The sequence below is a fragment of the Rattus rattus genome, chromosome 11 (genome assembly GCF_011064425.1).
Source record: "Rattus rattus isolate New Zealand chromosome 11, Rrattus_CSIRO_v1, whole genome shotgun sequence".
NCBI lineage: Eukaryota > Metazoa > Chordata > Mammalia > Rodentia > Muridae > Rattus > Rattus rattus.
In genome coordinates this window covers 10,551,259-10,694,012 of record NC_046164.1, presented here as the reverse complement: position 1 = coordinate 10,694,012, position 142,754 = coordinate 10,551,259, and the positions used below count along the sequence as shown (strand labels likewise).

Here is a 142,754-nt window from a genome sequence, read left to right as displayed (position 1 = left end):
TGAGCCTAACTACGTTTTATTCTAAGTATTTGAAAACTTTACACCATTTGTTTTCATTCTAAAGTGGCAAGTATTTAATTTACTTCCCTAAGACTTACAAATGTCATTGTGCCAATGTAGAAAAACACAGAAACCAGGTATATTTTAAAAGTCACATCATTTTTTTTTAGATGCCACCATATGAGTCTGGAAATACACTATCTTTTGTTGTCAACTTCCTCCTTGATTTGTAGCTATTTATAAATAAACCAACATCGAATGTTTGCTCTCTAATATATAAATGTGATGTACAGCTTATTACAGGCAGCATCCAGATACAAAGTAGTAGTTCATATAGGCGGTGTCTTCTGTAACAGAGGACTCAGCGTTTCGTCTCATGCACTTCAAGCACTGGGGCTGAATCATAGAAAGATAAGGAACATTAGATGGAAGCATTAGAAACTGTGCAGTTTCATTATTTCAGGCAGACTGATAACGTGTGCATGCTCCTGTGTGTTTGTGTGTGTTCACTAATAAGATTTATACAGAGAATGCTCTTCTTCTGTTTTGTCTGCAGAGTCTTTCTATATAGCCTAGCCAGCCTTGAACTCAAGGCCGTCTCCCAGCCAGCCGTCTGGTTTACTCCCATTAACCCTGGCATTATGTCTCACCATGTGGCTAGCAATACCTGTGCTCGGCTCCAGTCCTCCTGTTCACCTCTGTGTCTGCTGGAGAATCTCTTGGGTGTCGTTTCTTTCCTAGCATCTCTCCCTGTCTAGGCAACCTTGTCTTGTGAACATTTCCGACAGTCCTCACTCTCTTCTTGGTCTTTGAGTGTAATGTTACAGCTTCCATTGTAGAACATCAGGATGTCTGCTCTCTCAGCCCACTTGACCTGCAGTTGTTGCTGCGGGAGGACAGATTTCTTCTATTACATTTTCTAAGTAATCACGAATTGCATAGTATTTATTAGACATGCACACAAACACTGAAGTAATGACGTGATCTGTTATATTTCTCTTGGCATTACGTTTTACCAGTTATATCCTCTTTTCTTGCTTACAGTGTACTTTTTGTTGGGAAATCATGTATTTCTTTGTAGAAATGTTTGTTATGGTGTATTTCAGCTTCTTAAGCCCAGCGTCGTAGCATGCAACACTATTTCAGAAGGCAGAGAGCGATCCCATGGCACTGCCAGTAAATACATAAATCCGTGGTGATACTCAACTTCTGTTTTCATAAACAGAAGTTTGAAACTGAAAAAATAGGATTCTCATAACTTAAAAAGGAAAAAAAATCCTTAAGATTCCATGTATTAACAAGCGTTTGTTAGGGTTTAAATCTCGGCTCATGGCCAGACAAAGTACACCAAGTCAACATGATTCCACGTGGAGAGGGTTAATGAGAGAAGAGTAGAGGAAGAGAGGAAAGGAGGCCGGCCATGGGCACATGGGGGAAGGGGGATGGGAGAGAAGGGACAGGGAAGAGGGGAGGAGAGCAGAGAAGCTAAAAACAAAAGAGCAAGAGAGAGTGAGGGACAAGCAGCCCCTTTATAGTGAGTCAGGCACAGCTGGCTGTCCCCAGGTAGCTGTGGGCCTGGAGCTTAGACAGAATGCCAACAGTGTTAAATGACAATACTCCTGACACTTGTTCAGTTCTGTAGCTGAGTTAACACCCAGCAAGAAGAAGGAATAAGGGATTAGGATGAATATGAAGTTACCTATCACAGTTCACTCATTAACATTAATGTGTGCTGAGAGACCAAATCTTTTGGGTTTAGACTCCATCTTAGAGAGCCTGATCTAAGGTTGAACTCAAGTTAACTAACAGGCTGGTACCTAGCACCAGTCTCCAGGTTACCCCTCCTCCTTCAACAAATCTGCACCCCCAGGTTACAGGCCTGCCCCTGACTCTTCACTTGCTAACCACCACCAATCAGAAGGAAAGCAGAAGTGAAGTTTATGGTTTGGCTCCCAGCACCAGCCAGTTGTGTTACAAGTCGTACTAGCCCCCCAATCAGATGTGTGCCAGGCTACATACCCCCTTCTTGCCTCTATAAATGCTTGCCTGAAACTAGGCTCAGGGCTCCACCTTCCTGCTGTGTCAGGGTTGGTGGGGAGCCCAGGCTAGAGCTTGAATAGAGAGACCCTAATGGGATTGCATGGGAATGGGCTTCTTGGTCTCTTGGGGTTCAGGAACGTTTCCTGGCACAGCATACTATAAAATACCACCGAATAGTGAGCGCCTGGGGTCACCGAAGTCAGGCTACCTTTCACACACTGACTGGACATGTGGTTTGCATGCTGTGGTGTTTGTTGCAGGACTGGGATGTAGCTTGTTGGATCCAGTGCTCGCCTTGCTTACAGGAAGCCCACATGAGATTCAGTCTTTAGCCCCCGGGGAGGTGGGGGCTGGTGGCCCACAAGTTCAAGGTCACCCAAGTCTCAGGTAGACATGAGCTTGGGATTCATGTTTTGAAAGAAAGATGTGTGTGCGTGTCTGTCTGTCTGTCTGTCCCTGTTCCTAATTTAAAAATTTTTGGTGTTGGGAATTGAACCAAAGGTATCACATACTCTGCACCTGTGTTTTATCTCCGAGCTGTATTACCCGGCTTCATGTAATCAGTGTTTTTTAGTTTCTATTGTAGAGCCCTTTCACTTTTCTGGTTAAGTGTATGTATCAGTATTGTGGGGTTTGGTTTTGTGAGTTTGTGTTGGTGACTGCTGTGTGATGGATCTCCTGATATCTGTCAGACAGTTCCAGCAGCACTGTGGGTTTAACTATTAGCTTGACTTTGTTGATTACCATTAGGTTTTCCGTGTGTGATAGCTGTCACCTACCTTTCTAGTACCAATAGTGTGTCTTTCTCTTCTCTGATTGATCTGTATAAGACTCGTAGTACTTTTATTGAGTAGAAAGTAGTAAAAATGAACATTTTTTTCTTGAGATTTTAGAAAGTTCTTCCTCATGAGTAGAATGCTAACTCTTGGGCTTTTGGATATGGTCTCACATGATTATGTTCCTTCTGTGTGTAATATGATCTCCTATGATTCTGTTTCTTCTGTAACTTCTTGAGAGCTTTATCACAAAGCGTTACTGAGTTTCATAAAGCTCTCTTATCCGTCGGGGTGAGCAGGCGGCTGGCTCCACTCTACTTGCTGATGTGCGTGCTGTCCTTTGTACCTTATTCTGCAGTCCAGCTTGTCTTGGAGCTCTGTGTGGCCAGGATTAGCCTCCCACTCCTGACAGTCCTCTTCTCTCAGCTCTAACAGCGCTTTTAGGAGTTGGCTGTGGATGTTGTGTGGTTGTGGGCATGGAAGTCCGGCTTCACACTCGGCCGACAGACACAGTAGTAATGACCTTGCTCAGTGGACTAGTATTTTGTTGAGGATTTTTTGCATGTTTGTTTGTCAAATATACTTGTCTACAGGTTTTTTCTTTTTTCTTTTGTTTTTTGGTTGTATTCTTATTTTTTTGTGTGTCAGAATAATATTGGCCACATAGAGTAAGTTTCCAATAATTCTTTTATATTTTTTTCTACTAATTTAACCAAAATTGATGTGTTCTGCAAATGTTTTAGTTCATTGTTTTAGCAGGAAAAATATCTGATCCTTTAATGGGGAGACAGAGGACCGATGCAGTGCTGATGGGGACACTGACTCAGCCTCAGGCTTGTCATGAGTCTTTCCCTCCTCGCAGGCGTGTGTGCTCAGGGCCTGGGTTTCTGACCAGTTGTTTTGGTTTCATGGTACAGTTGTTGATAACAGTTACTAAGGTCCCTCCTGTGTCTGTGATGTGGTGTAGTCACTGCTTTCCCCCTGGGCTGGCCTCACTCTTACCACACGGTGCTTCTCCCCTCCGTGTGGGTCCTGGACATGACCGCGGACCGTCAGACTTTGGGTAAGCACCCTTGCCCATTGAGCCACCCTGCCCACTTGTCTGCTTCTTGGCTTCTTTCAAGTCTTACTCTGTAGACCAGGCTAGCCTGGACCTCCTTCCATGTGTTGGGAGTTACAGGCATGAGGCACAGTGCCCAGAAGGGGTTTGTGTTCCTTTTTTATGAGACAGGGCAGCCTACAACTTGCTGTGTAGACCAGGCTGGTGTTGACCTTCCTGCTTCTGCCTCCCGAGTGCCCGGATCAAGGCCACCACACCCAGGTGTCTCCGCTTCTGACTCTACTTTTATTTGAGTCATCTTTTCTTACTCTAGCTAAGCATGTATCAAATTTTTTTTTTTGTTTTGTTTTGTTTTTCTGGAGCTGGGGACTGAACTCAGGGCCTTGCGCTTGCTAGGCAAGTGCTCTACAGCTGAGCTAAATCCCCAACCCCATGTATCAAATTTTTTAAAAAGAAAAACCAGCTCTTTTTTTTTTTTAATTGACTTTTGTAGCTTTTAGTCTCTCATGCATTTATTTTTCTTGTGATCTTTGATATTTCTTTCTCCTAACCTAGGGTCTGGTTTTTTCTGTGTTTCTGGCTCCTTAAAATGTAACATAATTTGTGTGTTTGAGATCGTTCCAGGTTTTTGATGTGATATATTTCCATTTTCATTTTTTCAAACAACTTATAGTATTTCCTCTTGGTTTCTATAATCTGTTATTTCAGAACAACTAGGCCGATGTGGTGCACACCTGTGTGTAATCCCTATATTTAAGAGGCTGAGGCAGGAGGATAGAGAAGTTCAAGGCCAGCCTGGACTAAGTAAGTAGTAAGAACACCTCAAAAAATAAAATAAAAGAGAGAGAATAAGTTTTAAGTTTTTCCATGTATTTGTATAGTTTCCAAAGTTTTATTATCTTACAGATTTTTAGTTTTGTTGCATTGAGGTTGGAAAAGATTCTATGTATGATTTCAGGTTTTACATTTTGTTGAGCTGTATTTTCAGGACTACATGACATGTCTTAGAAAATGTACACGGTAATGAGAAGAACATGCAATTTACAAGTCTGGGGGAAATGTTCCGTTGGTGTCTGTTAGGTCTGATTGATCTAGGGTGCAGCTTAACTGATGCTTCTCTGGGATTTCTGTCTGATGATGTGCACATCCCTGGCAGTAGGGTGTTGTGGTCCCTCACTGTCATTGCACTGGCATCTGTCTCTTCCTGCTTTGACACTGTATTACTTATAATTGTATATACTTATAATTGTTTTCTTCTTGCTGAATTAACACTTCATCCCTTTGACTCCTTGGTCTTAAGACAGTGTCTTTTATTTCTCTTTCCTAATTTTTGAATTAAAATCTATTTTACTCAATATAAATATGGCTACTCCTGTTTTGGGGGGTGCTTGCTTGGAATATCATCCTTTGCCCTTTGTGAGGGTCTCCGAGCAGCATGCAGCTGGGCCTTGGCTTTTTGTCCAGTCAGTCACCTCAGTAGGACACTTCCACATTTAAGGTGGTACACTTAGGTGACCTGTTTTGTTGTTCTGTTTCTGTTTGTTTGTTTCTCATTCTCTTCTTTTTTGGTGAAGTATTTTATTCTAGTAATGTGTTTTGATTCTTTATTTTGGTCTCTATTGAAGAGTATTGCTTTGTGGTTACCATTAGGCTTATAGTAAAACTTGTTTTGATTATATCAAACTGTTTTGAAATGATTTCAACTTAGGCATATCAAAAGTCATAAAAAAAAAGTTTGTAAATATACTATGGAAAGTGGTTCCTGGCATGGTGGTGCCTGTCTTTAATCCCTGTCCTTTAGAGGCAGGGTCAGGTAGAGCTCTGTGAGTGGGAGGCCAGCCTGATCTACATGGTGAGTTTAAGGTCAGCCAGAGCAGTTCCATAGTGAAACCTTGTCTCAAAATGAATACATCTTTTATCACTGGGGCCAGGACCATTGTCCCGAAGGGAAAAGTCTTTGCTACCAAGACAACCTGAGTTTGATTCCCCAGGACCTACTTGGGAGAAAGAGAGAACTGACTTCTACAGGCTGTCCTCTGACCTCTGCACTCATGTAATGGTATGTGCATGTGTTTACATCACGCAAATAAATAACTAAATGTTAAAAAAAAAAAAAAAATGCTTCACAGTACCTGGAAGCTGAGACAGAAGGATTGCCACAAAGTTAAGACCAGGTTAGTCAGGGATCTGAAAAACTAAAGAAGGTATGGAAGTGTTCTAGAGGAATTTCCTTCCCCTCCGTGTGTGTGTGTGTGTGTGTGTGTGTGTGTGTGTGTGTGTGTGTGTGTGTGTGTGTGACGATCAAGCTTTCATTTGCTATGTCTGTCCTGGAACTTGCTTTGTCGACCATCTTGGCCTTGAATTCATGGAGACCCCTGCTTTTGCCTCCTGAGTTCTGGGATCAATGGCACAATAAATCCTTTTAGAGGCTATAGAATTCAAATGCAAGTTTATAGAGGAAAAGACAATATATACATTTTCTTTTTTGGCTGCTATTTTGTCTTTTTTTTTTTTTTTTCAGAGCTGAGGACCGAACCCAAGGCCTTGCGCTTGCTAGGCAAGTGCTCTACACTGAGCTAAGTCCCCAGCCCTGATTGTTTGCTGCTATGCATAGTTTGTGTTTCAAATAATACAATAGAGAATCAGTGAATTATCAACATTACAATTACTCTGATGCTCCTGGAGACTGAGGCAGGAGGATTCTGCCCTCAAAGCCAGTCTGGGCTACTAGTGAGACATTTGTCAGAGAAGGGAGGGAGGAAGATGGCTCTCACGTTTAATTGGATATACTTTTAAAAATGATGTAGCCGCTTATGTTTACATATGTGAGCACAGTGTCGCTGTCTTCAGAACAGGTCATTGGATCCCATTACAGATGGTTCTGAGCCACCAGGTTGTTGCTGGGATTTGAACTCAGGACCTCTAGAAGAGCAGTTAGTGCTCTTAACCACTGAGCCATCTCTCCAGCTCTCATTTATTTTTTAAATGCTACTATTTAGTAGACTAGTAAATAGCCTTAGGCTATAATCTATAATTGGCTTCCAGACTTCCAGCGGACTGAAAGAGAAAAAGACACAGGAAAGGCATGTAGGTAGGAAGGCTTTTTCAGAGTACTTCCCTTCCGTGCAGTCACTTTATTTTATTTTACTCCACGAGGAATGGAGATGCATCTGACTCTATGCTTAGGAAGTAGAGGAAAGCACGGATATTTAGGAAAGCAGCAGATGGCCTTTGTAATTATATTTTTACACTAAAGTGCTACATTCGCATGGGTAATTGTCCTTTGTTAAGCAAAGGGCTAGGAGCTTACACACTGGTGAGGGCTGGCTGCCTGTTAGAGGAAACTGTGTGCTGTGGTTGTCAGTGGCCATCAAGGTCTGCGGTTTTGTGTGTGCTCTGATGACACTGGGAAATACTGCGAGCTTGAGTTGGTAGTTGACATAACTGGATACAAGCAGAATAGCGAGGACTGAAGTCATCCACGCTGCCAAGGCACAGTGGAAGGAGGGAGAGACCCTGAAGCTGCAAGTGGGGTTCTTGGTGCCGCTAGGTGGTTTGTTTGGTGATGGCACACATAGTATAGTGCAGGGGGCTTATTTGTGCCCTGACAAGTGCCATGCTCTAAATCAAAACGTTAGTTAGAAACCTCCTTTCTTTTAATGTCTTTATTTTATTTTGTTTGTCATGCTTTGCCTGCGTTTATGTTTGTGTATGCCCAGTGCCCTCAGAGGTCAGAAGAGGGTAGTGGATTCTGCGCTGGTTGGCGTCTGTCAACTTGACATGAACTTAGATATGGGAAGAGAGAATCTAAATTGAGAAAATGCCTCCTTAAGATTGGCATGTAGGCAAGTCTGTAGGGTTTTCTCCTTTTTCTTTTTTCATTTTTTAGACAGGGCTTTTTGATGTAGCCCTGCCTGTCCTGGAACACACTGTGTAGACCGGGCTGTCAGGAATCCTTCTGTGGGTTACCATGCCTGGCTGTAAGGTCTTTTCTTGACTAATGACTGATGTGGGAAGACCTAGTTTTCTTGGGGCAGTGCCACTCTTGGGTGGCTTTAAGAAAGCAGGCTGAGGCTGGAGGGATGGCTCAGTGGTTAAGAGCACTGACTGCTCTTCCAGAGGTCCTGAGTTCAATTCCCAGCAACCACATGGTGGCTCACAACCATCTGTAATGGGATCCGATGCCCTCTTCTGGTGTGTCTGAGGACAGTGACAGTGTACTCCTATACATTAAATAAATAAATCTTAAAAAAAGGAAGGAAGGAAGGAAGGAAGGAAGGAAGGAAGCTGACATCAGAGAAGATCAGAGAAGATTCCTCTTGAAACGGATGGTAACAGATACAGAGACTCACAGACAGACATTATGCAGAGCGAGTATGTTTGGAACACTTAGTTCTAAATGGGATGTCTCCATCAAATCCCTTTCCTCAGGGCTCAGGGACCCCTGAAGCTAAGGAGGGGAAGATTGGAAGAGCCAAGAATCTAGGAGGCAGAGGGGTAAAGGACACCGAGAAAACAAGGCTCCCTAATCCAACATGACCAAAACCCGTATACGCATAGTTTGAGGCCGAGTGCACAGGGCCAGCATGGGTCTGCACCAGGATCTCTGGATATTTACTATGGCTTCCAGTTTGGCATCCCATCCCACTCCACCCCTTCCCGACAGGGCTTTTCTGTGTAGTCCTTGGCTGTCCTGGAACTCACTTTGTAGACTAGGCTGGCTTCGAATTCACAGAGAGCCTCCTGCCTCTGTTTCTCACATGCTGGAATTCAAGGCATGTGCCACCATCACATGTGTTTTTATGAGATTCTGGAGTGTTAGAAGCGACGGGTCTCTGATTCTTGTTCCTTCCCCTGTCTTGACCAACACTAGGATGATAGTTATTGTTTTATTTTAACTATTTTTACTGTGTTGTATTTTATTTTTATTCCTTAGGAACCTGTTTTTATTCCTCTCTGATGGGAGACAGAGAGGGAGTAGGTCTAGGTGGGAGGGAGATGTACAGGAGCTGGGAGGGGTAGAAGGAAAGGGAACTGCAATCAGGATAGATTATGTGAGAAAAAAATCTATTTTCATTGCGCTGTCCTCAGACACACCAGAGGAGGGCATCGGACCCCATTACAGATGGCTGTGAGCCACCATGTGGTTGTTGGGAATTGAACTCAGGACCTCTGGAAGAGCGGTCAGCGCTCTTAACCACTGAGCCATCTCTCCAGCCCGGAAAAAAAAACTATTTTCAATAAGAGAGGGAAAAGTTAAAATTAAAAGAAGAAATCAGGCAACCATGAGGGAGGAAGCCAGTAAGTAAGCAGTTTCCCTGGTCCCTGCTTCTGGGTTCTCAGCTTCAGTTCCTGCCAGCACTTCCTTGTTGGTGGACTGTGTAGAAGAGTAAGGTGACATAAACCTTGTCTTCCCCAAGTTGCCTCTGATTAGTGTCTTATCACAGCAGTGGAAACCCTGATGAAGACCGATCACTGGGTTTGGAGTTAGGGTGATGTGAGCTGAGGGAATGAGCCAAGGTTTTCTTGAAGAGCAGACAGTGCCCTTCCAGTACCAGGAAAGAAGTTGTGGGGGAGTCAAAAAGGAGAGAGGTCAGTGGGTACTTCCTGCCTGGTGTTTCTCTATCTGCCACTTAGAAGTGTACACGGAATGCCTGTCTAATGCGGGGCAGTGCTCTCATGACTTAGAAGTGTACACGGAATGCCTGTCTGATGCGGGGCAGTGCTCCCATGACTTAGAAGTGTACACGGAATGCCTGTCTGATGCGGGGCAGTGCTCCCATGACTTAGAAGTGTACACGGAATGCCTGTCTGATGCGGGGCAGTGCTCTCATGACTTAGAAGTGTACACGGAATGCCTGTCTGATGCGGGGCAGTGCTCCCATGACTTAGAAGTGTACACGGAATGCCTGTCTAATGCGGGGCAGTGCTCTCATGACTTAGAAGTGTACATGGAATGCCTGTCTGATGCGGGGCAGTGTGCACGGAATGCCTGTCTGATGCGGGGCACTTATGACTTAGAAGTGTACACGGAATGCCTGTCTGATCTTGCGGGCAGTGCTCTCATGACTTAGAAGTGTTACACGGAATGCCTGTCTAATGCGGGCAGTGCTCTCATGACTTAGAAGTGTACACGAATGCCTGTCTGATCGGGGCAGTGCTCTCATGACTTAGAAGTGTACATGGAATGCCTGTCTGATGCGGGGCAGTGCTCTCATGACTTAGAAGTGTACACGGAATGCCTGTCTGATGCGGGGCAGTGCTCTCATGACTTAGAAGTGTACACGGAATGCCTGTCTGATGCGGGGCAGTGCTCTCATGACTTAGAAGTGTACACGGAATGCCTGTCTGATGCGGGGCAGTGCTCTCATGACTTAGAAGTGTACACGGAATGCCTGTCTGATGCGGGGCAGTGCTCTCATGACTTAGAAGTGTACACGGAATGCCTGTCTGATGCGGGGCAGTGCTCTCATGACTTAGAAGTGTACACGAATGCCTGTCTGATGCGGGCAGTGCTCTCATGACTTAGAAGTGTACACGAATGCCTGTCTGATGCGGGCAGTGCTCTCATGACTTAGAAGTGTACACGGAATGCCTGTCTGATGCGGGGCAGTGCTCTCATGACTTAGAAGTGTACACGGAATGCCTGTCTAATGGGGCAGTGCTCTCATGACTTAGAAGTGTACACGAATGCCTGTCTGATGCGGGCAGTGCTCTCATGACTTAGAAGTGTACACGGAATGCCTGTCTAATGCGGGCAGTGCTCTCATGACTTAAAAGGATCCCCGGAATGCCGGTCTGAGGCGGGCAGTGCTCTCATGACTTAGAAGTGTACACGGAATGCCTGTCTAATGCGGGGCAGTGCTCTCATGACTTAGAAGTGTACACGGAATGCCTGTCTGATGCGGGGCAGTGCTCTCATGACTTAGAAGTGTACACGGAATGCCTGTCTTACGTGGTTCTCTTTTTGGGGAAACATGGATATATGGAACCTAAAGCTCTATGGAGGGTAGGTGTGATGGTTTGTCTGTGCTTGGCCAAGGGAATGGCGCTATTTGGAGGTATGGCCATGTTGGAGTAGGTGTGTCACTGTGGGCATGGGCTTTAAGACCCTCATCCTAGCTGCCTAGAAGCCAGTCTTCTGCTAACAACCTTCGGATGATGATGTGGAACTCTCAGCTCCTCCTGCCTGCCTGGACGTTGCCATGTTTCTGTCTTGATGATAATGGGCTGAACCTCTGAACCTGTAAGCCAGCCCCAATGAAATGTTGTCTTTATAAGAGCTGCCTTGGTCATGGCGTCTGTTCTCAGCAGTTAAGCCCTAACTAAGACAGAAGTTGGTACCAGGGACTGGGGTATTGCTGTGATAGGCCTGACCATACTTTTGTTTGGAAGAATGTGGATTTGGGGGTTTTGGAATTGGAAAGCAGTGGAATGCTTTAAATGGGGTTTAGTGGGCAATCCTAGTAGGACTATAAAAGACTTTGTTGCTGAAATTGTGCAGCCCTGGCCCAAGAGGTTTCAGTGGAGAAGAACTTGAGCATGTGGAGTGGAGACTGTTTTTGTGGGATTTTGGTGAAGAATGTGGCTGCTTTTTGCCCTTGTCTGCAGGTCTCTGAGTTCAAGGTCAGTCTACAGAGCAAGATTCAGGACAGCAGAGCTGAGTCAGTGAAGGAGGTGGAAAACAGAAAACTATGACAATGTAATAGAACAGGGGGGCCATGTTCTAGCCCCAGCAAGCAGCAGAACTCAGCAGCTTTGGCCATGTGGCTCTGGCTGTAGAGTCCAGACTAGAAGGGACTTCTGGGACAACTGATCATGGGTAGTCGGAGCTAAGAAATGGTGCTTAAGAAGAGACCGGCATCACTGAGGTGAAATCTCCTGAGAGCACAAAATAGTCAGGGTTGTACCTCGTGCTACAGCTGTACTATAAATCAATACATCTTTAAAAAAAGGATTGCCATGGTCGAGGTTTCTGTTCACATCAGTAAAACCCTAACTAAGACTGCCGTGCAAACATTATTTTAAAAATAATTATATGCATGTAAATTCAAGAAAGGATATAGGAGGTAGTAGATGGCTCAGCAGGTTAAGGGGCTTGCTGCCAAGTTGAGGACCTGCGCTTGACTCCTGGGCCCCACAAAACAGAGTGAGAGCACCAACCAGATGGCATCAGCCCCAGTCGTGAACTTTGGAGAAGGCGGGTCTGAGTACGTCAGCCCCAGAGAAGGACTGTGATGATGAACCTCCTACAGCCACTGTGACTGGAGTGAGGAAAGGCTTGGAAGGATGGAGAAGAACAGGCCAGAGTGTGAGTAGGCAGTACTGTCTGACATGCTCGCATTCAGAAGGCTGACTCTGACGGGCAACTCACGGGAATGAAGGGGTCTGAGCAGTGACAGACAGCGAAGCCGAAAGTTAGCACACATCTTGACAAGTGGCCCTAAGTCAGCTGCTTCTGCTCTGAACTCCACCCTCCTACCCTCCCACCCACAACCCCCAGCCCTGCATGACTATGTGATGTATCAGTGTCACTGTAAGGAAAGGCTATCATTTTCTTGATACACTAGGAGCAAATCAGTAAGAATTGACTGCAGGTCTGGGTTCCATTGCTTCTGTTCTCTGGATTTGCATATTGTTGGTGCTTAATTTTTATTACAATGTATTTAGTGCATGTATACTTGTTTTTGTGTTGGAGTGTGCACGGAAATCAGAGGACCATTTGCGGGGGGTGGGTGGGGAGCTTACATATGTTCGGCAAGCCTACACCCATTGAACTGTATCCCTAGACCTGATACAAAGATTTAAACAGAAATTTTAAAATCGAGATTAAGAACTCAGCAGTTTAGGGTTAGGTAGGAACAAGGGCTCTTCAGTTTCCCTTTCTCCTTCCCTCCTTCCTTCCTCCCTGCCTGTCTTCCTCCCTCCCTCCCCCCCCTTCCTTCCTTCCTTCCCTTTTTAGACTTTCCTGTTGGTAGACCCACATATAAGAAATTCCATAGTGAATTCTTGAGGCAAAGGGTAAAGTAAGAAACATGGAGAACATAGGACAGTAAGCATACGTTTGTAGATGTAACCAATTAGTACTTTTAAATCTTTCTTTGCATGCTCATGACTCTGTAAGTGTGAGACCGTACCACGGAGCAAGTTTTCCAAAGCTCTTAAATATTTAGCCCCAAAGAAAGTCAATAAGGAGGGGGCAGGGTGACAGAAAAGGTCAGATGGTTTGATAGGAGCCACAGTTTGTGACTTACTCAATATTTAACCGTACGTAGGATGCGTAAGCTGACTTGGGCGGCTCATGTGGCTTAGTGGGTTAAAGCGCTGCCCGTCCGGGCTGTGTGAGAGCTCCCCAGGGCCAACACTGACCTCCACAGAGCTGTGTCATGGCACACGTGACCACACTCAAACATACGCATCATACCTCACATACATAACAACAGCAGACATGCCCTTGACAAATGTAAACAAACGTGTATGTATGAAATCACAGAGCTGACGTTTTCAATTAAAAGCCAGTTATCTATAACTTATAAGAGTGGTAGATTGAGGCTTAAGATACAGAATAGTTTAACACTAGATTTTAAAAGGTCTGAGTTTGCTGGGCAGTGGTGGTGCACACCTTTAATCCCGGCACTGGGGAGGCAGAGGCAGGCGGATCTCTGTAAGTTCAATGTCAGCCTGGTCTACAGAATAAGTTCCAGGACAGCCAGGGCTACACAAATGAATCCTGTCTCAAACAAAAACAAGGTCTGAGTTTTTTAATGTTTCCTTCTATTTGTTTGTTCTGGTTGGTTTTTTTGAGCCCTGGCTTTCCTCAAACTCAAAGATCCACCTATGTCTGCCTTCTGAGTGAGATTAAAGGCATGAGCCTCCACCACGCCAAGATTTTCCTTTTATGCATAAGAGAATTTTGCCCACCAGTATGCGTGTGCACTGTGGTACCCACGGAGGCCAGAAGAAGGCCTCAGGCCTAACAAAGGGAGGTTAGAAGCCAGTGCTTCCAGCCACTAAACTAAACATCTCTCTCTCTCTTCTCTCCACCCCCATTTAAAAAATGTCTGGTTCGTTTTTGCAGTGCTGAGAATCAAGCCTGGGGCCTCTTAAATGCCAAACTAGTTCTCTACCCCTGCTCTACCCCAAGTCTCCATGAGATAGGAAGGAAGCGAGGAGAGGCTTTAGATCCTTAGCCATTTGACAGTTGTCTTGTGTGAGCACTTTCTCTGGACTGAGGAGGGGTGTGTGTCATCTCTTAGGAAATGATATTCTACAGGAGGTTACCGTTCCATGTGTTACCTCAGCACCAGCCTCTGCTTCTCAGTGCTGAGGCTGCCCAGTGTCTCCCACCTACATGCCGCTCACCTTGGCTTGTGTTGGCTGTGATGTCCATGAATCATCTAAGCCGGGCAGCTCGTGAGACCAAGTGCTTTCCAGCTGCTTCTGATGTTCTTTAGCTTCCCGCAAAGTCTCAGTGTACTATCTGGTGAAGGAAATTATTGAAGTGATTATTAAAATTTGACTCAGGGGTTGGGGATTTAGCTCAGTGGTAGAGCGCTTGCCTAGCAAGCGCAAGGCTCTGGGTTCGGTCCTCAGCTCCGGAAAAAAAAAATTGACTCAGATTTCTTACACCCAGAATTGGTTATTCTGTAGACAACCAAAATTGGGGTAATTTCAAACTGTATTTGGTATCATGACGCAGGATGGTGAGTGTCCCAGCCTTTCTCTTGCTAAGAGAACAGGATGGTCTTTCTCTTATAATATACCGCTATAGTTTGTTCAATAAAATAATATCTGTATTCTCTTTTAATTTTTGGAGTAAAAAAATGATACTTTTCTCATAAATGTTACCAGACAGCAACAACAAGGTGTGCAATCTTGCATATCGTTCTCAGTTTTAATTTTTTTCTTTTACTTTTGAGGTTATAATGTTAATTACAGTATTTCTCCCTTCCCTTTCCTCTCTCCAAACCCTCCCATATACCCTTCCCTGCTCTGCCTCAAACTAAGTGTGTGTGTGTGTGTGTGTGTGTGTGTGTGTGTGTGTTATGTTTGTGTGTGCTGTGTGTATGATGTGTGTGTTTTATTTGTGTGTGCATGTACGTTGTGTGTGGATGGTCTGTGCATATGAGTACAAGTGTCTATGGAAGCTAGAAGAGGGCGTTAGGTCCTCTGGAAATGGAGTTTCAGATGATCGTGAGCTGCCTCACATGCGTGCTGGGAACCAAACTCTGGTTCTCTGGGAGAGCGCTTACCCCTTGAGCCAGCATCTCTCCAGCTCCAGCTGAATATTATTTTTCTTTTCTTTCCAAGTATATAGTTGATGAGATTTAAGAACACACTCTTGGGCTGGAGAGGTTAAGAGCACTGACTGCTCTTTTAGAGGTCCTGAGTTCAATTCCCAGCAACCACGTGGTGGCTCACAGCCATCCGTAATGGGGTCCTGTGCCCTCTTCTGGTGTGTGTGAAGACAGCTACAGTGTACTTATACACAATAAATCTTTAAGAAAGAAAAAGAGCACTCTCTTACCTAAAGGACTGTTTTAAGCTAACAGTTAACAGTAGGCGTGCTGTTTTGTCTTGTTGACAGACAGTGAAGTCGGCTGTGCAGACCATCACGGTGGGAGGAATGAGCACGTCGCAGTTTAAGACCATCATTCCCCTGGCAGCTGCTCCCAATGTCCAGCCCATTCAAGTGCCTGGAAGCAAGTTTCATTATGTCCGACTCGTCACTGCCACAACCGCCGGTAGCTCCGCCCCGCCAGTCAGTCAGAGTCCCAGTGTCAACACTCAGCCTCTTCAGCAAGGTTTGTGACCGTTCTTTCCACAGTGCTGGGTGCGTTTAGCGTCGTTAAAGAACATTGCTGCTGCTCATTTTTCACTCTGGGCTTTCTTTGACAGTGTGGATGAGTAGTGGTTACAGAAGACAGAGAAGTCAGATCAGAGTTGTATGTACCTACGATTTATTCTATTGATTAACTCAATAATACCAGGTGATCGTCAGGATTGGTTAACTGGGTAGCTGCTTTACTGCCGAAACCCCCACTGTTTATCTCAATGGGACAGATTCAGTTGGAACCAAATGATTTAAAATTATAATTGGGGGTTGGGGATTTAGCTCAGTGGTAGAGCACTTGCCTAGCAAGCGCAAGGCCCTGGGTTCGGTCCCCAGCTCCGAAAAAAAGAAAAAAAATTATAATTGACAAGACTACTCAGTAGGTGGAGCGCTGGCCTTGTGTGCACAGAGCCTTAGGTTTACTCGTAATTACCACGCTGGGTCTGGTTGTGTGTACCTTGTAAACCCAGTGCTTGGGGGGTGGATAGAGAAGGAGCAGAGGGTCACAATTCTCATTATATGGCAGTCTCAAGGCCAGCCTCCAAGGAGAGACTGCCACAGCCAGCCAGCCCTCCCTGTGTCCTAATGCACATGCACACATATGTAAGTGTTGTCAGGCTTGGCTGCTTTTCATAAAGTTGAGCAGAACACGGTTCAGAGCAGCCTATGGCTTAGACCCTGCTTGTCTTTGGGAGGTTGCAACAGCATCAAACTGAGCAGAGAGTGGGAAGCTAAGTGCTAGAGGCTCACCTTACAGGTAAGCAAGGCTGTAGGCTTCATCCCCAGTACCACAAAACAGCGCAAAATTCACACTGCAGAAGTGAATGGAAGAGTCAGGCTCAAGGAACTTCAAATCCAGTGTCATTGCATCCTGGTCTCTGTCCTGTCGCTGTGAAGACACCATGACCGTGGCAACTCCTGTAAGGACAGCATCCATTGGAGCGGGTTTAGAGTTCAGGGAGTCTCTTCATTACCACCACAGTGGGGAGAAGCAGTAGTAGAGTAGTGAGGTGAGAGCTACGTCCTGGTCTGCAGGCAGAGGGTGTGGCTTCCAAGAAGTCTGCATCCCCGTCCTTCTAATCTTCTCAGCGTTGCGCTCCCTGATGGCTAAGTTCTCAACTATCTCAGCCTGGGGGCCATCTTTATTCAACCCACTACATTTAGTTTATGGATTTTATGATAACTACTGAAATACTTTATGTGCACCTTTGAATTCACTTTATTTTATCTTGGTGCATGCACACACATGTGAGTACAGAGCAGACGTGGGAGTCAGAGGAGCCCCGTGCGTGGCGGCTCTCAGTATGTTGGAGGCTGGTGTACTGCTCAGCCAGCCGACAGCTGCTCCTAGGGCTTCCAGGCTTCCTGTCTCGGCTCCCATTTTTCTAGGAGAGCTAGGACAAGGCACAACACCGCATCTGCCCTTGTTTGTGTGGGTCTGAGGCGCTCATGCTTCTGGGGAAGTGCTTTACTCTCGGAGCCAGCTGTCTCCCTGCCCAGCCAGAGCCATGCAGTCACCACCGGCCACTGCTCTCCTAGCAACCTCTGGGTACAGCTGTCACCTGGACACTCGTGGCTCTGCCTTTAAGCTACTAGCTTGCCAGAATCTCAAAAGTTTAAGAAAGAAAGAATCCTGTTGATATCTTGATGGTCTTTTTTTATACAAAGAGGAATATTTCATTTATTGTTTAGAATTTTCCCCCCAATATTTGTCTTTCTTTGAGATCAAGTTCCTGGCTTTACTGTCACAGAAGTGAAACCCAGGTTCCTACCTTCCTCACTCCCAGCCCAGTCCGTCCAGGCTGTGGAGATGGCAGTAAGCAGTTTTCAGACGTTCCTCAATGGGCCCTGGACTGAGTTCGTTAGCCTCTTGCCATCCCTTTACCTAAGTTTCTCCATTGTTTCTCCACACCAGACTTCTGTCCTCTGCAGGACAGCCCACCCAAGCCTCACTTATAGCCTGCGATGACTAGCCTTTTCCTTTTTACCCACGGTTCCAGCACTCACTGGTGAGGTGGGAGGGGGTAGTGACTTCTGGCGTGCTCTTCCACCTGCCCCATGCCGCCCACCTCTCATACTTCCGCTCTTCTGCCTTGTGTTGGTTCTTGTAACTTGAGTTGGATTTTATTTTTAGATACTGCTACCAAATAAATTTTCCATTGTGGTGTTTAAGTAATATATAAGTACCTCGGATCACCCTAGAACTTCTCATTGCCTATAGAATTAAAAATACAGACTGGGCATGATGGCCCATGCCTGTAAACCCAGCACTGGGGTAAGCAGAAGTAGGCAGATCTCTGTAAGTTCAAGGCCAGCCTGGTCTACATAGGGAGGCCCAGGATAACCAGAACTATGTAGAGAGACTCTTTGAAACAAAACAAATAGCAAATAGAATAAATGTTTGCATTTCTGCCTTAATATTCCAGGTCACTCCGCAGAGTATTGGAAACTTACCTCCTTGTGTGTGTGTGTTTACTTTACCCTAGGGTGGCCCTAGACTGTGTGTTCACTCACATGTGAACATGCTTTGCAGTTCCCACGTCTCGTGCTCTGTCTGCAGAGAGGCCCTGCCGCACGCAGTGTGTGTGCTGTCACAGCATGTGAGGCCCCACCACTGCCACATGGTACTGCGGTGTCCTGTGTACTTTCCACACTCCCATCTTCTGCCAAAACATGTACTTTCTCTGAAATCTCAAGGCAGTTTATGTTCTTTGATAGTATGTTTTATTTCTTGAAATTTTAAATCTAATCATATCATTATACTCCTGCCTTTTCTTCCCTCCAACCCTTCCCACACCCCCTTGTTCTCTCAAATTTGTGAGCTCTATTTTTTTTAATTATTGTCACACACACTGATAAATGTAACCCCTTAGTCCCTGTAAAGTCACTTGCAGGATTCTCTCTCTCAGTATTTCTGTGGGGTTAGAGAGATGACTCAACAGCGCCCACAGCATGTGCTGCTCATGCAGAGGACCTGGGTTCATTTGCAGCGCTACACAGCTGCCTTCTGTAGCTCCGTCTTATGGGATGTGACACACCATTTGAGCCTCCGTAGGCACCAGACATGCTTTGGTGCACATGCATAAATGCACACATAAACTGTGCAAGTCTCTTTTAAAGACTTATTTTCCCTTATTTGGGCACTTGCCTAATGTGTTCAACAGTGTAGCCTTGAGAGCAAGAGCTCTGAACCACAGTCTCCTGGAGCGCTGCCTACCATATCGTTGGTCTTTGTAGCAGTGACGAAGCTGACACTCACGAGCACTGGCTCCTGGGTGGGATCTCTGCTACCTTCTGAGCCACTGTCAGCCCAGGAACTCAGACTCTTAGCCTTCTTGCCCTGTTGTCTTCTTTAAATACTTAGTCATGCCAACGTGACCTTTTCTCTAGCTTAAAGAAAAACACAGAAATTAAACGTAGTAGCACAGAATGGTGTGCTTAGCTGAACCCGTAAATGCAGTTCATTTGTGCTGGATTTTGTGTATGGCTCTGAGCGCAGGCTGAAGGATTTCAGTGGGAAGCTTTGAACCTGCAGATAGGCCCTCCCCTGGGGGATCACTCTCCTCAGATTTACATTTGCTGGGGGAATAAGCACCTTTGACCAGTAACTACCATTTTGTTGGTGGTGGAGGTGTTCTTGGTTTTTGTTGTTTGGTTTTTATTGTAGCCCTGGCTGGCCTGGGGCTTATTATGTAAATCAGGCTTGCTTCCGAACTCACAGAGATCCATGGATCTGACTTTGCCTCTGCCTCCAGAGAAAGGTAACTATCTTTGATTAAAGATTTGCAAAATGAGATTCAAGTGGAATGCTCTAAGCTGTTTCCTAAGCATAGCTTGAAGGATAAGTATTCTTAAGTGTTTCAAGTAGTACTGTTTTTTGTAAAAAAAAAAATTTTTTTTTTTTTTAAAGCAAAGCCAGTGGTTGTTAATACCACGCCTGTACGGATGTCAGTTCCATTTGTCCAAGCTCAGGCCGTTAAGCAAGTGAGTATTGTGAAGCTTCTCCGTTTCCTCCAAAGGGCACCTTTTCAGTTATAAGGAGCTGGCCATGCTGACACATGCATCTAATCCCAGCGCTTGGGAAGCAGAGACAGGCAGATCTCTGAGTCAGACCTGGCCAGCCTGGGCTACAGAGCCAGTTTCAGGACAGCCAAGGCAATATATAAATATAAATATATATATATGTATATATATATATATTGCCTGTTTTTAAAAGCTAGAAAAAATTTATAAGAGATTTATACTGAGTTAAGCTCCCATAAAATTAATTTTTTTATTGTTTAATCACAAATTTTCCTTTTTTTTTTTTTTTTTTAAGGTTGTTCCAAAACCAATCAATTCAACTTCACAAATTGTAACTACTAGCCAGCCCCAGCAACGGCTCATCATGCCGGCCACACCACTGCCTCAGATCCAGCCCAACCTCACTAACCTGCCGCCAGGCACTGTGTTGGCGCCAGCTCCAGGAACGGGGAACGTGGGCTACGCAGTGCTTCCGGCTCAGTATGTCACTCAGGTGCGTGGGGTAGGGGACCAGCTCTGTCATGTTCCCGCACGCTCCCGCTCCAGTGCGAGCGCTAGAGTTTACAGATATGTAACAGAAAGACTTAAAAGTTGGAGAATTTGCAGTAGTTTTGTGATAGGGCAAGACTATAGATACGTATTTTCCAAAGTTGACCTTAAAAATCAGAATCCTGGTGAATCAGGAAAGACTTCGCCCATGGTAATGTTCGTCTGCATACACAACTGTGGTGATGCTGGCTTGAGCTTGAGAAGAAGCCGTGGGCTCCTTCCCTGGGGACCTTTGAGACAGGATCTCGCGTTAGCATTGCCTCTGCCTGTGGAGTGCTGGGAGGATAAGCATTGCCACCGCTTTCAGCCAGGGTGTACTAATGTCTCATATGCTTACCCAGCCGTGCAGTGTGGAAGCTGTGTGTGCCCTCCCCTCAGCGTTTGTGGTGTGATAAATAGTACAGTGCTACTCACAGTGGGCACCTTGCATTTCTAAGCCGATACATGTTATTGTGGTAGTGCAGGACATTCACCTGGAGTTCCCTGTCACCCCGATGCTGTCCTTTGTGAGGTAGTTTTTATGTCTGTACCCTCCAATGCAGTTAAACATTCATGGTGTTTCACGAGTGTTGGTTGGGGCCTTTAAACACACCGTGAGGTTTATATGGAATCCCCTCGCTTTCTATCTGTGGGCAGACGGGCTTCTTATACATTGTCATGTCTGAGAGTGCTGTCAGTCCCTGCAGCAGTGACCTGGACTTTTGTCTTCGCTGTAGTTGCAGCAGTCCTCCTATGTGTCGATAGCAGGCAACTCTAACTTCACCGGGACATCGGGCATCCAGACACAGGCAAGGGTTTCATTCAACGGGTGAGTGTTTTCAAAATATGTAAATTGAATTATTAAGTCAGTTTAAGTATAGCATTAAATAGATTTATTGCAAATATATTACATTTGTTTTCCCCTTTTATGCTGTACATTTGTCTAAAGTACTCTATACTGAAACAGTTCAAATGGACAAGTTTAGAGGCCACCAGCAGAAACTCCCACATGTCCTCTGCCAATTGGCCCTGTTTTTCTACGCGCTGTGCGAGCTCGTGAGGCGCTGGTAACTGCTGTTTCACAGGCTTGAGCCGCGCTCTGGCCATTGTATGGCAGCTCTTCGATGCCTGCCTTTGCTGTGCCAGCCTGTGAGCCACGCCCAGTTCAGCTGCCCATCCTTCACCACCTCCCTCCGCCTCCCTCCTCCCCTCACAGGAAGCTCTCGGGGCTTTTAATGCTTTTCAGCTTCAGTTCTCAGAGAGGGCGATGTGTGGTGTGTTCCCACGCAGTTGTTGATAACATTTTTAAAAATGTAACAGAGACATCCTGATAAATTTTTATTAAACATCTGTTAATGTTTTATTTTAGGAAGAATTTATACATTGAGGATTTTTTCCTAGTTTTAAGTAACTACTTTAATTGGTTACTTTTCTGTATGTGTTTATGTGTGTCTGGACAGCATAATTCCATCAGAGTCTGCCAGTCGGCCCAGAAAACCCTGTAACTGCACAAAATCACTGTGTTTGAAATTGTGAGTAGTTTTATTTATTCCTGTTTGCTTTTTGATACAGCTACACATGTTCTTACAATTCAGTGGTGCTAATTGGGCATGAAATACAAGCCAAATAGTTGTCACACTTGAAAATGGGAGTCGGGGTTGGGGATTTAGCTCAGTGGTAGAGCGCTTACCTAGGAAGTGCAAGGCCCTGGGTTCGGTCCCCAGCTCCGAAAAAAAGAACCAAAAAAAAAAAAAAAAAAAAAAAAGGAAAAAAAAAAAAAAAAAAAGAAAAAATGGAGTCAAGGAGCCTGTGCTACACAGTGAGCCTGAGGCCAGCCTGAGCTATATGGTGAGCCTGAGGCCAGCCTGAGCTACATGGTGAGCCTGAGGCCAGCCTGAGCTGCATGGAGCTCTGGAGATAGGTAGATGATAGAGCGAATTAAAAATTACCAACATAAATTTAATTAAGTCTAAAAAGTTTAAATAAGTCTAAATTTAAATGCTTGAACATATGTTGTATCATGAAAACTATCCTTTTATTGAAAGAAAAGAAAATAATCTAGGCATGGAGGCCCATTGCCTATAGTCCCAGCATTGAGGAGACTGGTGCAGGGGGATTGACAGGAGTTCAAGGTCATCCTGGAATATCTGTGATGTGAGTCCAGGACAGCTGAGGGTTCCTGTTTGGAAAAACTACAACAAAAACCCCCCCAAAAACCAGAAGGAAATAATTTTAGAGTCCTCCATACACCAGCAGGGCCTAGGGACCCAGCAAAATGAGACATAGGTTATGTCTCACTATTAATAGTTTGATCTTGTTTATGACCTTATATGTGGGTCTCCCAAGTCAGGGAGTATTTGTAGTTCTGAGTCATTAGAGAGTTGGTGCAGTGGTTAAAAGCACTTGTTGGTGTTCCCAACACCTAAGTGGTTGCTCATAACCATCTGACTTCATCTCAGGGCATCTCATGCCCTCCCTTTTCTGTCCTCCAGGGCACCCGGCACAAGCTCGTGCACATACCTATGTGCAGGCAGAACGCTCACTCACAGAAAATAAGTGAAAACATAAGTGCATTGTATGATTCGTTCTGAAGGGAAGGGCGTGGGAAGTGCGTGTCCTGATGGAGATGGGGAGCTTGGGCAGCACTGTTCAGTGTCTGTGGGTCTCTCAGAGAACCAAGGCCTAGTTCCTTTTCCTCAGGATTTTGAAATAACTCACTGAAGGGCATCTGTGGGTTGGACAGATTGTTAGTTTTTAGGATAAAATTCCAGGAGTGATGACCCTCATGCAGGCTGACAATCTGGTTTTGTGTTGTTAAATGTGTATGCCTGAGTAGACTCTGCTGTACCACATTTGTAACCAGCTAACTGGTTTTAAAATGTTTTATTTTTATTCTGATTTTATCTTCAGATACTGTGACTGCTTTGCAAATGGTGAATTCTGCAACAACTGCAATTGTACCAATTGTTACAACAACTTAGAGCACGAGAATGAGCGACAAAAGGCAATAAAGGTGATTCTTGCAAGTAACGGACAGGCACTCCTCTGGCCTGTAGTTAGAGCGCAGCTGCTTTCCAGAGATAAATCCTAGTTCTTTACCTGTGAGGACACGTTGACCTTGTCATAATCTAACCTCAGTTGGTGTCTGGTCTGTCCCAAAAGGCATGCCTTGACAGAAACCCGGAAGCCTTCAAGCCAAAGATAGGAAAAGGAAAGGAGGGGGAGTCGGATCGGCGGCACAGCAAAGGCTGTAACTGCAAACGCTCAGGGTGTCTTAAAAACTACTGCGAGTGCTATGAGGTAAGGCCCTTGCTGGGAGCCTCAGTTCGGGGCTAAACTTGGTTGATTTGCGATTTCCTTTGTCAGTGTAATTACTCTGAATCTCTTTAATCAAAATCCACTTTTGTCCAAACAAAAGCATGGTTAGTTCTTTTATAGCAATGCCCCAGTCCTGGTACCAACTTCTCTTAGTTAGGGTTCCATTGCTGTGCACAGACGCCATGACCAATGTAACTCTTATGAAGGACAACATTAATTTGGCTGCCTTACTGTTCCAGAGGTTCAGTCCTTACCATCACAGTGGGAAACATGGCCTCATGCCGCACCGCACACTTGGTGCTGGAGGACTCAAGAGTTCTACATCTTTTTTTCTTTTTTCTTTTTTTTAAAATTTATTTATTTTATATATATATGCAAACACTGTAGCTGTCTTCAGACACACCAGAAGAGGACATCAAATTCCATTGCAGATGGTTGTGAACCACCATGTGGTTGCTGGGAATTGAACTCAGGACCTCTGGCAGAACAGTCAGCTGAGCCATCTCTCCAGGCCGAGTTCTACATTTGATGCAACCGGGAGGAGGGTCTCTTCTGCCCTGGGTGGAGCTTAAGCATGGGACCCCAAAGCACACTCTCACAGTGATCTATGTCCTCCAACAAGGCCATACCCCCTCCTACAAGGCCAATGAGATGCCTTTTTGCAACAAAACAACGTTTACTGCTCTTCCAAAGGACTCATTTTGTTGCTAGCGCTCCTGACAGGCAGCTGCTTCCTGTCAGCTCTGGGGACTCTGACTCCTGCCTTCCCTCCTGCCTTCCTTCACACACGCAGGCACCCACACCCCACACTCAATGAGAGAAAAGTACCCAAAATTTCCACTATTGATATGTCCCGTCTTCTGAAAGGTCAGGGTTTTCTCTCTTCATCATTACGTCCTTCATAAGTCTTCTTTTGGGAATCTGAGAATGTAGCTCATTTCCCTCATCCTATGGGGTACACTCCTGCAGTAGGTAGAGGCAGGTGGATCTGGAATGCAAAGTCACCTTGTGCTGTGTACTGAGGTCAAGGCCAGCCTGAGATACATGACGTTCTGTCTAACCCTTCAAATCAAACAGACATAACAACAACAGGAAAGACACTTAAGAGAAGAGCCAAGTGTGGCAATGGAAACTTAAAATAAGTTTGTAATCAGCACTTGGGGCTGAGGCAGGAGAATCACTGTGAGTTTAAAGCTGTCTTTGAATACCTACCGAGATCTCGTCTTAATGGAAAGAGGGTGCTGGGTGATCATGGTGGCACATACTTTAATCACAGCTCTGGCTAACCTGGTCTCTCAGTGAGTTCTAGGCCAGCTGTGGGCACACAGAGACCCTGTCTCAGGAAAATGAGGAGCGGGGGACAGGTGTCCCAGCAATTGGGAAGTAGCAGCAGGCGACTTCCAGATGTTCCACACTGGCCTCCTTTACATAATGTCCAGCCAACTAGGGGTATGGCGAGACCTGTGTACAAAAACCACATGAGGAAGCAAAGGCCAAAGTCAGAAGAGGAGCTGGCTGAGCAGTTAAGCACTGACTGTTCTTCCAGAGAGCCTTGGTTTGGTTCTTAGTACCCACATGGGCACTTTATAATTACATGTAACTCCAGCTCCAGGGGATCTAGTACCCCCTTCTGGCCTCTTCAGACATCAGGCACACACATGACGTAAGATTTAGCTGGGTGCAGTGTGGCCACATCTGTGATTCCAGCATTCAAGAGGACAACAAGGGAGGAGGATCTTTGACTTGCTAGATTCTATAGAAAGGACAGAGTTTTATTTATTTAACTACACATGGATTTGAAAATGCAGGTCGAGGTGTAAGAACAGCGTGGTTTGTCTTTTATGCCCTTCCCTACCACACTGAAGCCCAGCATGGCAGTGCAAGCCTTAATCCCAGCACTCAGGAAGCAGAGCCCTGTAGCTCTCTGCAAGTTCAAGAATAGCCTGGTCCAGGTAGTGAGTTCCAGGACGTCCAGAGCTAGAGAGAGAGACGTCTCAGAAACAATCGAACAACTATTTAGGAAACCAGTAAAAGAGTTCTGGTGCCCTTTGTTGGTTCAGAGAAATAGAAGCTGTATTTAGACAGTCTCCTCACTAGACACATCATGAATTACTTTTGTTTCCCAAGAACAGTAAACAAAATGCACACCCATTGTTAGGTAAACGAATGAGGCAAAACGTGGCGTGAGATGCCCGGGCTCCCTCTCTGGCTAGCTGGGGAAGGCGTTCGTGAGTGTTGAAGTGAGAGGTGGGGGGTGATGCACTGAGGCAGGGGGCTGTTTGGTAAAACAAGCTAAAAGGGGAGTTCTGTATTCCTTACTTGCTACGCGTACCCAAAGTCTGGGTTTTGGGGGGTATTTATTTTGATGTATTATTTTGCAGCAGGGTCTCAAGTAGTCTAGGTTGGCCTTGATTCACTCTAGCTCAGGTTGGCCTTGAATTCGTGATCGTCCTGCTTCCATTTTTCAGGTGCTAGGATTCTAGATGTGGGCCATCAGCCCTAGCTTCAGTCTGTGTTTACACGTAAGCGTGCTTTATGTTTTTACATTGGAGAACACACTTTTATGGGTATGAGTTACTGAAGGGCTTGGGGATTGGATCCGGTGAAGGAGAGAAAAGGAATGCATGAGGTCCCCTTCCCCCTTTGTCCTTAGGAGATAAGTAAGGTCTCACACTTGTAGCTTAGGCAGGCCTCAAATCTGTGACAGTCTTTCTGCTCTGTCTGTACCAAGCCCTGGCGTGAAAACTTTAATGTGCAATTGTGAGTTTGTGTAAGTGTGAGGTCACTTATGTGTTAATGGTGATTTCATTGAGTGGAGTGTTAGTGACTTGTTAAAAATATTTTTATTTCTTACCGATAGTCATTTTGAAGACAGTGTTAGTCCTGTGTTGGTAAGACTCTGTCGGGGTTGGGGATTTAGCTCAGTGGTAGAGCGTTTGCCTAGCAAGCGCAAGGCCCTGGGTTCGGTCCCCAGCTCTGAAAAACAGAAAAAAAAAAAAAAAAGACTCTGTCGTCAGTGGGCAAGGTGGAAAGGCCTGAGAGGAAGCGAGCTCTGTTCTCAGTTCAGTTCTTCCTTTACCACTGCCATGGCCATGATTAGCAGAAACTGCTTTCATGTAAGATATCAGTTGACAAGATAGTGCTGTTAGTTTTCTTTTTAGGAACCTACTTACAGTGGTATTTTCTGCTTTTGATTTGGAAACTTCCCTTTTGTAAATCTTTCAGGCAAAAATAATGTGCTCCTCCATATGCAAATGCATTGGCTGTAAGAACTTCGAAGAAAGCCCAGAACGGAAGACATTGATGCATTTAGCAGATGCGGCTGAAGTAAGGGTCCAGCAGCAGACAGCAGCGAAGACCAAGCTGTCCTCTCAGATCTCAGACCTGCTTACGAGGCCCACCCCAGCTCTGAACAGTGGAGGAGGAAAGTAAGTCAACACCTCTTAAAAACCTCCTTTTATCTGATCTTCAGATGTTCCTTTTTAGTAAGGTTTCTTTTTAAGGAGACAAAGTTAATTTTGAACTCTAAGCAGTTGCCAACCCGAATATTCCATTTTCCGTCTGTCTTACTTTACTTTTTAAGTATCTTGAAGAGCAATAGAAAACCACTGTCAGATCTTGTGCTAGTCTACTTGCACAGAAATGTTTCAGTCTGCTGTGGATAACTTAACTGGATGGCTTTCTTTCTGCTAAACTGAGGTGCGTATGTAGATTGAGACCTCTTAAGAGAGGCAAGGTTTTCTCTGTGTCCCATTTCCTTGGTTCTCAGGCCTTGTCTGTGTCCTCAGAACACTTCTCCCGTCCTGTCACTGACACCCATCTCACTACATTGTAAGCCACTACACGCAGTCCTGCAGTCTGCCTTATTAGACAGTTGAGCTCTGGAGCAGAGAGGCCTGACCTCAGTCAAGCAGGAGTATGGGGTGCAGCCACTGTTAGCTTCTCAGGAGCTGAGGAGCTGAGGAGCAGTCACTTGGAGCTCCAGGCAGCCTGTGCAAACTCCATCTCAAAGCAAGACAAAAAGAAACAGCTGGGCATGGTGGCTCAGCCCTTCGATCCCAGCACTCAGGAGACAGAGACATTGTACTCCTGAGTTGAGATCAGCCTGGCCTACAAAGCAAGTTCCAGGACAGTTAGGGATAAACGGAAATACCGTGACAAAATTGATTAAATAAATAAAGTATTATATATAAAGTATATAAACACACAATTAACCACAAAGAATATATACCAAAATGTTTAAAATAAATATAGGAAAAGGACAAAGCAGGGCAGGCCTGTGTTTCCTGTCCGAGTCCTTAGTGTGTGGGGAAGCCTCTGTCTCTGGCCTCAGCGCTCTGCTGCCTTCAGGAAGCATTTCCGTAGCCAGTGTTTTTCATGGTCTTCTGTTACACAGTAACTTGGAATTGGATTCATATTAGGCAGTATATTAGAGATTAATTTCAGATGTTAATAAGAGTACAGACCTTGTAACTAATTGATCTACATAGTGGTTCTCTCTCCACCTCGGGGCTGAGAACCTGTGTGGGGGTCACGTAAGACCATCCTGCAGATCAGATACTTACATTATAATTCATAGCAGTAGAAAATTACAGTTATGAAATAGAAACAGGAATAACGTTATGGCCGGGGGTCATCACACAACACGAGGAGCTGCATTAAAAGGTCACGGTATTAGGAAGGCCGAAAAGCACCAATCTATTAAGTGCTTAAGTTGAAGAAAGGTATGGTATTTGTATCAGTGAGATGCTTCTTTGGGGGGTTGGGGATTTAGCTCAGTGGTAGAGCGCTTGCCTAGCAAGTGCAAGGCCTTGGGTTTGGTCCTCAGCTCTGGAAGAAAAAAAAAAAGAGAAAGAGAGAGATGCTTTTTTGGTACAAAATGCTTTGGTTATCAGGGTTTCTTTTTTCCCTTTTTACTGTTAGGGATAGAATCTCACTTTGTCGCCCATTCCACTTCAGCCCCAGAAACACACGCACAGTGTCAGTGCATGCTGTAATGAGTGCTGTGCTTTTGAGAAATTGTATACAGCTGGGCAAAAGGCTCAGGAAAGGTGGACTTGCTTCATCACCAGAGCACACACCGTAGAAGGCTGGGAGTGATGGATGGAGACTGGTAATCTCTGCCCTGGGGCGGGGCAGGCAGGAGAATCCCAGGTTCGCAGACAGGGTTACAGGTGCAACCTCCTGGCTGGATCTCAGGCCAGCTGAGCCCTCAGAAGACAAGGCAGACTGCACCCACGGCCTCTTACAGAGCTCCACTTGTCCCCACACGTGCACATGCACACACGCACGCATGTTTACACTCTCCTCACAAGTATACTCAGAGAAAGACAAAAACTCTAAAGGACACCAGCATGATCACTCAATTTTGTTGATGTCTTTTTTCCTTTCCTTCCCATAGTTTCCAAATACTTTATAATGTGAGCACTTTTGTTATTATTACTATTTTACAATTTTCCCTGTTTGGCTATTTACTATGATTTATGATTATTGATATAATTGCTAATATTTTATTAGTACCACTAATAAGATAAATTATATAATATTCTTACAGTAAAACATTTCAGTGCCCCCACCGCAGTTTATAGTAATATTTTCTAAAGTGCCTTTTTAAAAGTTCAGTATCCAGTGACTTGTGTGACAGTCTGAGGCTCAGTTACTCTTAGGCCTTAACTCGGACTTTATGCTGGAGAGGGTGACTCGTGTGCTCATATAAATAAATAAATAAATCTAAAGAAAAACCCCAAACCTTCTGACTTTCTGGAGTTTGAGTGACCTGCCCGGGACTGCCAACAAGGTGTTGTTAGTCCTCAGTTAGTTACTTGATTCATCTCTCTCAGGCTTTGGCTACTTGGCTATACTGTAGCAACTTGGTAACAGTATCTGTTTTCCGTTTGTCGTGTGTCTTGTGATGGAACAGTGCAGGGTTTTGATGTGTTTTTTGTTTTGTTCTGCTGTTTGAGACAGGGTCTTGTGCATAGCCCTGGCTTTCTTGGAACTCACTCTATAGACCAGGCTGGTCTCCAACTCACTGAGGTCCTCCTGCCTCTGCCTCCCGGGTGCCACTCTCATGGCTTTTGTTGGTCTTTTTATGCCACATTAGGGCACCTGATGGAGCTTTGTCATCAGCAGCTCTGTTAGGTCCCAGTAGCATTTATTAAAATGCCTCATGTCAGAAAAGACCTCAAACCAGGAGAGCCCTCCTGGAACAGTTGTGCACTGGGGAGATTTAAGAGGTAGAAACACCCAGTACATATGGAATCACAGATAACATTGGGAAGTTTGTTTTACGTTAATGTATTCTAGATTTGTTCCCTGAGACCAAACCCAAGTCTTCGGGCTCTTGAGGATGTGCTCCTCTCTCAGACCCGACTCTCTTAGACTGGTGTGGTATGACAGGGCCAGGAGGATTCCTAGACCAACCCCATGACCATCCGTGTTTCTCTCTCAAAACTCATTTCAGATTGCCATTCACATTTGTAACTAAAGAAGTAGCTGAAGCCACGTGTAACTGCCTTCTTGCCCAGGCAGAGCAGGCAGACAAGAAGGGGAAATCAAAGGCGGCGGCAGAGCGGATGATCCTGGAGGAGTTTGGACGGTGTTTGATGAGCGTCATCAACTCTGCAGGAAAAGCAAAAAGTGACCCCTGTGCCATGCACTGCTAACTGTTGCACAAAAGACTGAATGGAACTGTACAGAAAATTTAAGGTGCCGGGACACTTGATTTTCTAGAAGATAGTTTAACAATTACTGTATTTTAATTCAGCCTTTGTTTTAAGAGATCTGAAACTATAATATTGAAAGAGAAGAAATTTTAAATGAAGAAATTAGTACATTTTAAATCTTAGTTAATTCTGCCTATGCCCCTTCTAAATTTTTTTCTTTAAAAATTTTTCTTTTATTGTATTTTATATTTTTTAATTTGCTTGGGTTTCTTAAGAATTAGATGTTCTGTCCTGATTCTATTGACAAAGAACATTCATAAATTATTGTAATATCATTTATAATATATGGTGTTGTATGACTTTGTTCAGTAGAAAAGGCCAAAGTACCATGGGGTATTACCCAGTCTTTGGCTTCAGATCCAGAATATTCACAGGTAGGATGTCCACATAACCAGATTCTTAATGAAACATATTTAGAAGATATTTTGTTTAGAAAAACACCTTCTTTAAAGAAAATTAGCTTTTTAGGGTGGATTCTGGAATGTTCTCTCTTGTCTCTTTGGGAATATCAGAGGGGGAAACAATCCCCATCACACTTTTCAGATATAAACATTGTATTTAAAGAAAGCAGAATCTTAAGGGACAGTAGTTGTTAGAGTATGGGCTGTCTCTGAGGAGGAGGAATGGCTGACATGGCTCGGGGCGTCTTCATTTTCTCTGAAGGAGATGGTATGTTCATAATAATTGTTAAAGTGATTATGGCTAATTACTAAAATAAGAGACTGTGTGAATTGAAGTAACATTTTGTGTCATGATATTAGAACTCATAAGCACCAAGTATAAACTGTGGCTTGGATGGAGAAGCGAGGACACAAAACTGAGGTTATGTATGCTGAAGCTTTTATGCACACACTTCTCTGTAGACCTTTGAACTGGGTTACTGCAAAGGACCTCCCAGCAGCTTCTAAAATCATAGTGAACTTTTTATAAAGGAAGTTTAATTAATGCAGCATTGTTTCTAACCAGTGATTTGGTAAGCTGAAGCACGTGTGTTCCTGGACTCGCAAAAACAACCTAAACCTTCCTCAGTAATTAAAACTGTATGACCTTGGGAGCCTGTTGTAATAGGACTCGAGCTTACACAAGCGGAAAAATATGTTGGAATTGAGGCATTTTGTAAGGTACCTTAATCCTTGATAATTACTAGTGTATGATTATTACCCTTCCTACAAGGACTCTCTAGTTGTATGTAGTAAGTATGTATATATGTTCATATGAACATGAACGATATAGACAATAGAAATTAACCCAAAGAGGATTCCGTTATTCACTGGAGTGTCCTCCATTTACCATGGTTTTATTAGATGGCAGTGCTGTGACTCTTCATGTAGATAATGCAGACATTCTCAGCACCTCAGTCTAGAGTGTTTGAGTCAACTCTGTATAAATGTAAATTAGTCTAAGAGGACAAAGGAATATCTAATCAAGTTATTTTTCAAAAGACTGCAATAAGTTTTTGGTCTAAACCTAAACTTTGTTCATTTTGTATATGTTATGTGTTAATTCTAATCGCACCATTGTGATGTGTATATACAGTGTGCACAAAATGTTTGTGAATTTTTATTATATTTGTAGATTATGTATGATGGCATTGCATAAGATTGTTTTGCTTGTAAAAATTTGAAGGTGCAATCAAAGCTACTAGTTTTGATTTTTAAGAAGCTTTTACCGTATCCGTCCCTTTCCTTCTGTGCGGTTCTAACTGAAGGACGTTTGTGTCAGGCATTTGCATCAAATCGCTGAACAGCGCTAACAGCCACAGGAAATCACCAACTTCTAACGATTGTTTGGGGAGGGTTCGGTCTAGAATTTTTAAGCCCTATTTACATCCCAAAGTAGAAAGATTATATTTACTAGAGCTATTCAAAAAATACACTTTTCTATGTTGTGAAAACAGGGCAGAAGAGTAAATCATACAGAAATAAACATTTATACTATTCTGTAAAAAAAAAGGTTTGCATTTTTTCTTTAGTTTAATGATAGCAGTTTGAACCATCTGCCGTGCAGGCAGTCTTAAGTTAACCTGATTTCCAAGTCCATCGGACCTTACTTCTGGAAACTTGAAAGCTGGCATTGCCAATCAGCTCATTACTGTGGATTGCACTGAAATGAGAATATGTCTGCTGTTCCCCTCCTAAGGCAGGAATGCCGTCCACTTTCTTTTAGATACTTGATGCCATCGAGGCTACTCTCTTAGTTCTTGTGGCTCTGAAGAGGTCAGAGCAGCCTGTAGTTCTTCTCTGGGAGAGGGAGCCTGGTGTTGTAGACACTGAAGTGAGCAGAGCACTGGGTGAGGAAGGAGGGCAGGTCCTCATAGCTTCACCATCTCTTGATACTTCAAAAACCGAAACTTTGCAACCTTATGTAAGATGTGAATAAAAATAGCTTCACAAAGTCTTCCATTTTTGCTCTGTAATGCTGCTTAGAAAGGAGCTTTCATTTTGTCATTGAATCCTGCCCGGGGCCTTCGGCTCTTCCTCAGAGCCAGTGGATCCCATAAACATTCTCATCTGTTTCTGTGTTGTGCAGATGAACTCTGGACCTTGGGTAGTCCAGCTAGCACTCTGTCCCTCTGTCACAGCCCTGTCGTAAACACCTTACACAGTTTTCTGGACCTCCTAGAACCAAGCAACTAGACTTTACTATTGAAGTGCTTCCTCCTCCTCTTCTTCCTCCTCTTCCTCTCCCTTCTCCCCCTCCTCTCATTAATTATTTTGTTTCTGTCAGGGATTGAGCCTAGGACCTCATGAATGCTGGTCACGTGCTCTGCTGCTGAGCTGTGTCTCCAGTGGTAAAGCTGATTCCTGTTACATAAAATATTTCAGCTTACCTCCCAGTTCTTGTTAAAGTTTCTTTAATACTTAATCTATAGATCAAATGTGAGGTTTTTGTTTGTTAATTTTGGTTTTCTTATTTCTGGACAGTGTCTTCCTAGGCTGGCCTCAAATTCATGATAGCCCTCCTTGCCTCGGTTTTCCACAGTACTAGGAGGAATGGTGGATATGCTCTTACCCAGCTCTCTGATTTGCTTTGGTATTTTGAGGTATTGTCTCATGTAGTTCAGGCTGCCAGTAGGAAGGAGAGACTTGAACCCTGGCTTCCTCTCTTTCACCTCCCATTTCATGACACAGATGCCACCATACTCAGTGTCTTGTGTGGGTTGTAGTTTGGGGGGAGGTTGTTTGTTTGTTTTTAGAGATTTATTTTTAATTATGTATATGTGGCTGGGGAATGTAGGGAGAAATATGTGAATGAATGTGAATGTCACCTCTCCTCAAACCACAGTTGCAAAGTTCCCTGCACCTGGGTTTACAAGTGGTAATGAACTGCCCTAACTTAGGCACTGGGACCAGAACTCACGTATTTTACAAGCTCGGAACTACCGAGCCGTCTGTCTGCCTTCAGCTGTGTGTGCTTCTGTCTTCCGTCTGTCTTTAGGATTTATTCATGCACATCAACCCACTCTTCACATCTCAGTTATAACATATATGTCAACCCACTCTTCACATTTCAGTTATAACATGCATGTCAACCCACTCTTCACATCTGTTATAACATGCATGCATGTCAACCCACTCTTCACATCTCAGTTATAACATATATGTCAACCCACTCTTCACATCTCAGTTACAACATGCATGTCAACCCACTCTTCACATCTCAGTTACAACATGCATGTCAACCCACTCTTCACATCTCAGTTACAACATGCATGTCAACCCACTCTTCACATCTCAGTTATAACATGCATGTCAACCCACTCTTCACATCTCAGTTACAACATGCATGTCAGCCCACTCTTCACATCTCAGTTATAACATATATGTCAACCCACTCTTTTCACATCTCAGTTACAACATGCATAAACCCCACTCTTGACATCTGGTTATAACATGCATGTCAACCCACTTTCACATCCTCGGTTATAACATGCATGTCAACCTACCTTTGACATCTCAGTTACAACATGCATGTCAGCCCACTCTTCACATCTCAGTTACCAAATATGCATGTGTCAGCCCACTCTTCACATCTCAGTTACAACATGCATATCAACCCCTCTTGACATCATTAGCGGTTACAACAGGCATGTCAACCCACTCTCTTCACATCTCAGTTACAAATATGCATGTAAACCCCACTTTTCATATCAGTTAAATATGCATAAACCCACTCTTGACATCACAGTTACAACATGGAATGTCAACCCCTCTTGACATCCTCAGTTATAACATATATGTCAACCCTCTTCACATCTCAGTTACAACATGCATGTCAACCTCTTCACATCTCAGTTATAATATGCATGTAAACCCTCTTGACATCACAGTTCCTAACATGCATGTCAACCCTCTTCTTTACATCTCAGTTATAACATGATGTCAACCCACTCTTGACATCTCAGTTACAACATGCATGTCAGCCCACTCTCATATCTCAGTTACACATGCATGTCAGCCCACTCTTCACATCTCAGTTACAACATGCATGTCAACCTACTCTTCACATCTCAGTTACAACATGCATGTAAACCGCCTTCACATCTCTTCACATCACAGTTACAACATGCATGACAACCCACTCTTGACATCTCAGTTATAATATACACAACCCACTCTTCACATATCTTCAGTTATAACATGCATGTCAACCTACTCCTTCACATCTCAGTTACAACATGCATGTAAACCCCTCTTGACATCCACAGAATAACATGCATGTCAACCCCTCTTCATCTCAGTTACAACATGCATCCAACCCTCTTCACATCTCGGATTACAACATGTACAAGTCAACCCACTCTTCACATCTCAGTTATAACATGCATGTCAACCCACTCTTCACATCTCAGTTACAACATGCATGTCAGCCCACTCTTCACATCTCAGTTACAACATGCATGTCAGCCCACTCTTCACATTTCAGTTACAACATGCATGTAAACCCACTCTTCACATCTCAGTTATAACGTGCATGTCAACCCACTCTTGACATCTCAGTTACAACATGCATGTCAACCCACTCTTCACATCTGTTATAACATGCATGTCAGCCCACTCTTCACATCTCAGTTACAACATGCATGTCAACCCACTCTTCACATCTCAGTTACAACATGCATGTCAACCCACTCTTCACATCTCAGTTACAACATGCATGTCAACCCACTCTTCACATCTCAGTTACAACATGCATGTCAACCCACTCTTCACATCTCAGTTACAACATATATGTAATCTTCACATCCACTCATGTCACCTCTGTTATAACATGCATGTCAGCCCACTCTTCACATCTCAGTTACAACATGCATGTCAGCCCACTCTTGACATCTCAGTTACAACATGCATGTAAACCCACTCTTGACATCTCAGTTACAACATGTATGTCAGCCCACTCTTCACATCTCAGTTATAACATGCATGTCAACCCACTCTTCACATCTCAGTTACAACATGCATGTCAGCCCACTCTTCACATCTCAGTTACAACATGCATGTCAGCCCACTCTTCACATCTCAGTTACAACATGCATGTCAACCCACTCTTGACATCACAGTTACAACATGCATGTCAACCCACTCTTCACATCTCAGTTACAACATGCATGTAAACCCACTCTTCACATCTCAGTTACAACATGCATGTAAACCCACTCTTGACATCACAGTTACAACATGCATGTCAACCCACTCTTGACATCTCAGTTATAACATATATGTCAACCCACTCTTCACATCTCAGTTACAACATGCATGTCAACCCACTCTTCACATCTCAGTTACAACATGCATGTAAACCCACTCTTGACATCACAGTTATAACATGCATGTCAACCCACTCTTCACATCTCAGTTATAACATGCATGTCAACCCACTCTTGACATCTCAGTTACAACATGCATGTCAACTCTTCACATCTCAGTTACACATCATGTCAGTTACAACATGCATGTCAACCCACTCTTCACATCTCAGTTACAACATGCATGTCAGCCCACTCTTCACATCTCAGTTACAACATGCATGTCAACCCACTCTTCACATCTCAGTTACAACATGCATGTCAACCCACTCTTCACATCTCAGTTACAACATGCATGTAACATCTCACAACATGCATGTAAACCCACTCTTGACATCACAGTTACAACATGCATGTCAACCCACTCTTGACATCTCAGTTATAACATGCATGTCAACCCACTCTTCACATCTCAGTTACAACATGCATGTCAACCCACTCTTCACATCTCAGTTACAACATGCATGTAAACCCACTCTTGACATCACAGTTACAACATGCATGTCAACCCACTCTTCACATCTCAGTTACAACATGCATGTCAACCCACTCTTCACATCTCAGTTACAACATGCATGTCAGCCCACTCTTCACATCTCAGTTACAACATGCATGTCAGCCCACTCTTCACATCTCAGTTACATACATGCATGTCAACCCCACTCTTGACATCACAGTTACAACATGCATCAACCCTCTTCACATCTCAGTTTAACATGCATGTCAGTCCTCTCTTCACATCTCAGTTACAACATGCATGTCACCCCACTCTTCACATCTCAGTTATAACATGCATGTCAACCCACTCTTCACATCTCAGTTACAACATGCATGTCAACCCACTCTTCACATCTCAGTTACAACATGCATGTCAGCCCACTCTTCACATCTCAGTTACAACATGCATGTCAGCCCACTCTTCACATCTCAGTTACAACATGCATGTCAACCCACTCTTGACATCACAGTTACAACATGCATGTTAACCCACTCTTCACATCTCAGTTACAACATGCATGTCAACCCACTCTTCACATCTCAGTTACAACATGCATGTCAACCCACTCTTCACATCACAGTTATAACATGCATGTTAACCCACTCTTCACATCACAGTTATAACATGCATGTCAGCCCACTCTTGACATCTCAGTTACAACATGCATGTTAACCCACTCTTCACATCACAGTTACAACAGGCATGTAAATCCGCTCTTCACATCTCAGTTAACTAAAAGTGAGTGGTGCCTTTGTGACTATTACTGCTGTAAGACACTGACCAACTGCAACTTGAGGAAGAAAGGGTTTATTTCATTTTACATGTCCAGGTGACAACAGTCTGTCACTGAGCAGGAACTGAAGCAGGCCATAGTGGGCTGGGCCCTCCCAGATCAAGCAGCAATCTAGGAAATGCCCCAGATACTTGCCTGTGTCTGATGTGTTTTTTCATTGGACTTCCCTCTTCCCCGATGACTCAACCTGTGCCACACTGACAAACACAAAACGCAGTGGCTTAAGTGGAAAACCGAAAACTACCAAAAACAAGGTCCCTAGGACCTTGACTGAGAAAGGATTTCTTAATTTGAAAATATTAGACTAATTTTAAAAACCATTTTTTTTTTTGAGACAGAGTCTAATGCAGGCTAGTCTGGCCAGGAGCACACTGTAGCTGAGCATGACCGTGGGCATGAGTGTGTTTGCACACCCCCAAAGGCCAGAGGACAGTGTGGAGGAAGTTGCTTCTCCATCCACAGTGTGGGCCCTGGGGGATGGCCTTGGGCTCTCTGGTCTCACCAGCTTCTGCCATGAATTTCTTATTCTCTAGCCCCACCTCCCAGGTGTGGAGGTTTTGGGTGTATACCACCACGCCCATTTTATAACGTTCGGAAGCGTGTATGGAGGTCAGAGGAGTTGGTTCTCTCCTACCCCTTGGGTCCCAGAGGTTGAACGTCAAGCTTGGCAGCGAGCACCTTTTCCTGATGAGCCATCTTGGGGAAAGCCTGCCCTTGTTATAGTGATGCAGTGTGTACACTCGGCAAGCTGTACAAACTAAGCTACAGCTTCAACCTCAGGCCCCATAATAAAAAAAAAAAATTACATGGAGCTGGAGAGATGGCTCAGTGGTCAAGAGCACTGGGTCCTCTTCCAGAGGTCTTGAGTTCAAATCCCAGCACCCACATGGTGGCTCACAACCATCTATATGGTTATGTAACGTGGTTCCCTCTTCTGGCCTGCAGGCATATGTGCATGTGGGACATTGTATATATAAATAAGTCTTTTTTTTTTTTTAAATTACATGTTTTTCAAATGACATTGACGTTAAAAAAAGAAAGCCACAATCTTGAAAGTGCATGCAAATCCAGAATATATAACGTACAGCAAGAAAAGAGCCTTTAAAGTGTTTATAAGAGCGAGCAGACATTGAAGCTGAGGAGATAGGCCAGACATGCAGATGACAGACTGGCGGCATTACTAGCCACTAAGAAAACAAAAGGCACAAGGACACATTGTTGTAGGGCACAGCTTGTAATCCCACACTTGCAAGGAGAGACACAGGATGATGGCCATGAATTCCGGGCCACCACATCTACAAAGATTTCTCTGGGCTAGCCAGGCTTCATACCAAGACCATGCCTTAAAATGGGGTGTGGAGAAGCCAGGTGAAGCCTATGGTCTCAGAATTTGGGACGGAGTCAGGAAGAGGAGGAGTTAAAGGGCACTGCTGACCACAGGGTGAGTCCAAGGCCAGCCTAGGCCTCAGGCAGCCCCATTTCAAAATAAAACAAAAAGTGAAATACAAAAACGTTTTGGCAGGTGCTGGTGTGCTGCTGTGAGTTGAGGTCATCCTGGGCTGCTGAGTTTGAGGACAGCTAGAGCTCCACAGAGAGACCCAGTCTCAAAACAGACATGGGGCTAGAATTACGAGCTATATCTTCTGTAGCATTTTCTTTTTTCCATCTTATCTGAGGTAATCACTGGGATTTGTGTTAGGTTACACATCACACCAAGATGTTTATCTCCTTGGTCACTACACACCAAGAATGAATTCTTGAGCCAGCATAAAGTCTAACCGTCCCAGGGAAGTGGAACTCCATACACCACTGGTTCAGCTGCAGACTAAGTATGGCCACCTCAGAAACACCTTGGCAGTAAGAATACATTCTGACTCCTTCCCTCGACACAGCACATTTCCCTCTCACTCACCTTTCATTAGTCCTGTTTTCCAGAGTCTGGTTGATAACTTTTGTTATTTTTTGTTTTTAAAATAAAGGCTTCTCTGTAGAGCCCTGGCTATCCCGGAATTCTCTATGTAGCCCAGGCTGGCCTCAGACTCAGAGATCCATGCCTCTGCCTCTGAGTGCTGTGATTAAATGCATGCACCACCACACCTGCCAGATAATAACTTTAAGATTCGTATCATTTATTAAGCGTCTTGCTGCATCTAAGTATGGGAATCGTGGGCATGCAGTAGCCACGCAGGCCAGAAGAGGGCATCAGATCCCCTGGGACTGGACGGAGGGATGGCTGTGAACCACGTGTGGGTGCTGGAAACTGAACCAGGTCTTTTGCAAGAGCTGCAAGTGCTTTTAATGAAGCTTGTGAGTAAATGTTTTGTGCGGACATGTTTTCCGATCAGATGCCCAGGAAAATGGCCAGATGGGAAGTAACCGTTTAAACCTTTGGAGGAAGTGTGTCGTCTAGATCATGTTCATACAGGACTTACATTCGTGCGGGCATAGGCAGTGCATGTGGAGGCCCGAGGTTGATGTTGGCGTCTTCCTCTATCACTCTCCACCTGGAGCTTCCCCATTGGCTAGCCAGCAGCCCAGGGGGTGTTCTCCTGTCTACTTCCCCGGGGTTGGGACTGGAGGCCTGCACAACTATGTCTAGCCTAAGATTTTGGATACATTTTAAAGAGGAATGGTTGGGGGATGGAAAGGCGGCCCCACCAGTAAAGTCCCCGCCACCTGAGCATGAGGACGCACAAAAGCTGAGCTTACTACACACATTTGTAACTCCCAGCTAGCCTGCCACTATGTGTGCATAGACCCACACGGACATGCAGGTACACCAGCCGCACGCACGCACGCAGGCACGCACGCCTCCATGTTTATTTTGAAAGAAAAGAATAAGATGGAGAGTAGGAACTGTAACCAGTTACTCTGAGTGTTCACTTCCCTGTGAATCACACTGAGTGAATACAGTACGGCTCTGAAGGAAGAACTGGGCTAAAAGCAAGGGTGAAAAGATTCTCACCGTCAGCCTTTTTCTACCCAACTCATCCAGTACTTACAGGAATAGTGCAAAACACCTTTTATTCCAAATACAGAATACATAAGTACACAGTCGTATGTGACAGAGCAATAAACACCGATGTGAGCCTTGCTTTAAAGATTATACACAACGCTTGAGTTTATAGAGGCAACGAATTAAAGGTGGTGACCCCGAAATTCGGTAAAACCACCGCTTTGAACTTCAGCAGCTTGTCTCACACCAAGTGGAACAAACACGACACTGATTTAATTTTTCAAAATGAGCCATCGTTGGGGTGGAATAAATATAAAATGTTTTAAGGGGGATTTCAATTAACAGACGCAAGTGTGAGTAATTCTTGCCTTTTTAAGTTTTCATGTCGGGATCTGTGCTAACATCCGTTCAGTGACAGTGACCTTTTGTACAATACACTACTGTAGGTTTCTCTTTAACCCTTAGCTCTCTTTTGTGAACGTGTCTGTCCTTGTCCACTTTTCTGTTTGTCCCTTCAAATTGAGCGTGGAGATGTCCACCTTCCAGTTTATCCCTCAATTCCTGGAGGGGTGGGGAGACACTGAGGGTTCTCTAATCCATCCCTAATTGCCTGTCTTTTTTCAGTTTATTAAACACATGCTGGTATGGCTTTGTATGAATGTAAATATGTAATATATTGACTGAATACGGTCCTCATTTTAACCTCACAAAACCAAGCAGACCTCAGATGTAGCGGACGTTGAAGGCTTCTGCCTGTTTTCTGCTGGACTTTGGACTTTCCTAGGAGTCGTCAAGTAAGTGTCCTCTTGATTATATTTCCAGAGGTGGCGTTTCCAAGCCCAGGCAGGGGCTTGAACGTGGGACTCACACAATTCCCTGTGTTCTGCAATCCCAGCTCAGCTGCAACACAGCGGAGGTTTCCTGGCACATGGTTTGCCTTGGTCCCACCACTGTTTCTAGTTTAGGGCACTCCAGGACAAAAGGACTTTTGAGTCTGTGCTTTTACCTAATTTTCAGACCATAAAAGCCCAAGTTTTCACATTAAAGCAGAAACATACTCTAGGTGTTATAGGCATTTCACCAGTATTTGTATATATGTGTGTGTGTGTGTGTGTGTGTGTGTGGTGTTTATGATATGTGTCTGTGACTATGTGTATGATGTATTTGTATATCTGTATGATATGTGAGATTATGTCTATGATGTGTCTGTGACTGTGTGTATGATGCATCTGTGTGATGTGTGAGACTATATACTGGGTCTGTATGATGTGACTGAATGTGTATGTTGTGTGTGTGTATGTCTGTGAATGAATATGTTGTATGTGCATGTGTCCAGGTGTGAGAGTGTGGAGGTCACATAACTTGTTGCTTCTTGCCTTCTACCTGTGAAGAAGGGTCTTGTTTCTACTGCATACCCGAGGCTGGCATGTCCAAGAGCTTCCAGTGATTCCTGTCTCTCCGCCCAGTGTGTATTGACCACGAGAGGATTACAGATGCGTGCTACCCCGTTCAGCTTTCCAGAGTTCTGAACTCAGATCATCAGATTTCCAAAGTGTTAGTGACTGTTTTTTATATAAATGTTGCAGTTTTTCTCTCTTTTTTTAAAAAGGTTTGTTTGTTTATTGTATATGAGTACACTGTAGCCATCTTCAGACACACCAGAAGTGGGCATTGGATCCCATTACAGATGGTTGTGAGCCACCGTGTGGTTGCTGGGAATTGAACTTGGAACCTCTGGAAGGGCAGTCAGTGCTCTTAACCACTGAGCCATCTCTCCAGCAGTTTTTCAATTATCCTGGCTAGGTACCAAATGATTGACCACTATGCTTATTTAGCATGTTTTAAAGGCACAATAACTGAGCAGATATTACTGCATTTTAATCCTCTATGCCAATCTGGTTACCTCCCAGTCAAAATCCCTGAGACACTTGAATTTTATGGCTTTCTCTGCTTGACTGTTTTCCTGGACTCTTTCCTCTTGGCTACTCCTCACTTCCTTTCTCCTGCCACCTCCCCTGGCTGGCAGGAAGTCCTGCCCTGTTCTCTCCCCTGCTCAGTCATTGGTCGATCAGCTTTTATTGACAAATCAGAGAATAACAGGGAGCAGTACTTACAGAGCATCAAGGGAGGGATACTTAGAATAAGTATTGCCACCGGATATGAGGACACAGAAATCAACAGTTGAATTAAGCAGGGCACGAACAACATTATGCCTAAAGCAAAGCAAGCATTTTCTCACAGAACCATCTCCTTGACCCCAAGTATTGTCCTTTTTAAGTTTTGTATTTATTGTATTTATATGTATGGGTGCACATGCGTACCATGTGTGTGCATGGTGCCCTCAAAGGCCAGAAGAGCTCATTGGCTCTCCTAGACTGGAGTTACAGATGGTGGTGAGCCAACATATGGCTGCTGGGAATCGAACCCAAAGCCTCTGGAAGAGCAGCCAGATAACCATTGAGCTGTCCTCCCACCATTCCTTACCCTCATCCAGGATTTTAAACTGTCAGCCAAAGCTTTTTATTTATAAAGGGCCAATGTTTCAGTTACTCTGCATTGTTATTTCAGCATGCTTTCCAAAGGCAGGACACTGCAGGTATGTATGAGATTGTGGAAGAGTGAAACAAGGATGTTTTATCCGCTTTTAAACAGACTTAGTTGTACACACACCTTTATTGCCAATACTCAGGAGGCAGAGGCAGCCTAGTCTACACAGCAGTGTCGAGGCTGGCCAGTGCTAATAATGATACCCTGTCTCAAAAACCTAAGTTTGAGAAACCAAAGAGCTCATCATATGAATAGCTCAGAAATATAAACCCATCCGCTGACAATGAAGAAATTATAAAATAAGACAAAACAGTGTGAACTTTTTGATAGACTATCTGCTGTGTCTAACTAGGCATATCCACCACATGATAAAACCGTTGTAGCACATATGGCCACAGAGAACACCGTGTGACTCAATGCTAATGTGATCACTCAAGCACAGTCCATAATACAGAATTAAAGGAATCAGCAATGGCCTACACTGAAGAGAATTGGATTTCATATTATTGAAGAGAAAACACTGCCAATAAGAACCTCTTAGGTATCTGTTCAGATCATCGATACATTTTGGGATTCTCTTTTTGTTGTTTTGTCATAAACTTCATTCTAATGTGTAATTATTATTCTTAAGTACTTGAAAAAGGAAAGCGAACTTTAAGAAGTTCCGTTGAGTGAGTACTCATAAAAATGTTAACATACTGTAGGTCTGCTGTGAACACACTCATTGTGTAGCAAATGCCCAAGTCAGTTGGCATTACCAAACTTGAACTTCTCTATTCCAAGGTTAACTAGTATTTTCTTGGAAAAGGTTTTTTTTTTTTAAAATATTTATTTATTTATTATATATAAGTACACTATAACTGTCTTCAGACACCAGAAGAGGGCATCAGATCTCATCACAGATGGCTGTGAGCCACCATGTGGTTGCTGGGATTTGAACTCAGGACCTCTGAAGAGCAGTCAGTGCTCTTAACCACTGAGCCATCTCTCCAGCCCCTTGGAAAAGGTTTTAATCCTTTCTGGATGATTTTATTTTTCAGAAACGAGTTTCATGAAGTTTACATTGGTCTCAAATTTACTGTGTAGAGATGACTTTGAACTCCTGCCTGCCTCCAGCTTCTGAGTGCTGGGCTTGCAGTTGTGTGCCAGTGTGCCCTTCTCTGAATGATGGTTTAGGGGATGACAACTAGTTTTAAGAAACTGGTTTCTAGGGTTGGGGATTTAGCTCAGTGGTAGAGCGCTTGCCTAGGGAAGCGCAAGGCCCTGGGTTCGGTCCCCAGCTCGAAAAAGAACCAAAAAAAAAAAAAAAAAAAAAAAAGAAACTGGTTTCTAGATCCATTAGCAGCTTGACAATGTGATCGATAGCACACATTCCCCCATCACAGGTGCTCATTGCAGTCTATAAGGTAAATGTGCCAATGCGCATCCATTTAGTGTGTATGTGCTGTGTGTGTGTGTGTGCTGTGTATGTGTTGTGTATGTGTGTTGTGCTGTGTGTGTATACTGTGTGTGTATGTTCTGTGAGTGTGTGCTGTGTGTACTGTGTGTGTATGTTCTGTGAGTGTGTGCTGTGTATGTGTGTAGTGTGTGTGCTGTGTATGTGTGTACTGTGTGTGCTGTGTGTATGTGCTGTGTGTGTACTGTGTATGTGTGCTGTGTGTGCAGTGAGTGTGCTGTGTGTGTGTGCTGTGTGTATGTGTGCTGTGCATGCAATGAGTGTGCTGTGTGTGTGTGCTGTGTGTATATGTGTGCTGTGCGTGCAGTGTGTGTGCTGTGTGTGTGTACTGTGTGTTTTCTATGCTTCACATGTACTAAGTTCGAGAACATCCAAGAGGCAGTTTTTTTCCTCAAGCAAACTCTGATAATCAGGAATGTGTACATGTGTGATAAGCATGCATGTATGTCTCTTTGTACATGTGTGGGTGAGAGCGCATGCATGTGTAGAGACCCAAAATTGCGGGTGTCTTCCTTGATCGTTCTATACTTTTTGCAGTCTCTTAGTGAACCCAGAGTTTGCTAATCTAGTTAGCCAACTTGTCCTGGGGATCCCCTGTCCTCTCTGTGCTGGGATTACAGGTTTCTGCCATCTGCCCAGCTTTTTGGATAAGTTCTGGGGATTTGAACTCTAGACCTTCTTTTGAGAGCCACTGATCCATTTCCTATGTTGATTCCTTACTTCTTAGCTGTCATTTGAGCTCTATAATGTTTATGTCTTCACCTATAAAAGATAAATACATTTGGTAGCTGGTCTGAAATTCATAGGCTTGGAGGTCCCTGAGAATGGACCTCTCTCCCAATTAGCAAAATGCAAAACCATGGATTGAAATTGCAAGACTCTAATGAACGGTCTGGTATGGGGTTTTTGTGATCTGCAGCCTGGGTGGAGAGGTAGTTCCAAACTGCTCAAATAGTCATAAGACCTGTATCTCTCAGAGTTTTATGGTAAAGACCACAGATAACCACTGTCCTGTCCTTTTAATTTTTTTTTTTTTTTTGAGACAGGCTGTGCTAGGGTTATCCTCACTGTGATGAAACACCATGACCGAAAGCAAATTGAGGAGTTAAGGGTTTATTTGGCTTACACATTCACATCTTAGTCCATCACTGATGGAAGTCAGGTCAAGAACTCAAACAGAGCAGGAACTTAGAGGCAGAAGCTGATGTGGAGGCCAAGGAGGGGTGCTGCTTACTTGCTTGCTCTTCATGGCTTGCTTGGCCTTGAAGAACCCAGCAGCACACCAGCCCAGAGATGACCCCACCCACAATAGGCTGGGCCTTCTCAAGTCAGTCACTAATCAAGAAAATGCCCAACAGGCTTCCTACAGCCAGATCTTCTGGAGGCACCCCTTCTTCTGATGAGTATCTTGTATCAAGCTGACACAAAACTAGCCAGCACACAGGATCTATGTACAGAGCCCTAGCTGTCCTGGAAGTGTGGAGCTAGACCTGGCTGGCTTTGAACCTAACAGAGCTCCACCTGCCTCTGTCTCCTGGGTACTGGGATTAAAGGTGGGCACAGCTATGACTGATGTCATCACTCCCTAGTATCTTTTTAAGAGCTACTCCAAGTGGGCCTGTCAATCACCTGAGGAGGAACAAAAGTACCAAAACAAAAACCAAACCAAACCAAAGGTCTGTTCTACAGACATTTTGTGCTTTAAACCCTTCCTAAAAATGTAGGCTGGCACCATGAATCTCCTTGGCAAGTGCCTGTTCTCGCCCCTTGTGAGCTGGTTTTTATGCCAATGGGTCTCTTTGGCCATTGTTTCTCTCTCCTTTGGGTGACTTCATTTTACAATAGTGCAGCCCATTTATCTTCCTTTGACACTGGGCTCTTGTGTGCCTCATCTGAATTCTCTCATTGACACACAAATGAAGAGCTTGGGTGAGTTCAGACTTAGAGCCACGGGACAAAAAGGTGGTTTGAGGATACAATAAAACAATTTATGTAACTCTCCTGGGTTATTTTGGATCTTGACGAGTAGAAACTAGTGTCGCTTTTACACAAAAGCAAAGAATGAGACTGCTCATCACAAAGGAAGGAGAATAAATATATTCTGTTTAAAAAGAAATTCAGGGCAGTTAGGAATGCACAGACTGGCTTTGGACAATAGCACAAGCATGTGGTCCCAGCAGTCAGGAGGCGGAGGCATGTGGATGGAGTTGCCTATCATCCTCAGCTACACTGGGTGTTTAAGGACATCTTGGGTTACAGCCCTTTCCTCAACAAAACAGCAGCGAGCAAGAAAAACAAAACAAAACAAAAATCTAAACTCCCCAGGGGGTAAAAAGGCCCACCTGGGTTAGAGATCCCACAAGGATGGCTGAATTCCCAAGATTGGAGATGAAATGTTACAGGTCCAGAGCCAGAGTATCTTGTGCTATCTTTAGAAGAGCCGAGAACACTGCTCATCAAAAGCAGCACACAGATCTGGACTAACGCATATCGACCAACTAGTATGGAGAAGCTTGAGATTTTTCAGGGGGTGGGGGTGGGGATGAAAACTGATACAGAAGGAAATGTTCAGAAAAACCTAACCTTTAGTAGTGTTGTAAGCTGGCAAGATGTAGAATCATGTAGGAGATGGGCCTCTGAGTTTGTCTGTGGGGGATCATTCTGACTACAGTGACTGGAAAGGACGCACCTAATGTGGGAAGGGAATCCTGGACGGTACAAACTTGAAGACAATGCGCTGAGCACATTAAAAACTCGGGCATGGTGGTGTTTGTAAACCCCACTGCTGGGGGGCAGAGAACGCTGGAACTCGAGGGCTCTAAAGCCAGCCAGTTTAGCCTAATTGGCCAGTCCCAGATTATCAGTGAGAGACTGTCTCAGAAGGCTCCTGGAGAGTTACTTCTGGTGTCCGCAGGGACCTGACCTGTGCTCACACTTACATGCACACACACTCGAAGGCTGACACAAAAGCATCCGTTATGACCAATTATCTACTTGCTAAACGGTACACAATGGAACTCGCATCACATGTGAATTTATTGTTATTCAACAAATTCTGACGTAAGAAAACGCGACCACGTTTCACATAGTGCAGGAATGGGTCTGCCAAGGCTGATGCAGGAAGATCCCAGGTTTGAGGCCACCTTGCGTTATATATGTAGTCTCAGGCCAGGCTGATATAAACAGAACCAAAAAGGTTCTCCTTGGGCTAGTGTTAGTAGGGATTTATTTTGCCTACTTTTCTCCTCAGTGTGCCTTCAACATGGTATGACTGAATTTCACAAACAGGGGTGGCAAAGTCACCATCTCTGGAATTTCTTACCACACCTCTGAAAGGCTGAGATCACTGGCGTTCGCTACCAAGTCAGACGCCTAATAAACCGCAAGAAGAAAGTTTGAGTAACCTCACTCAAGCCGGAAGGCAAACGCTGAGCGCCAAACAGGTCCGGTTGCGCACGTCCGGCGATGTGCCGCCGCCCCACCTTTGCCGTCCCGCAGTAGAGAGCCTCGGCTCGGCGGCTGCGTTTGCCCACGCGGCCGGAGGATAGGTCGCGACACTGCACGGGCGCTCCCTGAGGCTGCGGTACCTTGTACAGAAACGTCCCGCTACCCTGCCCTGTGAAGCTCTCCCTCCCGGGCTCCCGTGAGAGCTTGAGTCGCGGTAACTCAGTTCCGGCTGAGGACTGGGCGGCTTGACCGGAAAGGCGGGGTTTGGACGCGCTGAACGCCTTCCGACTGCCTAGCCAATCGCAGGCCAGCTGTGTCGCAGCAGCCAATAGGAGAGGCCCGGCGCCTTTTGGGGCCTGCGCAGGCACGTTCCCTCTTGCCATTCTGTCCTCCTTTTGTTAGAGTTCGGGTGTGCCTTCGGTCCTTACCTTCTGGTGCGCAATCCGGCGCCATCGCGCTTTGGGCGAGCATGGTAATGGGGAGTAGCGAGGTGGGAACCGAGCTGACGTCTGTCTGGTCTTGGCGACGGTGGCGCGCGCCCGTGAGGACTGGCCGGAGCATGTCTCCAGGAGACGGGTAGGGACAGGTCGCGATGTCCATTGAATGCTTTGTACCAAGTGGGACAAAAGAGTGATCTCGGCCCTCATCTCGCCCCTTCTTTTGTAGGTCAATGGTGCGGAGGTGACGCAGGAGCTCTTGGTGTGACCTGGGCCTATGTATGATACCACAGGAGCTTGACCGAGGATGCTCTGGTGTTTTAATAAGTGACCCCTTTTTCTGAAGATGTTGGGTGGTTAATGAAAGAAGGTAAGGTCTCTCAGGCCCTTGCTAGCCTCCATTGCGGTGGGAGCTGCTCAGGTACGGAAACTTAGGGCAGGCAGATCATTGATCGAGGTTGGGAATGGGGCCTCGTGGATGGGTGGCTTTCAGGACTGAGAAGATTTTATTGGAGGCCACCGATTGAGGCATTTCATTTCTTTGTTTCCTTCAAATGATCCGAAATTCAAGTCCAACAAGATTTTTTTCTCCTGCTTTACTCAGGATTGAAGTCAACCATGTCGTAAAGGGATTAATTTACTCAAGCCTTTCCATTATCTACTTTTATCTTATTCGGGTGAAATAAACAGCTTTTGCTGTTATTTCCCTTTTTAACTACTTATTTTATTCTTTTAAAACATAGCCCGTGAACTTTGGGGAAATCACGTGCTGGGGAAGACATGGTGCAGATGTTTGCTTGACTGTCAAAAATACAAGGTTTTATGCTTTTTAAAACTTTCCTGAGTGAGTTTTTTCACAATTAACAGTTGGGTGAGGGTTTGGCGTTGTCTCATTTAAGCAGCTCTTGGCCCATCTGAGTTGGGATTCAAGCCCAGGACTTGTGCCTGGTTTCAGCCACTGCATCACCAACCTGCGCTTGTCTTTAGAACAGTTCCAGTTTTATTATCTTTCTTTTTTTTTTTTTTTTTTTCTCGGAGCAGGGGACCGAACCCAGGGCCTTGCGCTTGCTAGGCCAGCGCTCTACCACTGAGCCAAGTCCCCAACCCCGTTTTATTATCTTTCTGAGGCAGGCTTGTTTCCTAGAGTCTGTTCTCAAGCTGGGGGTGATCTCCCTAAGGCTGGCATTAAAGGTTCAGGCCAGTTTAGAGGTCTCACCTCACCTTGTAAGGACATCATTCTTCCTGTTCTTGTAGACAAGTCTCCTGTAACCCAGGCTAGATGAGACTTGGCTGTGTAGCTTAGCATGACTGTTCTATTGATCATCTGGCCTCCACCTCCCCAGTGGTGCACTCCTGCCAAGCCCAGTTAAGGAGCTGGAGTTGGACTTAGGGCGTTGGGAACCTGGGGTAGTGTTTTACCAACTGCACTGTGTCTCTTGCCCAAGAAACTCCACTCACATTAACTCTTCCTTTGTATATCCCGCCCCTCCCTAGAAGCAACTTTGTAGAGATTGCCTGTTCCGGATGTTTCAGATAGATAGGATCATAAACTAGTACATAGGGTTTTTGTGGCTGGCTTTGTTCCTACAGAATAATGGTAGGTCACCCTTTTTGTTAGGCAGTAGTGGTAGTGTGTGCCCGGCAAGGGCAGTGGGTTAAAGAGGCAGGTCACTTGCTTTCTAATGCCAGCCGGCTCCACAGAGTGAGTTCCTGCAGTCAGTCAGTGCTATACAAAGAAACCAGGTCTTGACAAACTGAAAAAGGGTTCACTATTGCCAAAGTGTAACCTTGTGTGTGTGTCGGACATTGGTGGTCATTGTTGCCGCTTACATTTTGAGTGTTACTAATAGTGATACATGAGTGTTAGCAGACAAATATTGCTACATCTTTGTTCTCTAGATTATTTGCTCCTCAAGTTCCTGTCTCTCTTGGTACCAGCAGAGGGTAAAAGTGCCATTTCCACCTGTGCGCATGCTCAGAGTGGTAGCTTGTAGTAGGGCCCCTTCATCCCCACTCCCCCATTTGTAAGAAAGAAACAGTAAGCAACTTGAGAGGCAGAGACAGTCAGTCCCAGTTCCAGGCCAATCAGAGTTACATAGCCAGACCCCGACTTACAAGCACCTTAAGAAGTATCTTTCTCTGGCAGGTGTCCTCCTGCTCTGTGTTACTGGAAAGCAGTTGGCTATCCAGCCTTGCACAAAGTTTTGGGCTCAGTTTGTAGCTCAGCAAACAAACAAAAGCCAAAAAAAAAAAAAAAAAAAAAAAGACCAAGGCCAGGCAAGATGGCTCTGGTGGGAGTACTTGTTTAAGCCTGGTTACATAATCAATCCCAGAACCCATGGAAAGGAGGGGAGAACCGACTCCACATGGCCTGACTTCCACATAAAAGCCAGGGGACTTCTGTGTCCCCCACAAGATAATGGGGTTAAGTTGAAAAATCATATTAAGTGTTGGTACAAGGATTTATGTGTGTGGGCGGGTGAGGTTAGAGAAGACACATGCAGAGTTCCAGGCCAATCTGGGTGTCCATATTAGATTTGTCATTGGAGAGATGGCTCAGTGCTGAGAGCACTCGTTGGTCTGGTGGGGGCTGGGGTTTGTTTCCCAGCATCCGTACGGCAGTGCACAACCAGCTATAGCTAATTCCAGGGAGCCGACGCCCAGCCCTCTGAGTATCAGGCATGAAGGTGGCATGCCGGCACGCACACAGGAAAAACAGCTGTACATAAATGTAAGTTTATAAAAAGTATGAAGGCCATGTATGATTGGAGGAAGTTTTGTGATTATTACCCCAAGGATACTTTTGTCTTCCTACATTGTTAAAGATTAAAGACCTCGAGGTAGTGCTCGGTGCCGTAACACTGCTGCAGAGGTGAGAATCCAGGCTGTCCTAGGCTTAGTGTTCTGTAGCTGTGACGATACGCCATGAGCACAGCAACTCTTACAGAAGAAACCATTTAGCTGGGGCTGGCGTGCAGCTGTAGGGGTTCGTCCATTACCCTGGGGCAGCCGCACATGGCGCTGGAGCAGATGCTGAGAGCTTCACATTTGCAGAGAGCGAGACTCTGCGTGGGCTTTTGGGCTCAGACAAGGCCATACTCCTAATCCTTCCACTCTTGCCTGGGACAAAGCATGCAAATGCAGGAGTCTGAGGGGCTATCTCATTCAAACCACCACGTGGGCTAAGCGGTTTCAGGAACGTAATCTGCTAAGACATTGACCAGAGCGGGGCGGGTTGCAGCTGAGCAGGGAGACGGTGGACCATCTAAAGCAAGCCTGTTTAACTGGGTGCTGCTGCTGTGAGTCTCCTAGGACAGGTACGGAGGTCCTCGTAGGCCTGCAGGTCTGTGGCCCTACTCTGAAGGTCTCTGGGCTTCTCCTGTGGTGATTTGTGTGTTCTTCCTGTTTGCTCTTGTAGCTGCATATCCGATGATTAAACCCTTCACTGCTGTTCACATAATGAGCTGTTGTGATTACTGAGGAACTGATGAGGATGTGCAAGCTTTACTAAAGGGATGCTGTGTTAGCAGGTGTCGGCCCCTGGCACGCGATTAAAATCAAATCTCTTTTTTTTCCAGGAATTGTATTCTTGGCGATGTCTGAAAGAAATGTGTGGCTTTGAAGGATGATTATGAAATATACAGGAAAGGTATAGTCATTTGTTTTATATATATATATTAAATATTCTTAGTGATGCAGTCTGTCCAACTCAGGCCATCGGTCTTAATGGCAGGCCGGTCCTTTAGTTACTTTATGTGTGAGGGTGTTGGGCCTGCATATGTGTCTGTACCATGTGCTCACGTGGTGCCTGAGAAGGCTGGGAGAGGGCATCGGATCCCCTGCAACTGGAGTTGGAGATAGTCGTGAAGCTGCCATGTCTGTGCTGTGAATTGGACCCCAGTCTCTACAGCAAATCCCCTTCAGGCTCAGAGATGAGCCGTATGCGGGTGCCGGCCGCAGTTTGAGCCTTTATTCTCCACACTGATCCTCACACTGGCCCTGTCGGCATCACAGTCAGCTTTACTGGAGTGTTAGTCCCTTTGCTGACTCATCTGGCTCCCACTGAGGGAAAAGGCCCTGTCTGATTAACCATAGAGAGGGGTTGTCAGAGAACACCAGGAGGCGGAGGTCAGAGCAATGTCTTGGAGGCTTACTATAAAGTGTGCGTTTGTTTCATATTTATATGGATTTATACTTAGTGTTTGGATTTGGTGTTTGAATCTGGTAAATGAGTGTAAGAGCATGTGTCCAAGTAAGTGGTTCCTTTTAAAGTTTTCTGTGTATAGGTGTTAATGCCTATATGAATGTGTGTCTGCACTGAGTTCATGCCTGGTTCCTGGGTCCAGACGAGGGTGTCAGATCCTGGGAAGCTGAAGTTAAGAGCGCATGAGCCATGTGGCTGCTCAGGCAGCAAGTTCTCATAAGTGCTGGGCCAGCTCTGTGGCCTGCTAGCGTGTTGTTCTCCCAACCTCCACTTTTGCTTTTCACGACAGTCTGCATAGTCCTGGCTGTTCTGGGACTCACTATGTAGACCAGGCTGACCTCCAGTTCATGGATCTTTTTTGAAGTACTTGATTTTTTTTTCTTGTCTATGTTTGCATAGAATATTCCTAGGGCACTTAAAAGTGTTTGAAGTCAGAATGTTTTCCTTAGTTGTTTTCTGGAGCATTTCTTTTTAATTACGGAGGTAATTAGAAAAGCTGATGCGACTAGACTAAAAAATTAGGTGTCCCCATACTTAGAGTGGTATTAGTATTTGGAGTGGGAATGTGGTCCAGTTGTTCAAATACTTTACATTACCGAAGTATTTTACGTTTCCCCCAAAGCTTGATGTGTATAGTGTGGTGAGCATGTATTTGCAAAATACTTGTCTCCTCCTTGGTGCTTCTTTGTCCCTTTGTGGGCACTGGCTCTCTTCATGAGAAGATTCTAGATGGACTATCAGGACGTCAGAACGTTGATATTCTGTAGACTGCTGGAACAGTCTGGGTTCTCTAAAGTCACAGAACTGAAAGGATAATGAATACACACACACACACACACACACACACACACACACACACACACCACAGACGTGTTTACTAGAGGGCCTCACAGTCTGGGTTCTCTAAAGTCACAGAACTGAAAGGATAATGAATACACACACACACACACCACAGACGTGTTTACTAGAGGGCCTCACGGGCTGAGGTCCAGCCAGCCCAACAACGAGGAACCAGGAAGCTGGTAGTATCTGTCCACAAGTTCCGCTGTGGTAGAGAAACACTGGACTCTGAGAACTGGGTTCTGATACCAGCACGAGGTGGGCAAGCTGGTGGGAAGTGAATGCTTCTATGGATCCAGAAGGTGAGCCCTTCCCACCTCCAGTGATCCAATTAAGAGCACCTCAGGGGCCTGGCTGCTGGGGCTTAGTCAGGCTGATGGCTCAAGACTCGCACACATTAGCCTGACACTGGCTGTCTGGAGGCCTTCTGTTACTCTTCCCTGTCCATAGAGCCCACTTTACTCACAGATAAGACTGACTTTGAAGTTGAGGCACAACCTTGTCACCTTCAAAGTTGATGCATGAGAGCAACACAGTTGGGCTACCAAAAACAAAACCACACATGAGGTTCTCACGTATGATTGCAACTGTTGGGTTGCAGTCATGGCTATCTTTATTCTCAGATGCATGGTGCTGCATCTGGGTTACAGGTTCGCCACACCTGCTGGGAAGATTTTAGTTAGAAACCTAAAAAATAAATACCTTCTATGTATGAAGCGGCTGGAGAGCTGGCTCAGTGGACAGCACTGGCTGGCTGCCCTTCACAGGGCTTGGTTCACTTCCTGGCACTGACACGGCTGCTCACAGCCACCTGTACCTCCAGTCCCAGGGGATCTGAAGCCCTTTTCTTTGGGCACATGTATTCATACAGGCAAAACACGCACATATAACATAAAATAAATAACTCTTAGGGAAATATATTAAAGTACAAAATAAGCAGTTTTATTATATGATAGGGTAGACGTTTTAATAGCAGCTCGGTGATGAGAAGCTACACGAATGAGAACAAACTATTACAACACACCTGAAACAGGCTTTATGGGTTTGACACGCTTTACATTAGAGAATTGATATTTAGTTGTAAAACTGAGTGTACATTTTAAAGGGGCAGGAAAAAAGAACAAAGCATTTCTAAGTGGAGCTTGAACTTTGCAGGTGCAGATGTCTGTGCTTAGCTTCCTCCTGCTGTTCACAAAGTCGGATTTAAATACGTGGTGTCATTTTGCACTGATTTGTCTGTTTTTTCTTGTAGGAATGAAATCAAAGGATGTTTTTCCGTGATAGAGTAATGTTTACGCATGTATTCAGTAATGTGAAGATTTATATAAGGTAAGGGATTTGTAAACTTACTAAGTTGTTTTTTTGTTTTTTTTCTACTTCATTTTTTTCCGTTTTTCACTTTTCAGCAGTAAGAAGAACTAAGTTCTTTATGTAGAGCCGGACTTCTAAGTTACTAGGCTGGTGGCCTTCAGCTCTGATTTTACATCAGTCTTTCAGGGACCTGGGATTTCCGTGATTGCTGGCTTGGTTTTGGTTTTTCCCCAGATGTGTAGAAATAACTTTGAGGGAATACAACCAGTAGGAAACGTGGCTGGGGATCAGTGTAACTGAACCTGTGGCTGTGTGAAAGCCAGTAACTGTTTCCCTGATGTCATCTATGCCTGAGCACTTTCTTTATGTGTGGAAGAAGGTATTTGTGTCCTGGTCTCACTGCCTCCGTAACGTAATGTCACTGCAGACCAGCAGACACCCATTAGTTAGTTGGATTAGGAGTCAGTGCTGGATGGCATGGCTGTACAGAGGGTACTCTTCCATGGCCTCTTAGCTGGACCAAATGGACAGGTGGGGTTTTACAACCACCAGTAAAAGGAGAACTGGTAGGGTGACAGCTAAAGGGGTTACTTACCTCCTTCTAAATGAAGAATGTCACTTTGACATTAGGAAGTTGGGGATAATCAGAGGTATGGCCCAGCAGCTAAAGAAATACTGCAAAAGGGAGCTGGGAACTAGCTAGTCCTCAGTTCAGTGTTCTAGATCCTTCTGTCAACAGTCCTCTCTTATGGCACGCCTGCCTGCCGGCCTGCCGGCCTGGTGTGTGTCTTCTCATCTAGAGAACCTGGAACTACAGATACTTCTCTAGAATCAACTGGGAAGCAAAACCATAAAGTCAACAAGACAGTTGGTTCACAACAACTGTCTTTATGTCTGCCAATAATGGAAAAGTAGAAAGTTCTATGATAAATAGCCTATAAATGTTGAAAAATAAAAACAGATGACCCCTAGACTGGAGCCCAGGCTCTTCCATTACAGGGAGACCCCCGTTCCTCTAATGTGTCCTCCCTCTCTGGGGCCCGTGCCTCGTTCCTTCTCTAACAAACCTGTTCTTCACACAGGCCTGGTGACCTCAGTTAATTCCGGGATCCACAGTGTGGAAGAAGAGACCTGGCTCCTGAAAGTTGTCTTCTGACCACATATACACAATAAGTAAACAAGTGTATCTCAAAATAGTAAAGTTAAAACATTAGATTGCTGCTGTTTTCTCAAATGTAAGCATGATGCAAAGGATTTGACAGTTTTGTTTAAACTTTATCTTCTTGAAATGAGAAAGGGATTAAACTATCAAAAGAATTAAACTCTTTGTTATTCTTTCCCTTTTTGTAAAGATTTATTTGTAATGGTAATGCCGTTTGTCTGCGGTGCCCTCCGTGAGGCTGGAGTGACAGGCAGCTGTGAGCTCTGAGCTGTGTGAGCTCTGTGAGCTGGGTGTTGGAAACTGAACTCTCCTGCCTCTGGATGAGCAGTAAGCTCTCTTAAGGACTGAGCCGCCTCCAGCCCAGCTTTGTGAAAATGAATTTGAAGTCTTTGCGTTGTGGAGAAAAGCAAGAGTGCGTGCTGTGCTGGAATGTTGTGACTGTCAAATGAACTGTAACTTCCTGTCCGAGTTGCTTTCTGTGGAGGGCTAGCTCAGACAGGTGACCTCATGCACATTGCAGGAAGCACATTAAATGACGTAGCTACCTAATAAAAATAGCCAGTTTGTCCTCCTGTGCCACTGCCTTAGCTGCTGCTCCTTTGCACTATAATAATAAACAGTTTTCTCCTGCTCTGAGCTCTTTATTGCTTGCTACGCCAAACCACAACATTTGCTGCCCATACAAGGGAGTGGGGAAAGCTAGAACTCCTTTCTCTGAGTTAGGACTCTCCTCCAATTAATGCAAGCTTGGAAACAGCTCGTCGGTCTGTGTCAGGGCAACTTTCTGGTGCCACCCAAAGGTCCCCAGTGGGGTGTTGAGTCACCATCACTCTTAGCTGGGGACCAGTGCCCCTGGTCTTGTGGGAGTTTCTCACTCCTACCTGTTGGTTGGGTCTGTAGCGTGTCCGGGGGTCAGACTGCCTTGCTTTGTCGGGTAGAGAGGATGCTGTTCCCTTTGCAAGGGCAGCCCATCACTTTCTTAGGCTCCTCTGGAGTTGGCAGCCTCTGAGGAATAGAATCTGCTTACCCAACAGGCTGTACCTCATCAGTCTCCAAACCACTTCATTTCACCCCATTGTCTCCCCTTATGGCCGGCATCACTGGGTCCAATTTCATCTGAGGACTTCATGACATCTGGCCCAGTAACTGGTGTTGGCCTTGTCAGGAGTCTTCAATAAGGTGAAACAGTCCTTTAGAGGGCTGTATCTTGGATATCAATTAGGCCCTTGATCTCTTGGAGATGCCCTGTTAGGAGTTGGGGTCACTGATCCACTTCTCCCCCCAGGGATCAGGCCTCTTCTGTTGCTGTAGACTCATTGGGAGGTTAAGTTTCTGGAACTTCCTCAAAATGCTATCATTTTTCTTCCGAGTACAAACTTTAGTTCTAGGTTTGACTTATTAACAGTAAAAGGCTACTTGTGTTCCTCAGTTCACTGAGCTGCTGTTTTCTTGAGAGAACCTGGGCCCAGGCCGAGGATGACCTGCTTGTCTTTGTGCCTCCCTCCCATGAACTGGCATAGGCACGTGGCACCATAATTTGCTCTTTCCCCTCTTTTCCTCTGTTGTACCTGTAACTCTGTTGCGTTACTCTTTTATCTAAAACCCAGTGAAACAAAAGTAACCAGTTGCTGGGGTTGTGCTTATCTGACTTAAGCAGGAGGCTACCTAAGGCTGCCATCTTCTTTCTGGTCACATTTACCCTCTGACGTCAAAGTGCAACTAACTAGCTTACATAACTGGAGCCCTATGCCCCTCCTACCAGTTGGATAAAAGCCAGTCGAGACTGCTCCCTGTTCCCTGACAATCATCCACAGGAGGTAAGGACAGCTTTAAGATTTCATGTAGGGGCTGGGGACATGGCCCAAGGGTTAAGAGCTAATGTTCTTTCAGAGGAACCAAGGATGAAGTGACACCTCTGGCCTTTGTCCCTGAATTCAATGTCTACCCCCACAGATGCATAATTAAACTTAGGAGTTCATGCTGCCTGCAGTTCCAGAAGAAACCAGCCAGCCACGACTGGCTTAGGATAGGAGAACAGGCCTTTCTGAGGTGCTGCAGGGTGTGTGACAGCAATGGCACAGAGAACACTAACCAGTCAAACTAGCTCTTATTAGCATCACAGGGATTGAGCTGTGCACCATGAGGCTCTGCCACCTCTCCCCTGCTGTCTTCTATCTGACCTGGTGAATTTACTGACTGACTCTATCCACCGCTTATGTACTTAGTTACCTCCCCTCTGCCTTCAGTGAGTAAATCAGTCTGCAAATGAACTTTCTTTCCAAGAGTTTCATTTTCATTCCACACGGCTTGGTTAATAAGTTCCCTGAAGTGAGCTAAAAGGCTTTTGTGAATGGTACTAGTTTTTCCTTTATAGGTGCAGGCAGTTCTTTGCAAATTCTGATATACATACTTTTATTTTCCTCTTTATTAAACTCAGACTCTCCAGTCTGACAATGCCACCCATGTTCAGGGTGGGACTGTCCTTTCCTGCACCCTGGAAGTCCCTTATGTTTGTTGTGCTGGAGATCACTGCCTCTCTCTGTTCCTCTCCTGCTGGACTTACAGATGCTGGCTGCTGTCCTAAGCTAGCTGTTACATGGGCCCTGTCCTTGGGGTGGGGTGGGTTACCATTTCCTCAGCTCTGTAAACTTGCTTTTTAAAGTGAAATACATATGTAGGACACTGAGAGGGTGAATAAGCATTTCTACTTTCCGGTACTTAGGTCTACTGGCTTGTTAATAGGGGTTAAACAGAGCCTCGTGTATGCTAGGCGTCTTAGGGTCTTATTGCTGCGAACAGATACCAATGTAAGTTTTATAAAGGACAACGGGCTGGCTTACAGGTTCAGTCCATTATCATCAATGTGGGAACATGGCTGCATCACAGCCTCTAGGCAGGCGTGGTACAGGAGGAGCTAGGAGGAGGGTCTCTATGCCCACCCCACAGTGACACACTTCCTCCAACAAGGCCACAGCTTCTAATAGTACCACTCCCTGGGCCAAGCACATGCAAACCATCATCACACTAGGCAAAAACTCTTACATGTAAAGACAAGGTGTCACCCTGTAGTTCAGGCTGGCTTCGCACAGTTTTCCTGCTTCTGCCTCAAAGTCCAGCTTGCTTACACTTTGTATTCAATAAAGAAGCATTTCTTTCATTTAAGGAGTCTAAGGAAGGTGTTAACAGCAAAGTTGGGTGTGGTAAACAAGTTATGTTAGAAGACCTCAGCTCAGTCCAGGTGCTAAGAGTTTATAACAAGTGATTTTCATCTGGCTCACTTTCACTTGTAATCCCACCCTAAATAAAGAGTACAACGATGGGCTGGAGAGATGGCTCAGCGGTTAAGAGCACCTGACTGCTCTTCCAGAGGTCATGAGTTCAATTCCCAGCAACCACATGGTGGCTCACAACCATCTGTAAAGAGATCCGATGCCCTCTTCTGGTGTGTCTGAAGACAGCTACAGTGTACTTATATATAATAAATAAATAAAAAAAAAAAAAAAAAAAAAAGTACAACGAGGCAGCACGTCCATTAAGGTTGGAAGCTCTAAGGGAGATAGTAATGTCCTTTTTAAGTGTCTGGGACCAAAGGGTCCCAAACCAGCCTCATCTGGTAAAAATTCCGGAAATAAAGTAGAGCTAGTTTAAGTTGGGAATAGGGAATTTCAGCACCTAATTTCTTTTTGTTGTTTACGGTTTATTCATTTTTTTATGTGTTGAGTGTCTGCATTTATGAAATTGCTCTATTGCAAGCAGATATTGCTGGAGGTCAGAAGGTGGTGTAGGGTCCTTTAGAACCGGAGCTACAAATGGTCGTGCACTGCCATGCGGGTTCTGGGAAACCCAAGTCCTCTGCAAAAGCAGCAAGTGCTCTTAACTGTTAAGCCATTCTCCAGCCTTTGGTGGTGGTATATTTTGTTTTGCTCTTTTGAGAAGGACTCTCTTGCAAGAGTGGCCCTGAACTGATCTTCCAGCCTCTACTTCTTGAGTGTGGCATCATATGCATGAGCTATGATGTCCAACTCAGCAACCATTTTTCATTCTTTTGCTCTACAGACCAGTTTCTACATTTCCAGTTACTGGTTTATATCCCTAATCGAAAATCTCAAATGCTCCAATTTACCTACACTCATACGCGCGCGCGCCAGTTTGGGATTTTCAAATTAGGATGCTTACTTTATTCCAGTAGCCCAAGGCGAGTGCTAATAGGTCTAAATACCATGGATAGTCACTGAAATATTAAGGATACCAACTTCATTCGATATACCTCACTCACGCAGCTATGACTCTATAGAGTATACATAATAGCCTTTGGGTGTGTGCGACAAAATCACGTAAGTGCTCAAAAGGAAAAGGTAGCCGAGCCACAAACTGAACCGGTCCATGCAGCTCAGTTTTCGCCCGCCCAGTCCAGTGTCGGCTTTGTCGCCAGCAGCTGCTGACGCCTCACAGGAGTGCTACGTGGCGTCCTCCCCGTCACCGCTCTTCTTTCCTGACGGAGACGCCCAGCGCGACTTCCCCTTGATCCACTGCCAAGAGGACGCATCCTTACGTTAGGCGCCTCCTCGCAAAGCGCGGCTGTCTTTACCTCCGGCCCGATTAGTCTTCCGGAGCCGCTGCTCCCGGAAGTCCCGCGGGGTGGGAGGAGCGGACCGCTGCTCCCGGAAGTGCCGGCCGGCTGGGTGGGCGTGGCAAGTCGCCGCACCCGGAAGTTGCGGCCGGCAGGCGGGGCTGCGGCTGCCACGTTGGAGCGGAGCGTGGAGGTGGCCCTGGGCCGCGGAGGAGGGGCGGCGGCGGATCCTGGGAGAGTCCGACGTTCGCGGGCTAACGCAGGACAGGTCACTGAGGTCCGCCAGGTGTGTCCGCCGTTTGTTTCCTGCCCCTCGCCAGGTTCGGTGTCCGCTGCCGAGGCCCGAGGCCCTTCTTCCGCTGTCGGCGCGCCCCCCTGTCTCCTTTCGGCCCCGCCGGGACAACGCCTGGAGTCGCAGCTGCCGGGTGATCGCGCCCGTCATCCTCTACCAACGTTTCCAGGCTGCCCTGCTCGGGAGTGAGTGAGGTTAGGAGCCTTTCAGACCCTCTGCACAAAGTGGTGCGATCCCCAAGGGCATGGAAGGGAACCAGACCTCGGGATTATTTCTTTGACTTCAGTTAGGTTGAGATTTTTTTTTTTTTAAATTGCGTTTGAACTGTTGCCAAATTTAAAGGTTCATAGATCTGAAAGGAAGACTACTATCACTTAACTACGATTGTATTATTTAGGGACAGCAGTCGCTAATCACAGTCTGTACTTCAAAAGTGTATGATTTTGCGCAGTTGTTTTAAATTACATTGTGAGGCAGTTGTAAAATAATTGCCTGGACTTGTGGGCATATAAACTTTTTCTGTGAGCTCGTAGAACTAATTCTGCAGGTCTTCTTGGAAGTTGCAAGAGTTTTTTGATAGTACTTCCAAATTGTTAAACTATACAAAGCTGAAACTTGTTTTTTTTTTTTTGTCTACAATTGTAACATATATTATATATAATATATGCTATATATTATATATTATATATAATAAGAAGCTCGCTCATGTTACAGTATCCCTTATATCCTGATTATTCAGGAGTTGGCTGAAATGTACTGCCCTTTTAAGTAGTTCTGTCCTTGTTTCTTTAACTCTTAGTTACAGCAAACCAAGAAAGGTTTGCAAGCAATATGAACTTTTGGATAATTTCTATCTAATTGTGAATATGTAACACATTGTGGAGTGTGGAAACGTGAGATTTGAGATGAGTTTTGGATTTCACTGGTTAATTTTGTAAACGTTTTTTTTTTTTCTGAAACATGTAAGTAGAAAGACATTTGTGAACTGTAAAAATCAGTGACTGTCAATCTTTTGGCATTTTTATTCCCCTTTGGAAGCATTGGGCTATCGTCCTAGAAAACATGTGTACACTGTATGCACATACCTGGGTAGAATTTTCTTTGTAATTTCATGAGGTTGGAAAATCCCATATTAAAGACTTGTCAAGTGATAGAGCTAAATTAGTTTCTTTTTGTTTCTTCCTTTCTTCTAACCCCCTTCCTTCGTTCTCTGAGATAGGGTCTCTTGTGGCCCAGAGTAGTCTCAAACTCCTTGACTAGCTAAGGATGACCTTGACTTCTGACCCTCCTCCAACCTCCCAAGCTGTGGGATCTTAGGCATGACCACCACACCCGTAGTATTTCCTTTTTCTGTAGATTAACTTCATCCCCTAACATTTTATCTTGTAGATTTGTATGATAACATGTAGTTCAGCTAGCAAGGGTGACTGTTTCATTTAGTTGAATGAGAGGAACCCGGAACAGCTAATAATGCTAACTCTTGGAGAAACAGTATTCCTGTGCTTCTCGAGTTATTCTGCCCAAACGGATTTTTACCAAAAATAGTACGAGGAAGGGATTTGCACTCTTCGTTTAAGAGTCAAAGGTGCTGAGCCCATTACCTCTGACTTGGCACTTTCTGAGGTGTGGGGCAGCTGTTTGCAAGGCTGCTGTTTCTGACAGAATGGTACTGTGGGCTCTCGTTGCTACAGAAAGCTTGCAATGAGAGAATGAGTGTAGGCCTGCAGAAGTGGCTCATCAGTGTATATACACACCGCTCTGGCTGGCACCCACATCAAGCAGCTCACAGCACCTGCAAGTCCAGCTCCAGGGTGACCTGACTCCTCTGGCTTCTGAGGGGACATGCACGTACATTCCTGCGTGCGTAAGCCTACACAGGCACAAACACATGTGCATGTAATTTAAAAATGCTAAAGGAGATCACTAGGAAGAAGAAAGTTTCCACTTAATTCAATGTAATTGTCATATGCGGAGAAAGTTTAAAAGAGTTCTTGTCTGGAATATAGTTTTCTCAGACTTTAGGTTTCGTTTCTGTTTTTTTTATTGAGGGGAGCAGCACATAAGACCTTGGATATTCTAGGTACACACTGTGAGCTGCATCTCCAATTCTTGCTGTTTTGGGGGGGGGGGGACTATCTGTTTAGCCCAGACTGGCCCAAAACTACTGATCTCCTACCTCTAGTCTCCAGTACTAGGAGTGCCACCTCTGTGTGCCACCTTGCCTCGCACTCAGATGTATTCTTGAAGTCTGATTGGGATAGACCTTTTAAATTGTGAATTGAGAACAAGAAGCATTCTTAATGGATGAGCCTTCTCCCCTGGCCCTTTAAAGTGTGATTTCAGAAGAGCCGTTATTTGTATTTACTCACTATGAGCTGGGCAGTGTACTAAACACGGTGAGACCTCATTTAATGCTCACAAGATATGATGTTGATAGCTTTGTGGGGGAGGAGCAAGACCACAGAGATGCAGTGACGGGAGTGTGGGGCTGAGACTTAAGCTGAGCTTTAAGCTAAGGGTGTCTGCTCCGGCCTCAGTCCACCTGCTCTGCTGGACCTACTGACCCGAGGTGATGGGTGTGGGGGAACCACCATCCTCAAGCTCCTCATTTCCATTTCTATTATGATTGTGTTCTGGGTAAAATGGCTCTTAAATGAATTATGCACATTGCGAATATAATCACATACTATTGAAAAGCTACACAAAACTATAAGGACAGGATGTCACTGAGAAGCATAGATAGCTTCATTCTATTGTTCGGAGAAAGTCATCTGGAGTTAAATATTTGTAAGAAATCCAGTGAAACTGTATTTCGTGGCATCTCACTTTGTAAACACATTGATTAAGAGATTCTTGTTTAATTTGATTCATAGCTGACTGCACAGGTGTAGTCCTTTGTCACAGGGCTTCCTTTTCATGCAACTGGCACTGAAACTTTGTTCTGTACAGGTTACAAAGAGATTAGTTTTTACTAGAACATTGAGTGTTAGCTCAAAGAAACAGGCACACTTAGGAGTGCTTTGAGTTCCTACTTAGCCATTTCTATGTCCCTGTGGTTATCTCGGTGTTACCCATTAACTAAACATTCAGGAATTAGGTAGCCCTTGGACCTTTGCTGCTAATAAATATAGTGTAATTCTAGTCAAGATATTTATTTATTTCTCTCTCTATCTATTTATTTATTTAGAGATTTCAGGGCTCTGTGTGCTTTAGTAATGATTTCTAAACCCAAACCCCAGCTTAAAAAAGTAGCAGTTTTTCTTTTTACAAATTATTTTGAAATTAACTCCTACCCACTCCTTGCTAGTATTTTTTCTTTTACAAGATCATGTAAGCAGTTAAAAATTAATAAAAGAGTTTTATCTGACACTGGTCTTTTTAGCTTGTCTAGGTCATTAGTATACTTGTTTTCCCTTGAACATAGACATTAAAAGTTGAAACAAAACTTACGTACTTTTTCCATACCTCAGGCTGTCCTGTGCAGATTTGTTTGTCTGTTTGTTTTTCTGTGTATATGCCCATTGGTTTTTGTCTGTGTGTTTTTCTGTGTCTATGCCCTTTGGTTTTGTCTGTGTGTTTTTCTGTGTATATGCCCATTGGTTTTGTCTGTTTGTTTTTCTGTGTCTATGCCCATTGGTTTTGTCTGTGTGTTTTTCTGTGTATATGCCCATTGGTTTTGTCTGTCTGTTTTTATGTGTCTATGCCCATTGGTTTTGTCTGTGTGTTTTTCTGTGTCTATGCCCATTGGTTTTGTCTGTGTGTTTTTCTGTGTCTATGCCCATTGGTTTTGTCTGTGTGTTTTTCTGTGTCTATGCCCATTGGTTTTGTCTGTGTGTTTTTCTGTGTCTATGCCCATTGGTTTTGTCTGTGTGTTTTTCTGTGTCTGTGTGTTTTTCTGTGTCTATGCCCATTGGTTTTGTCTGTGTGTTTTTATGTGTCTATGCCCATTGGTTTTGTCTGTGTGTTTTTATGTGTCTATGCCCATTGGTTTTGTCTGTGTGTTTTTCTGTGTCTATGCCCATTGGTTTTGTCTGTGTGTTTTTCTGTGTCTATGCCCATTGGTTTTGTCTGTGTGTTTTTCTGTGTCTATGCCCATTAGTTTTGTCTGTGTGTTTTTATGTGTCTATGCCCATTGGTTTTGTCTGTGTGTTTTTATGTGTCTATGCCCATTGGTTTTGTCTGTGTGTTTTTCCGTGTCTATGCCCATTGGTTTTGTCTGTGTGTTTTTCTGTGTCTATGCCCATTGGTTTTGTCTGTGTGTTTTTATGTGTCTATGCCCATTGGTTTTGTCTGTGTGTTTTTCCGTGTCTATGCCCATTGGTTTTGTCTGTGTGTTTTTCTGTGTCTATGCCCATTGGTTTTGTCTGTGTGTTTTTATGTGTCTATGCCCATTGGTTTTGTCTGTGTGTTTTTATGTGTCTATGCCCATGCTTCTGCTCATTTACATGTACCACTTACATCCAGGAAACCTGGGAGGCCAGAAGAAGGCTTCAGATTGGGAACTGAAGTTGCAGACCGTTGTGAGCTGCTCTATGGTGCTGGGGGCTGAACCTGGGCTTTCTGAAGAGCCGTGGGTGCCTTGAATCACTGAGCCCTCTCACTGGCCCCACTCTAAGCAATTTTGAATCCCCAAGGAGCGAGACTTATTGCCTGATTGAGAATTGACACGATGGTGCAGAAAGCAGTTTGTAAAAAGGCAGACAGGATAAAACCATAGTGATATGCGCTAATGGGAGAGCCAGTTACAAAAGGATGGTACCTGTTGCACATGCCCGCCGTGCGACTGAAGAGAACAGTAGGAGCTTGCTGACAGCCACGGGAACTGGGTTTCCATAACTGAGCTGGAACTTGACGTTTCTCTTCAAGATTAAGTCAGTGACTGATAGGAGAAGAAGGCTCACAAGAAGAAACTAGGTCCTGGGTTTCTGTTGTTGTTTTGGGGGGGGTTCCTACAAAATCAGAATGTTTTTTCACCCAGAATGACCTTAAGTACCGGTCTTAGATAAAAAGTAGTCTTTTTTTTAACTACGTCTCACTATGTAGCCCTGGCTCGTCTGGAATTTACTGTATAGGTCAAACTAGCCTCAGACTTGCAGACCTGCCTCTGCTTTTGGAACATCATGGCCAGCCTTTTTTTTTTTTTTTTTTTTTTGATACTGAGACTTGAACCCAGGACTTCGTACAGGCTAGCCAGCCACTGGTATTCTATCAGGAGCTGATGCCACTGCCGCCTTTGTGTGTGTGTGTGTGTGTGTGTGTGTGAGTGAATGGGTCCATATGCGTGTGCTAGCTGACACAAGCTCTTGTATGTACCGTGGAGGCCTGAGGTCAGCGTTGGGTGTCTTTTTCTGTTGTTCTTCATTTTCATTTGCTTTTAAATTTATATTTAATATTATTGTGGTTAAATATGAGGCATTTCCCAAAAGTTTTTAAAATTTTTTCCCCCTAAGGTTTATTTATTATACAGTGTTCTGCCTGCATGTATGCCTGCACATCAGAAGAGGCCACCAGATCTGATTATAAATGGTTGTGAGCCACCATGTGGTTGCTGGGAATTGAACTCAGGACCTCTAGAAGAACAGCCAGTGCTCTTAACCTCTGAGCCATCTCTCCATTTTTTTTTAAGGCAAGAAACCTTACCAAACCTGGAAATTGGCTAGGCTGGCTACCCAGTGAGCCACCCGGGTCCTCCTGTCTCATGCTAAATGCTAGAATTAGAACATTGTCTCTTTTTACTTCCTGAGACAGGGTTTCACTAAGTTGCCCAGGCTGGCCTTGAATTTGCTCTGTAGTGCAGGATAGACTCAGATCTGTGATCGATCCTTCCTTCCTTCCTTCCTTCCTTCCTAAAAATTAGAATTACAGGACAAGTACATCAAAACACTCATCTATGTGCAGGGCTCTTTATTTGGTTCTCTATAATATACGTTATTTTGTTTAAATTTCATTCTGTCTCATGAGGTAGTCACCTTTTCCAAGTGTAGAAGCAGGGCCCAGAAGAGCTAAGCAGTGTCAAACATATTTAATAGTAGCAGAGGCAGGCTCCAAAACCAGGGGCAGGGTGTTGACACAGTTTACCCAGGAAGTACAAGTGTGCACTCCTACCTCACCTAGCATGCCTTTGCTGTGTGCACTCCTACCTCACCTAGCATGCTTTGCTGTGTGCACTCCTACCTCACCTAGCACGCCTTTGCTGTGTGCACTCCTACCTCACCTAGCATGCTTTGCTGTGTGCACTCCTACCTCACCTAGCATGCTTTGCTGTGTCTTCCCTTGCTTTCTCCCAGTGGTTTGTTCTGTTATTTTGATTCTGGGTCTCACTATGTAGACCAGGCTATTCTTGCAGGATTTTAAGACGGAGCCTTTTGTTGTTAGGCTGGCCTGGAACTCTTGATCGTCCTGCAGGTGTGTAGCGCTGTGCCTAGCTGCCTATCACACTTTCTAGAATGAGTTTCTTTTCCTTTTTGCCTTCTTTGAGACAGGGTCTCATGTAGTAGCTAAGCTGGCCTCCTCCTGCTTCCACTGAGGCATTGCCCCACCTAACTTCTGAAGTGAGCTTCCTGTCTCTTCGTGTCAGGCGCTGGCAGTGCAGGTGCATCGCTGTGAAGATTTCAGTTATTTTTAAATGAACATGATTACTATTTTTGTGTATATGTGTGAACGCAAGGGGCATGTGTGCAAGTGGAGTCCAAGGATGGCTTTGGAATCCGTTCTACCCTGTGTGTCTCAAGGTCATACACAGGCTGCTGGGTTTGCCACCTGAACCTTTATTCGCTAAGCCATCTTGCCAGCCCTTTCTTAGTATTTTTTTATCTAACTTTATTATTATTATTATTATTATTATTATTATTATTATTATTATTATTATTATTATTATTATTGGTTTGAAACAGGGCCCATGGACCTAGTCTGGTCAGGAAGTAGCTGAAGCAGAGGATGTCCATGAACTCTTGATTGTCCCAGTTCCTCTGGAGTGCTGGGGCTGTGGGGCCTCTGGCATGCTGGGCTGGCCCTTTAACACTGAGCATAGCCGTGTATCATATGCCTGCACATATAGATGATGATGATGATGGTGATGATGATAGAAAAACTGAATACCCAAACATAGGCAGTTTCATTTTGGAGTTAAACGTCTGAATTCACTCTTGGCTGTTTCTTGCCAGCTTGTGCAAATTATCTAACTTTCTGTACCTTACTTTTATCATTTATGAAATCTTCAAGTAGAAACAATTGGAATGCATGCACCTCAGGTCCAAAGCCCTTCTATGGAGACGGACGAAGTGAACTTGCTCCTCTGGAGGGCACCCAGGGCACTGGAAAGTGCGGCCATAGAGTGCTGAGTGCGTTGGTACCGAGGGCCGAGAACAATGTCACTGGAAGGGCTCAGGAAGGCAGTGGTGTGCTCGTGCAGGCAGAGGGTGGGAGAGCGGCTGTGAGAGTTTGTAGCTGTGATGACGATGTCAAAGCTGACGAATGCGTCAGTAGAAGTGCAAGCACATTCAGGGGCACAGAGGAAGGTACTGAGAGAGAATGCTGTTGACAACCAGGAGCGCAAGATTGAGCCAGGGCCAGAGAGCTGGCTCAGCAGTTAGGAGCACTGGCTGCTTTTGCAAAAGAGAACCACAACCACTTCTAACCCCAGTTCCAGTGGCTCTGACCCTGCCCCCTGGCCTCTGTGGGCACTGTACACACAGGGTACACAGACATGTGTGCAGGAAAAGCATCCATACACATAAGACTGAATTTAGAAAAGATGATATGAGCTAACTTCATTGTACAGCTAGCAGTCGATGAGTAGATTGAGGACTGATGTCGTTCAACAAAGTTATTTCAAATCACAAAGGCAGAACCAGAAGTATATCGAAATGAAAATCAAAAAGTTCTAGAAACAATAATAATTACATGAAAAGAATGAGCACTAGCAGGATACAAGTTATAGAACCAGACAGCAGAGCTGTCATGATGACCTGCACTTACGATCCCAGTGATGGGGAGCTGGGGACACTGGGGAGCTGGGGACGGTGGACTCCTGGGCCCACCAGCCAGGCAGCCAAGTTGTATTGGCAAAATCAGGCAATTGATAAAACACTGTCTTACAAAAGAAGGTAGATAGCTTCTCAGGTGGATTGCTGGCACACACATACACACACACTCGTGTGCTTGCACATTTTATCCACACTAACACATACACATGATATATGAGCAGTATTCTACAGGGTAGTCCTAAGCTAAAACCTGCATTCTGCCCTCTTCTCTCTACCTCCCTTCCTCCCTCCCTCCTCCCTCCCTACCTATATACATGAAACTTACATGTTGATTTCTTCTTCCTGTCAATAAGATAATACTTGCATTCATGCATTAAGACTAGGTTCCTTCATAGAGGTGAAGGATGTATTAGACATGTATGCTCAGTATCCCTGTGGTAAGAAAGTGATGTTCAGGAAGCTGAGGGAACAGCAGGAGGAACAGACAAAAACACGAACCCCTTCCTGGAGGGAGCCTGGCTGGAGAGTCTGTGCTCTAGTTCAGGAGAGACAAGAAGACATGGCTGTGAAAAACACAAATAGTTTGGACAAGGAGGTGTTGATTAACCCTCCACTGTGGACCCTGAAAAATAGACCATACCTTCTTTAGGACCCATGTACACGTCACAAAGAAATCATTATGTAAGTTTCATGTATATTTGGAGGGAGGGAGGGAGGGAGGGGAGGGCAGAATGCAGATTTTCAGTTAGCAAAACTACCCTGTAGAATACTAGAGTGGTGGATACACCTCGTTGTACACGGGCCGGAACCGTGAAGTGTACACTGAGTGTGTACCTGATAGAAACGGGACTGGATGACAGTCAGTATTGGCTCGTGTTAGAGGGAAGGGGGCAGTTGTGGTATCTGCACTTTTCATGCATTTAACAAACCAAAAACTGCTCTAAAATGTAAAGCCTGATTTTTAAAACAAGATTTATTGCTATTACTACTACTACTACTACTACTACTTCTACTACTACTACTACTACTACTACTACTACTACTACTACTACTACTACTACTACAACAACAACAACACTGGTTTTAACCTTGATCTCACTGTATAGACCAGGCTAGCCTCAAACTCACAGAGCTCCACCTGCCTCTGTTTCGTGGGTGCTGGAATTAAAAGCATGCACTACCACATCCAGTTATTATTCTTTGGTTTATAGGTATGTGTATATGTTCGTGTACATATGTGTCATATGCTGTGGGCCTAGACTCAGTGGTGGTTGTGAGCCACCGTCTGGGTGCTGGGAACTGACCCTGAGTCCTCGACATGAGAAGCAGGCACCCTTAACCACCCATCCATCTCTTCAGCCCCATAAAGACTATTTTTGAAAAATCAAAATTATATATGCACAATTTAGACTTAGTCTAAAGTCACTGAGTTTATTTTATTTCTTTGAGGCGGGGTCTCCCTCTGTAGCACGGGTTGTCCTGGAACTCACTGTGTGCCCATGCTGCCATTGACCTCTGTGTGGTTCTCCTTCAGCTGGCCGAGTGCCGGGATTATAGGCATACACCACCATGTCTGACTGTGAGGATGAGTTTAAAACGTCTTTACCATTGTGTAATCCCGAAGATCATCCCGTTCATCATGTTAGTGTCCTTACTCCTGATAGCTTTCTCCTGTCAGCTTGAGACATGCATACATGCACTTGGCTAGTTGTTTTTATTCTCATGAGGTATTTTATAGACCGACTTTTAGCTAAGGGACTGTAAGTTGAACAAACTTAATTGAAATTTCTGAAAGTTTCATATTTTGAAGCATGTTAGATTTTTCTGCATGCTCAACCAGTAAGTAAGGTCTGGAAAATATGCCAGTATTAGAGAAACTCTGAAATCTGAAGCATTTCTGGTCCCAGTCACTTCAGATACGGGTACTCAACTCTATGATCTGTAAAGAATTAGAATAATAGAATATTTGTTTCAAAATAGTTCCACAGTTTATGTTTAATATTGGGCATTTCTAGCAAATGACACAGCTGTGCCATTGGTCTTTGTGTTGTTAATACTGTAGTGGCTGTTGGTATGTTTCTGTGTATTTCTTACTATTGTGGGTTATATGCTCATATATCTCTCTATAATGTCCGTTTGGCAGAATGAAGCTAAAGGAGATAGACCGCACGGCGATGCAGGCGTGGAGCCCTGCCCAGAACCACCCCATTTACCTGGCCACAGGTAAGCTCGGAAGAGGACCGTGGGTTACCCCACCTCTGGGACGGCCATCTTCATACTAGCATTCAAGCTTTAGTTCATGCTTCATCTTCTGAAAAGTTTGTCACTCTCCAGCAAGATCCCTACCTCTCTTTAGGTGACCTTCCCCATAGCCTCAGCACTGGTCACTGTCCCTGGCATCTTTCCCTGTGCATAGGAGCCACGTTTGTCTTTAGCCACGGGTAGTTGGAACGGCAGATGACAGAGTTTCAATGAAGGAGAGCAAACTTGACAGAGGCATTTTTTAATAGAGAGCTGCTTTTTTAAAAACTGATTTATTTACCTTATATTCCAGCTGCAGTCCCCCTACCCCCTCTCTGCCCAGGCCTTCTCCTGAACCCCCAATCACTCCTCACTCTCCAGAGAGCTGCTTAGGATCGGACTCCAAGCAGGTGCAGTCCATCATGGACGGTACTGCAGTTAGCTCTAAGATGCCCGCGGTCTTTAAACAACTGTCTAACTACCCTCTCCTAGTCCTGGGCCAGCGCTCTGAGCTGCGGAGCACAGCCAGCTCAGTGCTGGATGCACTGAGGGCTTGTCACAGATGGGTTCATGACATCCGTTGAAAGCAGGATTCTCCTCTGTCGCTCGCTCTTACTTTGCATTTGGAGTTACCGTGCGTGCTTTCTGTAGGGACATCTGCTCAGCAGTTGGACGCGACATTCAGTACCAATGCTTCCCTTGAGATATTCGAGCTCGACCTTTCCGACCCGTCCTTGGATATGAAGTCCTGTGCTACTTTCTCCTCATCTCACAGGTAGGAGACGCAACTTCAGGTGCACACCGCTATTTAACCATTTCATTTTACTTTATTTTATTATTTTGAGGCACGGTCTCCTGTAGCCCAGGCTGGCCTGGAACTCACTAATAGTCAAGAATGGCCTTGAACAAGTTCTTGTTCTGCCTCTGTGTCACGAGTGCTGGCGTTGTGGACAAGTGCCACCGCTCCTAGTTTGTGCAGTGCCTGTGACTAAACTCAGGACTTTGTGCATCTAGGCGAACACTCTATCAAGTGAGCTACATCCCAGCCCTGTTGTCTACTTTGTCTGTAATTATGATTATTATTTTTTTTTAAGATTTATTTATTCATTTATTATATATAAGTACACTGTAGCTGTCTTCAGATACACCAGAAGAGGGCATCGGATCTCTTTACAGATGATTGTGAGCCACCATGTGGTTGCTGGGAATTGAACTCAGGACCTCTGGAAGAGCAGTCGGTGCTCTTAACCGCTGAGCCATCTCTCCAGCCCTGTAATTATGATTATTAGAAACTAAGAAATAATGCCAGTGACATGAAAAACTTATAAAAAATTATACAAGTGCATTTTTATGCAAGTATATTCTTAAAGTTAGTTATGAAAAAGAAAAGAATGTGCATATGTGCACTCAAGAGCACACACAAACGTACACACTCACACACACAAACGTACACACACACACTCACACACACACACACACACACACACACGCACGCATGCACACACGCACAATTCCTTTTTCTATTCTCTAAAGACAGGATCTCCATGTATCCCTGGCTGTCCCGGACCTAGCTATGTAGACAGGACAGCCTGTCTCTGTCTCGTGAGTGCTGGGATTAAAGGTGTGCCCCACCATGCCTGAGTTTGTATGGAGAGGGGCATGTGCACCAGAGTGGACAGCTTGTAGGAGTTGGTTCTCAACTTCCTTGTTGGTCCTGGGGTCAAACCCAAGCTGTCAGGATTGGCAGCAGTGCCTTTGTGTTCTGAGCCATCTTGCTGTCCCACTTACACTGTGCAGTGATGCAGAGAGGATGAGGCTTCGTGTGTTGTAGCAGCTTTTAAAGAACAAGGACACTAGCTGGGAGATGAGTCCGGGGCTCTGAGTCCTCCCGGGACTTCCGCCTGTTACCAGATCCCAAGATGCACTTGTCTAGAAGGTTTTCCCACCACTGTCATGTACTTCCGTCCCCCTCCTAACTTTATCTTCACCTGAGACTAGATCATTATCCTCTGCCAGAAATAAGGAACAGGACTTTGTCACCATGTCTTCATTTAGAAAATTTCCAATTAATTTTGACACCGTGTTTCTGCTTTGAAGATTTCCAGTGACTCTCTTAACACTTCTGTTTCAAGGCTACAGATTAGTGGACATTCCCATAGCAAATAGAATGGTTTATTTTCTCAGAAAGCAGTTGATTAGCCCTGTTCTGCAAATGTTTGCAAACAAATATTAAGTTGTACAGATAAAGTCATTTTTACGCTCGTGTCCTTTGCCATGAAGGTGACTTTCTATGCTGTTATTCTGTAGAGTCTGCACTGGTTAAAGATCAGGAAATCAATCATGAATGTATAAGTAAAATTCTATTTACTGATTATACAATCAGCAGGAGTCAAAAGGAAACTAATTTGTATTATGTACAAAGATACACACATCAAATATAATTAAAGGTTCTGGGTACTTACTTCACTTGAAGACTGACTTAGATATTTTCTCCTTAAGGTACCACAAGTTGATCTGGGGACCTCATAAAATGGATTCCAAAGGAGATGTTTCTGGAGTTTTGATTGCAGGTGGAGAAAATGGAAACATTATTCTCTATGATCCTTCTAAAATTATAGCTGGAGACAAGGAAGTCGTGATTGCCCAAAAGGACAAGCACACTGGGCCAGTGAGAGCCTTGGATGTAAACATCTTCCAGGTTTGACTTTGTTTGGCGTTCACTCATAGTTGTTAATACATTCATTCATACGTCTTTATGAATACTCTAGGACTCAGTATTGGGAATGAAAGGTAAAGACTTAAGCCTGTAAAGTTCAGAGTTGAGAATAGGAGCCGGCCCTGGGCATGGTACCTCATCACTTGGGGGTACATGCAAAGAAGCAGGAGTTTGAGGCTAGCCTTAGTTACATGGTGAGTTCAAGGCCAGCCTATATAATCAGGAGATCCTGTCTCAACAGCAGCAACAGAAGCCCAAGGGGCTGAGGAGGTAGTTGGTAAGAATTTATACCTTGAGCTCCGTTCTCAGAGTCCTGAGAAAGTGCTAGGTGTGGTACTGTGCACTTGTGAGCTCCGTGCTGGGAGGTAGAGGCAGAAGAATCCCTGCGACTTTCTGCCCAGCTAGTCTAGCCTATTTGGTGAGGTCAGTGCCACTGAGAGATCTATGTCAAAGGAGGGTGACATTCAAGGTTGTCCTCTGATCTCCTTCTGTGTACAGGTGCATGCACACCTACATTTCACATGTGGCCTCACACAACCACACACGCATGAAGAATAAAACCTACCCCAGGCAAAGCTGAAATTAAGACACCAACAGTTGGGGTTGGGGATTTAGCTCAGTGGTAGAGTGCTTGCCTAGCAAGCGCAAGGCCCTGGGTTCAGTCCCCAGCTCCGAAAAAAAGAAAAAAGAAAAAAAAAAAAAAGAAAGACACCAACAGTGTCTTGCCCTCTGCCTGGGCACCTTTAGAAATTAGGAGCCCCACAGCTTTAAGGCCTACGTTAGGCTAGCTCATGGCACCAGTTGATAGAAACTTAGTGAGCGTGAGCAGTAGCAGATGAGGCCAGTTTCAGGATGGCTTTGACCCAGCAGGTTGGAGTAGAGGGCACCCAGGAATGCTGCTCCCTGCAACAGACTTGTATGCCCATGAGCTGGGAGTATGTGAGCGGAGGGCAGGCTTTCCTAGCTGTCCTGGGCCAGTCTGGGTGCCAGCTGTGGGGCCCCTGGAAAGTCAGACCAGCTGTAGGGATCGTTTGTCTTCTTTGTCGCACTGTCTTCCAGAGATGCAAATCCACCAGTCCCAGGACCTGTGTGGCCAGTGCGATGCTTCTTCAACAGTTTAAGCCGGAACTGCCCTTTTTTTTAATGCGCCTCTTTAAAATGGGTTTCACTGTTGGTAGACATACTTCATTTGAAAAGTTTTATAATGTTTCCCTAAAAACTTCAGGTTTGGTGAATTACAGGTAGTTAGGAAGTCACGTGATCATTTTGATCAGTAAACACTGTATTAAAGTCAGCATGTTGGTTTTTAGTTACTCTGGGTTTTCAGTTATTTCTTATTTGGTCATTGTTTCTCTTGCAGACCAATTTGGTGGCCTCTGGTGCTAATGAATCTGAAATCTACATTTGGGATCTAAACAATTTTGCAACTCCAATGACTCCAGGAGCTAAAACACAGGTATCATGTTAACTGTTGGTCAGTGCAATCAAGGAACCAAAAAGCCGTTCTTTTAAACACATTTATGTTCATTTCCAGTAGCACGGTAAAGTATCGATAAATATGCTTCCGTCTTATCAGGTAGGTGCAGGGAAATCGTCCTGCGTTTGAAATCAACTTGGAATCCAGCGTGAGGCCTTACGTAGAGTGACGCTGGATGGGGGTGCATGCCTTTAGCCTCAGCACTCAGCAGGTGGGGCAGCCAGATCACACCAGCCTGGTCTGCATGGTACGCTCCAGACCATTAGGGCTACATAGTGACACCCCGCCTCAAAGATTAAAAACAAAGTGCAGTGTTTCTTCAAAGTGTCCGTGAGTCTTAGAGCAGTGAGGTGTCATTCAGCGCCTGCCAACCGCCAGCATTGTGGCACCAGGCCGGAGAACTAGACCGAACAGATAAACAAACGGCCAGCAGCTGTCTCACGGGGACACGATGGTCTCTGAATACTGCCTCTTCCACCCATGCTCAGACCGATCCCCTTTTCCTGTGAGCCTCACGTAGGCTGGGTAAGAGCTGCTTCTGCTCTGTTTTTTAATTTCTCGCTGTTGTGAGGATCCCAGTTGCACTGGCTGCCCCCTGTACCTGCCCGTACCATCTTGAGATCTTGAAAGGTGGCTTCATGACAGTACCCACTCCTTACGAAGGCGCTCCCTTTAGTCCGCCTGCCGTTTGTGTCTGCCTGCGCGTAGGGCACACTCACCAGCCACTGTGACGTCTGTGGTCTCTCGCACCATCATCCAATAAAGAAGCAGCTTGGTTTCTAGCAGGGTCTCAGCAATGATGTCGGATGAGACAGTAGGGAACAATATAAAGTTTTGAAGTCATGTATGTCTCTGTTTAAACAACATGGTAGATGTGGTGAATGTGATAGGAAGGAAATCAGTGGAGTCAGTGGGCCTCATTTTTAAGTACTAGATTTTTCTTTTTTTAATAAAGGATCAGCCAGGCATGGTGGTACATGCAGTAAACCCCAACAGAGACTGGTGGCTCTCTGAGTCCCAGGGCAGCCAGAGCTACATAGTGACACCCTCAAAAGAAAAGGAAAATAAAGACAATAAATTAATAGTATACAAATAATAAGTGAAGAATGAGAATTTATAATTAAGTTTGTTTTTTAATTTTTTTGAGACAGAGTCTTACTATGTCATTCTGGCTGGCCTAGAACTCAAGAGATTGGCTACCTCTGCCTCCAGAATGCACGTGTATGCACCAGGGACGACACGTGTATGCACCACACCACGCTCTATGATTGAGTTTGAATCTAGTAATACCCTAGATACTTCCTGTTGCTGTGATTAAACAACTGGAGGAGGGAAGGGCTTGTGTGCCTTACGTGTCAGGATCCTCATCTGTCTGTCTGTCTGTCTCTGGGAGGTGACGTGCCTTGCCTGCTCGCTTACTCCAGGGGCAGCACCTTTGCATCAGTCAGCAGACAGAAAGTGTTGTGCAGCCGCGCTGTGCCCTCAGACCCCTCTGATGTGCACCGGCAGGCTCCCCCCTCGACTCCAGTCTCTCAGGGTGGCACAGTAGCCAGCACAGTAGTGAAGTGGTTTTCAATGTCTGCTCCCTAACAGCCACCAGAAGACATCAGCTGCATAGCCTGGAACAGACAGGTCCAGCATATCTTAGCATCAGCCAGTCCCAGTGGCCGGGCAACGGTCTGGGATCTCAGGAAAAACGAGCCTATCATCAAAGTCAGTGACCATAGTAACAGGGTGAGTACAGAATGGACGCGTGACGAGCACGTAAGATTAAAATCCTGTCTTCATCCATCAGGTAACAGTGGGATGGGGGTCACTCCCTTAGTGAGCACAATTACACACCCAGTGTTTTTCAGCTTTTTTTTTTTTTTTTTTTTTTTTTTGTTTTTTTTTTTTGGTCTGGGGGCTTAACCCTGGGTCTTGCGCTTCCGAGGCAAGCGTCCTCCCACTTAGCTAAATCCCCAACCCCGTTTTTCAGCTTTTTAAGCACTTCATTTATTAATTTTGTGTGCGTGTGTGTGTGTGTGTGTGGATACACGGGTGCCATGAAGCACATGTCGAGTTGAGAGGACAACTTTTGGGAGTCTGTTCTCCTCTTTTTACCAGGTGGGTCCCAAAAATCAAGCTCAGGGTGTTGGGGACTTAGTGGCAGGCACCTTTACCCAGGGAACCATCTTGCTGGCCTGGTTTTTGTTGTTGAAGTTAAAACTTAAATATTTCTATTGCATTTATCTTATCCCAGCATTTACCATTTTGCTAAAGACAGACACCCTTGACTCCTGAACATGCTGTTCCTAATTACCGTGGAGTTGTTAACTTTAACCCTGTTAACGTTAATATTTCTCAGAGGAATGTGAAAATATGTACATTATTATACAAACCAGCTTTGTGCCCATAGCAGCCATCAACACTTTACTTGTAAAAGCCCATGTCCTGTTGGCCCTGTCCAAAGGCCGGGAGCCCCGTCATTTCACCCATTCCAAGGCCATGCCAGACTCCAAACACAGAGGTCTCCTGAGACCATTGAAAAGCACAGATAATTACATCATGATTCATAACAGTGACAAAATTACAGTTATAAAGTAGCAGTGAAAATAATTTTATGCTTGGGGTCACCACAGCGTGAGGAACTGTATTAAAGGGTTGCAGCATTAGGAAGGTTGAGGACCACTGATGTAAAAAGTTCAGAACTAGTCTGAACTGGTCCTTTTTCCCGTCCATTTTGTAATGACACAGTCCTCACCTTTTATCTCTGCTTCATAAAGTAACATGATGCTGAGATGTGGGCCTTGCTGTCTGCAGATGCACTGCTCTGGGCTGGCATGGCACCCTGATGTCGCTACCCAGATGGTCCTCGCTTCTGAGGATGATCGATTACCAGTGGTCCAGATGTGGGATCTTCGATTTGCCTCCTCTCCCCTCCGGGTTCTGGAAAATCATGCCAGGTACCGTGTTGCTGTTTCAGGGAATTTTGTTTCTTCATATTTTGTTCTGAAACATTTACTCATTTTTATTTTAAGCAGTTGTCATGATTTTCTCTCCAAAGTAGAGGATAGATCTTACCATACTCACATGAATCCATTGTTAACAATTTCCCCCACTTATTCAAATAATGAAGCAGGACACAGCGATGTGTGACTGTAGCCCCAGCACTTGGCAGGTGGGGGTGAGGAGATCAGGAATTGAGAGCCCCTCAGCTCCACAGTATGAGGGTGGCTACAAGTCCCCAGAGTAATCAGTCAAACTGAGTCTATCAAAACTCAGACAGCTCTTGACATGGACTGCAGACCTCAGAAAGTGGGATGCCAGGCAGGAGCAGTGGAGAAACTGGCTTGACTCTGGTTTCAGTTTACTTTGAAAGTGCACATTTTTGAGCCCTTGGGTGGTCTTCTGCTTTCCGTGCTCATTACTATGTTAAGTAGATATTCTGAAAACAGGGCTTTTCTCATTATATGTTAAGTAGATATTCTGAAAACAGGGCTTTTCTCATTATATGTTAAGTAGATATTCTGAAAACAGGGCTTTTCTCATTACTATGTTAAGTAGATATTCTGAAAACAGGGCTTTTCTCAAGTTCTAGTGTCCTTACAGTTCATTAGTTAGGTAAGGTTCTTGTCATTGACATGGGTACTAGTAAGTTTATTTAAATTAGTGACTGTGTTTAAATAAGAAAATTCCTTTTACTATTGTACTAGTTTCTAAGTCCTTGAGGAGTTTGTTTCTCCTGTTTAGTGAAAGGCAGACTGAAGTTCTGTCCTTTTCCCCTCTCCTATGTAGCAACCTGTGAAGGAGAAGGTCTTGAAGTTGGTATCTGTCACTGGCTCATAAAGGAGAAGAATTCTTTGTTAGATGTTATATTTAGTATAATTTATAGCAAGGAAAGATGATTCTGGGGAGTCGTAATGTTTTTTATTCTTACTTAAGATTGAGTTTATTATGCAGTAAAACAGGCAAACTTCCCACCTGTTTTTGTTACTTTCCTATTGCTGTGAAGAGACCACAACCAAGGCAGCTTAATGAAAGAAAGCCCCAGGCGTGGACTGGAGCAGTGCCTGAGAGCTCACATCTGACCCATAAGCAGGGGGCAGAGAGAGGGACTGGGCCTGCTGTGCTCAAAGCCACCCTGAGTGATAGTCCTTCTCCAACGAGGCCACACCTCCTGATCCTTCCCAAAGGGTTGCAGCAGTTGGAGACCAAGCATTCAAAAGAGTGAGGCTGCAGGGGCCGGTCTCCTTCCACCCACTTCTCTACCTTCAGAGTGAATCTTCCGTAACAGAAATGTACAGTCATTTTACATGATTCCCTAGCCAACCCTCACTACAGAAATGGCTGTTTTAGAGGCCAGAAGCTGGTTAAACTTGTCCAGGGTCAGAGACAACCAGCCAAGTGCCGACTTCAACCCAAACACCATCTCGGCTTCCCTCAGCCCTGCTCTACCGCAGAGCTTGGGAGTGGGCCGTCATAATTTAGCAGAGCACAGTGCTGGGTGGCAGGAACAGTCAATCTCGGTGGTTAGCAGTGTTCTCATCCTAGTAAATGGGAGACTGCTTGATCGTAAGTTCTCCTCAGTCCTAGAGCTCTGTTTCTTTAGTATACACATGAGGCTGGAGAGATGAGTCAGTAATCAAGAGCCCTTGTTACTCCTCCAGAGAAGCCCCGTTCATTTCCCAGCGCCCACATGACAACTCCTAGTCATCTACAGCTGTCTAGGTCCATGGGGTCTGATGGCTCTAGCTTCCTTAGGCACCTGCTCTCATGTCAACACACGCACAGTTTGTCATTTGACTACTTGTTGTTGCTATGTTGGAGAGCAAACCCAGGGCCTTATATATACTAAGCAAGTGCTTACCACCGAGCTAAACACTGAGAACCTCCAATGGTGTGAAGTATTAAAACAATTCTAGTTTCTCATAAAATCTCTGAGCAACATAGATATGAATATAGAAAAGACAGAATCCTGTCTTTCTCTAAATAGAGTATAGAAGATTGTATGGATGTGCGCTTGTGTGGCATATGTGGGAGTGCACACATCTTTGTAGAGGGCAGAAGTCAATGCCTATGCCTTTCTGAGCATTCCTCAACCTTAGGTTTTTGGGACACCAAACCTGGAGTCACCATTCTCATGGTGAACTCTTTGTATTTGGCTTTCCCACCACCTCCCTAACTGGGATTGCAAGTGTGTGCTGCCGTGCCCGAGTTGTGTGTGTGAGTGTGAATGTGGGTGTGTGCACACACATGCCATACTTCACATGTTGTTGAGCTCAGGGTAGCCTGTGGGAGTCAGTGTCTCATCTGGGACCCAGGAATTAGATATAGGTCATAGGGCTTGGCGGGGTACTTTACCTGCTGAGCCATCCCATTGGCTGGCCTTGTCAGGATGCGGTACAGCACGTCATGTCACGTCACTATGGGGCAGCCATCCCAGCCCAGGCTTAGTTCACTGTTAGTTACACTGTTTGACTGTGCCTTATCAATACTTGGAAATATTACTCTTACATTAAGGTTACAGATATCCCTTCTCTAAGAGGGTTATATATAAAGATGTGTTTCTAGACTCTAGAGTTTAATGTTGCCTTGACACATAGCTAGTTTATACGTGATAAAGACTACTTCCCTGATGGCAGAAACAGTAGGACCTAGGATGTCAATCGGTGGTGGGACACTCGCCTCCCATGTATGAGGAGGCTGGAACTCAGAGATCTGCCTCCCTCTGCCTCCCGAGCTGAGATTAAGGGTGCTTGGCACCACACCTGCTGTACCAGGCACTTTTGTCTGTGTGTTTCCTCATGAAAACCAGCCCATGACACATTCTTCATAGTCCGTGTGGTCGGGCTTTTGCTTTCATTTCTTACCACCTGCGCCGAGCAAGGTGCTAAGTGCCCGGTGTCTGCAGCACACAGCACAGGTCACTGAGCATCTGACCCTGACCTGCACAGCACACAGCACAGGTCACTGAGCATCTGACCCTGAGCATCTGACCCTGACCTGCACAGCACACAGCACAGGTCACTGAGCATCTGACCCTGACCTGCACAGCACACAGCACAGGTCACTGAGGATCTGACCCTGACCTGCACAAGCACACAGCACAGGTCACTGAGCATCTGACCCTGAGCTGCACAGCACACAGCACAGGTCACTGAGCATCTGACCCTGACCTGCACAGCACACAGCACAGGTCACTGAGCATCTGACCCTGACCTGCACAGCACACAGCACAGGTCACTGAGCATCTGACCCTGACCTGCACAGCACACAGCACAGGTCACTGAGCATCTGACCCTGAGCTGCACAGCACACAGCACAGGTCACTGAGCATCTGACCCTGACCTGCACAGCACACAGCACAGGTCACTGAGCATCTGACCCTGACCTGCACAGCACACAGCACAGGTCACTGAGGATCTGACCCTGAGCTGCACAGCACACAGCACAGGTCACTGAGCATCTGACCCTGACCTGCACAGCACACAGCACAGGTCACTGAGCATCTGACCCTGACCTGCACAGCACACAGCACAGGTCACTGAGGATCTGACCCTGACCTGCACAGCACACAGCACAGGTCACGGTGAGCATCTGACCCTGACCTGCACAGCCTCATGGAAGCTTGCTTTCCTCAAGATCGGACTTTTCCTCATCTCTCTGTGGTGTGTCCCCCCCACCCCCCAATCTATCCTTCCTCCCTTCCTTTCTTCCTAGTTTTGGACCTGTAAGCAGAGAAGAGAGTCCCGTCACTATACTTCGTTCTCATTTGTTCTCCTCTCCTGCCTATTTTTGTTTTATAGGGGGATTTTGGCAATTGCTTGGAGCATGGCAGATCCTGAATTGTTGCTAAGCTGTGGAAAAGATGCTAAGATTCTCTGCTCCAACCCTAACACGGGAGAGGTAGGAGGAGGAGTGCTTCTCAACCTGTCAGCCCTTGTAATATTTTATTTCTACCTGAATAAGGAATTTCCATAGGATATTAAGCATGTAATTATCATTAAACCGTGGAGGAAGGTGAGAGATGTCCATCATCAGATCTGTCAGGATCATCCCGGCTCATTTCCTTTCTCTGTTGGAACATAGATTCTAGCTACAGTCTTTTTTTTAATCACTTATTTTATTTTTGTGCAGTGTTTTTATGTGAATTGGTGCTTTGCATGTATGTGTATGTGAGGGCATCAGATCCTGTAGAACTGGAGTCACAGACAGTCGAGAGCCAACATGTAGGACTGGGATTTGAACCTGGGTCCTCTGAAGAACACTGAGTGCTCTTAACCACTGAGCCATCTCTAGCCACAAGCTATAGCCTTACACCTTTGCCTCTTCTCTATTAAAGCTGATCATTGCAGGTGCTTTTGTAGTTACTCTGATGGAGAACTAAGAAAAATGTGAATGGCTGGGGCTGGACGTGTGGCTCTGCGGTCAAGCACTTGCTTAGCTGGTGCAAAGTTTTAGGCTTGGTTTCAGCACCATTACAGGTTGTCTTCTGGCTGGCGAGCTGGCTCAGCCTGGAAACCTGAGTCTGATTCCTGGAACCCTCATGAACAAAGGCTGCAGTGGCTCCATGCGTAACCTCAGCGCTCCTCCAGCGAGGCGGGAGCAGCCACCTCGGCCAACCTGGGTCTGCGGCAGCAGGAACAAGGCGGAAGGAGAGAGCTGACTCCTGAACTTTGTCATTCTCGAGTGTATGGTGGCATATGCCTCCCCCCCCCCCCACACACACACACACACACACACACACACACACACACACACACACACACACACACACAGAGTAAGTGAGTAAATAAAAATGTTTTAGTAGACGTTCCTCTCTTAGGTGTTGAGAATTGAACACAAGGCCTCAATTGCCCAGCTAAGCTATATTCCCAGCCTATCAGTAGATTTTCTCCTCTTATTAAAATAAAAGCAAGTTCTTTAGTTTCTTGGTTTCCAGTTTAAAGTTTTAGATTATGCTTTTTTTAGGAATACAGAAACCTTAAGGTTAGGGAGCTGAGATCAAAACTAACCACAAGTTCTGTCTGTGTGATCTGAAGCCAGGAAAACCTTCGAGTGCTTTTCCTTTTCTCTGATTGTATTAGGCCGGGTTCTTGGAACGCACTGTTCTCTCACCATTAGTGGTAAAATAAACGTTTGCACATGCTTGTGTTTGTTTGGGATCTGAAGGAATTGACTCTTTAGTATGTGTATGCTTCAACTAAAAAATTAGATTTTCCAGCTCAGTGAAGTGTAAGTCACATACCAACCGTGCAAGCACCACAGACGCGAGCAGCCCGGAAGCTTCTTCACTCTGCGGTTGGGGTTCTTGTTTGTTTGTTCTGTTAATGCCTTACATTACCAAAGTTAAGGTCATTTGGCTTTTCTTATGGCCTCAGAGTCATATCCTAGGTTTCCCCGTTATCATCACATTCTGGGTCAGCAGCGATTCTGATAACTTTATTTTTAATTTCCTCAGTATATATATGTTCATGTACATACAAATGCGTGTGCACATATATGTGTATGACCTGGCCACCAGAAGTTGATAGTGTGTCTTTGTCAGGTATATTGCTACCTGTTGTTTGAGACATGATCTCTGATTGCCACCCTCGGTGCTGGCGGCTAACCCCAGGGTTCTCCCTGTCTCTGCCTCCCCAGCTCTGACTACAGGTAGTGTGGGTGCGGGGCCTGAACTGCGGCCCTCACACTTGCATGGCACTATCTCCTGAGCCCTGAAACGCAGTTGGTAGTTTCCCATGGCCTTTTCCTTTATAGGAAACTGCTAGGATTCTTCAGTAGTAGGAAGGGTATATACTTGTTTTCTCTTAGCAGTTTTCTCTTGGCAGTTCTAAGGGTGTGCTTTACAGAGTTTGGTCTTTATGAGTGCTCTGCTGCAGAGAGCCAGAATAGGGCATCAGATCCCCTTGCAGATGGTAGTGAGCTGGGAATTGAACTCAGGACCTCTGGAAGAGCAGCCAATGCTTTAACCACTGAGCCATCTCACCAGCTCAAAAAGTTTGGTCTTCAGATGACTGAAATATAGTTATTTGGATCTCACCAGGCAAAACCAGTTGAGTGGGGGAGCACTAGGATTTGATAAATGTTTTGGCCTTTCCAGCTTGTTTGTTATTGCTGTTCTGGGGAAAGGAATACTGACTCGCATGTCTGTTCCTAGTGGCCCTCCCGGGGCCACCACACTGTAGGAAGAGCAACTGTTGGTTGTCTTGACCAACTCTTTCTTAAAGAAACTGGTCAGCTGCACTTACCACCACCCTTATTTATTTTGCTTATGACCTGGCTATGCCTTTTTCTAACTTTTACTTCTTTATGTCGGGCTAGGTATTATATGAACTTCCCACCAACACACAGTGGTGCTTTGATATCCAGTGGTGTCCTCGGAATCCTGCCGTCCTGTCTGCCGCTTCCTTCGATGGGCGCATCAGTGTCTATTCCATCATGGGAGGGAGCATAGACGGCTTAAGGCAGAAACAAGTTGACAAGGTAATAGGCAGCATCAAGGCTTTTGATGGTTACGGCCGAGAAAGAGAGCCACATGTGTGCAACTGTTTTTAAAGTGATTTTACCAACCAGCGAGGCCACTTTACTGATGATTGTTAGATATTTTGTCGTTGTTGAAAAATTGCCACACAGTTTGCATAGTTACTGATTTAGCCTTTTTTAAAAAAAATACAGCTTTCGTCGTCTTTTGGGAATCTTGATCCGTTTGGCACAGGACAGCCGCTCCCTCCATTACAAATCCCACAGCAGACTTCGCAGCACAGCATCGTGCTACCCCTGAAGAAGCCGCCCAAGTGGATCCGGAGACCTGTGGGCGCCTCCTTCTCAGTAGGTGGACTTTGTCTTGTGTGTCAGGACAGCGTATTAACTGGGAAGTTGTGGGACAGCACTAAATACTGCTCATCCAGGGTGGCTTGTGAAAACTGCCCGGGACGGACGGATGGATGGACAGACAGACAGCGAAGGGTCCATTAAGGTTCTGGGTCGGGAGGGAGGGTCGGTGCTGTCCAGTTGTGACTTTAGCAGACTTACAGTGCATTTCGTGGGAACTCACGGGTGCGTTTGTTCTTGACAGTTCGGAGGGAAGTTGGTGACTTTCGAGAACGTTACAGGGCAGCCTCAGCAGGGAGCTGAGCAGCCGCGGCGGCAGCCCGTGTTCATCAGTCAGGTGGTGACAGAAAAGGACTTCCTCAGCCGCTCGGAGCAGCTACAGCACGTCGTGCAGTCTCAGGGCTTTATCAGTTACTGCCAGAAAAAGATCGATGCGTCCCAGACTGACTTCGAGAAGAATGTGTGGTCCTTCTTGAAGGTAAGGTTGGGTTATTTTTAATTTGCTCCTGTGTGTCAGTGCGAGTTCACCTTACAGTGAACACATTTACTGAGCCATCTCTCTGGCCCTAAAGGTAGCTTTATTTCATTATCAGTAAATTATTCATATTATAATAAAAATCTGTTTTCCTTTTCAGTAAACATTTGAGATAGTGTAATTTCAGAAATGCAAGATGAAACTCAGGAAGCTTAAGCTGGGCACAGTAGCACACACTCTGTAATGCCGCACTCGGGTGCCAAGCTCAAGGCCAGGCTGGGCTATCATGGAGACACTGGCTTACAGAGCACAGCGTAGTCTCTTGTGTCATTATAAGCTAATAGTGTGGGGGTACTTAAAGGAGGGAGCGTCATGGGGCAGACTTAACATTAGAGCCTGGGGGGGCGCTATAATGAAAACGTGTCTGTCGCAGACCTGGTCAGTAGGCATGAGGAGACAGTGCAGGGAGGGGCTTAGAGGAATTTCTCTCCCTGCTATTACAGAGGAGTCAAAGGAAAAAAACCTTTCAGTCGATTGTCCTTTAATAGCAGACTGAGACTTAACTCACTGGACATTTTGCTTTCACAGATGTTTCTTAATACTGAACCAAATTTTTTTTTTTAATTTATTTTATATAAGTACCACTGTCGCTGTCTTCAGACACACCAGAAGAGGGCATCAGATCTCATTACAGATGGTCATGAGCCACCATGTGGTTGCTGGGAATTGAACTCAGGACCTCTGGAAGAGCAGTCAGTGCTCTTAACCACTGAGCCATCTCTCCCGCCCCAAGAAAACCAATCTTGAATACAATATGGTTAAACTATATAATTCTACAATTATAATTTGTTGGTTAGGAACAGAGTTTCATTTTGAGACAGGGTCTCTCACTGTGCATGCCATTCTTGTGTTGACCAGCAGGCCGCAGAGAGCTGCCTCTCTGTTTCCTTAGTGCTTGGGTTACAGTTGTGTGCCACTCTGTCCGCTTAGGTGTGCGATTTGAAAAGGGTTTTGGATATTGAATACTGAATATACTGTTTGCTTTCTCATCAAACCATTGAGCATGGACTACTTTGTACTTAACAAGATTATAGCAACACACCAGCCTCACTTATCCAGAATGATAAGTTACATACATATTTAGCTTTAAAAATAGTTGGCTCACCCAGGCCTGTAATCCAGCACTGAGGAGGCAGAGACAGGTGACTCTTTGTAAGTTCAAGGTCAGCCTGGTCTACATAGCAAGTCCCAGGTCACCCAAGGCTGTACATTAAGACCCTGTTTCAGATCCGCCATCTCCAGTCCAGAGTGGCACAGGAGAGACGGCTCTTTCAGACGGGCTGAGTTGGGTCCCCAGCACTGGGTTGGGGATCTCACAGCCACCTGTAACCTCAGCTGTAGGGAACTAGTGTCTTCCTCTGATGTCTGCCAGCACTGAACTCGCATGCACAGACCAACGTGCAGGCTCACACATTCTTACATAGTTAAAAAAAAAAAGCAGTTTTTAGGGCTGGAGAGATGGCTCAGTGGTTAAGAGCACTGACTGCTCTTCCAGAGGTCCTGAGTTCAAGTCCCAGCAACCACATGGTAGCTCACAACCATCTGTAATGGGATCCGATGCCCTCTTCTGGTGTGTCTGAAGAGAGTGACAGCGTACTCACATACGTTAAATAAATAAATCTTCTTTAAAAAAAAAAAAGCAGTTTTTAGAATTAAGTTATTTTTAAACAGTGAAGTTTCAAGATTTTGTAAACTTTGGATTCTTTAGTAATTTGATTTGGAATGTGGTCAGTTCGTAGAAAAATTAGTTTTTAAATGTACATCTTTGAAGTAATGTCTCTTTTAAAAGGTAAACTTTGAGGAGGATTCTCGTGGGAAATACCTTGAGCTTCTTGGATATAGAAGAGAAGATCTGGGAGAGAAGGTGAGTCCCTGAGAAAGTCAAGTGACTGTCTCAAGTAAAACACTATGTGCTTTTGTTTTTATAAAGTTCTATACAGACTTTATCAAATCAGCCAATAAACATTTAATAAGAATTCATATTTGTTACTGAAGTGATCAAATGCAAAACTCCACTCTATGGCTGGATTTAGAAGCTGTCAGAACCATATTTAACTCAGCCTGAATCGTCGGGAATAATTTGGCCTTCACAGATAAGTTACACACACTGACGCTTTCTTGGGGTGTTACCAGGGGGGCTACAGTGACAGCTGCCCAATTCTGAGGGCTCACGGAGGAAGTAGTCCCTGTCTGAGCTACTGCAGGCCCCCACCCTAGCTACATCAATGCTCTCACTTTTTTTTTTTTAATTAGGATTTTTCTGTGTAGTTCTGGCTGTTCTGGAACTCTATGAACTAGTCTGTTTGAACTCCCAGTGATTCGCTTGTCTCTGCCTCCCGCGTGCTGGGACTAAAGGTGTGTGCCACCACGGCCTGGCCGTCATGGAATTCTTTTTTTTTTTTCTTTTTTTTTCGGAGCTGGGGACCGAACCCAGGGCCTTGTGCTTGCTAGGCAAGCGCTCTACCACTGAGCTAAATCCCCAACCCCCCGTCATGGAATTCTTAAATGGTACGTTGTTAGCCAGCTAACATGAATTCCGTTTTTGAGAGAGGAAAAACACATTATAGTTTTGTCGTCTCCTCAGAAAGGGTCTTAATTGTGTCAGTGTTGACATGAGCAGCAGGTAGCGTGAAAACAAACCACAGAGCCTTGCAAACACTCTTTTCGGTCCTGTCTCCACCTTTGCCAGCAGCTGAACTCCTCTGTGGAAAACACAGCTGCCTAAACCACGAGTGCCCTCTCGGTGCCCTCTGAGGGCATGTGGGAGGGAGGCGCATCCTGGCCACACTGCAGGCCTTTGCCTATGCCTGTAAAGTTTATTTGATTTCATTACTAGCCATAGCTCCTTGATGCTCTTGATTTCTCTGAGTTTTCATGAGATTTAAATTTTACTTGCATGCCTGAAGCAAAAATCAGGAAATAGAATCGTTATCAAAATCCTCCTAAAGCAGTTTGTCTTTTTAGGAAGTGTGAGCCAGGCTTGGTGGCACAGGCTTTAACCCAGCACACAGCAGGCAGAGGCCTAGGCCTCTGAGTCCCAGGCCAGCCAGGGCTGCATAGTGAGCCCCGGTTAGAGAGCAGACAGCAACAAAACAAAGAGTTACTTCTAGCTATTTAAACACAGCACAGAAAGCGTGTTCTTTCAAGGTTGGTTTGATTAGACAGCAGAGTTGATATCTCAGCAGTGTAGAGGAAGCTAGAGCCAGCAAAGTCATGACGCTCCTTCCCTAAACATTCGTCCCCGGTGAGAGCCGGGGTTCCGGTGAGAATGGGGTAACGCTAACCATCCCCAGTGAGAACCGGGGTTCCGGTGAGAATGGGGTAGCGCTGACCATTCCCAGTGAGAACCGGGGTTCTGATGAGAATGGGGTAACGCTAACCATCCCCGGTGAGAACCGGGGCTCTGGTAAGAATGGGGTGATGCTAACCTTCCCTGGTGAGAACTGGGGTTCCGGTGAGAATGGGGTAACCTTGCTGTTCGCCCAGATCTAGAATTCCATTCAGTAGGTGAGTTGTTATTTTCATTTCAGATTGCTTTGGCCTTGAACAGAGTGGACGGATCCGATGTGGTAAGAAGGCTGTAAAAATAGCTGTTTTGTGAGTTTGCTTGGAATGAAGGGTAACCTGAGAAGTTGATCTGTCTTGTGCTTCCTGGTTTAAAAACTACCAGTTCTAAGAATGTTAGTCAGTCCCTAATGCTCACCTTAAGTTGAGCTGTTAAAGCATGTCACTCTTGGTCTATTTGAATTTTATAAAAGGGAAACTGAGCCAGTGCCTGCTCCGATACCTAAGGAAAAGCTCTTGTGTGTCATGTGACATGTGGTAACAGAAGGAAGGGGTTAACAGGGATAGTTCTTGCTTCCCTTTTTAATGTTGTTTCTGGAATAAATTTGCCTGGTGCTCCTTATGATCAAGCTGCGGATGTGGTTGGTTGGGTCTTTGTCTCTCTTTATTACTAATGACCTCTAATGCTACCCTCCTCAACTTCCTCTGATTGTTTTATGTACCAAAGGCTCTTAAGGACTCTGACCGCGTAGCGCAGAGTGATGGGGAGGAGAGCCCTGCCGAGGAAGGGCAGCTCCTGGGAGAGGTACTGAGTCTTTCTATTCTATTGGACAACTGTGATAACTGTGGATCTCACTTGAAACGTTGGGCATGCTTGACTAATTTTTGCCAACTGTGTGTGATGTATTGTTTTCTCAGGTATGTTTAGGGTAAGAGTCTTTACCTCACCTAACAGGAGTATCTCTGTGCGCTAGTTCCATGGTCCTGCTTCTGGACTGTGTGGCTTAAAATTAGCAGTCGATGTGAGATTTCCTTAACCTGCTCAGGAGGCTGCCAGATGCTAAACAAGAGATGTTTTCTTTGGGAGTGCAGCTGCCTTGCATGTCGTTAATGCTTTTCCTTGGCACAGTAATTTGTGGAGCTCACTGTAGGGCTGGAGGCCTCTAAATGAGTCCCGAACTCAGAACACGAGTAGAGGATGTTATAACACTAAGGCCATTGCGATGATGACTCATGTCCTTAGCTGCTGGGTAACTCCTGAACCCCATGGGAAGAGACCTTGAATACAAACTTGTGTCAGTAATTTGTTTCCATTGATTCTCTTCCTTTCTCCCCCTCCCCACAACTAACAACTAATTCTAGAATTTACTTCGCTTGCTTTTTAACTTTATTTAATCTTGGAAATTAATCAGGTTCTTATTTCGTATCTAATCTTTGACTTTCTATTGCCTTTTATGATAGGGATATTTCTTGACTATAAAATACAAACATAATTCGTGAATATTTTGGCTACTACAAACTCATTATAAAATATCTTTTCTATTGAAATCAATTTTTAGAAGTTAAGAAGAAAATAAGGAGTATTGTAAAATCTTCCTCAACCTTCGAAATAGTTTTGGAGATAGCTAGGAAAAATTATAGACGCCTTCACGCATGCTCACTTTCGTGGAGGTAGATTAACTGACTTATCAAATTAAAGACTTTCTTGGTCCTACGCTCAGAGTAATGATGATGAAATGTTCACTTAGCCAAAGAGCCATCATCAGTGCAGACTCTGAAGGTGCGGAACAAACCAGGCAAAGGGAAAGAATCTTCCCTTCTGTCTTGATGGTATTGTTTGCTTTTCCGTATAGTATCTTGTATATTTGAGGTTTTCAGTACGTAAAAAATTATACATTTGGGGCCCTACTAATATCACAGGAGTTCATAAGTAAAGGTTAGTTTTGTATAGAAAGCACACCTGAAAACGGTAAGTTAGAAACGGGAAAGATGGTGTTGTTTGTACAGTCCTGAGCCCAGGGACTCGTGCATCCCAGGTCTCCTGCATTTTTCCCCTGGATGTGCAGCTGCAGCCCTGAAAGTACTGTTCCGGGAGCTTGGTGAACAGAGCTAGCGAGGGTGGATAGCTGGTCACCGAGGGTGGGTAGCTGGTCACCGAGGGTGGGTAGCTGGTCACCGTCAGTGTGGTTAATGTGACCTGCAGTGCTTTCCTTAGATACCGAAGATACTGAAGGGGGAGGGGGAGGCCTAGCCTCCTGCTGTAAGGGGCAGGTAATGAGTTCTGTGCCCTAGTGAGCCTGTGCTAGACCCCCTCTATAGCTCGAAGATGTCACGTCTGGTGTGTAGGCCGTGCAGATGCAGGTGTGCGTATTTGATGTCCTAACTTTGTTTTCATTCAAAAGAAGGCTTGGGATGTCTGCATAATCTTTTTTTTTTTTTTTTTTTTTTTGGAGCTGGGGGCCGAACCCAGGGCCTTGCGCTTGCTAGGCAAACGCTCTACCACTGAGCTAAATCCCCAACCCCGTCTGCATAATCTTTACAAGTCCCTGATCTGAAATGTTGAAGTTTTGAATTAAGTTACACAGTTTGTAACCTTTACAATGGGATTATGTGTACACACATTTACACATACAACCAGGCTATGTGCTGTTCCATATATATATATATATATCTAATTTAAAGGAAAACGAAATGAACATTAATTTTGTATATTTAAAAACAATGTTTACACTGCCCTTTTGTTTGTTTTTTTGTGGCTCCGAAGCCCACACCCACTTGCTGGGCTCGCGCTCTGTAACCGAGTCAGCCCCAGGCCTGCTTTGCTTTTGTACTGAAGACACCAAGTGATTTGTTTTCATGATTTAATTTTGACAAAAAGATTTCATAGACAAACCTGTAGACACTAGAATTAAAAGCATGTCTCCTTTGCATCCCTGACATGATCAGAGTGGGGGATCTAAAGAAACGTTCTTTCCTTTGGCCAGCAGCAGCTTTTCCGGTATGTGTCGTGAGTGTGCACACCTGATTTGGTGTCTCGGATGGCTGGGTTGTTTTCATCTCATGGGAGTTACTATAATAGCCCAGGAAGGCCCGGGGTCTGGTCTGAACTTGGGTGTGGGAACTGTGTGCACAGCTTGGTGCAGCATCGTCTAGGTAGAGGGATAAACAGTGTTTAGCAGTAACTTATTTGGGTCTCCATTTTGATTACTTGTGCCCTTTTATCTCTTTAGCGCATTAAAGAGGAAAAACAGGAGTGTGACTTTCTGCCCTCGGCTGGCGGGACCTTTAACATCTCCGTCAGTGGGGGTAAGTCCGTCGGCATAGATGTAAGAGTAGTGCTCTTCCAGCCTAGAGAGAGAGAGAAAGAGAGAGAGAGAGAATGTGAGTGTGTATACAGGGCGCCATTGAGGATTCTAAACTCACAATTCTCCGGTCTCATCCTCACAAGACCTGGGATTTCAGTTGTCTACCAATAGGCATAGCTAGGATGTGTTGTCCGTGGGAGGGTAAGAGAGAACTTGTCTTGGGAAGGATGGTGAGTCCTGCCTCACCTTCACTAATACAGAGTGTTACTGTGCATACATCCTGGTTTACAGCTTATTTTAGAAATTTAATCTGCTAGTAATAAATTCGCATTGTGTTTTCTCCGTTTGTCTGTGTATGAAATCTGTTGCACGTAGTTTTCTTGTCATTGTTTTTGGTAACAGGATGTTGTGTTTTCTTGTTATAGATATTGATGGTTTAATTACCCGGGCTTTGCTGACCGGCAATTTTGAGAGCGCAGTTGACCTTTGTTTACACGATAACCGAATGGCTGATGCCATCATATTAGCCATCGCAGGTGGGCAGGAGCTCTTGGCTCAAACGCAGAAGAAATACTTTGCAAAATCCCAAAGCAAGATTACCAGGGTATGTTATTTTTCAAAATAAACAGTAGGATACACATACACTTAAATACAGACATACTTTACAGAATTTTATATTAGCTGGGTGTGGTGGTGCATGCCTTTAATCCTAGTACTCGGGAGGAGAGGCTGGTAATCTCTGAGCTCAGGACCAGCCTGGTCTATAGAATGTGTTCTAGGATAGCCAGGGCTACACAGAGAAACCCTGTCTCAAATCTGCCCTTCTCACCAATAGCCCAGGCTTTCCTTGTGCCTTCAATCCTTCTGCCTAAGCCTCCTGAGTATTAGAATCATAAGATTATTTGTTATTCTGTCTATGAATATCCTATTATTGTTGTTATTATTGTTGATAATGAGATACAGTAAAGAATTAAATTATTTGGCATAGAAATGATAGTTTATGTTTTGATATGAAACAATTCCAGTGTTTTGATTCCCTTCTAAAAAATTAAAAACATTTCCAGAGGTTTAATGTAGAAAAATGTAAGGTAAAAGTTGTAGTTATCTAACCTTTTCCTGAAGTTAGTGCACATCTCTCCACACCTTTCTGCCTGTCTGTAGAATATTCCTGACAGAGTCAAGGTCACACTTAGACACATACATGTCATCTTTGTGGACACTGTCACGGTGTAAGCTTCTGCGTTGTTAAGGACTGTTAGAAATGTTTTTAATTATTCTCCAGTATTTTATGGTCAAGATGTATTAAGTCCGGGTTTGGGAATATTTAGGCTCATTTTACTGTTTTCCTCATGTAGGCAGATAGCATTGCTTATAGTGAGCAAAACCTCCGTTATGCCTAACGATCTGTGCAGTTTTTTTTTTTTTTTTTTTTTTTTTGGTGCTGAGGGCCGAACCCAGGGCCTTGCTAAATCCCCAACCCGATCTGTGCAGTTTTGATCGTTCAGTTACTGGATCTCTGACATAGCTCTCAGCACTTTTAAGCTTGCTGTTATTTTCCATGTCTCAGAAAAGCAGTTTTAGAAAATTTTTTCCAGAGCTTTTTTCGAGGTTTCTCTGTGTAGCCCTGGCTGGCTGGGATCCACCTGCCCCTGCCTCCTTAGTGTTGGGATTAAAGGTGTGCACCGTCATGCCCTGCGTGGGCACTGCTGTTGTAAAGTTGTTACAGCACTGAGTCTCAGAGATGGTTGTCCCCAGGCCTCGTCCGTGCTCCTCTGTGCTGTCAGGCTGGCTGCGTGTAGGCCTTGAAGGCTCGGGGTTTTAAATTGATGTTTCCGTGTGTGCACACATGCATGCACATATGCCATGGAGTGCTTGCGGAGGCCCTGGGACTGACCTAGGGTCACTCGCCTTGACTCAGGCGTGGCGCAGGCGCAGGCTCTGCTGCTTTGCCCTCTCACACGCTGGCCCCGCCCTGATTGACCCTTTCCTTATGCAGTTCCTTGTCCTTCCCATACTGTCTCCCAAGAAGCCATGCTGAGACAACGGTTCCCGATCCATGAGCCCAGGCGCATCCCTCTGTCCTCTTAGTGTCCTGTGCTTCTCTTCTGAGGCCTTTATAAGATGCAGTGGTGTAGTCTTCTTGAAGGAAATGTGGTGTCCGTTATTTGCTTCAAAGCATGTTTTCACTGTGCTGCTGTCTGGGTTGTTATGGAAACCATAAGTAGTCACTTCAGAAGGTAAGACTGCTAGTCTAGGTATGGGGCACAGCGGCAGTGATTGCCCTAGGTTAGACCACAGCACTGCAGGAGTGTAGGTTAGCTCATCCTCATGTCTTCTGCTGTTCCCTTTCCCAAGCTTATCACTGCGGTGGTGATGAAAAACTGGAAGGAGATTGTTGAATCCTGTGATCTTAAAAATTGGAGAGAGGCTTTAGCTGCGGTCCTCACTTATGCTAAGCCAGACGAGTTCTCCGCCCTGTGTGGTAAGGCAGGCTCTGCCTGGAACTGTTACATAGGCGCGCCGCACGCTTCAGGAGTTTGACTAGAAGCTTTGTCTAATCACAGCTAAGAGTTATAAAATACAAAGTAGGCAGTGCTCAGTGCTAGCTGCTCACTAACATGGTAGGGAGGGAGGGAGAGAGGGGGGGAGACAGACAGGACAGGAGGAGGGGGGGAGTGAACATGTCATTTAAAAGTAATCTCTTCGTGATAGTGGTTTTGGACAGAGCAGAATGTAAGATTGACCTCTGCCACTTAGTAGCTTGTGAGCGAGGAAAGATCATTTCCTAAGTCTCGTTTTATTCATCCTTTTTTTTTTTTTTTTTTTTATTCTTTTTTTTGAGCTGGGGACCAACCCAGGGCCTTGCGCTTGCCATAGGCCGTTTTATTCATCTTTAATTGGCACATATGCAGTTCTTAACGGATGCTGGTTGGGAATCGATGTGTAATGTAACAGTTTGCAGGCCCGGCTGACTCAATGGCTGAGGACACACAGCTTTCTCACTGGCTTGCTCTGAAACTCTGTGGTACATCGGGCCGCCACTGACGATTTCTTCTGTGTGTGCACTCAGAGGGTTTTTTGGGGGGGTTTTTTTTTTTTTTTTTTTCTCTTTTTTTTCTTTTTTTCGGAGCTGGGGACCGAACCCAGGGCCTTGCGCTTGCTAGGCAAGCGCTCTACCCCTGAGCTAAATCCCCAACCCTGCACTCAGAGTTTTACATTTAAAATTTCCCGTTTATTGTTCTTTCTAATCTCCTTGCTGGAGAGCAGTTCTGTAGTTAGACACAGGGTCTTTACGGTACTTGGTGTGCTGTTCATCTCCAGCCATTTAACAAGTAAATGTTCGCTGAGCACTTGGACTGATTCGGGTCTCTCTGTCTTTACTCCATGCTTCTGGAGACACTGCTGAGCTGCTCACAGCCCCACACAGATGGAGGTGGGTGTCCTTACCTTGCTTTTCTCTTGATTTGCAGATCTCTTGGGAGCCAGGCTTGAAAGTGAAGGAGACAGCCTCCTGCGGACTCAGGCCTGCCTCTGCTATATCTGTGCCGGGAATGTAGAGAGATTAGTTGCTTGTTGGACCAAAGCTCAAGATGGTAGCAACCCCTTGTCTCTCCAGGTCAGTATCTTTGCAACACAAGGTGCTTATGTTTTAGTGTGCCCTCAGCTGACGTAGGGTTGAGCTAAATGCTTTTGTTATCGAAGCTTGCTGCTATCCCCTGTCTTAGGCGTCTCTGGATGCATCATCGTGTGTGCTCATTGTCATCTTTGAGGAAGCCAGGTGTGAGATGAGCTGTCGGTCAGCTGGCGTGTGGCGGTTTCCTGGAGCAGTGGGTGACAGGAACATCGAGAAGCCCAGGGTTTCGCTCCTCCCTCTGGCAGAGAGCAGCAGTGTGGGCTGGAGAGCGGGAGGCATTCCAACACTGAGGAGAGAAGTTACGATCAGGAGATGACGGAACTCTGGTTAGCTGTACCGCAGGCTAGGGATTGAGCCAGACTATGGACACTAGGCCTCGAGTAGAGCTTAAATCCCCCAGACCCCGGTGGACTGTCTTACAGTGTCTCAGTGTGTGGGTGTTTTACAGTGTCTCAGTGTAGTATTTACTTTTTGGTTTGGAAAAAAAAATTATCCAGAGTCATTGTTTTACAGATCATTTTTTTTGAGACTAAAAGTCAATTTTTTTGCTTTTTAAAAATCAAGTTTTGCCTCCCAGTGCTTCTGAGAAGTAACATTTTTCCCACCTCTGGATTTCAGAGCAGAGCTCCCATTACAAGGCCTGCTGCCACGAGCAGCTCTCCAATCCTATTAGTGGGTCTGCACTATTGTGGTGAAATGACTGGACCAGTTCCTTTTTACAGGGAGAGGCCTTTATTTGGGTCAGTGATTTGGAGAGTCTTGTCAGAGGTTGAGTAGGTAGCTCATGGCTTCAGGTCTCTGCAAGGGCAGCATTTATGACAGGAGCACATGGCCCAGCCACAGGAGGCAGCAGAGCAGTGACCTCAGGGCCCCACTAGGCTCAGCCATAGGAGGCAGCAGAGCAGTGACCTCAGGGCCTCCACTAGGCCCCACTTCTCCCAGGATGCACCACTCCGCATAGAGCCAGCCTTTGGAGGGCATTGGACATCGGAGCTCACAGGCCTCTTGTGAGGCTGCATGGAGTGATGCTGGTGCTGGAGACGTGCATGCTGTGCTCACACACGGCTCCTTCTCTGCTGCTGGGCACCTGCCATCACCTGTAATCTGCATGTCTTTGTGTCTGAGATCGGTGGACAGATGTCTGGCAGGTGGAGGATGCTTAGAAGATAGTGATCTGCACTTTGTCCATGAGAGGCAGACTGTCGTCACTGCAACCTTCTCCCCTCCCCTCCCCTCTCCCTTTCCCTCCTCCCCCTCTTCTCCCATCCTCTCCCTCCTCCTCCCTTCCCCTCCCCCTCCCCCCTCACTGGCCATCATCCAGATGGTGCTCGGTTCTTGTGTGTTCTTCAAGTAGGGAGAGAGTAGGCGCTGTACTTCTGGTAGACTTTGGGAGGCTTACTGACCCTGTTTCTCTCCTGGTGTCTTTCATGCACATGTGTTGGAGTCTATGATCATCTCCTCCTCCTCCCTTTTCTCATGTAGGATCTGATTGAGAAAGTTGTCATCCTCCGAAAAGCTGTACAGCTCACGCAAGCCCTGGACACGAACACTGTCGGGGCTCTTCTGGCCGAGAAGATGAGTCAGTATGCCAACTTGTTGGCAGCCCAGGGCAGCATTGCCGCGGCCTTGGCGTTTCTGCCTGACAACACCAACCAGGTAACTGCTGTGAGAGTCCGTCTTTGTTGTTTTGTTTTGTTTTTGAGACAGGACCCAGAGCTCCCTTTGTAAACCTGGCTGGCCTCAAATTTAGAGACGCCTGCCTCTGCCTCCCTAGAGCTGGGATTATGCCCAACTTACTTTTTAGAATCTCATGTTTCCAGGCTGGTCTTGAACTTACTACCGTAAGGCTGAGGGTGACTTTGAACTTTTCCTCTTGCCTCTACCTTCCCAGGGCTGTGATTACAGATGTGTGCCACTGTGCCCAGTTGGTCTCATTGTATTGTTGTATACGACCTTTTACCTTATGACTGACTTAGACCTCTAGGACATCTAATCATAAAATTAACCCCTTTACTTTTGGTATCACTTAAGATTAATGTATACTTTCTTGTATGTGTCTTGAGACAAGATCTCAGAACTCTGTGTGGTGAAGGCAGGATTTGGATTCCTTGTCCCCGGCTTCCGCTGAGGTAGTTGCGGGGACTTTAACCAATAGTCAGTGTGAGGCACAACGCATGGTCCATGGCCGTCATGGAGATCAGAGGTGTGGGCTCTCCAGCCATGTGGACCCCGAGAGCCAAGTCAGGTCTTCGGATTTGTAGCGCCCTTGCTTGTCCTGTCTGCTGAGCCGTCTTGTGGGCTAATCACATATAATCACATATATTCTCAATGGATTTTTCTTCATGCTGTGCTTTGGACTTTAATGAACTTTAGAAAAGAACCTTCCTCTGATATCCCTGTCTGTCTCCTTGTCTCCGTGGCCTCTTGAGAGGTTTCGCTGCTGTCGTACACCCCCCATACATACACAGTGCCTTACAAACATGGCGCTCAGGGCTGCTCAGTTGATACAGTGCTCGCTGTGCAGGCATGAGGGGCAGTGGCTCCTCGGCACTCACTGTGCCTTGTGCCTGTTGACGCAGATGTGGGGCAGCGCGTGTGACAGAGCGTCTGGCTCAGTGAGTCCCTGTGAGAGACAGAGGCAGACAGAGAACGCAGGTACCTCTGAGGCCGGAAGACAGCTTCGCTTCAGGTGTCTTGGAGCCTGAATTGTAGGTGCCCCTGCGCTGCCAAGCATGGGGGTCCCCCGGGTGAGCAGTAACTGCTGATCTGTCTTTACAGCTCCCTCCCTAGCAACCCTAACCCTAACAGTTTATTAGACCTCACAGTTTTCAAGATACTAGAGCTGCAGAGATGGGTCAGCTGCTAGACCACTCCTAAACAACCCACAGGGTAGCCCCCAACCATCTGTCCCTCCATTCCTAGGGCTCCGATGCCCTCCTCTGACCTCCTCAGGCAGTTAGGACACAGTGCACAGACATGCATGCAGGGGTCTGCCTGCCTTTACCTCCTCGGTGCTGGGACTAAAGGCAGTACTTTTCTTTTTTAAAGGTACTGAACTGTTTCTGAGGCCTTGTAGCTTGTTGCTTTTTAACTTTTTGTCAATTTCTCTAAATCATCCATCTATCTCTATATAGATAGATAAAATCTCTATCTCTATATAGATAGATCAATTTTATAGATCTATGTAGTTGTGAATCCAAAAGAGGTCCAAATCTGAATTCAATGTCTTTCTCCTTTAATTCTTTGAAGGATGTCTCTTAATTACTGTTGGCTCCTTTCTCCCTCACTGGCTACGTCAGGGTGAGCTTTTGGTCAGTTGCGTGGTTTATGTAGTCTGTCATTTGAGAGCACTGTTCCTGCCAGAAAACACCCAAAGAGCGGGATGATACGGCACTGAACTGGTGCCCTAACCAAGAGGTGCCACAGGTCCAAACCCTGCCTCTGAAGTGACAAGTTGTACCGTGTGTCTCTGTCTTTTGGTGCCAGTCCAGGATGTTGACTCATGAGTAGCAGTGTCCTCTAGAATGCGCGACATAAGAATTTTGAAGAGGTCTCTTGAATGATCAGATTACTTCAAGAATAATCAAATGTTCCCACAAAGCTGGGTCAGTTCACAGTTTTGTTTTCTTCTACTTTCTGCAGCCAGATATCGTGCAGCTGCGTGACAGACTCTGCAGAGCACAAGGCAAGTCTGTGCCGGGGCAGGAATCCTCTAGGAGCTCCTATGAGAGGCAGCCGCTGCCCAAGGGCGGGCCCGGACCGCTTGCTGGCCACCCGCAGGTGTCCAGAGTTCAAAGTCAGCAATATTATCCCCAGGTGAGTCAGAGTCCAGGCGAGGGGACCACGTGTGGGCTCTGTCCAAATGGATGGTTGTAATGCGCTTGGTTAAAGAGCCGCGAGGCCAGCACCGGGCACACTTCCTGTGGACTGCGTGGGTTTATGACCTGCTTCCCAAATCACCTCTGTCACTGAGTTATTTCTGTGACACTGGCTCTTCGGCCTCAGTCAGACTTCCCTCTCTCAATTCTACTGGACTCATTAACAAAGCAGGTAGGGAAGTAGGGAGAATGAGTTCATGAATTGGTTCTTTTGTAGAAGCCTTTTCTGAGCGTTCTTTTTTTCATCACCAGGGTAAGTTCATCATGTCCACAGATTCAAGAGTAACCGGACGACAAATGTTGAGTGGACCAACTTATGTTTAAAGAGAACTGGCTAAAGGCTCTGCCGAGTTGGGATAGGATTACTAGATTTATGCGATTGTATTGGTTTTTATAGTTTCATACAGAAACTTGTATTTACAGACCAACAGACAGTCTTTTTATTCCTTTCCTTGACAGCATCTTACTATGTAAGCCCTTGCTGGCTGGGAACTTAGTTTGTAGATCTGGCTGGCCTTGAATTCATGAGATCTGCTTGCCTCTGCCTCGGAAGTACCAGGGGCAAAGTGTGCGCTACCACATCCTGCCCTTCTTCATATCCGTAAATTGAAGATACTTTTTAAAAGTAAAGTCTAGTCTTGACTTACAGTGAAGTTGACGGTTCAGATAGGACAACTTGGTGATGGGTCAGCAGGGTTTTTCTCATTATAGGAAAAGTGCATCTGAAGTAGTGAGAGACCCGGATCAGTTAACACTCTCTTGTACTTCTGGTCAGTCCTTATTCAGAACAAGAGCAGAGCTTAATCAGATCATACTCGGATCCAGCTTTACTGCGTAGAACACTGGTTTCTGGGTTGTCCCCCATTCATTTGCAAGTACTTATTGCAGCTCTCCTGGGACTGCCTGGCTTCAGTCTCGCTGTAGGGATCATCCTGGTAAACAAGCTACACAATTTCCCTACCCTATGGACATTGTACTTACAAAGCCCGTACAGTGGAGAGGTGGGATGTCACATGACCTCGCAGGGTTCAAGGCACAGAGGTGTCATGCTGAAGGCTAACCTTTGTTTAACATTTCCAGCCACCCGGTGGTCAGACTAAGCTGTTCTTGAGGTACTCCATAGAGCAGGCTTGCTCTACCCCGGAAGAGGAGGACACTTACTCTTCTTCTTGGCTTGTCTCACTGAGAAGTGCTAAAAGCATTTAAAGACTTGAATTTTGCTGGGCATAGTAGTGCATCACTTGAATATTTACGTTCACTGGGGAGGCAGAAGCAGGTGAATCTCTGTGAGTTCGAGGCCAGCCTTAATGTTCATAGTGAATTCCAGGCCAACCACATATTGAGATCCAGTCTCAAAATAAAACAACAACAAAATCACAAAGAAACTGTTTCACTTTTACCAGTGTTGTATTTTAAGAAAAGTAGGTAAATTCCATCAAAGGAAGCAGGGAGTTTCTTGCTGGATCGGTGAGGATGGTGGCGTGGAGTTTTAAAGTAGTGTTTGCAGGTGGAAGGGGAGAAAGAGAGGAGTTATTTTATATGGATGTATGTCTGTGCTAGAGTTCTGTAAAGATTCGCATACCAAAAAGGATTTTGGTGGCTTAAAACAGTTTTAAGAAGGTCTGGGGGCTGGGGATTTAGCTCAGTGGTAGAGCGCTTACCTAGGAAGCGCAAGGCCCTGGGTTCGGTCCCCAGCTCCGAAAAAAAGAACCAAAAAAAAAAAAAAGAAGGTCTGGAGAGATGGCTCAGCAGTTAAGAGCACTGACTGCTCTTCCAGAGGTCCTGAGTTCAATTCCCAGCAACCACATGGTGGCTCACAAGCATCTGTAATGGGATCTGATGCCCTCTTCTGGTGTGTCTGAGGACAGCGACAGTGTACTTATATACATGAAATAAATAAATAAACCTTTCAAAAAGAAGGTTTTAGGAAAACTTTTAGACTGACCTTGAGAGTAATCGCATGGTGTCGTAGAGGCCAGCTCAGTCTTAACCCCATGGCCAGGAAGTCCTGTGGACAGACCTTAAAGTCACGGTGTAGTAAGGCTGGCCTTAGAGGAGTAAGCTGTAGTGTGTATCCTTCTGTGGGATTGGCTGGATGACTGACCTAGGGAAGCCGTGAATGGCCTGGGGCAGCATGTTGCTGATCACTGGTAGCATGGAGGTGCGTTACTCAGCTCCCAGTTCTCTCCCTCCCTAAGGACCTCTTCCCACTCACTCTTCTTCTTATTTACTTATGTGTGTATTTACTTTTTATGTGCTAACGAATGTTTTCTCTGCATGTACACCAGATCCCCTGGGGCTGGAGTCACAGACAGTTGCGATCTGTCCTATGGGTGTTGGGGAGTTGAACCCAGGTCCTCTGGAAGAGTAGCCAGTGCTCTTAACCACTGAACTGCCTCTCCAGCCTGCCTCATACACCCTCGAATGGGCTTGTTCTTGTGCTGACCGAGGTTCTCACACTGCCTTTCCTGCCCCGCTCTGCCTGTTCTGTTGTTTTCCCTTTGGACCCAGGCAGCCCTGGACGCCCTGCTTTGCTACGTGTAATTTTACAGCTTCTACTTTGCTTTGCACCCTGCTACTAAGCCCTTTTGAGTTGTTTGTTTCTTCTTTTTAACGTTTTTATTTTTTATTTTCTGTGATTGGTATTTCTTTGTTCAATTCAGGTTAGAATTGCCCCTACTGTCACTACCTGGAGTGACAGAACTCCCACTGCCCTCCCCAGCCATCCACCTGCAGCCTGTCCCTCTGACACACAGGTATATGTGCTCACTGACTGTGTAGAACACTCTGTAGCTGTCACCTGATTACCTGATGATTCTATGCCTGCCCTTCCCTCGCTCCTCTCCAGTCCCTACTCTGCATCCACCTACCTGCTCGCTACACTCTATTGCTTGTGGGAAAAGTGGCAAGTTTTGTGCTATTAATTTATTTTCTCATCCTTTCTCTTCCTCTGCAGTTCTAAATTTACTTGAGCTAGAAAAATCTCAACCAAGGTTCAAATAATGGTTTAAATTGAATTTTCTCAAGATGTTTCTCTTTCTTGTAAGCATTGCAGAAATGGAAGACCAAGTCCCCTTATGACATTGTCTCCAGGGTCCGGGGCAGTCCGTGGAAGTTGGTAGAGAGGAGACCTGGTGTTAGCACAGTGCTCTCGGCCCCGTCATGAGCACTGCTGTTGTCCTTCCCTGCAGTCAGTTCAGGTCACTCATAACGTGTTCTGAGCAAGATAGTGTAGGCAGAATGCAGCTTTTTCCTGTAACCAATTCCCTTTCAGAGACTGCAAGGCTATTGGTGAGACTGGGCCCCAGTTATAATCTTCGTTTTACTCTTCTCATTTCCAGGGAGGGAATCCTCCACCTCCAGGTTTCATAATGCATGGCAACGTTGTTCCAAATAGCACTGCCCCGCTGCCGACGTCTCCAGGCCACATGCACAGCCAGCCACCACCTTATCCACAGCCGCAGCGTAAGTAGTGGAGCCTTGCGCTCTTCACAGAGCCTCCCTCCTTCATAGGCAACAAAGCCTTAGCCAATTTTGACGGATGAAATCAGGGGCTAGGACGACACTCAGTCTAAGGAGACGGGGAGGTGGGGAATAGGCGGGTGGGGGGAGAGTGGGGGGGGTGAGAGCGAGTTAGTTCAGAGTCTGCCTGCTAGGAAGTAGCTGCTGTGTCACCCTGTCCAGGGCACTGGTGCCTCTGTTTCTGGTCGGGTACAAGGCCTGTAGAATGGACAGTGTGTCTTGTGGTTTGGTGTAGAGCTGCAGAAATTAGCCAGTATTTATTCTTTCTCCAGACATGACACAAACCACAGTTTTGGCAAGATAGGATATTTGTTGGTTTTATTTTTTGTCTTTATATTTATTATTGTTGGTTTCCATTTTATTTATTATTGTTGGTTTTATTGATTTAGTGTAGACTTTTTAAAAATTAGCTTTACAGCAAAATCGAGCAGAAAGTACAGGGCACCCACATATGCTCGACCATACACTCTTTGCATCCTGCTCCGCGTAGTGTATGTTTTGCAGCAGTGAACAAATGATGCTGTCTTGTTGTGCCAAAGTCCAGCCCATACTTTATATGTGTGTACACTCTTAGGCTTGTGTATTCTGTGGACTTTGACAAAGAGAATGCTTACACTTGAAAAAAATAAAAAGTACAACCAGGCAGAGTTGCACGCCTTTAATCCCATCCCCAGGGGGTACAGACAGGCAACCCTATTGTGAGTTTGAGCCCAGCCTGGTCTCCATAGTTCCAGGACATCCAAGGCTATGTAAAGCGACCTTTTCTCAAAAGAAGAAACAAAACAAACCCCCAAAAACTACTTTTACAACTAGAAACAAAGAACCTACATAAAATGGGGAAATTTTAAGATTAAACAACTATTAAAAAACCCAGATGCCAATGAATATCCTAGTAAGAGCACCAGTGGAAGGGGAAGCCCTTGGTCCTGCCAAGACTGAACCCCCAGTGAACGGGATTGTTGGGGGGAGGGTGGCAATGGGGGGATGATGGGGAGGGGAACACCCATGGAGAAGGGGAGGGGGGGTTAGGGGGATGTTGGCCCAGAAACCGGGAAAGGGAATAACAATTGAAATGTAAATAAGAAATATTCAAGTTAATAAAGATGGAGAAAAAAAAAACCCAGATTCCTAACCACTGACCCAGATGAAGGCTTCCTGGGCTGCAGGGATTCTTCACATAAATCTACATTTCATGCTGTGCTTAGTGCTGCTCCTGGGTAGCAGATACCCTAGGCACACTCTGCAGGGCTCTCCCGTCCCTCCCCCGCCCCTCTCCCATCCCTGCCTAGTCCAATGTTACTCTGCCAGGCTCTGCCAGGAGGGATAGGGTGGAGGCTGAAGTCTTGATCTGCCAGCTCTGGGTCTGCAGGTCCTCCTGGTCCTGCCTGGTGGCTTGTGGCTGTCTCTGCAGTCTTCACAGGAATAGGCAGTCTCAGAGAAGGGCCGTGCTGTCAGTTCTTGGATCCCACAGTCCATGTTTCTCAGAGGCAACATACTATGGCTCTGTGCTGTTACTGTTTATTTCTGCGGTGCTGGAGATGGACCCCAGGTTGTTTCCCATGCTAGGCAAGTGCTCTGTCACTGAACTATGTCCCCAGTCATAAGTAGGTCTTACTGGTATAAGATTAGTGATTAAAACCATATTCCTATAATGCGATGACTTTTTTTCCTACTTCTGTGTGAATAGATATGTAACTAATTAAAGATTTCTGTTTCTTCCCCTTGATGTAGCTTACCAGCCAGCCCAGCAGTATTCCTTCGGAACAGGGGGGTCAGCAGTTTATCGACCTCAACAGCCTGTTGCTCCTCCTGCTTCTAACGCTTACCCTAACGCCCCATACGTATCTCCTGTCGCTTCCTATTCCGGGCAGCCTCAGATGTACACAGCACAGCCAGCCTCCTCCCCTACCTCCAGCTCTGCTTCTCTTCCCCCTCCCCCTTCCTCTGGAGCGTCCTTCCAGCATGGCGGACCAGGAGCTCCACCGTCATCTTCAGCTTATGCACTGCCTCCTGGAACAACAGGTACACCGCCTGCTGCCAGTGAGCTGCCTGCGTCCCAGAGAACAGGTCTGCGCTCGGAAGGGATTTGCTTGGGCCTCCTGTCGGATGAGCAGAAGGGTGGGTGGGGGGCGTTATTTCCCAGTGTTTGTGAGCTGAGTAACGTGAGGAGTCATTGAGTTCTTACAATGAATTCTAAACCTTTGCATGAGTGAATGTCAGCTACTAAATGGAGAAAACCTTGGACTAGCGCTTCACAATACTAAGGCTGTATAACCCGCTGCTGCACTTACTTTCAAAGGTAGAAAATTAGCTGGCAAGACGGATGATATCGATATCAGACTTAGTGGGCGCTGTTAGGTCAAATGCAGAACTTTGGAGGGCAGGGGCCGGGGGTGCAGGGGCATCCTGGGAATTGAACGCAGGCCTCGGGCGCTAGCGAAGTGCTCTCTGCTGAGCTGTACCTCCAGCCCATTTCTTTAAGGAGCTGACGTGTGCTCGGCGTCCTTAGAGAGACCTGGCTTCTGAAGGTTGTCCTCTGACCGCCATAAACACAAGTAAATAACTGTGAGACGATAAAGAAAGCTCACAATAAGGCCCCAGTTCGTCAGCATTTGGTAGGACCCTCTTCAGGGTATAACGGGTGTTCAAACTAGTGAGGCAAGAGGATGGAGTAAGACTGTTTAACCCTGATCCTGAAACCGTTCTGGGAGAGTCTGTTGTGTAGTTTTCTGGTTTAAATGCTAAGCAGTAACTAACTGATAAAAGTATCATAAGCCTGTGGTAGAAGCATTCTTTTCAAATAAATACAAAAATATGGATATAAAATATTTAAAAAATATTACTATTTCTAAAATCTTGTACTCGATCCCAGAATTATAAACACACCTCTTTCCCTGTTTTCTAATATGTAATCTTAACATCTAAAGAGCAAAAGTGTCAACACTACAAGGATTTTGGAAACTTGGGTTGCCTTGGCTTTATCTGTGGGTGTGGGAGTAGGTGTTTGGTATCAAACACCACCAGGCCTGTGTGTGATAAACCAGCTATTAACTAAGGGTAGTGAGAGGTCGACAGCAGACTAATAACTTGCCAGCATCGATCCAGTCTTCAGTTTGGGGCCTTGCTAACTGAGGTAAGGGTAGTCCATATAACGTGGATTGCTTACAAATTAGCATTCCACTTAATAACTGTGGGCAAAGTTGACCATGGAAGAGAAAACTACATAGAAGGAGAGACTGCCACATTCATTTCAGTAACACACACAGACACACCTTAGGGTGTCATGGTTTAGAAATGACTGCTAGCTCACAGAGTTCCAGAAATGCCCTTTAAACCTAGATAAGCAACCATTCTGAGCAGGTGGGTAAGACTCTTCAGTCAAGGATAGCGGGGGTTCACGCAGACGTTCTCTTAAGTGGTAGGAACAGGTTCACGAAGGAAGAGGAACTCACTTTTATTAAAATGCCCGGAGCATGATCTGGCATTTGTTGTATGTCTTGCCTTTGGTCCTCACAGCCCTGAGAAACAGAACCTCTTAGTTTTGTTAAGATTGTGGGTGAGGAAACAGGAGCTTCTAAGTGTGGTGAACAGTCTGGGAGCTCACACGTTGTGCCTGCTCGCTCTGTGCCGGGTGTTGGAGTTTCGTGTCAGCATAGAAACTTAACAGGGCCCAGCATTGTTTGCTGCCTTAGGCAGAAGTAGGTTTGCCATGCACGAGGTTATGCCCGCTGTACAGTTGTACCCTGGCTGACAGGCAGAGTGGCCAATGGGAAGAGCACGAACACTAACCTTCCCTGGGGTTCAGCATGCACTGTGTCTGGCTCGCTGCCTGCTCACCTCCTGCATGTGAGCCTTCCTGTACCTCTCAGTTGCAGTCACTCACCATGCTTCTCTTTGGAGTTCCTAAAGATGCTGTTGAAGTTACATAGTTGTGGCTAGAAACTTTGTCAAATTGTAATGTGTCTTGGATCATGGCTTTGTTTGAGATTTAGAAATTCCAGTTGACCAGTGGATAATTACTGTTAGATCCTCCAGATTTCCAAGCTTCCTGTTAGTATATGAAATTATGTGGCATAGGTTCAGAGAGATAGACGTGCGGTTAGCAAAACATTTATTCAGTCAGTTCTTAACAGACCCATATGCTCTGTAATTGGGATTACTGAAGAAGCAGAGGCCGAAAAGAACAGGGTATTTCTAAGGAATTATAGGTATCTCCTAGAAAATAAAATTGTGTATCTGTGTTAAATTTTGAATAGCCTCACGTAGCAGGATAAGGAGTTTATAGTCCATACAGTGAGAAAATAGGAGTCTAGTGAGAGATTCTGGGCTGCTGAGTGGGGTGGCCTGAGTGGCACTTTCAGGAGAATAATCTGGAGGTTTCCTCGCAGGAGAGAGGATCGTGATACATTGGCAGAATTAAAGGCAAGATACGTGCTGCCCCAGGCCTGGGCTGAAGTGGCAACAGTGCAGGTCCCTTGTGGCAGAAAAGTGGTCCCCATTTCATGGTCTAGGATGAGTGGGTGCTGTTTGATTTCTTTTTTCTCCCTTTTCTAGTCCTTGGTTTCCGTTGTGTTTGTTTCTAAGAGAAAACAACTTGAAAACTACGGTGGCCTTGGAGCTAGCCAGCTGGCCTGCTCTCCCGAGAGTCTGATGCCCATTTGGTTCTGATTCACTGCTGACTTTGAGTCTGACTTTGTTATGACTTGTGTGCCATCACTAGGGATCGTGTGAAAGGTGTTCCTCAGATGTACTTGGTGAGAGCAGACCACTCCCAGGCGTATGCTTGGAAACTAGAGAAGTGGTCTCGCCCCTTACCTGTTCCGTGAACAGGGTAGGGAAGAGGGCGTGTAGCTGAGGGCAGTTCTCTTGGTTCTTGCCTTGCCGACTGAAGCTGGTTGGGTTCTGAAAGGCTGCGTGTGCCGATGAGTGTACCTGCTTCCAGGCTTCTGAGCCGCCCTGGGCCTGCCCAGCCCTGAGAACCTGACGGTGGATGGAGTGTGGTCAGTGTTTACTCTTCCCCACTGCTGGAGGCTTGACAGCGACACTGGTGCCACTTACGACCTTGCTGGAAAGATAACATTAGGTCCCACCGTAGCCTCACGAATCACTCTACTAGAACAGGTTCTCAGTTGGCGTAGGTCTATGACTGACTCATGCCAGCATGGCACACTTGGTGGCATATGCGTAAGCAGGCAGATGGGGTGTGCTGAGCTCCACTGTCACGTAGAGAAGCCATCAGGATAAGAACCAGGGAAACTGGGGTTTACCTGAAGGATGAACTTCTCTTAGAAGAGACAGCATAGGAGGAGGAGACAGTGCTGTTTCAACAGTTGCATTTGATAGAATGTAAAGGAATTTACAAAAAAACCCAGCCAATCAAAAACTAATGACTTTCTTTCACATAACTTGATTTAAAAGTAAGTTTTTGGGCTACATTGAGAGCAGACCAGGCTAGATAGTTAGAGACTCTGTCAATAAGTAAATTTTTAAAAATTGTCGTTTTGTTCCTTTGAGGTTAATTTACCTTTTCTGGGCTCTGTTAAGCAGGTAAGGAAAAGTATAAAGTGATAATTTTAGGATGTCTTCCGTAATACTGTCTAAGTGACTTCTACATTTTGTCTACAGAAAATCAGTCTTTCCAAGACCAGGCATCTGTATTGGAAGGTGAATGGTTGTCAAGCATACTTTAGTAAATAACTTAATCACTAAATACAGCAATGAGTGGACATTAACAATGCATGGGATCGGAATTGTTTTTATTTGGCTTCTTAATTGAATCAAATTTTGGAAGTGATTAAATGTCTGTAATGCTCTCAGCTTTAAATCATGGAAGCTGCCTGTCTTAGCATAATGACAGGGTTGGTGTGTGCAGCTACGAGCATGAGGTGGTGGTGAAATTTCAGTGATTCCTCCCTGTGGTGGTCCGTTCAAGGATTTGTTACACAGACAGGGCACAATAGCTTGGACCAGCTCCCGGCTGTTCAGAGCCCTATCCTGCCTGCCTCACGGTGCATCTGGAAAAAGTTCTGTTGTGTTCAGGGAAGGAGCTCACCTTGTTCAGTTTCTTTGCTTGGCCGAGCAATTTTATTGTGACTTAATATTCGAATCAGCTCAGCAAGCAGGGGAGGGCGTCCCCAGAGCCTACCCTTGCTGTCCTCACACACTCACACACACACCGTGCTTAGCACCCATCCGCTGCCACGCTGGGGTGGAAGTAATCACCCCATAATTTGGAAGCCGTCCGATTTCAGCATGTTTTCTAATATGCTGTTACTAAAATGTGAGCTCTACTGATGGCCGCCTCTTACTCTGAGGAAGCCCACTGCGTGGGATCATAGTTTCATAAGGCAAGGAATGATGAGAATTACTGCCGCTATTCTGTAGTTGGCTCTGCTGTGGTTTTGGTTTGTCCCGTGTTACTGGGCATGGAACCCGGCCTCCCGTTCTGGGCAGACATTCCATCATGACTTGCTTCCTGACCTGGAAACTTTGTTTAAAAATAGAACCCTGTCCAGTGTCTGTCCAGCGTCTGTGCTGGCATGTGTGGAGGGCTCTCTCCTTTATCTGCCTTGTACGTCAAGTATGACAGAGCCATGCAGAAGCACACTCTGCCAACCTGTTCTCCCTTTCTCAGGAGAGCAGAGAGAGCTGACTTTGAAGGCTGGGTGTCAGTTTAGACATAAGGACTTAGGCCTGAAGCTTAGGACAGTCCCTTTACACAGCAGTGCTATCAGGACATGTTCCCTAAGGCCAGCCCTGTGTGACCCCCGGCTGATTGGGAGAGCCTGTGTGTTGGTTACCTCATAGTTAAGGAGAATTTTCAGGGTTCTGAAGGAAAATGTCTTCTGTTCTAGGTCCTCAGAATGGTTGGAATGATCCTCCCGCTTTGAACAGAGTACCGAAGAAGAAGAAGGTAACGGAGGAAGCTCCTGTCTTTGTCTATACTACATGGAGCGCACCACCCCTAACGAGTGACTTTAAGGGCAAAGCTTGCCGGTTAATGTATATAAACGCATGACATCAAGTTTTCTTCTAATCCATGGGAAAAGGAGGGAAGGTAGAGAGTGCAGCAGAACCTTACTCTGCGCTGTGGGTGGCACACAGCTGTAGCCTTACTCTGCGCTGTAGCTTACTCACAGCTGTAGTCCCCATGCCTGGGAGAATGAGGCAGGCGAGCCAGGGGACAGCTTAGGCACCTGGGGCTTCCTTGGCTTAGTCCATGCTGTCCTCTTCTAACTGTGCTTGGCAGCCCGTGACGCTTGGTGCATGGTCCATGTTCACACTTCCTCTGAGCAACATGCCTAGCACCGAGGGCCTAGTCCTGAGCTGCACAGGTACCCACTCTGACCAGTGCACAAGTTCCTCCTCCCCTCATGGCCACCAAACTTGGACGGATTCTGTGTAGTCATACTCTGCTTGTGCTCAAGTACAGGAGTAGAAAGACCGATCTGGCCTGAACCAGCGTTGGGCATACATGTAATTCTTCTAGGGAGAATTTCCTGGTTACCGTCTATGTGTACACATAATTTAGCTTGCTTGTGATTAGAACCATATTTGCAGTGGAGAGATGATTAATAAATTAACCTGTCAGTCAAAATAGAGGACAAAAGCTATACTTCTTACTAGCCAGGCCCTGCCTTTGGACTCAAGCAGTACCAGCAAACCTGTAACCACCAGGCAACCTTATTCATGTGTCCTGCTGTTTTTCCTGCAGTTTTCTACTCTGTGGTCCTCCCCCACCCAATCTCCCCTCCCCTGTCCCCGAAACCTGAGACGGGGTTTCTGTGCGTACTTCTGGCTGTATTGGAACTCACAGAGATCTGCCTTCCTCTGCTTTTTTGCTTTAAATAAAGTTGCTTTGCTGTGATCCCCGGGTCCCAGCCACAGTCCGAAGCCAGGCTCGGCTGGCTCTGTAGTGAAAGCCTGTGTCAAATGACCTGTCCTATCTGTCCCCACCCTAGGACAGCCTTGTTCTGTTGACAGTGGTGTAAATTAAAGCCCCTTTAAAATTGTCAGCCCCTACAGGCCTTTTAGGCAGTATGAGTTTTAGAGGTTTCTTTGGTCCTTCGGTGTTCTAGCAGTAATCATGATTATATTTTGTATTCAGCAGGAATGCATAACGACATTTAGATTCTACTTTACAATATTTTTTAATGATTTATTTTATTATATGTGTGTTGGTATTTTGCCTGCCTGTGTGAGGTTGTCAGATCCCCTGGGACTAGAGTTAGAGGCAGTTGTGAGCTGTCATGTAGTTGCTGGAAAATGAACCCAGATCATCTTTAGAAGAGCAGTCAGTATTCCTAACCACTGAGCCATCTCTCCTCAAGCCCCTTGCATTAATCTTTTTTTAAATGTTTTTGACTTTTTTTCCCTGTGTGTGTGTGTGTGTGTGTGTGTGTGTGTGTGTGTGTGTGTGTGTCGCAGTATATGTAGGTCAAGAGACATCTTGTAGAGAGTTTGTTTTTCCTTCCATCTTGTGAGTCCAGAGATTGAACTCAGGTCTTTGGCTTGCTGGCAATTGTTCCCTGAGCCATTTTGCTGTTCTGTCACAGACATCATTAAGTGAGGAAATGCCCTGTACTTATCATTGTTTATGTCGGTAATATTTTCACAAACTGTTGAATACAAATGAAGCTATATATATTGTAGACTCTTGGTAGTGATTTCTTTCTCCAAGAATAGAGCCAGAACAGAACACAGGGAGACGTTCAGTAAGGAAGGGAACCCCGACAAAAAGCTAGTAACAGTCTGAAACTTCATCTACTGCTTCTAGTGCCAAGTGACAGCTGCCTAGTGAGCTCTGAAACCGGGCTTTGTTGTCATGTGGTGTGTGAGCGCACATGCAGATGAAAATGCATGTTGTTGGAAGTCTGAGAGGACAGGGAGAGGACCTCAGTGTGGTCCCCACCCATGACAGCACAGTAGGTCTACTTCGATGTTTTACTCTGGGATTCTGCATAGAATTTCATATGAGAAAGTATTATGCTAAGAAGTGTAGCCGGGTCCTCTCAGTCTCTCCTTCCGTTAGCTTAGGAAAGGCTTCCTTTTCCTTTGCTTCCTTTGCTGCTTTAACTTGTTTTTTTTCATCTTTTAAAAGCTGCCTGAGAACTTCATGCCTCCTGTCCCCATTACGTCACCAATCATGAACCCCGTGGGAGATCCCCAGCCACAGGGGCTGCAGCAACAGCCTTCAGCTCCAGGGCCACGGTCAAGCCACGCCTCCTTCCCGCAGCCGCACCTCGCTGGCGGCCAGCCCTTCCACGGGATCCAGCAGCCTCTTGCTCAAACAGGCATGCCACCGTCTTTCTCGAAGCCCAACACTGAAGGGGCCCCCGGCGCTCCCATTGGGAACACCATCCAGGTATCGGCAGATGTGCAGGGTGTGGGGGATGCTTGGCCAGTGTGACCTTGCAGTTCTTCAACGGTGGCTTCAAAATGGCAACTCCATTTTAAGAGACTGATAGCATCTATATTAATGTTTAATGGCACGGCCAAATGTAAGCTTTTCTCGATAAGAGTTACATATTTTAGGAGTGTGTCAGTAACTACAGTGTTTTCTTAATCTAGTCAGTTCACAAGATTGGCTGAGTTACCGCTATATCCAGGTCGCTAAGCAAAAGCTGTTTTTATAGCTTTTTCTTTTTAAAATGCTAAGTAAAAATGTTTTGAGTTATGTCATTTAATGTGTACGCTTAATACCTCCTAAGCTAAGCTGGGTGTGGTGACACACACAATTTTCAGGCAGATCTCTGGGTTCAAGGCCACCCAGGTTACAAAATGAATTCCAGAACAGCCAGAGCTACACAGAGATACCCTTTCTTAAAACTCGCAAAGAGACAGACAACCAAAACCCCTAAGTTAGCCTTACATCTAGCTAGAGAGACATGTTTGTATGTGCTTTTCACAGAGAAAGGTAGCTGACAGAGTCCCAGAAGTTGAAAACTCGTAGCACGTTTCCAAGTCCACTCGCAAGGACAAGGCTGTTTTGACCGGCACATAAAACATAGAGCTGGGCTTAGTACTCACTGTGAGGGAACGGAACAGCCTGCTGGGGAACCGGGTTCTGCTGCCTGTCTTAGCCATGCAGACTGTGGATGAGGGAGCATCCTGCCTCAAGACGCTCTCAGGACTACAAGTGTGTCACCTGTTTGCTCTTACTTGGCCAGAACGTTATGGCTTCCCGTTGTTAATGAATAAGGACCAGATAGTTACCGCTCTCCAGAACTCCTGCGCTCACAGTCCTCACTCTCCACTCCAGTCTCACTGGCCTCCCCTGTGTCCCCTGTGTGGGCTGTGGCCCTTCTGTCTATGTGCTATTCCTTTTGCCTAGAATGTTCTTTTTTCCTTTCTAAGCAGTTAGCCAAATTCATCTTATTTGAGTTGTAGTGTCTTAGACTTCCCCTCAAGCATCAACTCTTTAAAAAGATTATTTAATGTATTCACTTGACATCCCGATTGCTGACCCTGCCCCCACCCTCTCTCCCCCGCCCCCACCCTCTCTCCCACCATCCCTCCTCCTCCCCCTTCCCTCCTCTGAGGGAACAGATTCCACAGACAGCCAACAGCTTTAGGGAGCCGCTCCGGTCGTTTGGGACTCCCATGAAGATCAGCTGCACATGTGCTACCTCTGTGTGTGTGGGTGTGTGTGGCTGTCGTCAACTTCCTGTAGGTGCACTGTCACACTCCTGCCAGTTGTAAGCCTTTGCTTTCCCTGTGAGCCTTCTCAGGCCGAACTCATGTCTGTGTTGGCTCGCCAGTGCGCAGCTACTTCCCGTGCATCATGCCTGGCATCTTTGAGTGAGTGAAGAATTAACTGACGAGTAAAAACTCAGAGACGTAGAGCCCCTGCTTGCCCATCCGTCGCTATACGCTGAGCAGGGCCACGGTCTGCTTGGTCTTCCCTTTGGCTTTATCTCACAGGTTTTCTGTAACCAACGGCCTTTAAGCAGAGGCCTTTAAGTAAGAGTGGTCAGGTGTGGCCCACAATCGTAGCACTTTGGAGATTAATGGAGGAGAATCCCTTTGAGTTCAAGCTAGCCTGGGTATCACAGCAAAACCATCTCAAAAACAAAACAAACTGTAAAGGGGGGAGGGAAAGCATAGCAGAATACCAGACTAAACCCAAATGAGGGACTGGGTGTAACTCGTGGGTACTTTAGGGTGTGTGTGTGTGTGTGTGTGTGTGTGTGTGTGTGTGTGTGTGTGTGTGTGTGTCTAATGCAGGAATTGACCCCTGGGCCTCTCGCTCATTGGACAAGCATTCTGCACTTAGCTAGGACCCAGCCCTTAGTGCTTCCTACTGGCCTCTTACCCATTTCTTCATAGAGCCCTGAGTTCACATGTCAAACCTTCATTTTATTTTTAACAGATCTGCCTCTAGGGCGGTTGGCTCTCTCTTCACATAGAATCAGGACTTTGTATAGAAGACACTTTCTGGTCATTTCTCATTGTCCGTATCACGTTATTTCTTTTAGCATGTGCAGGCTCTGCCAACAGAAAAAATTACCAAGAAGCCTATTCCAGACGAGCACCTCATTCTAAAGACTACGTTTGAGGACCTTATCCAGCGCTGCCTCTCCTCAGCTACAGACCCCGTACGTATTCTGTGTAACTACAGATATAACCGGGCTGGAGGGCGGTCAGCACCGTTACTATTGCTTCGTTCCCAGCACCTACATGACAGCTCACAGCTGTCTGTAGCTCTGCTCCCAGGGGTCAGACGCCCTCTTCTGACCTCTGGAGGCCCTGCACACATGTGGTGCACAGACACGCAGGCAAAGCAGGTGTATACTTAAAACAGTAAAATAAAATGTGTTTTAAGCCCTTTGAGGTGCTCCTTCGTTACTGAAAGTCATAGCTGCCTCCACTGCGTTGGTTAACAAAGACCTTCAGCATCCCAAGTGTAGGGTTCGAGTGTGACACCTGTTCTTTGCTCTCCTGCAGCAAACCAAGAGGAAGCTGGATGACGCCAGCAAACGCCTGGAGTGTCTGTACGACAAACTTAGGGACCAGACAGTAAGTTTGGGGGGAGGTGGACTATGACCGTCCATTATCCTTTGTTGCTAATAAAGTGACTCACCGACACTGTCACTCTGTGGGGTGACAAAAGTTGTCATGAGAGGCACAGAATTGTCTTTCCCAAATTGTGTGGGGTGGGAGGGAGAACATATGAGGGAAATCAGCCCTTTCTGTAGCAAAGATCAGAAGTACAAACCGGACTCTGTTGGTCCCAGGGTAATTGACCTGGTGCTCCTTTCACATGGCCATGTATCAGAAACCGGACAAGGCAGGCGCCCTGTTTCCTAGAGAAGAATCTATCATCTCTCTGGAGTCTGAGACTCTTGATCCTTTTCGCCTACAACAGCTGATATAGAAAGGCAGAACCAATGTTGCTGCCAGATGGTCAGGTGACGGGGAAGAGAAGTCACAGCAAGGAATCACTGTGGTCCTCTTGAACTGACCTGCTGTCCTTTGAGAGTTGAGATAATCCTGTTCTCCACACTCAGGCTCATCTGATAAGAGTAACATTTTTCTCATGAGACCCAACACAAAGAAAGCGATCTCATAGGAAGGGTGTGGTCTATGACTGATCCAAAAGAGAGTCTTCTACTAAAGTATGGGTTGTTCTGAGTGCTGCCGTGCCAGAGCGCTAACGTGTCAGGTGAGCCAGCATGCAAGCTGCAGGGGAGTCAGCCACATAGCTCAAGGCAGGCCCAGGATTCCAGATGTCAGGGAGGGAGAGGACATGGTGGGGGGGTAGCAGCATGGGCCAGAGACCCCAGCTCCTGCTGAGATCCAGGAGTGAATCCAGCCAGGGCAACACAGCAATGGCTGGTTGCAAAGAAAAAAAGCAAAACAAATTTTTTTGCCAGAAGAGAAGGTAGACTTACAGAAAGGGATTTCGGGTCCAGAATTGGCTCAGGTTAGCGCTCTTGTGTAGCACATTGACACCCTGGACTCCATCCTCACAGAAGAACGGATAGGAAGACTAGGTAAGAGCTGGTAAATTGCACTGTTTGGCGAGCCTATTGCCTTGAACTCAGAAGAGGACAGAAGGTTCAGGATCTGCTGTAGAAAAACCTTCAAGTAGCTGGGGTCCCAGCTTTTTTAACATTATCATGATGTACAAGCTTCCTGGACTCAAGGAAAATGTTAAAGGCTCTGGCTAAAGTAACTGGAGAAGGGACACTCCATTGGAAAGAGGTTTATCAGTTCAGCTTGCAGGAGGAAATCAGTAAGGAAAGACCTGCTCTGCAGTGCAGTATGGTAATTCATAAGGGAGTATGGTAATTCATAAGGGACTTGTGACATGAGGTGTCTCCCCAGGCTTCTACACTAAAGTGTAAGTTTCACTTGGTCCAAAATCTTTGTTTAGTTTAAAACATTCCAAATGCTAACTAGTTACGCATTCGTAAAGAGTGTCTCAGCTCTGCGTAAATCTCTGGGTTAATGCTTGCAGAGCACTGTGGGACACCCCTACTGTAACTCCCTCTCCTGCCCCTGCCTTTCTTTCAGCTTTCTCCAACAATCATCAGCGGTCTCCACAGCATCGCGAGGAGCATTGAGACGAGGAACTACTCTGAAGGGTTGACCGTCCACACTCACATCGTCAGCACCAGCAACTTCAGTGAGACCTCAGCCTTCATGCCAGTCCTCAAGGTTGTGCTCAGCCAGGCCAGTAAGCTGGGCGTCTGAGACAGCTGCCATGACCTCCGACTCGCCACTTCTCCAAAGAAAGCCATGCTAAGACTGGGACCAGCCCCTCATTAGCATGTTTCCATGGCCACCCGCCACCCAGGAGCTTTGACATTTCTGCAGGCAAACTCCCCTAGAACTGCTTGAACCCCCCTCCCGCCCCGCCCGTGCTTTCCTTTGTTTTAATCCCTCACCCATTATGATTTTCCCATTCTGCAAATAGTGTCTTTCCTGGATTACACATAGTGTGGTTTCCTGAGGGATTCTGACAAAATGTGGTTTTTAAAACTTTGGTGTACTTTTTAGGAAAATTGCATCTGGCTATGTATAAAACAGACCTAAAATAGATTTCTTTGATGTCTTCCCTACCTTCTTCACGTTGATCAGATTAAAGTTGTAATCCCATCTTATACCTCAGTCTTTATTGGTTTACCTTTTCATTGCATTTTCTTTATTTCTGCGTGAGTCGGTGTGGATTTGCATGTGGAAGCCAGGGGACAACTGCAGGATCGTCCTCTCCTCTCTCCATGTGGCTCCCAGGCAGGTTTAGCAGCAAACACTTTTGCCCCTGAGCCGTCTCACCAGCCCTATAGTCTTTAAAACAGGCTGCTGGGCTGGGGCCTTGTCTAGGGGAGCGCTTCTTGGCGTGTGTCAGGCCCTGGCTTCTACCCCTGTTGCTGTGCTTCTCGGTCTTGTAACGCTGCAGCCTTAATACAGGTCCTCAGTCGTGACCCCCAACCGTAAAACTGTTGCTGCTACTTCGTAACTGTAATTTGCTACTGTTAAGAATCGTACCTTCAGCACCCATTCCTGCATTCTCCGTGCACGGGTATCTTCAGTGTTCTGCTTAGACTCAAGATTGACTTGTCTTACGTTATAGTTAGACATTTGCCCCCCCATTTTGAAGTCAGTCACCTGTAGTCCTGAGCCGCCGTGAGTCTTGTTCAAGAGGTCCTGGAAGAGGTTCAACTCTTATCTGCCTTTAGGTACAACAGGGTGACTTGCAGTCCCCTTTATTACTGGGTGGGCAGATGGGCTGTTTCAGGGAGGCAGGTCCCAAGAACCTCTGTTTTCTTTGTTGAGACCCCCTTCTCCCAGACACAGGCACTTTAAGTTCAACTTTGTAGCTGAGAGTAGTTTTGTGACCAGAAGTAGGGAGAGCACCATGCGAGCTAGCATCTGGGTGTGAGCTTCATGTCCAGAGATGGAGACTGCAGCATTCGCAGAGCCTCCTCTGACTTGGGTGGAGACGCTCTGGCCTTCTGGGCGGTCTCTGGACTGCAGCCAAGTTCAAAACTAGCTGATGGTAAGGAATTGTTTTCATTCAGGGCCTACAGTTAGGGTTTCTTCTCCCTAGCATGAGAGACCATAGTCGGGGTAGGTGGGGGTTATCAAAGGAAGAAAGGAATGTAAAAAGAGAATGAGTCCCCTAAAAGTAAGACCCATGACAGGCCACAGCGTGACTGTGGCCTGGTGCCAACAAGTTCCAAGGGCGTGCGTTCAAAGCCCCAGCTCCCACTGCTAGGCTCTCTCCAGTACAACACTGGCTTTCCCCCTCACTGTGGAGTCTTGGAGACAGCTCCTATCAACAAATGGAGATAAACGGAGCTGAACACCCAACAGTTTATCCTCTGTAGTATAAAGGAAACAGATTATAGGAAGAGCAGTTTGTTACCTCAAGATAAACCTTTGCTGGTCTCCTTTCAAAAAGAAAACAAGTCAACCTGATTCCGTGAATGGTTCTATTCTGATGTACGCCTCCACAACTCAGGAGCCCCACGGCAAGGCTCGCCTCGCCTGAGGATCCCGTGATGATCAGAACCCGGCCCGCAGAGAGCCGAGGCAGGAGGAGGGTGAGGAAAGCCAGTGTGTGTGCACTACGTAGAAGGGACCCACTTTAAAAATCCTCAGGCATACCAGCAGCTGCCAGGTACTTTGGGGAGATACGGCTCCCTCAGCACATCTGTCCGTTGCGTTACAGTTCCTGTTTTGTGATCCCAGACGTGCGTTTTCTTGTCTTGTGCTTTTATTTTTTTATATACAGTTGTAAGCAGAGGAAAGATTCTGAGAGAACGTGGTCTATGGGGCTTCGTGCTGGCTTCTAGATTGGGGCCTTTTATGTTAGATCTCAACTCTGCCTCTGTCTTTTAAGGTTGATTTACTTAAACTTTTTTTAATTTTATGCATATAAGTGTTTCGTTTGCATGCATGTGTGGGCACCACATGCTTTCCTGGTGCCCGCAGAAGCCCAGAAGTCATCGGACCCCCTAGAACTGGAGTTAGAAGCAGTTGTGAGCTGCCATGTGGGTGCTGGGGCTGAACCCTGATCCTCAGAGCTCTTAACCACTGAGCCACCCTGCCAGCTCCCATCTCTACCCTTCTTTTTGTTCCTTGGGTGTGTGAAGTGGACCTCCCCCACGTGTCCAACGAGATGCTTGGAGGAGGGCTGTTACCCATCAGAGTTTGGAAGCAGCTTCTTCACACCCCTCTGTTGAGAGCCTCATTAGTCGTTTAGATTCAGAAATTCCCCGGTGTGTGTGCTGGAGGGCTTCACCTGCAGAGCACAACAGGGGGAGTTAGGAGCCAGGGTTCTAGACGGGAGAGAAGTGTAACTAACCTATTGGTCCCAGCTGCTGGAAGTGTCCTCAGGAGTTCAGCAGAACTCCAATCCGTCAAAGGTTTCAGCGCTTTGCCACTGACGGAGCGTGTGCCTTTGCTCTTCCTCAGTTTCCCTGGCTATAAAGGGGGAAGGAGCAGGACGAGGTCACTGGAACCAATGCTATGGTGGCTTTGCATTTGACAAAGCCTTCTGAGGGGGAAGGAGGCTAAACTAGGATGAGCAGCAGGCTTTGGAGAAAGATGGCAGGAACGGCTCTCCGGGAACTTTCCCCCTTGTAGTGTGTATTTGATTTCCAGTCTGGAGCAAAAGAAATGTTTTGTGCACCTTGACTGGAAACGAGTGGGCAGCCCAGAGGAGCAGGCTTGGGATCCAAGGACTGCAGACAGTATGTCTGTAAGCGGTGAGCACACCCTCCTCGCCTCCATGTGCTTAGATTCCCCCAGCCCTTCTGGGCTACCTTGGGCCAGCCAAAGGCACCATACTGCTTACCTTCTTCCCTTTGGTGCTGCCAATCTGGGTCACCCTTTTGCCATTCCTGAACTGTTTACAAATTCCTGCCTCCTGCTGGACAACAGCCTGGCCTTAGCCTTCTAAGAGCCTGTGGTAATTGACACAACAGGATGTAAAAAGAGGCAGTTTAAACCGGACTGGCAGCAGCTGGTGCTGAGAACGGAGGAGCTCAGAGTCAGGGGCTCTCTGCCCCGGAGACTGGAGCATCCCCTCAGGAAGAAGAGGCAGATGTTAGTGAGCCGGGAACCAGAGGGCAGGGAAAGTTTACAGCACGATTCTGAACGTACTGTCTTCAGTTGCCAGGATAATTTATTTCCGAGTGCTGGGTTGTGGCAGCAGGTGGAATAACAGGAGGAGTTTTGCTGGGGTTGTAAACCTTTTTAGCCATGTGCTGACCAAGGGGAACACTAACTTACATGGGTCTTAAAGGCAGGTCTCTTAAGGGATGCTTCTCTGTACCATTTAAAGTCTGTGGATAACGGTTAGCATTCCGTCTAAGCTGCACCCTCACAGTTACCTAGCAACAGCCAGGTATGCTCCACCCCACAGTTACCTGGCAACAGTCAGGCATTCCTGACACTATAAAAGGAACTGCTTGCCCCCTCCTCACTCTCTTGCTCTTGCTCCTGCTTCCTCTTGCTCTCTCTTCCCCTTTTGTCCCCTCTCTTCTCATTCCCCTCCCCACTTCTCTCCACAAGCTCATGGCCAGCCTCTACCCTCCTTCTCCTCCTCCTTCTCCTCCTTCTCCTCCTTCTCCTCCTTCTCTTCTTCTTCTTCTTCTTCTTCTTCTTCTTCTTCTTCTTCTTCTTCTTCTTCTTCTTCTTCTTCTTGTTCCTCTTCCTCTTCCTCTTCCTCTTCCTCTTCCTCTTCCTCTTCTTCTCCTTCTCCTTCTCCTTCTCCTTCTCCTTCTTCTTCTTCTTCTTCTTTCTTCCTCTCTCTCTCTCTTTCTCTCTCTCTCTCTCTCTCTCTCTCTCTCTCCTGCCCTACTACCCTCTTAACTCCCCATGCCCTGAATAAACTCTATTCTATACTATACCCATCTGTGGCTGGTCCCTCAGGGAGAAGGGATGTCTCAGCATGGGCCTGCTGAGGCACCCCCTTTCTCCAGACCCCCATAGAACATAGTCCCCCCTTTATCCTTTTATAAATACAACATTGGTGCCAAAACCCATTTCGAACCAGGGACCCGGGACATATCCTCTCTTTATCTTTTTATAAACACATCAGATACACTTCCCTTTATGATTGGTAGCCTGCCCTACTGTGCTGTGAGCTCCTGGAGCCTAAAGCTACACGTGCTGCCTGTAGACTGAAGTGCTTGGCTTCTATCTAGAAGCATCTCAAATATATATCGTAACGTTATTAATTAATTTGAACTCAAAATTAGCTGGCACAGTGGAGCGTGTCCATCTAGGTAGGAGGTTGCCCAGGCCAAGGGGTTCAAGGTCAGCCTTGAACTGTTTCCTTCTCCCATTCCTCTTTCCCTTCCTTGCTTCCTCTCCCCAACCTCCCTCTGCCCTCTCTCTACTGGGGTTAGACTTGGTCTTGGCCATCTAGACACACACTTTACTGTCCCACTACGTCCCCAACCCTCTTTCCTTTCTGCTTCAGAAATGTGTTTATTTAACTGTTGAAATCGGCTCACAAAGCAGCGGGCATATGGTGTTTTCACATGAAGAGACATGGGAATCAGCCCCTATCTCAGCACATCAAATCCTGCATTCTCCTGCCCCTGCCTGGAGCCAGGGCAGTTAGCACTCTCTCCTCATCTTGTGCCCCAGCATAGATGCTTCGGCCTTTGGAGAAGGCAGACAAAAGGGAATCTACCCTGTTGTTGTCCCTCTTTTGTGACAGCAGCCCCCCCCCCCCAGACCTCCCTGGGCAGATGCTGGACTTGGGCAGTGCATTCCCTCCCCTGATTAACAGCCTGCATTTCTCCGGTGCAAATGGCTCATGCCCTCGAAGGAAGCAGGAGCCCTTGAAGTGATAAAAGTCCACTCTTGGACTATGGGAAAGAGTCAGTTAAGTGTTCCCAGACAGCTGTGACCAGTTGTGAACTACACCAGCTTCTGATATAATGCAGTTACTACTTCCCAGGTCAGGAAGGTCCCTTTCCAGCTGCACACTTCCACCCCGCTGTCCGAATGAACAAACCTTATTAGGTTTGAAGGACATGCCCCTTCCTCCAATCATGTAACGCCAAAACTCCAGAATGCCAGTTTACGCATGCGCCTATGTATATCTCAAGTCCCTGAATGAGCATCGCATTCCCAGCCTGCAGAGTGGGGAAAAGCTTGTGATCCGGGTCAGACTCATGTAATAAAGACTCTTTGTTCTAGCATCGGATTCACAATTCCTGGCCGTCTCCTGGGGTTTCCTCGAACTGGGCATAACACACACAACCTTGGTCTTGGTTGGTCTGGCCCTTGCCCCCTCTGCCTCCTTCCCCACGCTGCCCTTCCACCTTCAGAGCATGCGTACTCTCTTTCCTTCGCCTCTCCCCTACAGCCTGCTACTGCCCATTCTACTGTAGGACTCTACCCTCACTCTCACACATGAGTGCACTTGTACCAGAGTTAGAAGCTAGTGTCTGCACACATCAGAGAACACGCATCATTTGCTTTTCTAGGCCTGGGCTACCTCGTTACTATATTTCCAGTTCCATTTATGATGATACATGTCATCCCAGCACTCCGAGCTGGGGAAGACTGCAAGTTTGAGGCCACCCTAAGGTATGCTTGGCTATAAGGAATGATACCAATAGGAATTATAGCCTTGTTGAAATAGGTGTGGCTTTGTTGAAGGAAATGGGTCACTGGGATGGCTCTGAGGTTTCAAAACCTCAACCCAGGCCCAGTGTCTGTGTCTTTCTCTTCCTGTTGCCTCAGGATCCAGATGTAGAAAGAACTCTTAGCTACTTCTCCAGCACCCTGTCGCCATGTTCCCCACTGTGATGATAAGGAACTAAACCTCTGAAACTGTCAAGCCAGCCCCAATTCAATGCTTTCCTTTATAAGAATTGTCATTGTCATGGTGTCTCTTCATAGCAATAAACATGGACTAAAGCAGAAGTTGGCACCAGCGAGCCAGTTTTTGCCGTGACAGGTCTGACCACATTGCTTGTTGATGGAATGTGGACTTTGGATTAGGAAAGCAGTTGATCACGTTAAGCAGGGGTTTAATGAGCCAGTAGGAGCATGGGAGACGGTGGGTCTGAAAGCAATGTAGATTATGACATTCCGATATTGTAGATATTCAGAGAAGAATAGTCACTGTCCTAGAAACCATTCTTGTGATTTTGGTAAAGAATGTGGCTGCTTTCTACCCTGCTCCAAAAGATTGGCCTGAGGCTAAATTGAAGAATTTTTGTATTAATGGCATCGGCAGAAAAGATTTCAAGTCAAGGTGACTGTGTTGTAAGGTTAGTAGTGGGCACTCATATAGATTTATAAGGAAAAGGAGCAAGCTGATCAAGGAAAGATAATGTGTATGGTGTGAGGAGAAAAGAAGCACCAGGACGTGTAAGAAAAGAAAAAAAAAAGCCTCATGCTAAAAGGAATAAGGGGATTGGTGACCACAGGGCAAGACTCCACCGGGCTAAACTTCCAACCTGTGAAAAGGAATTGAGGAAAAGCTAAGCATTGAGGGGAATACCAACGACAGAAAACGGATGACAATGTATCTGAATGAGGGGCCAAGTTCTAGCCACAGCAAGCTGCAGAACGTAGCAGCTTTGGCCACGTGTTCCTGGCTTTAGAGTCAAGGATACAATGTAGAAAAGGGAGTGTACAATTTCCCTCCCTGCCTAAGAAAAGCTACAAAGGTCAGGTGTGTGTCAGGGGCCCAGAGAGGCCATTGAGCTAAGCTGTGAAGGTGAAGTCTGGATTGCCTTGGAGACCCCAAGATGTTGGAAATGCCAAAGCCATGGAACTGCCAGGAAGAGCTGGAGACCAGGTATAGAACCATCCCATGGGAGAAAAGTGTGTTGCAGTCGACAAAAGGAGTTGGAGATCTGAAGAGCATTTTGACATCAGACATGGAGACGCAGAGACTGGTTTCAGGTCTTGCTTTGGTCCACTATTTCCTCACCAGGTCCCTTTCCCCTCCCTTTTAGAATGGCAGCACATACTCTGTGCAATGGTATGTTGGAAATATGTGATGCTTTTTGATTTTGATTTTATAAGGGGTTACATTAAGAGATCGCATTGAATCTCAGTAAATTTTTTGACTTTTAAAAAGTGTTGAAACTAAAAGACTAAGGAGATTTTTGAAGTTGGAGTAAATGCATTTTGCATTATGATATTGCTGTAGGTCTGTGGGGGCAGGGAGTGTGAAATGTGGTTTGAAAGAGAATGGCTCCAATAGGTTCATAGATTTGAATGCTTGGTCACTAGGGAGTGGCACGATTTGAAAGGATTAGGAGGTGTGGCCTTGTTGGAGTGGGTGTGGCCTTGGAGGAAGTGTGTCACTAGGGGTGGGCCTTGAGGTTTCAAAACCAAGCCAGGCCCAGTGTCTTTCTCATCCTGCTGCCTATAGATTTGGATGTAAAACCTTTAGCTACTTCTCCTGACCATCTCTGTCTGTGTGCTGCCATGTTCCCCACCATGATGACAATGGACTAAACCTCTGAAACCGTAAGCAAGCTCCAGTTAAATGCTTTCTTTTAAGAGTTGCCATTGTCATGTCGTCCCTTCACAGCAATAGAACAGTGACCGAGACATCTTCCTAGTCACCTAAATGCCAGGTAAAAATTCTCCAAACCTTTGGACTTTGCACCTCTGCTAGTCAGCCTGTCAGGGTGTGTTTGCTGCACCTCATCTGGGAAGCTCCCTGACCTCCGGACCATTTGCTTCTTTAGCCTTCTTCGGCAAACACAGACTTTGTAGGTAGCGTGATCACCGGCCGGCTACCTTCTGCCTCCTGTCTTCTCTACCACAAACAGTTTCCAGCTAAGGCACTGCAGGCTTTCCAGCCATCGTGGTCCTTACCCTGTACTTCTCCCAGCTGTGTTCATTGGTAGTTTCTTTAGAAGGCTCTCACTGTTCATTGACGGGTTTGTGCTTGTCCTTCTGGGAATCTGCCTCCTCCACATACAGCCTCTGATTCACAAATGGCTAACTCTGGCCACTGCTCTGTAATTCAATTTCCCCTCAAGGCCTACCCAGTATGCCTCAGCCTCCTCGTTCTCGTGAGCGTCAGTCTCTCCTGCTGTCCTGTGTTCTCCTTTTGGAGCTTCCTTGACAACTCTTACTACTATGGGCCAAAGTCCCAGTCTCTGCTCTTGGATCCAATGGCCATTTCCTAACTCTCATCACCTAACACGGAGCACGCTGCCCTAGTCCCTCTAAAGCCCCACTGCCTGTTGCCCTCCACTCACTACGAGATCTCGGCTTTCTCCTAGTGACATTTCCTATCACCTGGATTCTGCACAGGTATCTCTCACAAACCCTCAATTACCTGGGACCCTTGTCCTCTGATCATGTCCCCACACTCCTTAGCAAGGCTGTCCTCAGTGCAGCTGTAGAACCCCAACTGTGTGCATTGAAGCCTGAGAACCCATGGTCTCCAGTTTTAGTTCAATCAGTCTGGCTGGTGTTGATAAGAACTATCATGGATGGAAACTGTGCTAGAGAAGACAGGAGGCAGAAGGTAGCCGGCCGGTGATCAGGCTACCTACAAAAGCCCTGTTCACTGAGCTTCACAGATGCTGTGTGTGTATGTCTGTGTGTCTGTGTGCATGTGTGTGTGTGCGTGCATGTGTAGAGGTCAGAGATCAACATTGATCATCTTCCTTTATTGCCCTCCACCCTATTTTTTGAGACAAGTTCTTTCACTGAACCTGGAGTTCCCTGACGCACCAAGAGGAGCTGTCCAGCAGGCTCCAGTCATCCCCCTGTCTCCGGGCACACGCTTTCACACCTGGCTTTTTTACAAGGTTACTGGGGATTCCAAACAGATCCTGTTTCTACAGCGAGCACCTTCCTCATGGCCCTGACCCTTTGGACAACACTCTCAGAGAGAAGTGCTTTTGCTCGGCTCGTCCTCTCACGTCGCTCAACAGCTCCTGGAGGTCACCACTCGCATTCCTCAGCGGACATCTACTCTATGTTCAGGGCAGACAGGACATGGTGGCACCCCCTCCCCCTTTATGGTGCACTCTGTGAGCTGTGCCTGCCCTCCCCCTTGTTGCCCTAGGCCCCAGGGAAGAGCCGCCATCATGGCCTCTTCCCCTCGTCTCTCTAGGCTCTCTCCTCAAGTGTTGCCTTCCGCACTCTCAGCCAATACTCTCTCCCCATTCTTCCCGTATAAACACGGACACACACTCGACTTTGCCCCTCCATCCTTCTACTCCTTCCTATTCCTTCCTACTCTTTCCTACTCCTTCCTATTTCCTACTGACTTCCTAGGAAACAATTACACACGAGCACTCTATGCCTGTGTCTAGTCGTAGATCTTGTCAGAGCTGTTACCGCTCACTGAGCAGGCCTTGGCTAAGCTCAGTGAGAGCCTTCACAGTGGACTTCCTGTCCCCCTCTTCCCTGCCCTCTCTGCTTTCTGTGCATCCCCCTCCCCCACAGTCAGCCGATTTCCCCTTCTTGCTCCACACTCCTGGAGCTTCTTATTCTTATTCTTATTCTTATTCTTATTCTTATTCTTATTCTTATTCTTATTCTTATTCTTATTCTTATTCTTATTCTTTCCAGGCTCATGGTCCAGTAGGATGCTCTCCTGAGCCCAAGCCGACGGTTCCCTCTGTGCGGACTTCACTGTGTGAAATCATGACTGCCCCAGAGCTTCCAACCCTCGGCTGACCTCCAGCTACAGACTTCAGTTTCACTACTGTGTTCATGTGCACATCACACATGGTGGTGGTGGTGGGAGCAACATGACCCACGCAGGGTGTGTGGGCAACTCTGTGAAGTCTCTCCTCCTGCCTTTATGAGGAATCTAAGGATGAAATCAAGTTGCTAGGACCGTACCACAAGCACCTTCACCTCCTGAGCTTGTCTCACTGATTCCAGGCCTATGTATTTAAAACTCTACCCCAAAGTGTCCTCTGGAGTGTAAAAACGGGGCTTCTTTTCTTTTTTATTTAACTTCCCCATATATTTTCCAGTCTCTATTTTTTTAAATGATAGCAGTGACTAGGATGTTTCTAGCTAATATTTATGAGTTTCTTACTCCATTCCAGGCACATGCAACTGTGACAGAGATGTTACCACCCCACTTTTCGACTTTCTGAAGGTGAAAATAATAACCAGGTGTGGTGGTCGCACCTCTGAATCCAGCTGTTAGAAAGCAGAGGCAGATGGCCAGCCTGAGCTACATGACCAGCCTGAGCTACATGGAGCCAGCCTGAGCTACATGGAGCCAGCCTGAACTACATGGCCAGCCTGAGCTACATGGCCAGCCTGAGCTACATGGCCAGCCTGAGCTACATGGCCAGCCTGAGCTACATACACAGCGATACTACCTCTGACTAAAATAGGACATGAAAAAATTTGCTTTTTTTTTTTGTGAAAAAAAAATGCTGACACTGAGGCTGAAAAGGTGTCGCCGAGGTTCAGATCCCTCTGCTGTTCAGCAAACCTGAGTTAGTTCCCAGAAGCCCCGTGCCCTCTGATCTGTATCCTGCACACACAGGAGTACAGATAAACTCACCCAGGCAAACACACACAAACATACATAAATAACAAAATTAAATTAGGAAATAAAAATATGAATGAGTTCAGTATTTTAGGGACTGCTTTTACCAGAATCCCCAATTCAGTCTTTAAAAAAAAATACAGATTTTTATGTTTCGTCCAGAATCAAGTCATCTGGATCATTCCAGTTCCTCTGGCTTTATCTCTCCCCCATTGGTCCTTCTCCAGAGTTTGTACCAGGCCGGTATCACCGGTGGCTCACCAGATTCTTAAGATGGCTTCCCATTGGACCTTCACACTTTTGAGCTCCTCTCCTATCTCCGTCCAGTGGGTCCCATGCACTTGTTAGTGTGGCCTTCCTGTGACCCCAACCTGGTAACTCCATCACTCCCGTCACCTACCTCAGGCCTCTTTCTCATGGACTCTGGGCTCCCGAGCCTGCCTCCCACTGCCTGGAATTTCAGTTTCCTTTCCCATTCTCCACACATTAGACATTCCACACATCGCCTGAGTGCCAAAAGGACATTTCCTTTGCCATACCTTTCACGACTCCTCATTTGAAAGTTCAGTCTAGTATGATCTCTGTTAGCCGCATGTGGCTTGTGGTTAATTCGGATGTGCTCTTAAGGAAATAGAAAGTCTAGTCTTAGTATGGGCCCCTATCTTAATCAGGGTTTCTATTCCTGCACAAACATCATGACCAAGAAGCAAGTTGGGGAGGAAAGGGTTTATTCAGCTTACACTTCCACATTGCTGTTTGTCACCAAAGGAAATCAGGACTGGAACTCAAGCAGGTCAGGGAGTAGAAGCTGATGCAGAGGCCATGGAGGGTGTTACTTACTGACTTGCTTCCCCTGGCTTGCTCAGCGTGCTTTCTTATAGAACCCAGGACCACCAGCCCAGGGATGGCACCACCCACAATGGGCTGGGTCCTCCCCACTTGATCACTAATTGAGAAAATGCCTTACAGCTGGGTCTCATGGAGGCATTTCCTCAAGGGAGGCTCCTTTCTCTGTGACAACTCCAGCTTGTGTCAAGTTGACACACAAAACCAGCCAGTACAGCCATGTTAAGAGGGACCAAGTAAGCGGGCTATCATCCTTGCTCACAGAAATTTTGGCTGAAGTGAGGAGGTCCATTATGACTCAGTGTGATGAAGCCACAGAAAAGGAGATGCAGGGACAGCTAAAGGAGGGAGATACAAGGTCAAGGTCTCCTGTGTGATGGGGTGACACGAAGTCACTTTTGAAAAACTGTGAGTTCTGAGGTAGAAAGTGAGGGGAAAGGCTTCATCCGAGCATGCATAAGGCACATGTTAGCCATGGGATGAACAGCTGTGGGAAAGGTGATAGTGGAAGACTACTTGTGTGCTTCTGTGTACCAGGTGTGTCACCAAGTGCCTTCTGGATTGTGACTAAGTCCACCCAATGACAACAGTATTTGAGATCTTAACTTCAGTCTTAACAAGGCTTTGAAACTAAAGGTATTTTATTGTCGGTTCACAGGGGGAAACGTCACGTGATTAACTTACTGATTAGCACAATCTGACCTAAACCATGTTTCCTATTTACCCTGATTTCATATCAAAGACCCGGCATGTTCTCGTGGTAAGCTCAGTGCATTTCTGCAGGATTACCTTCCTACGGTCTGAGCATTCCTGAATGTTGAAGCACGCCAGGATCCTGGGCTTTTTATAAGGGATTGTGGACATCTCTCATGGGAGAAACCGGGGCCAGGGAGAGCGGTCCTTCTAAAGATCCCGGAGCCAGGAAGGGCTAGTCAGAGTTTGCACAGGAACTTCTGTACCTGGGGCCAGATTTCCTGAGGTGACTCTCTCCCACAGGCTCTGATGTCCTACAGAAGAGTTACTGGGACCCTGGATGCATGAGTGGCTGAGCCTGATGACTCCCGTCACTGCTGTCTTGGTGACAGTAAGAAGGATACAGGTACCACTTTCCCCAGGTGGCCTATGTGGGGATGGAGGCCCAGGTACCCTCTCTCAGCTATTCTATTTCAGGGAGTGAAGAGCTTGTGCCTCTCCATCTCCTTGATCTGCTTTTCCTTGATTTAAAAAAAAAAACAAAAAACAAAAAAAAGGAAGCTGGGCCCCTGGCAGCTGATGAGGCTCTGTCTGTCCAGCCTTCATTCTTACCTGATCTCCTTCTGATCCCTGTCTCCTGCTCATAAGCCCGTCAGTCTCTGAGGACAGTTGCAAAGGTGTTTTTGAAAATAATTCAGAGTTTTATAGGTCAAAGCCAAGACCGGCCTTGTGTGCCAGCTGAGAGTGAGTAGACAGTGGGAAGGTTATTTTTAAGGACATTGGCTTTACAAAGCCCTCAGATTATGCCCAGCAGCTGTCCCGGCATCCGAGCAGGACTTCAGGGCTGGGATCTGCTTCAGCTGTTGTACAAGCACCGGGAAAACCGAGTTCAGGGCCCCGTGTCTGTCAGTAGTCTTCTTCTGTCAGGGTCTATCTGAGCAGAGCCTTGGACTTTAAAACAATTAATTGTGCTGATCTAGAGGAAGTCAATGTTAAACCTTCTGACTCTTCCTGAAAGGACAAAAAGGGAATGAATATCCATCCGTTATCTCTTGGTAATCTACTGTCAATATCAGCATTATCACGCTTTATTTAAGAGACAGGAACTACTCCCCCAACACCCTCCCCCCCTCCAGAGCTCCCAGGGACTAAACCACCAACCAAAGGGTACACACGGAGGGGCCCGTGGCTCCAGCTGCATATACAGCAGAGGATGGCCCTATCTGGCATCAATAGGAAGAGAGGCCCTTGATCCTCTGAAGGCTTAATGCCAGGGTGGTGAGGCAGGAGTGGGTGGGGGTTGGGGGAGCACCCTCATAGAAGCAGAGGGAAGTCAGATGGGATAAGGGATTTTTGGAGGGGAAACCAGGGTGGGTACAATATTTGGAATGTAAATAAATAAAATAACCAATACAAAATAAAAAATAAAATAAAACACAGATAGGAACATTAAGTCAGGATAGGATGAAGGGAGATTTGGGGGCTTCTGAGTTCAGTGGATCTTTATGTGATGGGTTTTCACAGAGTCCCCCAGGCGAGTGAGTCCCTGACATTGTTGGATAATGTAAAGACAGGAAGATGTGCTATATAAACTTTGGCAGTGTTGGGGCTCAAACCCAGGCCCCTGCACATGCAAAGTGTTCGCTCTACCTCTGAGCTACCAGCTACCACTCCAGGCGTGGGTTACTCGAGACAAGGCTCTCTCTGTGCACCGGGCTTTGAATATGTTTGTAAAGCACATGCTGGCCTTGAACTCACGTCCTTCCCGCCTCTGCCTCCTGAATGCTGAGATTCAGGCAGGAGCTACCGTGTCCCACTTACTTCTCTCATCTTTTGCTTTATTCATGATTGCACGGTCGTGAGCGGGGCAGTGTGGGCATTCCGAGAACCCCTTTCCTGCCTCGGTTCCGCTCTGCCTATCACAGAGACCAGATAAGCAGATCCCCGAGGAGGACTTGGTATTATCACTAGGTTAACGATGACAGCAAATGTGTTTATTATCTTATAGCTATGTAGGCTAGTTGCTTACACAGGTCTTACTATGCTAAATCAAGGCGTCTCCCACACTGGGCTTCTTTCAGGAGCTGCTAGCAGGGCGCATGTTTCCTTGTCCATTTCAGATCTTGTCAATGGCCCCAGCTTCCATTTTCAAAGCCAGCAACGATATGTCGAATCCTTCTCATAGGACCTCACCCCAATCTCCTCTTTGGCTTCTCTCCACTGCTAAGGATCCTTGTGAGTCTGCTGAGAGCGCTTAGATAGCTGAGGATTCTCCTTTGCCCTGTAATATAACAGTCAAAGACGTCAAGAACTAAGCACTGAACATCTTTAAGGTTATTTTACCTAACATAGTCAGATACCGAAGGAAGGGTAGCTGCCTTTGGTCCTCTTGTTATTGTAGGTACTATGTGGATAGAAATGATCAGCTGGGGCTGGAGAGATGGCTCAGTGGTTAAGAGCACTGACTGCTCTTCCAGAGGTCCTGAGTTCAAATCCCAGCAACCACATGGTGGCTCACAATCATCTGTAATGGAATCTGATGCCCTCATCTGGTATTGTTTTAGGACAATGACAGTATATAGTGTACTTACATAAAACAAATAAATAAATCTTTAAAAAAAATGAAGTGCTCACTCTGTACAGCTTACTTTGAAGAGACCTGTCTTTATGTTGGGGACATTGAAGGGTTATCGAGCTTGCTAGCTCTAGGACTTCATCCTTTCTAGAAGGATGATTTGGCCAGTCACAGGCTGTGTCCCATGGACCACGAATGGTCCTTTCCTGGGACCATTCAGAGGGCATCTGATGCTATCACAGTTTGAGCATCCACCTTCGGCCAGGTCCCCAGGGCGAGCTAGAGCTGGTGTGAGGTCTGGAAGCTGTCAGAGGATCATTTTATTTGGGATGGAGATGAGGAGAAATTCATGGCCCTGCTCAAAATGCAGAAATGCACCCTCCCTTCCGTACACCCCATACAACTTGGGGGTTGCAGTGTGTGAGCATGGGTAGAAGGCAGGGCATCTGGTGATGACAATAGACATAAGGAGAAGGGGCTGAATTATGTAAGGAGGTCCGGGTTGTGAGGGGGCGGTCCTGGTCACTTGGCTCATGGTCGCTCGTAAATGATACTAAGACATTAGGTTTAAGGTAAAGATACTAAGACATTAGGCTTGAAGTCTTTCAGGAGAATAGGTCTCAAGTGAGAGGTTTGGCTTGGTGATGAGAGCTCTTTAACTAATTGCATAGGTGTGGATCTTTTGTTTATTTTGTTTCAGGTACTGCTGGGAAAATGTACTTTTCAGTGACCATGGAGAGTCATGACTTTTCAGGAGACTGGGGATGTGAAATCTAGGGAGTGGGCACCAAGGTTTATAATTAAAAGTGAAAATATGATACCCTTGTTAACAAGAATTCCAAGGGCTTGAGGCTCAGCTCTGTGATGGTGCACTTAGAAAGCAAGCATTAAAACAGACAATAAAAAAAATCCAAGATGGCAACAGCAGCATATTTAAATGAGCGTGCTGTCTTCTGTCATGAGGTCCTGGGTTATTACATGGTTCACACGTTCATAAAGCCGTCTCTGCCTGGAAGTAAGGTATGCCGTGGGAATCCCCAGTGTGCTGATTGTGGAAAGCATGTCCAAGGGTAGCTCTATTCAGGGCTTGTCAGAGCCATAGCTCTTCACTCTGAATGTTCCTTTTCTTACCATGAATCATCTCTGCACTGCGTGTCTGCTACTATTGAAGGTTTTCTTTGCTCATTGCCAAGGGCCAGCCTCGGTTGCAGAGGGGTTCCTGAGGAAGGGGTGTTTGGGAGTGGGGGAAGAAACGATTTGAAGGCAATCCTGGGTATAAGCTGACAGCTCTGTGTTCTGCTCCAGCTGGCTCTCCAGACAGCTGTTTAGATAGCTCAGCTCTTGCAGACCAAACCCCAGTCTTTTTTTTATATATCAATTCAACCATTACTCCAGGTTCCCTTTTGATTATCTCATGAATCAGCATTTTATGACCTTAGCCCCTTGATTCTTAGAGACAGCAAGTGTTTTTTTTTTTTTTTTTTTAAGGATTATTTATTTATTTCAGGTATAGGATACATTGTAGCTGTCTTCCGACATACCAGAAGAGGGGCATCGAATCCCATTACAGATGGTTGTGAGCCACCATGTGGTCACTGGGAATTGAACTCAGGATCTCTGGAAGAGCAATCAGTGCTCTTAACCGCTGAGCCATCTCTCCAGCCCGCAAGTGTGTTTTTTAAACATAGCAAATGAATTTGGAGATCTGCCTGCCTTCGTAAGCACAAACAGTAAATTTAGCTGAGTGGGATCCAGTCCTGAGATTACCACTCCTACCATTCCTGGACCTAAACTCCCTATGTCCTAGGCTGACCTTGAACTCAGGAATCTGCTTGCCTTTGTAACAACAAACAGTAAACTGGCTGGGTGGGATCTTAGCCTGAGATTCCCTAAATCTCATTTTTTTTTTTGTTTAATATCTTTCAGACAAGCTGGCCCATTAGTGCAGCTGTTTCTGTTCTTTTATGTCTGTAAGGTCCCTCATACAATTCATAATTGCATCCATATATTTTGCATAGTTGAGAAATTATGTATTCTTGAACCCATGTTTTCAGAGTTCTTTCCCACAGCCTTAAAGGCTGTCCTGAAGGTCACAGCATTTACCATTTTGCTGAGGAACACATTCATGCCTCCCAGATTTGTGCTGTTTCTAACTGTTATTATTATTTTTAGATTTCTTTATTTATTTTATGTGAGTACACTGTTGCTTTCTTCAGACACACCAGAAGAGGGCGTCAGATCCCATAAAGATATTCGTGAGTTACCATGTGGTTGCTGGGAATTGAACTCAGGACCCCTGGAAGAGCATTCAATGCACTTAACCACTGAGCCATCTCTCCAGCCCCTACCCCACACCCACTGTTTCTAATTATTTATGGAGTCATTAACCTTAACAGGGAAACATTCCCCAAAGGAGGAAAATGAAAACACATACGTTATTATAAGACAAGCTTTACCCCTAGAAACCATCAACGCCCTGCTGGCTCTGCTCCAGGGGCAGGAACTGTGTCACGTAGTCCCTTATGCTGTGGCCATGCAGGACTCAGCAGCTCAGCTCCTGAGGTGGGTGTGGGTGTGGGGCAGAAAGGGAGAAGGGCTGGGGAGGAGAACCCCAAGGCCTCTCAGAGTCTCTTGTTCTCTGTTGAATGATCTTGGGAAAGCCTGTGTCTGACCACCTTAGAGAAAGCAATTATTTCTGACAATTTGGACTGTGGTCATCAGACCCCTTTCCCTCTGGGCCTAAGTATAATCTCATTCCCTGCAACCACAGGTACTCCTGTTTTAGGTATCTGTTGTTGCTGTTGCTGCTGTTGTTGTCGTTCTTAATTTGTTAACATACCACAGACGTAGTTTACACCTATTGATGTGGATCATAGATTATATGAGGTATATATATATATAATACATATGTTTATATTAATATTTTATAATTTTATTTATAATAATATTTATAACAGATTTTATTTATATTCAGACTTTATTTATAATATTTATTTTATCTATAATTTATCTTTTAAATTCATATTATAAATAAAATTATTTGTCATTTATTATCATTATTTAATATATTACAAATTTTATTTATGTTATAAATAACATGTAAATTTATTTACAATAATATTTATTTATATTTATATATTATATGTAACATAATATATACTATATTCTTATATAGCATATATAATGTATTACAATATCTATATATAAACTATATTAAATATAATATGTAATAATGTTATGAATAATATTTATATTATAAATAATATATTTTCTTCATAATGTATTTAATCATATATAGTATTAGAAAAATCACATTTGTTTATTGGGTGTACATGGCAAACATGTGGAGGCTATAGAACAACTTGAGAAGTCAGTTCTCTCAATCTACCCTGTGGATTCAGGGATCAAAGTCAGGCGATCAGGCTCGGCCGCACGAGCCAGCTTGCTAGCCCACAGACTGTCCTGTAATGGCAGCGTAGAGCCACAAGGCTTGCGTGTAGCTCATGTGAGTGAGTCCTTTCGATGTAGCACTGCTGTTATCTGCCGTGCTCCATCGTAGCTTCTCCCTGCAGGGAATGTCTGATTGGTGCGCCTGTTATATGTAGCTGTCAGGGTTTGGATGTGAAATGAGTCCCACTTCCCAACCCCACACAGCTTGGGTATCAGACCTAGTCCCCCGTGCATCGTTCAGAGGTGAGGCTTAAAGAGATGAGATTGGACTGTGGACCTTTCTGTGGATTCGTCTGTGGATCCAGCTGTGAATCTGTCTGTGGATCCGTAACCGAATGGACTATTAGGCGGGTTTGGTACCTGTGGAGCCTGCTTGGGGCCCGCTTACAGGAAGCCAGTTGCTGATGGTTCACCCAGCACGGTACGCCTTGTCTTTCTTTCCTTCCTCGCTTGTGTCACAGTGTCCCGGCGACCATGACATGAACACATTCCTTTGCCTTCCTCCACCGAGCTCCTGCCTTGTCGTGGGCCTGACGACAGTGAAGCCTGCAGGGACTAAAGCCCGGGAACTGAGCCAAAATAATAATAAAAAAAAAGTTTTCATGGTTTTACAAATCTGCCTTAGGTCCTCTATGTTTCCTTTGCTAACCACTTTAAGTGGGTATGTTCTGAGAGTTTATCACAGGGACAAAAGTGACGAACACAGCACCCTTACCATCTCCCCAGACCCCATCCACGATGCATTTCTTTTTCTTTTCTTTTTCCGGAGCTGGGGACCGAACCCAGGGCCACTGAGCTAAATCCCCATCCCCCCATGATGCATTCCTTTTTTTTTTTTTTTAAAGATTTATTTATTTAATGTATACAAGTACACTGTAGCTGTCTTCAGACACACCCAACCCCATTACAGATGGTTGTGAGCCACCATGTGGCTGCTGGGAATTGAACTCAGGACCTCGGGAAGAGCAGTCGGTGCTCTTAACCGCTGAGCCATCTCTCCAGCCCGCATGATGCATTTCAATCACAGCTTTTGCCGGCGCGTCTCCACCAGAGGGCACTCTTCGTGAGTTCTAGGCCAAGCCCTACCTCAAGAAATCAAATCAAAACTTAACCGAACAAAACGAACGTTCTCTACAACCACGCTCGGTTATTTCTGCATATTTTAAATTGCTTTTGCACAATTTCTGGGTGACTTCCTCCTATGGCGGGGAAATCCTTTACCAACATGAGTTGAATCTGTGCTGGGTGAGCCTGCGCTCAGTGGGAGAGGGAGCGCAAGTTAACGCTCGCAGCCCTCCGACGTTCTATTGATTTCATTTCCGTCATGAAGCGTCGAATCTTCTGTAACGTGCTGATGTATTTATGGGTCTGGGAAAACACTGCTTGCCTCACTCAACAACAGCTCCCTGACTGATCTGTGCTGGTGTAGTGGCATCTTATTAATTTATTAACCCTCGGTTCTATTAAAAGACAGAGCGCGGGGTTGGGGGATTTAGCTCAGTGGTAGAGCGCTTGCCTAGGAAGCGCAAGGCCCTGTTGGTCCCCAGCTCCGAAAAAAAAACCAAAAAAAAAAAAAAAAAAAAAAAAGAGCCAGAGCATCAAGGAATCTTAATGATGTTTCTAGTCTCACCCTGCCGTTACACTGGCTGAGGACCACAGAGATGGTGCTTAGGATGGGAGCCTGGAGGCTTTGCTCTGGACCTAGAAAGTCCTCGGAGCTGTGCTTCATAAACACTTAACAGTCAAGACCTCTTTATACACAAGTCAAGACCCCTTTATACACAAGCAACCACTACACAGCCCCAAGGATATTAATGATATAAATATGGGTACAAATCAAACATTCCCTGAGGACAAACCATAAAGAAACGTATTCTGAACAACTCTGTTACACAGATAATCTTCCTGTTTGTTAAATATAAAAGCAAGCTTACATACTAATAAGACAGAAGTTGCTTGTTTTTCCCATAAAGAGCGGAATCTTGGATGAATATGTGAGGTGTGGGTGGGAGCATCTTCCGCCTCTCTCAGAGCATGTCAGTGCTGTTTTGCATGAATTCATAATGCAAAGTGGCAGAAATGGGTGTGGGGCTGTATTCGGGTTCTCTAGAGACACAGAACTTGTGGGTAGTCTCCATATAGTAAGGGAATTTGTTGATGACTTACAGTCTGTAGTCCAACTCCCCAACAATGGTCAACAGCAGCTGTGAATGGAAATTCAAGAATCTATCAGTGGTTCAGTCCTACAAGGCAGGCAGGCAGCCAAAGAGAGAGAATCTTCCTTCTTCCAATGTCCAATGTCTCCCGCAGAAGTTGTGTCCCAGATTAAAGTTGTGTACCATGCCTGGATCTGGGACTTGCTTTGTCCCAGATGACCTTGAACTCCTTGCCTTAGTCTCCTGGGATTCATGGCCACTACGCCTCAAGATCTCCATGCCAAGATCTAGGTCAGAAACTTGTATCTCTCAGCCTCAAGACCTGGATCACAGGTGAGCCTTCCAGTTCTGGATTGTAGTTCATTCCAGATATAGTCAAGTTGACAACCAGGAACAGCCACTACAAGGGCCATTTCAGAAACTGCTGGTAATTCTGCCCTAACCCCAAGATATCAACTTGTAGGACTCCGTTCTCTGTTTCCACCACCAGGGTTCTAGATTGTCCTTATCCACTGGGCTATCTCACTGGCCTTCACACAGCCATTTTTAAAGTCAAGCATTCTAGTGGCATGGATTTCAACCTGTGGGTCACCCACGACCCCTTTTGGGGAAGGTCGAATGACTCTCACAGGGGTCTCCTAAGACCATTGGAAAACACGGATATTTACATTACGATTCATAACAGTAGCAAAATGACAGTTATGAAGTAGCAATGATATACTTTTATGGTTGAGGGATACTACAAATGAGGAAACGTATTAAAGGGTCAGAATTAGGAAGGTCGAGAACCACTGTTCCAGAGCAATGCAATCTAAAGATGTAGTAATTTGATACTTACATCCTGAGAATGCCTGTAAGGAGATATTAAAACTCATAAATATTACATCTAAGAGAAGGAGACTTTGCATGTTGGTAAAGGGCTGTGGTTTGTAAAATACAGCAGTGTCGATGAATGGAGAGGTTCAGGCAGATGCCATTCATACTGTGGGGCAGGAGGGCTGGCCCGGTATGTACTCGGTGAGCTGGATGTGGCTGCCTATGGTTAGGAGGGTTTGCAGCAGGAAAAAGCTGGCATTCCGAATCCTCCAGGGAGCAGGTGCCTGCTTGCACATTCTCCTGCTGCCTGTGCCTGCCACATACTGTTTTAGGTGGTGAGGTTATAAGCAGGGGTGAAGCCAGACCTGAGCCTGACCTCGTTAGACTTCCTGTCTAGGTGAGGAGAGGCACAGTAGTGTGACAAGAGAAAATGGCATCATGGGCTGGTGGATGCTTCAAATGAATGGAGTTGCTGAGAGCTGCACAGGAGTCTGAGAGAAAGGGGCTGGGATGAACAGAGAGAGGTTCCTGTGTGTCACAGGACTTGAGTATTAAAACAGAGAGGGCTGCGACGTGTGGTGACATTTGGGAGGCTGAGAAAAGAGGATCTCGAGTTCGAGGCCAGTTTGGGATACGTGGGGAATTCCAGGCTAGCCTGGGCTACACAGTGGGATCCTGTTGTCGGTGGTCTCTGTCTGGTCTTGGTGTATTGTTTAGGGTAGAGGTCAGGGAACAGTGGGCAGCTTGAGTTAGAAAGCTCAGGGCACCCGGTTACTCCCAGGACGTCCTGCTGTGGTCCAGGCGTCCGTTGCTAAGGGCCGAGTGTGGGTGACTTTCTGCGCTGAGTAATAGACTTGGGTTATGTAAGTCTTTGTTTGATGCACCTGCTCTTTCCCATGATGCATCTGATTTTAATCACATGCACAGTCAGTCACAAATAGGAATAGGGCCCCCTATAAATTAATTTTGAGGACAGACTTTTTGTTTTGCTATACATGCACTGAAAAACCACTCCAGGCTGACTTGGCCCATTGTCTATATTTTCCTGATACATTCCAGAATTCCCACAGAATCCCCACAGAATGGGGATTACCAGCAGAGGGAGTTACCATGGTGTCACACACGCCTTGCTGCAGGTGTGTGTGTGTGTGTGTGTGTGTGTGTGTGTGTGTGTGTGTGTGTGTGTGTGGCAGGGGTGGGGGTGGCACGGGAGAAGGGGCAGCTCTCCTGAAAATCAGCCCTCAGGCTGCCTCGCCTGGCAGTTCTACGATGCTGCACAGGTGAGGTGCAGCCCACTTGGATCTGATTGGTCCAGGAGGGTGGGAGGGACACCTAGAGGTCCCGCCCCCCACGCCGCCTCAGTCAGATGCTTTGAAAGGCATCACTACGTATATCGGAGTGTGAGAAGTCTGTGACTAGCCCCTGGCTAAGCTGGTGTTCTTGCTCTCGCGGCCTCTTGTCACCGAGACGCGCCTCAAACATCTGCTTCACGTTTGATGATAAACTCGGAAGAAGAAGAATGACGCCACAGACTCTGAGACTTCTCGTAGACGGAAGTGGTTCCTCTCTGTTTCCAGGCTGCCGACTTGATGACAGATCACAATATAAAACTTGACAGAATTAAAAAAAAAAATAAAGTGACTGGGCTGAACCTTCGGCGTTGTAGGTATAAAGTTAAATTTCACGTCACGCTGTGCGTGTGAAGACTTATCATCAGGTCGGTCAGGCAGATATGATTTAGCGAGTGACGTTTAGAGAAGTGGGGAGGGGGAGGAAAAACATTGGATTGGGTAATAATACAGATTAGAGAAGTGTCTTTTGGGACAGCATCTTTTTCTACATAGACCAGTCTGGCCTCGCTTCTGTGGTCCTCCTGCCTCAGCCTCCTGAGGGTTGGGATTACGGACATGCGTCGTCATACCCACTGAGGCTGGACAACACTTTAAAAAGCATTGTATGTTGTATTTTGGATTAGTGTGTTTGGTATTGCTGCCTCTTCTGTCTGTTTGGCCAAAGGGTTCTGATTTTCTGGCGGGTTCTAGGACTAGAATCTGGAAACTCCCTAGGACTTTCTCCTCCCTTGGGTCTGCTCAGTTCCGTGTGCTGGCCCTCAAGCCTTGCAACTTGTGCCAAGCTGAGAAGTGAAATAGAAGCCAAGGCCACAGACCCAGGTGGGGGCAAGCTTCACGCCATGACCGCGCATTAGCATGCGCTCCCTCTCCCGACGTCCCTCAACTGCTCACTTGAGCTTTTAATATGAGTGCCCCTCCCTCAGGAGAGGGACTCTGGAAACAGAAGAGGAGATGGGACCGTCTCTTTCAGCTGAAGCCCTCCCTTCCAAGGGGTGACAGTTGCCTGAGTGAGGCTATGAATGGCCACCCTCAGCTGGTTCCTCCTAGCTGTGGAATAAGCAAGTGGGTTGCTTTGAAGGGGAGGTGGGTCATAGAGGGGATCATGGAAGGGCCCCTCTGGCCGGTCCGCCCTGCTTGCGGCATCCACCTGCCTCAATATTCTGATGAAAGGTCCTGCCACTCTGCTCTTATTCTGAGTTTTCCCATCTGGACAGCGTCCCAGCACTCAGACCATTTTCTGAGATGCTGAAATACAGGAGTATGGTGGTTGGTATATGCTCGTCCCAGGGAGTGACACTATTAGAAGGTGTGGCCTTGTTGGAGGAAGTGTGTCACTGTGGGGTGGGCTTGGAGACCCTCCTCCTAGCTGCCTGAGGATGCCCAGTCTGTTCTGGCTTCCTTTGAATGAAGATGTAGAACTCTCAGCTCTGCCTGCACTGTGCCTGCCTGGAGGCTGCCATGCTCCCACCTTGATGATAATGGACTGAACCTCTGAACCTGTAAGCCAGCCCCAATTAAATGTCTTTATAAGAGTTGCCTTGGTCATGGTGTCTCTTCACAGCCATAAAACCCTAAGTAAGACAAGGAGTGAAGGCAGAACTCTGTGCTTACCTTCCAGTATCTGCACGTTCTCCGTGCGAATGCTTTCTTATGACCCCCACTCAAACCGTCTTTGTATAGTTTTAACTTACTTATCGGCAATTCTGTTTCGTCACTGAACTCTGTTTCCACTTCTCAACGTTGTTTCTTGATCTCATGTTTGTTTTCATTCTTATGGCCTGGGCATATCTCCTTGGAGTTGTTTGGACACAGCCACTTCAAGAGGATCATTCTCTTGAAGTGGGAGGGAACATGTTGGCCTGAGCCTTTTCACATTGTTTGTCTGTCTGTCTGTTTGTTTTGTCTCTGCACCAGGACTTGCATATCTGGAGTTCGTTTGCTGGTTCTGTAAACCTATGCCCCCCACAGCTCTGCACACACCCCCTCCAGGTTCTTCATTCAGTGGAGGGATTTGCAGTGTTTCTGAGAGAACGAAGTCATGGAAGAGTGCTGTTTTCTCTGTGGACTGAGAGTCATGGACTGGTCTGTAATCTTCCTCTAAGAGGCCATTGTTGCCTTGGTGACAGTCCCTGTCAAACGGTTAACGCACTCTTGGCTGGTCCTCACCACCTTGGCTGTTCTGAGTGGCTGGGTCAGCTGTGGACTGATTCGAGCTTTTCTGGCCTTTCATGGCTGTTGTGGGACTCATGCACTCGGGAGCATGTCTTAGCTCTGGCCCGGTCCCGCCCTTCATGGACTCCTGTGCTTGTTTTAGGGCTCCTGGCACTTAGATCAGCTTAGGCCTGATGCTGGCTTCCCTGGCCTTCCACATGGGACTCTACCATGCGGGCATCTTACCCTAGGCTGATTCTGGACTCTTTCCTGGGTTTACAGCTCTCTCTGCTGTTGCTGGGTCGGCTCCAGCCGTCTTCCTGGGCCATAGCGTTTGCTGAATTTTCCTGTGTACCTTCTGTTCTGAATTTTCCATTGTCCCTTTATACCTTTGGCTTTGCCCTTTCTCTTCCAAAACCAGGAGATAAAACTTTCTTCACTTACAAAGTCATGGGCCTGTGAGAATTCCTCATTGAATAGTCTCTTCACGGTGCCTGGTGCCTGGAGTCTCTGTCTCTCAGGGGCAGGACAAGGAATTGCATTGTGTTGTGAGACAATCTCAGGGGACAGGAAGCCAGGCATTCCCACATACTGTTGGTGCATCTGAAAACCTGCCGGCTGTTTCCCCGCTGCCAACAGTGCCATTGTTCTTTGGTGTAAGCTGCCAAGCCTGGTTCTACCTCAGAAGCAAGCATTTTCCCAGGACTTGGAGCAAACGGAGTGCACCCTTGACTCTCCCCAAGTTGCATTTGCACACGTATTTCTCTAGGGCACATAACAACAATTGGCATCTTTCCCTGTCAACTGTGGGGTGTGGAGAGGGGAGGGCAGGTATACGAGACAGGAAACAATTCTCTTTAGGTTTTCCAAAGCTATTTCTCCAGGACAGAATAAACTATGTCTGTGAGAGTAAAGAAGGTGATTCCTGCGACTATCTTAACCCCCAAACCTCCCGACCTCTGACCCCATACAACTTGCCCAAACAAATGCCAGACCCCAGGAAAAACAGGCCCCATAGTGCAGTGGTTGGAGCCTATCTTCCCAGGGGACCCTGAGGCACACTGCTTTTTTGGGTTTGGATTTTGTGCCACCCCAGGCTTCCCTTGTGACCTTGGGCAAGTCTCCTTAGCTATTCTCCTAACTTTAAAGTGGGCTGCACAGACCTGGCCATGTGACTGACCCCCCACCCCGGGGCTGGGGGAGCTCGTAGCACACACTGGTAC

At 45.9% G+C, this 142,754-nt stretch overlaps 2 protein-coding genes and 2 long non-coding RNA genes across 8 annotated transcripts in view; all 4 read left to right on the top strand.

Moving 5' to 3' along the window:
* The window catches only part of Lin54 (lin-54 DREAM MuvB core complex component), a 56,633-nt gene extending 26,052 nt beyond the window's left edge, over positions 1-30,581 (top strand). The window contains exons 5-13 of the mRNA XM_032916254.1: positions 15,464-15,680; positions 19,620-19,693; positions 20,028-20,225; positions 20,998-21,089; positions 21,721-21,792; positions 23,171-23,273; positions 23,423-23,560; positions 26,804-27,006; positions 30,042-30,581. Coding sequence (XP_032772145.1) covers positions 15,464-15,680; positions 19,620-19,693; positions 20,028-20,225; positions 20,998-21,089; positions 21,721-21,792; positions 23,171-23,273; positions 23,423-23,560; positions 26,804-27,006; positions 30,042-30,243 — 1,299 coding nt within the window. The 3' untranslated portion in view covers positions 30,244-30,581. The remainder of the gene's footprint in view (positions 1-15,463; positions 15,681-19,619; positions 19,694-20,027; positions 20,226-20,997; positions 21,090-21,720; positions 21,793-23,170; positions 23,274-23,422; positions 23,561-26,803; positions 27,007-30,041) is intronic.
* Positions 30,582-48,033: 17,452 nt separating this feature from the next.
* Positions 48,034-51,898, top strand: LOC116912566. Its single transcript, XR_004389469.1, has 3 exons — positions 48,034-48,383; positions 48,474-48,614; positions 51,823-51,898. It is a non-coding gene; the product is annotated as an uncharacterized LOC116912566 (long non-coding RNA).
* A 2,150-nt stretch (positions 51,899-54,048) lies between these two features.
* Positions 54,049-55,936, top strand: LOC116912565. The gene is made up of 2 exons (XR_004389468.1): positions 54,049-54,617; positions 55,682-55,936. It is a non-coding gene; the product is annotated as an uncharacterized LOC116912565 (long non-coding RNA).
* A 4,539-nt stretch (positions 55,937-60,475) lies between these two features.
* Sec31a (SEC31 homolog A, COPII coat complex component) lies at positions 60,476-117,132 on the top strand. Of its 5 annotated transcripts, XM_032916104.1 has the most exons (28): positions 60,476-60,817; positions 70,752-70,831; positions 71,501-71,624; positions 73,349-73,547; positions 74,926-75,021; positions 76,636-76,776; positions 77,845-77,987; positions 81,831-81,930; positions 84,349-84,510; positions 84,703-84,855; positions 85,103-85,336; positions 87,183-87,257; positions 88,924-88,962; positions 89,406-89,483; positions 91,909-91,984; positions 92,409-92,587; positions 94,339-94,465; positions 95,454-95,599; positions 97,100-97,273; positions 99,260-99,433; positions 102,837-102,960; positions 104,749-105,084; positions 108,643-108,681; positions 109,872-109,930; positions 112,118-112,381; positions 114,495-114,614; positions 114,964-115,035; positions 116,536-117,132. In XM_032916104.1, the coding sequence occupies exons 2-28, from the start codon at positions 70,753-70,755 to the stop codon at positions 116,713-116,715; spliced, it is 3,693 nt and encodes a 1,230-aa protein (XP_032771995.1). In that variant the 5' UTR covers positions 60,476-60,817; position 70,752; the 3' UTR covers positions 116,716-117,132. The 5 variants fall into 5 exon arrangements, with proteins under 5 accessions (XP_032771995.1, XP_032771993.1, XP_032771991.1 ...); XM_032916102.1 differs by lacking the exons at positions 60,476-60,817; positions 70,752-70,831; positions 71,501-71,624; ... (1 more) ...; positions 74,926-75,021; positions 76,636-76,776 and adding an exon at positions 102,159-102,251 and having other exon boundaries at positions 77,823-77,987; positions 104,749-105,039; XM_032916100.1 differs by lacking the exons at positions 60,476-60,817; positions 70,752-70,831; positions 71,501-71,624; ... (1 more) ...; positions 74,926-75,021; positions 76,636-76,776 and adding an exon at positions 102,159-102,251 and having other exon boundaries at positions 77,823-77,987.
* The last annotated feature ends 25,622 nt before the right edge of the window (positions 117,133-142,754 follow it).

Coding starts and splice junctions, on each gene's coding strand:
- Sec31a (XM_032916104.1), top strand. CDS start 70,753: ATGAAGCTAAAGGAGATAGACCGCACGGCGATGCAGGCGTGGAGCCCT. Junction 84,856..85,102: donor CTGTGGGCGCCTCCTTCTCA/GTAGGTGGACTT, acceptor TGTTCTTGACAG/TTCGGAGGGAAGTTGGTGAC. Junction 95,600..97,099: donor GCAACCCCTTGTCTCTCCAG/GTCAGTATCTTT, acceptor TTTCTCATGTAG/GATCTGATTGAGAAAGTTGT.